The sequence below is a fragment of the Actinia tenebrosa genome, unplaced genomic scaffold, assembly GCF_029948245.1.
Source record: "Actinia tenebrosa isolate PJP-AT-01 unplaced genomic scaffold, QUT_ActTen_1.0 PGA_scaffold11__36_contigs__length_13525064, whole genome shotgun sequence".
In the NCBI taxonomy this organism is placed as follows: domain Eukaryota; kingdom Metazoa; phylum Cnidaria; class Anthozoa; order Actiniaria; family Actiniidae; genus Actinia; species Actinia tenebrosa.
Genome location: NW_028292571.1, coordinates 9,755,608 through 9,899,037, shown reverse-complemented (window position 1 = coordinate 9,899,037; position 143,430 = coordinate 9,755,608). Strand labels below are relative to the sequence as shown.

The window sequence follows — 143,430 nt, the reverse complement described above, 5'->3', positions numbered from 1 at the left end:
GTATGGCAATAGGTGGAAAAGCTTCAAGACCTCCTTGAATCGCATGTGGAAATCAAGGAACCGCGGCAGCCCCGTCCCCGAGTACTTAGAACTTTGGGATATGAACGAGCAGGGAGCAACCGCGCGGGAAACCGTAGAGTGGGCAACGCAAGAGCTACGGATACGCTATCCCCGCTTCGAGGCCGACGACATAAAGCTCACAGAACGCGGAAACAAAGTCCTCATAAGCGTCAGAGACATGAGATATCCCGACGCTAACCGTTGGACCAAACCACAAGTCCTCTTTGATGATAGTGGCTCGGTCAAGGTTAACGTGGCGAGATTAAGGGGCTTCAAAGAGGCTACCCGAAGTGCGCTAGAAAGGTTGGAAACCCTGAATGAAAGGGTTGCGTTAGAAAAACGCGCCGAGGGACTACAAGAAACGTTGGAAGAAAGGGAAGCAAAATACATGAAACAAAACCGGCTACTTCTCGATGCTCAAAAGAGAGAACTTGACGACAAAAATCAGCTAATAGTACAGATGAGAGAACAAAGAGACAATGCCCCGTGCGAAAGAGACCAAACCCGAAAGGCCTTCGATCTTGCCCTGCAAGACCTGGACATCAGCAAGGAAGAAGCCAAAAACTTGCATATCACCATAGCCGGCTCTTTGGAGGAACGGCGGCAGTTGGTTGCTGAAATCAACACCAAAGAAGAGCAAATTCGGCAAATGAGCCAGGCTATTGAAGACCTGGAGGGGCAAATAGAGCGGCAGCAGGAGGTAATCAATGACCAAACTCGTCCCGAAGAGGAAAGGGAAGCAGCCCAAAGGGAAGTAGAAACCCTTCAGGTACGCCTTGCGGAATTACAGGCGCAAAAAGAAAACCTGGAAAAGGAGTTGGGCCTTACCACCAAGGAAAAGGTAAAAAGGGCTCTGGTGAAGTATGGTATTCCGCTGGCATTCGCGGTCGCTATTAGCACCGTAGTAGGAGTAATCTTGTCCGCGCTTAAGGCTACAGGCGCAGGCGTAAAGAAATTAGGCAATGGGCTGACAGACTTAGGGAAAAAAATGGCAGCCGGTCTTCCTGGGCTGCTTGGTAGTGTTCTTGGCCTGGCACTTAGGGCCGGCGGCGAACTGTTGAAGTTCGTGGGGAATAACATTTGGATCTTGGTTGTCGCTATTGGAGTGGTACTCCTGAAGAAGATGAGGGGTTGATCTTATCCTCGTATGTTACTGGGGGCTTATCGTCGTCAGGCATCCGAGGCGTCCTTGACTTGGGATAAGTAAAGATAGTATTCGCACCACCCTGGTAATACGGAATTAGTGGTATAGCAGTCATGGTGCTAATGGGCTTATGATTCCAAATAGCATCCGTCGAAGGGTTACCAGTCGGGGCGGCATTTATCCGAACGCGACCGAGAAACCGAGATGGATCTGAGGAGTGAGCATCACTGGGGCGAACTTGAAGCTTCGCATATGGGCAGTTGGCTATCATATGAAACGTTACCGGTGTTAAGTCTTCTCCGCTTGTCGGGTTGGGCTCCGAAGAAAAGTGAGCCGGATGCCTATTGCTATCTTTTTTTCTGTAAGGCAGCAATGGGCGGTTGGCCTCATCGATGATCCTAAACCCGGCATTACACGAATACCCCGTCGAAATGCTAATAGTGCACATGATTAATCCTAGGCCCCCAACCTCCACCCACAATCCGGTGTCATGCCATTCGTCGTTTACGTACTCCTTCTCCTCCAAATAATAAAGAAACCAATCTTCCTTCGCGTGTGGGTTGTCCATATATTTAAAGGCTCACTACCGTCAAAGTGCTAATGGTTGCGTGATTATAGGCCGTATCTCTTTGATTTTCTATACTATTTACCGCAACCTTTCCCGTATCGTCTACTCTTATCTGCAGCTTTACCTTCCCATGGCAATCGGCGACCATGTGGAAAGTCCAAACGGAAAGATTCTCGGCGCTGGCTGGGTTGGGCTCTACGGAGAAATGCGCAGGCTCCCTGTTGTTCGTTTTCGTACGCATAGGCTGCAGTATACCGTTGTCATCTAGGAGCCTAAAGCCGACGTTGGCGTGACTACTCGTGCCAATGCAAATACTGCATATTATCAGCTTCTTTCCTGAGTAGTTCAGATCCACGGACATCCCCGTGACGTCCACCCAAGATGCCTGGGTGTATTTTTTCTCGCGTGTGTAAGTCGTATAGACACAATCTACTCCAGCTACGTAGGGGTTGTTCATCGCCATATATAATAGCTTAGACCAATGCTTGCAACTGCTACGCCGGCCTTTAGTAGGTTATGGTCATATTCCTCAGGTATGGTTGGTAACGCGGGAATATGCTTTGATGGTTTCTTAACTACGGGTAGCTTCGCTTCGTGTGACTTTTTTGGCAGAGTTCACGTCATTCACCCCAAACTTCATGTCCTTAGTAGCTCGCTGAAGTTTGTTGTTATAACCCACAACGGAATTGGCGTTGATAACCAAATTACTTGGCATTAACCAACAACCAGGCGACAAAGCGTAATCTAACCGCACTTTAGATTGTTGCACCGCCAATTGATATCTTTGAACTGACTTGGATATGTCATTTTCTATTATTGCGGACTCAAACAGGGTTAGGAATTCTTGTTGCGTTTCCCGCGAAGCACCTTGGGATCCAACAATGGGGCTGCGGGTATTTACCTGCGCTCCCAGGGTGGAGTACACGAATGCTTCAATGCTGCGGTTGATCCTGGCTAGGTTTCTTAGGCCTTTTCCTTTTAATAATACGAATGGATCCCAAGGACTGGGGTAAATTGTCTCAATCCTATTAATCAGCATAACGTCATTCTTGCGACCACCCAAGTCGTAAAACTTTAGGACCCCGGGGTATTTTTGATGATACATGTCTGCCGGACGCACGCCGTCAACATGCCAAGCATAGATAATGCCCAAGCCATGCGTGGCGCCCTCCCGATAACGAAAGTCTCTCTGCTGCGGCTTAAACTCATTCATTAGCCTTTCTAGGGCAGCGGAATCGTAATGGTTATCCATTCGACTGAATGGCTTTTCCCCCGGTAATGGTACGCTAAGCTCCTTCAATATGCGCCGCATAGTAAAGGCAACGTGGAACCTTAGAAAGGCAATGTCGAACATATCCGCGGCAACCCCGCAGCCCTTTGTAGCCGCCCAGACGGCAAAGTTTAACTGCTGCGGCCAGTACTTAAAGTTAGGCCCCTTTAACCATTCGTGGGCTTCTTTTCCTGAAGTGTGCGTAAGGTTAAAATCCTTAAAGATATCCCTTATTACTACGTCAAAGGTTTGCCTACCCACTGGAATCTTTAAATGCGTCACTATCTTATCAAAGTTGTTTACGCCACCTTCAGTATCGTAAAATGGGTAATCCTGGTTGGTTATTAATAGATTCTCCGGGAAATTAGACTGTACCTCCTTCGTTATTAACAAATGCTGTGCCTTTTTCCTCTTCTCATGCGGCTCCAAGTCCGCATTGCTGTACATCCTGGAGCCTTGGTAATAAATACCGTCGGGTCTGCGCTCAAACTTACTAGCATCTGCGTGTGGAAACATCTTCCTAAAGGCCCTCCAGTTCGCATAATCCCTGTTGTCATGATGTGGCTGCTCCTCGATATCATTCCCAAAAGCGTCGTACATTAGTATATATAATGGATGTTATACCATCAGCACCTCAGTTGTACCCAGATGTTCCCAATTATCACACTACGACACCCATTGAAAATGCAGAGAACTTTCGTTTGAATAAAGCAAATTTAATACTGGCTTACTTGGAGGGGCAGACACAACACTACGAAAAAGTCCGAAAAAAGTACGTCAGAGCCCGGAGTACGCTACATAAGATTGCGATAACTTCAGGATCCATATCCGTAGTGTTAACGGGCTCCGGCGTTGCTACTTCGCTTACTGGGCCGGGAATAATTGTTGGGGTTCCTTTGGCCGGCGTTGGGGCGGCCTGTGGTATTATTTCTGCTGTTGCTACGGGCATTATGAAACAGTTGTCAAGCAAAATATCCAAGCATGACACGACAATAGCTCTGTCAAGGGCTAAAGTAAATACGATCACTGACCCTGTCTCAAAGGCTTTGCGTGACAAAAAGATAGACGACGTAGAATTCTCGCTTATTCTGGCCGAAGAGGAAAAGTACGAGAAATTAAAGTCGGACATAAGGAACAAAAAAACAGTCGTAAAAGATCTTTCCGAGGAATCTCGCAAAAAGATCTACCAAGAAGCAAAAGAGGAGCTTCAAAGAAAGCTCGCTCAGTAAATAATAATAATAATAATATATAATAATAATAATATTTGCTTTGAAAAGAGCGTGACAGGATTCTATTTACATATTGAACGACAGTCTAGAAAATATGCAAATTAGAGTGTAAGACATAAATATAATAATTTTCACATACGTAAGCGTCCTGTGTTTCTGGCAAAACAAACGCCAGTTTTTCATTTTTATTTTCTCGGAATCCATCCTAACAGGGGGTGGTTGGGGTCTATTTTGTAAAATATTTCGTAAATTACGTCAGGGTAATAAGGAACATCCTCATCCAACCGACAAAACATCCACTCGGCTTTTGTCATATCAGAAACCTCAGGAATAGACTTACCGGTAATTTCAGACAAAAGGAAGGGAATAGCCTTGTAACATTTCCCTAGCTTTAATTTTTTCAATGTCTTCCGTAGACTTTGTGGGGTTGGCTCTTCTAAGTGGTCTATGATTTTCTTCTTTACTTCGTTGTCTAAATATACCGGTCGATAACCTTGGATATGACTCATCCAGTCCCTAAAGTATTTTATTCTCTTATAAGGTGTTTTCTTACGACCTCCATTGGCGTAATATTGCTCTTTGGTAGCATTTGGTACGGCATTGCGAATGTTCTTACCACACTCATAACACTGTGCTGACGTGTCGTCTTCTATTTGCATTTTTTTACCACAACAAATATACTTATTTGGCTTAGTAGGTACAAACTTGGGTTTCAAGCACTTTATACAGAAGTCATAAACAAACTCTTTACATTCTTCGCACTCCATATATAGACTAACATATTTAACTACATAGACACGGGATGCGGGTAATAACGGCACGAATCGAGGAATTCACTTTAGACGGGTAATCCTCCGGTGGTCACTGTTTTGGAACCCCCATCCCCTATACTACTAAATAATCAGCTTGTACCTTTTATGTTCTTGACGGGCGGCAGTAAAAAAGAAAACAATTTTGAGTTCGCAGAATATCGAAAACCCATTAATAAATAAAAGATAATATATAATAAAATATATCGTTGATGCAAGATGTATTACAAGTCATAGATGTGTCATGCTAAAACCGTATCAGTAACTATTCTTCGTTTGCACGTTACGTCATCGCGTCAATGTTGGTCCCATATAACAAAAGATTCATAACGAGCTGCAAGGCCCTCGGATTTGTACGCGTTTCCAATATTTGGTGGCTTCTTTGAATTCCTTAGCCGAACTAAACAATAGACGACGGCATTTCTAAGCAAATAACCTTGAGTAGGGTTTGATTGATATGTGTACTAACGGGGTCCAGCGCTGTCTAATTAGATACCCTAAACCCTCAGTAAATTCCCGCAAAAAATTACGTAACAACAAAAACAGCAACAATCCACAAGTGATATCCGAGATATATTTGAAAAGAAAAGAAAAAAAGATAAGCTATCTGTATACAGCTCTTTCAAATAACAATAAACGTAAAAATGTCTAAAGTGAATGAGTTAATATTTACTTGGGTTATACTTTTAGTGCTCACATCTGAAACAAGATATATACTAGCGACATCTTTAGATCTGTATATTCGAATGAAAAGACCTATAATGCCCTTAATCTTTGAATACATTCTTCAGTATGCATTATGGTATATTCATTCTTTTAAAGCTGTATTAATTTTGATGCGGAACAATTATTTTCATGTATTAGCGCAATTTCGGCTGGAGAAAGCATTACTTAACCATTCATTAATACTGTTAGGTTGTTGGATATGCAGGCTTAATGAGATAATTTAAGTATTATAACAATTAAAGTATAATGATTCAAACAGTCATTCAGAGACTGGCTCCCATAAAAATGAAAAGCTGCATTACTTGAAAACTAAATCGAGGACATTTTTCACCTTAATTTTTGCCTCAATTAAACAACAGAGATAACTACTCGTAGTTCAGTCTGTGCTTTGCTATGAACTTCTTCACAACTCCATATTCCTTGGCCCATCGAATTCAATTGTACTTCGTGGGTTCGAATCCCAGCGAGGTGGTCGGAAATTGATTTTTCCGAATTTATTTCCAAGGGTCTTTCGCCCGGAATAACCTCCTTTCTAAACACTATGACTTATCATTATTTCTAGTCCATGTATTTCATAGTGCCACACGGTCCACATATTCAATTGTACTTATGTACATCCTAATTGTTACTGTGGTAACTTCGTGAAGTTCTCTAGCGACAAATTGTAGTGAAGGCCTGTGAGAAGGAATGATGCTCATACATTTGTTGTACAAATCTGAGAAATGTGCACTGCGGCACTCAGCGACCCTGTGGGCTACGTATTTCATAAGATATCCAAGAGAGAAAACATCTCCCTCGATGCTCTTTCTTGCTTCCCCCTTTACGATTTCGGGCGCAATCCAAGGATAATCTTTGGGACACCTTTTCATTGAGGTTTTCCTTGCATCTACAAATTTCAAGCTCTTTCCAAAGTCAATCAGAACCGGCTGCCAAATTTTCTGGGATAAGTGACAAACTACATTATTGTGCTTAATATCATTATGTAGCCATTGTTTAGAGTGCATAAAAGAAACTGCCTTCACGAGCTTTTCAAGGAAAAGATACCACTCCCTGCCCGATTCCAGTAGGGAGGCCCGGATTGCACTTGATACAGTGTGGCTTGTTTGCCCATTTCCGTGAAACTGAGTCACAAGGAGGTATGGCTTATCAGCTACATGGATTCCCAGGAGTAAGGGCAAGCATGGATGAGGGCTTGGCTTTTGCAATTCCATGAGTGATGAAGCCTCTGCATTTACTTCATCCCGGGAAACGTGAGACTTGTACGATTTAACAACCACTGGAATATTTCCTCGATAAAACATGAACTCGCATGTACCGAAGCTCCCCTCGCCTACCGACACTGGATATCCCTCCGCGGGCTTGGTCAAGTCTTGGTTCCTTATTAGTGGTGCACTTTTATACGCCGGCTTTGAAACGACGACAGGCTTTGCTGTTTGAGTATTTACTTTTCCTACGACGTTGGGATTTCTTTCACGGCTCGCAATAACCATTTGTGCACCCCTCGACTTAATTTGACTTGACGCTACCTGATCAGTTTGAATGCCAATGCTACTCACTAGTTTTGACTTAAGCTGAAGACGTTCTCTCCTTTCTTCTTCTCTTTTTTTCGCCTTATGCCGGACTTTCTCTTGTTTTCTTTCTTCTTTAGTGTGTCTCCTGAATCGCTTAACGGCTTTATCGCTTTGCACAATATCCATAACTACTTAAACAGAGTGGAATCGAACGAGAGATCTAGCATATAGAGAACTTGGATTTTGATTTGAACAAAGTTTTTATCTATTTGTCAAGGCTCTAATTCACCAAGTGGGGTTAGTTTACACTAATTAACTGATACACTGTTATCGAGATAATTAAACACGTTAACTACCGGCCTAATTTGAGAATGGCTGTGAAAACAGATAAAGGCGTTAAAACTAATTACAGACCACCCGCCTCTGGCCGCAATCACTGGCCTATGAGCGCCCTGGCTTTGAGCTTTAACAAACGCGGCAGTTTTCCCAGCGCTTAACGCTTGACTTTCTAACTTTTTCACGCTACAAGATGTCCTTATCAGTTGCTTGTGATGTTTGTGAACGAAAGTTTTTGAATACTAAGAGCCTTAAAAAGCATCGATTAGAAAGACATGGTGTTATCAATGCTTTCATTCCAAAATTTCTGGATGCCAGTGGATTGACCGCTGCTATACCTACAGCTGAGTTAATGGCGAAGGACTACGCTGCAGAGGAACATTATCATCAATGGCTTGCTTGCGTCACAGAAAGGATAAATGGGGCACATAACCCAGGATTCAAAGGTGAGTCTATTTTTTTCGCAGGCATCTCACTCTTATTTGTCACTAACTAAATCTAGTATGTACGTAGGGGAGGGACATGAAAGTAAGAATTGCTAAGGAATTTTAAAAACAAAGGAATTCTCGCAGCGATTGGCCGCCCTCGGCGCTTCAAAGATATGTATGGGATTGTATTTACATGCTTGTTGCTATGCACGTTTTATTCCATCTTTTATCGATATGCATACCTGTAGGTGACTCTAAGTTAAAGAGTTTATTCGGTAGTCAGTATTATCCACTCTCTTGAATTATAGTGACCATGACCGTACTGATATTGTTGTTCACAGGAAGATGGTTTAGAGTTGACGTCAATCAAACGCCAGAAGTTTATTTCAGACATGTCATCAAATTACTAGATGTACAACTAAATAGCGTTCGTAAAGCAAGCCACAAAAGACCACCAATTTTATGTAGAGAGTCTTTAAGGTATTCCTATAAACTATATGACGTTCAATCTTTAGCCGATCTCCTCAGCGCCCAAACATACGTACCTTTCAAGGAAACGGCTACCTTCGTAGATGATGAGGAAACTAATGACTTTCCTGTCGAGAACGTGGGTGAATTTGACGCAAGAGCAGCTGTAGAAGCTGCCAAAAGACGAGCGTACCTTCCTAATCCTAAAAGACCAACAGCTAGAAGTAAAATTGTTGTGAGTGAAGGTGAAGGACGCGCTACGAGAGAACTTGAACTACAGTGGTGGCCAAACCTTTATAAGACCAATTTCGGGAAGCTGACTTTTCGTTTTTTTGTACAAAAGAAAGTGTATTGAATTGAGGAAAAGACCTTTGTTTTATCTGAATGCTTATGCTCAAACTTCTTTCCATTTAAGTGATAGTTGGGAAAGAAGCTTATCTTGATATTCACGAGTATAATTAGTATTATTCGTTCCTTTGATTTGTGGAATTTTACTTGGTTGTAAGGCTCTTTCAATAGTGATTTAGCATCGATAACGCGAGCCTCAAACACGAAGGCGCGAGTGCATGTCTTTCATGTGCGCGATATGTCCTAACGTGGTTGACGTTCATATGTTCATTATGTGTGTAACGATACTTACTGTACTTTGTATCAGCTAAGATGTCACTTTAGTAATTCCTATTTTAAAAAGAAAGAAATAGAAAAAAAAAAAGGTTATTGATGATCTCACTGTTGTAGCTGTTAAGTCTAAACATATGTGACCGCCAGCCTGCATTTGTTGACTCCAAACAGAGATCATAACACCACCCACCACGTGAAGGAACCAGGTCTGACTTTGCCCAATAAGAGGCTTTTATTTGAGACGCATATTTGGGCCATTTTGGGTAGTTATGAAACATTCCACAGAACTACGGGCGAGTCACCTAGTAATCCTGCTGCCTTCGGGCGAGACACCTGGAAGGCACGGGGGAAAAATTGATAATTAAAAACTGTTACTTTGAAAGTCCGAGTTGTTACATTTGTCTACTTCATCCACTGGATAATTTTAAACAGTATCTCCTTTCGGTGTTTTTCCATTTCATCAAATGTCCAGAAAAATGTTGGCAATGATGTTCTTTGAATGAACATATCTTTAGCTGCCAAAATTACTCCAACACCACAACTCCCAGAACCAACACCAGTTTTTGGTTGGTCTGGCATCGCAAATCGAGTAAAAGAAAGATCCCACTTATCTTTTTCGAAATCCTGTGTGAATCCTGTCTGAAACTCAAGGGACATCTCCTTTAGTGCATCCAGAAGTTTCTTGGTTAGCTCGACAGCCTGATTCGGTGGTGCCCAATGAAGACCATCGTCATAGAAGAGCTTCTTGGAACCCACATCAAGACACAGTAAGCCCCAGTGGCATTGCTTCACGTGTAGTGGCAGTAGAACTAGAGACAGATTCCTTAAATCCTCAATGGCTATGTAGTTTATCAGCTTCTCTCGTAGTTCCTTGGAGGTTGCAAGTGACAATATCCACATTTGTGTCAATGTGGGTAAAAACACCACACCAGTATTTCCATGCAATTTTACCTCTTCGAGAAACTTAAGGCACACGACACTTAAGCAAAATCCAGAGACATACCTCTCCCCAACAAGTGAAGACACATCTGTGGCATCGAGATTTAAATGATCATGTTTCAAAACAGTCTGTTCTGGGCGTAAATTTCCAAGGACATTTTTTATAGCTAGTGTTTTATGAGTTGAAGCACTAAGCCACTGATGTTCATAATTAACCTCACGGGAAATTTCATCAACCTTAAAAGTTTTGTCCCACAAATCAATGCTTGCTCTTGCAAATGACCCTAGAGATATAAGAAATGTCAAAACTATCATGTTACTTTCCTTAGAAAGAGTGTAATTATTTCATTGAGGCCAGAATGACTAAAGATTGAAGAGAAATATTTTTTGATATTTCTGCTTTCTAACTAGTTTGAGCCAAAGACAATATCTTTAATAATTTACAATTTTTTTCTGATTTCATTTTTCACTGTAATAGATGATAATTCAAATGTTAATTTGAGAAAGTCCTAACAAATAATATTCTGAACCCACCATGAGAGCCAAGGTTGACAGCACAGACACAGGAATCATCATCAATGACACTTTCTAAGTCAGAAATCATGTGAGTGAGAGCTGTAACCACAGTTTTTGGTGGGCGAAAGTCAAGATCCCATGGACATGTAAGGTTCTGCGGGTCAACAACTTCTGTGACTGAGTTCAAATCTATGGCTTTGATGGGAGGTAAAGTCAGTGTAGCCAGTTCCACACGAGTCATGTTGTTTTGAGTCCATAGCTGTTCCAGATCTGGGAAGCAACTACTATTTATATCTGTAGGGGTACTGGTATCTTAAAATTGAAAAAAATAATTGTATTGGCATGCACAAAGGTTCTAGTTACAGTACATTAAATGTTGGAAGTGTGAAGTGGAAGGATTCTGCTTTCAGAATCAGTAGGGTAATCTGAGGGCTGCTAGCAAAAATCTCCTCCCCCCCCCCCCCCCCCCCCCCCTCCCACTCCCCCTCCCAACACACTACTGGGTTCTTTAACACATGTCTGTTTTGGTTATAATTACATAATGCTGCATACCACCTGTGAAGCTCATGCTTTCAGGAGTACATGGTCCATCCTGCTGATCCATGCTGTCACTGCATTCACTGTCACCGGAGAAGGCAAAACTGTTTGGCAATTGACTAATTACATGTGGTAGATTTTTTTCCCATGCTTGGTGATTGTAATTTCCATTGGGCTCATCTACTTTGCAGCACTTGTTTTCATAGATGTAATTTGTGTAGTCTTCCCCCAGAATGTCATTGAGCAGCATATCGATTGCAAAAATAATTTTTTTGTCATCTACATCCCAGAAATCTTGTTTTGGTACCTGCCAACCACATCCTCTGAAATGAAATGGCTTGCCTACAAAGAAGTTGTGATAACTCCCATTAAAGTAGTTTAATACACCACTTAATAAATACCCACCTGCAAGTAGTAATGAGCAGAATCTCAATAGCAAGTATTCATATAATCAGAATTCAGTTACCTTTTTCAATACTAAGTTTTGCTTGACGAAAACAAAGCCGAATAAAAAGCAACTTTGCTGCGTAAGTGTGCACCAATACCTGGAAAACTGCAACAAAGAACAAAAATATCAAACTCTGCTTAAGAAAACGAATAAGTTTTGAAAATTCTTCAAAGAAATTTAAGATAAACGTACTTGAAGTAGCATAGCCTGGACCATCATGGGAAGTAGCCTTTGAGTAGATGACTTTTTCAAGAAGATGAGCTGCTTCTAGACCTTGGTTTGAATAGTTTTTCAGGGAACGAAAAACTCTTAAAAGCATGGGAGCATGCTCTATGACAATATGACCATAATCACCACAGCCAAGCCCACTGTTAAAGAGAAAGTGCAACAGAAAGCCCCATTCTTTACACTGAAAACAAAAAAAGGAAATATATCAAATTATTTTTGCTAAGCAAATTAAGCTTAGCAAAAAAATCTGATTTATGAAATGAGGTACACTATGTACCTTTTCATTACTAAATTTCCTATTCAATTTGTTTTTCCCATTTTCAGAATTATTATTTTTGGAATACATTTTTTAGAATCAAATGGTTTTCCTTTATGTTGAATAACTGATCTTCCAATCAATTTTGTTTAAAAATCTTTAAAAATATTCAGTTGCAAATATTATTGACTGGATATACCTGTAGATCAAAAATATCAATTAGGTGTTCCTCATTACTATCAAATGATTTACTTCGCATTGTTAAGGCAATCTCTTTAAAGCTGTTTGCTACCTACAACACACAAACAATCAATTAATTAATGAAAAGGTCAAGCAAAATAAAACCAATTGTAGTTGATTATGAAAGAAAGTCATAACTGACCTATTCAACAACAGCACAAGTCAAGTGCAAAAAGATTATTTTTATATTTTTCTGATAAATTAATAATACCTTGGTATAAAGATAAAGTTGAATTTCAGCTGCAAAGCTGCTTAGTTCATAACAATAGCTGGCCTCCAGCTCTGTCCTTTTGTTTTTCTTGTTTTTATGGCTGTCATGAATTTGTATGAATCTCTCTTCTATGTCTGCCTTTTTGTCATCGTAATACTCAATCAGCTCATCTATCCTTTTTCCAACAGCTGAAATTCAGCAAGACAATTAAAGTAAGAGAAGTAAAATATTTATTAACTAAAGATCCATACCAGTACCCTAGAAAAAATTCATGAAGAACTTAAACAAGCTTTTATTTTTTGGACCATGGAATGAAACGTCATTCTATGCATGCATGCTTGCTGAGTTAAAATTGGATGCACCAATCAGTGGACTTCCTTGTCATTAACAAGCTAGATTACCTAGCTATCTCACTAAAGCAACAGTGGCAGATTCAGAATTTTAAGAGAGGGGTTCATTTTTGCAAATCTCGACACACTGGCCTAGGGGTACCAGCTGGTTGGGGGGGGGGGGGGTTCATTTGCACCCAATGAAAGCCCCCTAAATCCGCCACTGAGTAATGTTAATATTAGACAATCATTGCTTTATGTTGCCTAATTAAATGTTTGATTATTATGCTCACCAGAACCCTCTATGGTAATTTCTTCCTCATGTGTGCCATAGTCACGTACAAAAATTCCTTTCGTCTTTAAGCCCTGCATGTACTGAAAGTCATAAGGTCACAGCAGTTTTAGCAGTATTGTTTTATATAAGTATAAATTGTTATAGGACTCCATGCTGTCCAATTAAGACTGAATTGAGTAATGAATTAAACCCATATCAAGAAGGCCTGTCCAATTAAGAAACTAATTTAACAGTTACTTATATGGGATTCCTTAGAAACTATATATAACTAAAAAATCAAACAATAATCTATTTTACTTGATACAATTTTACAGCAAACCACATGCACTTTTGTCTTGGGATAATTTAGTTTGCAGTATTGAAACCATTTTGCAATTCCACTGTCTACTTTTTATGATACCTTTTCTAATAAGATTTACCAAATGGATATTGAAAAAAGACTTACAGCCAATCTTTTTTGAAAAAAAGTTATGCTGTCAAGTATGGTATCCTTTGCAACTTCTTGGTCTTGAAATGATTGTCGCAGCTTTTCCTTAGGCAGCCCAGCAACAACAATAGACTCGAAGTTCTGAAGAATTTTTCTTCCTATGCCACCTAGTTAAAAACAGATAAAGAAGCGAATGAGAATGATAGTGAGAATGATAGTGAGAATGATAATACATATATATAAATAATATATATGTATTATCATAATATATATGATAATATATATATAAATATATATAGCATCTGCATGCTAGGAAAATCTTTTATTACTCAAGTCATGCAGATATATCCCAAAGCTATATAAAAGCAATAGCATTAATTGAGCAAACCTGAAAATGATACAACTTTAATTGAGTTTCTGTCTTCAGCCATTAAAGCATCTTGACCACGTTTAGCCTTTATCGAAATTCTGTTACCAGTAAAGGTTTCGGAACTATATTTTTTCAGCTCTTGGTTGTACTCATCCAGGGCTCCAATTCTATATGACACTAAACCAAATGACTTCAACAGCTGTTCTGTGTTTCTTAGCTCACAGTGCAAAGTACAAATGGTTATTGATGTCAGTTCTTCATCCAAAAGAAACACCAGATCTTCTCGAATACCTTTGAACCTATATTTGAATGACATTTGTAGTGTAATGTATAGAGTAATACAGGCAAGGGATACTGATAGTTGTAGTAAAGGATGCCATAATGCAAATGACCTATTGCAGAGTTTCCATATAAACGCACAAATATTGAAAAGAACGCAGGCTCTGGGAACTCTGTGCGTCATTGGGACATGTCAGAGAGTCCCAAGGACCCCTTGTCTCAAAATCTAGTGGGAACTCTGTATTGTATATAAGCTATCAATAAATGGGCAAAACCTGGACACCTGAAATGGACCCCCCCTTTCTGGACCCCAATCTGGACCCTATTCTGGACCTCCTAGAAAATAAATTTCCTGACATAAACCAAACAAAATCATTATTATTTCATCCTGATCCCGATTGAGTGGGGATTTCGACTTCCACCAATAAATGATGAAATCAGATAATTTATTATAGATATTTGTGTTTTATCCAATGTTATACTTTGTTTGTACTAATTCAAAACAATACAAGGCATATAACCTCATATATATGCTTATGAAGTTTACTGATATTAGATATAGCATACATACCCTCCAATGTTTGCTTTTGATCCCTCAAAATGGTCTGGGCAGCATTTGCTATTTTTCATCTTACAATCTGATGGACATCCCTTTAGATCAAAATATATAAATAGAGAAGCACACTCACCTAAATGGTACATGTAAATAGTCATCAATAGAAAAAGGTATATTTCAGTTTTGACTCGTAAATTAGCCATTAATTTACTTTAAATATTAGAAATATTGCTCTTTTATGCAAAAAATTTGAGTTGATAAAAATGGTTTTTGCCCACCCTAACAGCTGGACATAGAAAGCAGCACTCTACATCAAGACCTCTACCACCCAACTCAAAGTCATCATCATCTTCTTTCTGAAGTAGCACATAAAGAGCCTTTAAATCCAGTGTGACTAAAAATGAAAAAATAATGTTTATTTTCATACATACTATCATAATGTCATAATTACAACTTTTTGAAAAATATATCTATACCTTTGAATTCAACCTGCCAATGTTTCCCATCAACATGAAGACCATCTTTCTTCAAAGCTCTTTTTTGATGGTTGAGGTCTTGAAGAAGTTCCTTGAGATCATTTCTAGTATAAACAAGGAATTTATTTACTATTACTATTTGTATTATTAAGGTCCATAACTTTCTGTATAGATGTGCTGATCATAATTTATGAACAAATTTTCAAGGGCTGACTAATAGTGACTCAAAAACATCAGAAACACAAAACTTTTACCTGTCTTCTTCACAATTAGATATTGCTAATGGGTATATGGCTTTGGAACTCTGAACAGGAAGAAGTGGAGATTGTAGGGGTGATAAGGCAACCAAAACCTGCCTTCGACCTGAAATATTAGAAAAATATTATTAGAAGAAATAGGAATAATTGAATTAAACTCCTATACGCTGTATTATTAATCACCAATAGCAAAGTGCATTTAGAGCTTGGCAGATTTTTAAAAAACCTAACAAACATCATATTAACATTCAGTAGATGTACATTGAGTATTTTGCAATAGGGTTTTACCACCCTTGTGTTATTAGATACATCTTGAATAAGGCATACCATAAAAAGGACGTCCATCTAGTTTCAAACTGAATATAAGTTTGTCTTTTGAGGGGCATCCATGTAGTCTCATTTCTCTGGCACACCAAATAAGTACTGATCGAAGATCAACTTGGTAACCACTGACATTGGCAGGGATCTCCTTTAAACCAAATAAATCCTTTATGCGTTGGAATATCATCGAGCGATAAGCTTTTATCTGATTTTTGTTCAGAAGGATTGGTATGTCTAAAGAATTCTAGGCATAGAGGGAAAAGTAAAAAAAAATGTAAGGTTTTTTATGTAAGTTTATATTAAAGCCTTATAAGCTTAAGATACCTTACCCCAGATCGTCCAAGCTGAGTTAAATTGGTTAAGGTCTGCCAGCCATTGTCAGAGATTCTTGCTTCGAGTTTCAGTAGCAACAGCTTCCAATCTGCGACTCTCATTGTTTGGATCAATTCATTCCAAGCTTCGTCAGAAGTTAGAAGCTCAAATGCCTTTCGTATACCCTTTTTAGAGCAAACTTTATCAAACGCTCGCTGAACATATTCTCGGGCATCTGAGTGTTGGGTTGCAGGATCACTTGCACAGCATTCAGCAAGAATATCTCCAAGGCTCTCGTTATTCTCTTCACAAACGTTTTCCACCTTAGCCATTACATTTCTGGCTCGTTCCCTTATCCTTCTCTTCTTCGTGGCGGGAAGCAGGTCCTCTCCGTTTTCGATTGAAGAAATGTTTGTTAATTTCGGTCGTGGTCCTGTCCTCGAATTCTTTGGAGTAGAAGTTAAATGTGGCATGAAGTCATGAGGTTGACCACTGGTTACGTGGGGAGAAATCGGAGAGAGAGGAAGACGTGTTTTGCCGGGAGATGAAGAGCCGCCATTTTGTAATGGCGCCTGGCAAAGGTCTATTTTATTAATTTCTTCCAAAGCCTTTCTAATTACTGGCAAGTCCTTAACCACGGACAAATGGTTTTGTCTCAAGAGACCTGACACCAGCCCAAATGCAGAAGCGACAAATACTTTTTTGGGCTGTGTTTTTGATTTGTAATAGAAGATGGAAGGAGGTAGTGCGCTTCCGCTGCTGTCGTACAATTCATTGAGGTCGATCGCCTTGATTTCAGCAGCAAACTCTGAAAAAATCGAATTCTCACTGAACTTTGAAGGAGTTTTACAACATATATCCTCCGTTAACAAATACCAGTCTTTTGAATTGTCTAATTTTTCACTGAAAACCCGAAAAACTGCTGGCGACTTTGTTGATGATCTGGCGCCGATCATCATGCTCGCCTGAATGAAGCCCTTTGGAACGAGCGCGAAGCATTGTACAAATTTGCCGCCAAAAGAGCATCCATTCCAAATATGGAATGACTCAAATTACGGATTATCTATTTTGTGTTGACGTTTTACTGTCATTAAGCGGGTCAAATCTCTAGACCTTTCGAAACCGCAGCCTATTGTCTTCTCTCAGCTCGAGACATTGGAATGCGTACAAATCCCAGGGGCTTGCAGCTCGTTACGGTCATAAACACGCTGGGAACTATAGAGCACTAGAGACAAAGCTTGTTTCTCTTGCTTTTCGAGTGCTCTACAGCTTCCAGCTGAGTGTTTATATCACAGTACAGAGACATAAGCAGCTGTCTTATATTACTTTTATAAAATATTTTTGAACAATTATCTCTGTGTCTCTGTCCACTGATATAAACACGGTAGCCAACAAATCGGCGCGCGCGTTATATCTTAAATACTTTATGATATATTATACATATCTGTTCTAAATAAAAAAACATATTGAATATGAAACTAAGGACGAAGGACTAGCGTCCGAAACGTCAGTAAGTTTTTTCATCTTTTCACGGTGTAAAATTTACCCTTTTATCATTACTGTTTCATTAGAAACACCGACGCAGCTCACACTAGTTTTTAACTAGTTATCTCTTCTTGTGAAACTAAATGTTAAGTGCAGCCGTGGAAATATTTTGCATGTGATCTATATCTTTCCTAAGGGACAGATCGTTATTAGTGCTTGAACGGGTAGCGAGCGAGGGAGGAAAGTCGTTGCAACATCATTAAGATAACTACTCCCCACCAAAAAGCACTATCGTTTTTTAGTCAGTGATCTATCGGCTTGCGGTTGCTACTTAATGGCCTTGTGTTTAGTACCTGTCAATATATAGCTCATTTACCCCCGAGTTGTGTAAGACACGTGTGACCCCCCTTCCTCTCCAATTCTCTTACCCCCCTAATAACGGTGACAAATAATGTTGACTCGGAAGCTTAAGGTGCGTGAGGAACTTTGGGTAGTTAAAAAGGGTCAGAGCTCCCGGATGTTCGACTCCGAATGTGTAAAGAATGTCGTCAAAACTGTGGCTTTGGAAAAATTCTCTTGCTTTGGTCTGTTAGTCAGTAGTGAAGGAACAATTTTAAGAAATAGAAAAAGGGTTTTCCGCGGTATGTGCGCCGAAACATGTTCATGGAATAAAGAAACTTGTTCTACAGTTGACTCTCCCGTAAGCGACCACCCCGGGGCCAGGAGAAAGTGGTCGCTTACGGGAGAGGGAAAACAATGAAAAATTCCAAAATTTTAACCCCAAATGTGGTCGCGGTCGCTTACGAGAGTGGTCGCTTACGAGAGAGTTTTTTTTACAGAGTTTATATGGGGAACAAAACGAGAAATTCAAAAGGTGGTCGCTTACGGGAGATGGTCGCTTACGAGAGTAGTCGTTCAAAGAGAGTCAACTGTATTTCTTAAAATGCTCTTGCTTTATAAGAAAATGAGTAGAAGGACAGGGTCTAACTTGAAATTATTCATTGAAATAACTTCCATTAGATTCCCTGATCGATCTGTACTATAGAAATCCGTTATCGTAGAATGATAAGTTATACTATAGAAATCCCTTTGATTGAATTACCGCTCCAATCCGGCTCTCAAATTTAATCAATATAGGGTTATCATTACAAAGCCCATATCATTTGCGTCCTTGCCGAAGGTGTCGTACTTTCCATGGAAACCTTTTGGAAAGCTCTGGATAAAATTGTATTATCTTGTTTTTCCCCTGCCTAATATAGGGTTATCATTACAAAGCGCATATCATTTGCGTCCTTGCCGAAGGTGTCGTACCTTCCATGGAAACCTTTTTTGGAAAGCTCTGGATAAAATTGTTTTATCTTGTTTTCCCCTGATTAATATAGGGTACGTTAACATGACAAAACCTGTATAATTCACACTTTTGCGGCCTTGCCGAAGGTGTTGTACTTTTCATGGAAACTTTGTGGAGAGTTTTGGACAATAACGCAATTACGCCTTTTCTACTGCGGATATAAGTATTGAGCCGGTAATATGAAATATTTTTTGCTAAAAATAAAGGCTGGAAACATTCTGTCATAAGGAAAGCGTATAAAAATCAAACAAAAGAATAAAGAAAATAATATTTGAACAGAGGGGCTTTGCACCATCACAGTGGTACCATGACAGGTGACAAGAACAATTGAATCCGGTCTAGTCTCCCAGGTTAATAATGTGCCTCCTGTCATGGCTGCCATCACGTGATGCCGCAAATTCTCTATAAAAAATCCAATACGTTTTCTTTTTTTCTTTCTTCTTCTTCTTTTTTCTTTTCTTTTCTTTTCTTTTTTTTTTTTTTTTTTTTTTTTTTTTCTGCCGTTAACCATTCTAAGAAGGAGGAAAAAACTGGATCGAGTTGGCATTGCAGTGCATTGTGGGATGGTTAGGAACGCACGTATATTGGAAATATGTCGCCTAAAACAATCCCACAATGCACTGCAATGTCAACTCGACCCAGTTTTTTCTCTCACCGCGGAACGGCTAAAAATAACTAGCGGTTAATTGTTAGGACTGCGTTATAGTCTGCTGTAGGAGACCGTTACACAAACAGTTACAAACTTTTTTATACGATGTTTAAGTTCTCTTCTTATTTACTCAGAAGCCTCATTTGAATGAAAAGAAGACTTAAAATACAAAACAGAATGACATTATAATGACAGCATAATGACATTATGCTTTAAAACAATTAGTCCAAAGCCACTGTCTCCTGTCTTCTCTTTTGCAAACTAGTGCGTCGCGATGCAAGGCCTGGACGTTAGTTAAACTTTGGTCTAAATAAACTTACAGAATGTTTCAGCATGAATATTTTTATACACTGTTTAAGTTTCATATCACTCATAAACCTCATTCGCTCACTCATTGATGATAAGCGTAGAGCGCAATGAGAGCAGGAAGTCTAGACTTTTGCTTTTTTGACTCAAAATCATGATCTTTGTGGTTTGCGGCTTTTGTTTTTTGTTTTTTGCTAACCGTTCCTGCATCGAAACGTTGACGACATTCTGCTCTAAAGACAACAAGTTTCAATGATGTTTCAATGATCCTTAGAATAAACACCAACTGTGCTAATTATACTTCACCAAGAGAATATGAACTAGTTCACTTGATTTCACCTATAACAGAGGCAGTCCTTGCTTGCTTCCTTCCTTTCTTGATCCTTCCGTCCCTTCTTTATTCCTTCAATCCCTCCTTTAGTTCCGGCCTTACCTTCCTTTGTTCCTTCCTTATCTACTTCCATTTATCTTCCTTTCCTTCTTTCCTTCCTTCCTTCCTTCATTCGTTACTTTCTTCCTTCCTTTCTTCATTCATTCCTTCCTTTGTTCCTCTTTTCGTTTCTATTTTCGTTCCTTCCTTATCTACTTCCATTTATCTTTCTTTCCTTCTTTCCTTCCTTCCTTCCTTCCTTCCTTCCTTCCTACTTTTCCTGCTATGTATTACTTTCTTCATGTATTTTTCAAGTTTCTACACTTTTTCAGTATCATTGATTCAGAAACTTAACTTAACATTTGCGACTACAATCAAACCTCATGAAAATTGTTAATGATTATTCAATCACGTCGTTTCAACAGAAGGAAGAGAAAGCAATTATTATGAGAGGATTAAGGCGGCGGATACTAGGGTACGTAAAAGATGGTTAAGAGTATTCATGATGCCCTTGTACGTAAGCATTTAGTTAAATGCGGTAGTCTTTTTTGCGCTGTTATTTGTTAAGTTTAACCAAGCTTTAAACACAGAATGATAGAAAATATTTACCTCTAAAACTGGTTGCCAAAATGGATGAATATCTGTCTGAAATTTCTTACTAAACCGCTCCGCAGTATCTGTCCAAATATCTTGAAAAGTTGTACCAAAGCATCGAGTAAAATCAAATAATCATAAGCTTTGAGGAACATGTAAAAACTTTGACAATATAGCTTATAGATATCTTATCGGTATACACGTAGTTCTATGTGTTCGGCAATGTGTGGGTCTAATCTCTGGTATGCATATGATCATAAGGGATTTCTCAAGTACCCCATACAATACGTCGGTTAGAAATTTCGAGGAAACACGACATGAAGTCGTGCTATGATGACAGTAAGATAGGATTAATATATGTACCAGGCTTACCACAACGTTTCCTCAAGATTGCGTGCGCATCCAAATTTAAGGAACTTGACGCTCACGACACCAGAACAGGAGCTTTATAATGAGAATTATCATACATTTCTATTAGATTTTTCAATAAGAGACATCATATAATTGACTATTCTTCTCCTTAAATATAAAACTGGCTTCTCAATTTTACTGAATTTGCGGTTTTCATTTTTGTGGCCCGTCAAGTTGGATGCGCACGCAACCTTGAGAAAACGTTCTATTGGGCTATATTTAGAAATACATGACGTAATGCTCCACTTAGCACGTACGGTTGAGTAAAAATACATGATGGTCGAGATGCGGTGCTTCAAATTCTTCGTTTGCACGCGACGTCACAGACCAAGAAAATAACAGTTTAAACTTAATCATGAGTCGTCTTGTTTCGAATCTCAACATAGAAAACCCTGAGTACTTTCATGATTTTTTTATTGATTTGTTTATGACGTACAGAAAACTTTATTCTTCGATATGTTTTAGAGAACTATGGTGTAGAAAAAGTGTAGAAAATTTCAGATCATTTCGCCGTTTTGTTTCCGAGTTGTGCAAATATAATTTTCTAATCACGGCAATCCTCACCTAAGATGCCGTACATTTGCGGACAAAAAAAATAAAATAAAATATAATTTGAAGTTCAAAAACTACACTTTCCATGTCGAAATCACGTCGATTAAAGTTGAAATCTAAATGAACAAAGTCGAAATAGCATCAATTATTGTTTACAGTTTCAAGTTGGTTTAAAGTAACGTTCGGCATATGATGCTATTTCGACTTCGTTCAGTGGCGGATCCAGGGGGGGTTCGAAGGGTTCCACGGAACCCCCCTTGAAGGTTTCTTTTAGGTAATAGAAATATGTCTTATATAAATTTTGCTTAAAAGTATCCACAAGGATAATGTTGAACACGAAATGATAAATATTTGCTGTTATAATGTTTAATTTACCTTTAAGTTCCGTTACTAGATAGTAAATTAGGTGATTAGAGCCAATTTTTTTGTCAAACATCGACTAAACAAAAGAGAATTATACACAGTTTAAGAAACGGAACCCCCCTTTGAAAAATCCTGGATCCGCCACTGTCGTTCATTGAGATTTTGTTTTTAAATCCTGGAACACGTGACCATTTTCTTAAGTATTATTATTTTTATTTACAATCAAAGTTAAAAAATTCCAATAATACAGTGGATGAAAATTGATCTACTTTCCCATAGCTCATAATGTCTTGTTTAAGGTAGAAACCAGTGAAAAAACTTTCCTAAAGCCAAACGTTATTACTAGTCTGCGTTGTTCGTCGGTCTGCGGTCTCTCCATCAACGCAGGCTAGAATCTTACAACAATTACAGGTATTCTCTACTTTCTCATGATCCATAATACTTTGCGCCTTAGGGGTAACCAATCCAATCAAAACACTGTCCCAAAATGAAACGTTCAACGTTGTTATTAAATATGCGCTATGCCTATACCTGCTTTTATCTGTACAATGCTGATTATCAGTTTATTCCGAGGTAATTTCGCGCGTTCAGAATAGAAAATGTTTGGTGTTACATAAAATGTATTGGTTTACGAAGAAATGTTTATATTTTACTTCGAACTTCTTGAAAAGACTTCTTGCATGTGACGTCAAAGCAGCGTAATTTGGAGGACAAAACAAAAGAATAAGCCTGAAGCGAGTGACGTTTTACCCCCGACTCTATACCATAATAGTTTTTAAAATTCTTTCATATTAAAATTTTTGATTCCTTAGAGAACACAGGAACAATAGTCATAATTAAAGAACAAAAGCAATGTGAAAAGGATTATGGTCTAGAGACGGGGGTAAAACGTCATCTCGCTTCAGGCTTATTCCAAAATACTAAACTGAGCTGCGCATGCGTTCCGACGTGCTGCAAGGGGTCTATAATTAATATCTCTCTGTTCTTGGAGTAGTTTTCCTTTGATTGTGAAAAGCTCGGTGCCGTATGCGTGTCTTGACGCGACCGTGACGTTTTCTAGAATTTTTATTGGCTGATTTTTTCTCGCGTAATGTGATTGGTCTGGCAGAACCGTGACATTGGCGTGACATGTCTGCGCCCTGTTCCTGCCTTGTTTCGTGTATTTGATTGGATGGAGAGTAAATTTTCGCGCACTGCGATTGGTCTGGCGACTTCTCTAACTATTTCCTTTTATGTTCGTATATCAAACGAGGTATTTCAAGATCGTCCATCAGCATTTGGCATAAGTCCTTTTTCCACCTCTGGTTACCGCCTAACACCGCATAGTATTATGGGTATGGAAAGCATAGATTTGTCTAGAATGGCGTGACAGGACATGAAAGGACACACACATTAAGAATTATCATAATTCCATCGTTGATAGATCCCCAACCTTAAATATTAATATTCCGTATCATTTAAAAAAAATACTTTGATGTGAGATTCGCCACATCTCAACCCTAACTTCCCCAAATATATTTTTCCTTTATAGAAAGAGAAAACTTATGAGAATCACTAAAATAGACGTCTTTACTTTGGGTGTAATGTTTTCCCATTCCAGACCACGTGTCATTCCCTAGAGTATCATTTCTTTGCTTAATGAAGACCCATGAATATGGATAGGACTGAAACAAAGAATCTTATTCTCAAGAGAATGACACGTGGTCTAAAATCGGAAAACGTTACGCCGAAGGTAAAGAGGTCTGTATATTGATTGAAAATTGTAAAAAAAGTCATGCCACATTAATGTAGTGCATAAATCTATAAATCCCTGATTTATGTGATTAATAAGCTATAGCCTGTATTGCTTGGCAGTCAGTGGCTGTAGAAATGGTACACTGCTAAGCAACGCCCAGCTGATCTAAGAAAAAAAATATCAAAAAGCAAATCAGAAACCGAGAAAATTTGCAAAACTGAGGTGTCGCTTTTCCTCTTGAAGTCACTGATTTTCACTGCTCACCAAATGAGAAAAGTTCTTTATAATACTTGATGACAGTGACACGCTAATTCCTGAGTTTTATATGGACATATTTTTAATTTTTCACTGATCAATTTTCGCGCAGACACCTCAGTTTTGTAGTGACGCCATTACTACGTTACTATTTTAGATCAGCTGGACAGGTTAATGATTCTTTTCATTTTTTGAAATATGTTAAAGAATCGTTATGTATATAATTCATTCATTCATTCATTCTGTTTGTTTCTCTGACTGTCTGTCTGTCTGTCTTTCTGTATGTCTGTCTGTCTGACTGAATGTCTTTATGTCTGTCCGTCTTTCTGTCTGTCTGTCTGTCTGTCTGTCCGTCTTTCTGTCTGTCTGTCTTTCTGTCTGTCTGTCTGTCTGACTGAATGTCTGTCTGTCTGTCTGTCTTTCTGTCTGTCTGTCTGTCTGTCTGTCTGACTGAATGTCTGTCTGTCTGTCTGCTCATCAGCTTCGTTGTCGTTATGTCATTCCTGTGTTACCTTATAAAAAGATATAACTAGCTAAAAACTAGTGTGAGCTGCGTCGGTGTTTCTAATGAAACAGTAATGATGAAAAGGTAAATTATACACCGTGAAAAGATGAAAAAACTTACTGACGTTTCGGACGCTAGTCCTTCGTCGGAGTAAAAGAGGAAAAAGGCTCTTTTACTCCGACGAAGGACTAGCGTCCGAAACGTCAGTAAGTTTTTTCATCTTTTCACGGTGTATAATTTACCTTTTCATCATTACTGTTACCTTATACGTAGCAAAGTCGCAAGTAAAGACAAGACAATGCGCACGTCACATACGAAATACCGCTTACCAAACTGATCGCAGACACAGGTCTCCCAGAACTGTTACATAGGTTACTATGACAGCAATCTGCCTCGCAATAATATCCACGAGCTTTACAACCCTCCTTGATTTCGTCACATGCATCCCTGGCTCCACATCTTTTTATATAATCTATTATTCTAGTGTTATTAGCGCCGCCTTTAATAATGTATTGCTTTACACACGTATCGTATCCGGGCGCCACATCGGAACAATCAGTGCGCCTCAAATCCTTGTGACAGTCTTCCCAGGATGCTTTAGAATGACAAAGATAACATTCTGTGCTGGACACTGAAACAAAATCATCTTAGATTTGAGTGATTGTTCAACTTAAAAATAAACCATCATCATCTCCATTATCATCATCACCACCATCATCAATATCATCACAATCATTATCATCTTCATATCATTATCATCATCATCATCATCTCCATCATCATCATCTCCATCATCATCTCCACTTCCATCATCATTTCCATTATCATCATCATCACCATCATTATCATCATCACCGTCTCCATCATCAACATCACCATCATCAACATCATCAACATCATAACAATCATTATCATCTTCAAGTTCATATCATCATAATCATCGACACCTCCATCATCTCCATCACCATCATCATAATCGTTATCATCATTATTATCATCACCATCTCCATCATCATCATCATCATCACCATCTCCATCATCATCTCCATTATCATCATCATCATCACCATCCATTTGCATTGTATGCATAACGATTCTGAGCATTGCTTTATAAGTCAATAAATGTGAATTCCCCTAAGCCGAAAAAAGCCGAAAAAAGCCAAAATTTTGACCTTTAGCCGTAGAGAGACAGATCCTCTCAAAAATATAGGCTCTAATGCACCCTCCCCTCCCTCCTAACATTAGTTTATACCCCTCCCCTGTGTAAAATTCTGACAGCGACTTCAAAACAAACATTGACTTGGACGCTCCAAAAGACATCGATCGACAGCTGTATGACGTTGATCAAACAATTTTTTTTAAAAAGTTAACCTTCACACGGTTGGATAAAGGTATCCGTCGGTATGAAGATTTAGGAAATATCATATAGCATAATCAAAATCCACAGCCGCTCGGATGTGTCCAAACAGGATGTTAGAAGAACGCAATTAAAAATAATATATTACCTTGGTTAAACTCTGTCGATAATAGACAAATCCATGTATAGAACAATACAAGACCAATTAGACTTGTCATCTTCCCTATTCTTGATATAATGGTCTTTGAAAGGGTTATTATAAGTAATTGCTTTGACGTATGATTTAAGTGAATTTGTTCTCCGCGTTGGTCTTGTGCCAGAGTCGCGGCTCAAACTTGAAATACTTCAGGATTCAAATTAACTAACAAAGAGAAACAGTCAAGTATTCATATTAGCATAATCAGAAAAAAAAGTTTAACAAAACTCTTAATTGAAATGATCTTTGTCTATAAATTATATCATACTTACTTAGTGTTCACTTGGAAATAAGTTACATGTAGCCCAGTTGTTCGTCTCGTGGTTTACTGATTTAGTTGGTAACTCCACTCCTGTTCTGTCACGTCATGCATAGCGTGACATACCACATCCAGCCACGCGTAGTGTAGGACCATTAGATAATTGAGGGGGGGAGGGGTGTGTAAATCCCCAAAAAATACCAACCAAGCACTTCACCTACGAAAAAAATATCGCTCGACCTGTACTTTCAGAAAAGAAATATCGAGCAAACACACACACACGCACAAAATATCGAGCTGTTACAAAAACAAATATCGCAACAAATTAAACCAACCCCTCCCCTCCCCGCAATTATCTAATGGTTCATACCTAAATGCGTGAAAGTAAACGGGCTTCCTAGGGTTTATAACCAAGGCCACCCAAACAAATTTTTAACCAAATTCACAAATCACATTTTTAACGCTGCATAACAGATGAATTAGTGAATTCCGGGTTTTAAACTGTTTCTTTTTCACTCCTGATCACACACACACACGTATAAAGTAAAATAAACTTATTTCAATAAAGTTAGTCACCTGAAAACCTACAAAGCTGAGACCGTCAAGGATTATGGGTAGATACATTTTACATGTTTCAACCGCTTGATAACTGTTGATGGACTCGAGATCTTCTACGAGTTACAAGTTAACCTCCTCTGAGCATCCTCAACTGCTGCAGTTTGTGTCAAAAGCTTTACTTGTTGGATATAAAACATTACCCCATGATTCTCAGAGATTACAGCTTTCTAGGTTTTTGGTGACTAACTTTATTGAAATAAGTATATATCATTTTAAAGAGGAAAATGTGAAAATTTGTACAGATTCTATTGTTTAAAAATACTCAATCGTGATTGGCTTATTTGTTCGAAAATTTGACTAGAGGCCTTGGTTGATGCAAGGGCACTAGGACACCGAATGTGGTTGGATTTCTATCATGGAACTTAAGGTGAATTTGATTAACCATATTAACTCTGGACGGTTGGATATTACTGACGTAAGGAGCATCGCGCGGTCGCGCTGTTGTTGTTGGTACAAACAGAGTCAAGTACGGAACAGCCGTTAAAGAAGTAACGCTCATCGGCTATTCAATCCGTTTGACCTTTGGAAGAAAACGTCTGCATTATAACAGCGAAGGAACACGGAAGCAGAAGGAAACGTTGCGTGACAGACCCTTAACGTTAGTTTCAAAACTGGTAAAGATTTGAATTTTCAAAAATAAAAACATTGGTATGAAAACATTTGGTTACCAACAACAATTGTCTCATAGGAACTTCACACTTCAAAAATCTAGCCTGCGTCACATCTCATTTGAACTCATTTCCTCCGAATTTCACCGTTTTACTAGTTGTAATATCCTCTTTCCGGCTATGATTACACATCTTGTCACACACAAAAAAAGCAATTACAAAAGCCGGAAAAAGCATATGAAAATAATTAAGTTAACTAATGAAAAAATCCTTGATAAACGCTAATTTTAAATTTAATTTTTAATCTTTTATTCTTATTTTTTTAAATGCTTTCCCAAGTGAAGCGATAAGCAAAACGAAAAAAACAAAAAACAAAACAAAAACACTGGGAAAATATTTCCATTTAAAATAACTGGTAAGAGAATATAGGTAAGAGGATTTATCCGTATTAACCTTGAAGCGGAATCGAAATAGTGCGACTAATTTGAATAACTATTGTTCTGGACTGATGACTAACCTCCCTTAGGTCACCTGATCTGGGAAAACATATTAGCCAATCAAAATCGAGATAATTTGCAAAACTGAGGTGTCAATTTTTCCTCTTGAACTGTATGGATTTAGAGGCCAATAAATGAAAAATAACTTTGCTGATAATCGCTAGATAACACCAATGTCACAATATTGAATGAGTTTTATATTTTCAATGGTCAATATTTTCGCAAGTTTCATTTCTCCGTCACTATTTCAGATCAACTTCGTGTTTCAACGTCAATACGATACTGGTCAGTCCAGAACAATAGTTATTAAATGAGTTAGTCAGGCAGAACCCTCCTAGAAAGAGGCCACGCAGGCTAGTCAGGCAGTCGGTCAGTTGGTCGGTTTGCGGGCAGTCGGGGGGTTGGTCAATTAGTCAGTCAGTCATGATCATTTATGGAATTGTCAGTGTAGTTCATTCATTCACGCATGATCAAGTGGTGGTGACCAGGCCGAGCGTGTTAGGTTTTGTGGAGGCAAAAAAACCTTGAAAACCACTAGAAAAAAACCTCCCATCAAGGGAGAGCCTAACAAACTCTACTCACACTTGATGCTGAGTCTAGGAATCGAAAGCAGACATGCAAAACAAACAGATCAAACAACATACAGTTTAATTAATAGTGCAAGGATATCACTATATAGCACTTTTATATAAAGAGATATAAATACGATAAGTGCATGTGGCTTTAAGGATGGTGCCAATGGGGGTATACCCAATTGTCAGTTAATAACTACAAACTTTTCAGCCGAATGTCAATTAACTGTTATAATATTACGACTATAATATTAACCAAAACAATGAAATATAAAGTACTAATTTTAGGTTATTTGTCAGTTAACTAATAATAGTAATAATAATAATAATGATAATAATAATACTATGTATTTCTTATATAGTGCTTCTTCCATAAATGTCGAGAAGCACTTTATAGTAAACTAATTTAAATACTAGAAACGTACTAGGAAACTTGAATAAAATTTAAAGCAACTTATAACATGTTAAATATTTATAAAGTTCCGATAATAATATACTTATGTCAAGACTATTTATTCGAAACTTAATCTGAACTATTATATGTACCGTAAAATTCCTATCATACTATGTTCGAATACGAACAAGTAAATTCTAAAATTATTTAAATAAAATCCTCATGCAATGGCTCCATAATACTATACCTCTTAAAAAGTGCAGACGAAATAATGTACTGGGCCTGAAACTCAGGTTAGGTTTTAAGAAATGGTTCTGCAGTTTTCAAAATTGCACCACTCACTGTTCCAATGAACCACTTTCGGTATTAATATATGTTTTCCAATCTTACCATGTGTCAATCCCTTGAATATTACTTCTTTCTTTACTAAACATGCTTTTCAGCTATGGTGTAATGTTTTCCCATTTCAAACCATGTGTTATATCCTTGAGTATCATTTCTTTCTTTACTAGAAATGCTTTTCAGCTATCTATGGGCCTTTGTTTTCATATTTCAAAACCGTGTCATTTCCTTTAATCGTATTCCTTTCTTTACTACTTTTTAGCTAATGTTTTCCTATCTTACACCATGTGTCATTCCCTTCAGAATTATTTCTTTCTTTACTATGAATGCATTTCAGCTATGGTGCAATGTTTTCCCATTTCAGACCATGCATTCCCTTGAGTATTATTTCTTTCTCTACTAAAATGTCCATTCTCATCTTAAACATTAACTTTTACAGAAAATGTTGTTCCGAAGAGATTTGAAATGGGAAAACATTTAGTCAGACAATGAATGCCACCTTTCTTCAGCTATTCCTAACACACATACCTTGAGGCCCATTTTTTCCTAATGTTTACCTTAAATACAAAGTCACTATAGATGACATGAATACAAGAGCGCTGATTCCAGTGAAGACTGTCGTGCTGCGGGCTCTGTTACATAGGTTAGTTGTACAGCAATTCACTTCACATTGCAATGTATTCTTCTTGCACATTGCTTTAGCTTTTGCACAATGTTCTTTAGTTGTACAGATCTTAGAAAACTCTTCAACTGTGTGATTCCTTCTCACAAAAACATTATATTGCTTCATGCACGTATCAAATTGGAGGTAAGGAATCGTGGAACAATTAAACATTTTTACTTTCTGATGACATTCTTCCCAAGACTTTTCTACACAAACATAGCATTCAAGGCTGGAAACTGAAAATGAAGGAAATAAACTGTTGCAAAAACATATGACAACAATATATATCTCCTCTCATCCCTCCCCCACACCAAATGTTAATCTCTCTGACAATATTCTGTTCCCGATCCCTCCCCCCTGACAATACTTTTTCGTCCATGGTCCCTCTCATCCTTTGACAATCCTTTTTTCTCCACAGTCCTCCCCCCCCCCTCCCCCGACAATACTTTTTGTCCACAGTCCCTACCCCCGACAATACTTTTTTCCATATTTCCTCCCCCGACAAAACATATATATTTATAAATTATATTTAAAAATTATAAATATATATATTTTTCCAGTCCATCCACACTACAATTTTTTTTGCCCACAGTCCCCCCCCCCTACAATACATTTTGTCTACATTCCCTCCCCCTAAAATTCATTTTGTCCACAGTCCCTCCCCCTAAAATACTTTTTGTCCACAGTCCTTCCCCCTTACAATACATTTTTGTCTACATTCCCTCCCCTTTACAATACTTTTTGTCCACAGTGCCTCCTCCTTACAATACATTTTTGTCTACATTCCCTCCCCCTTACAACTCATTTTGTCCACAGTCCCTCCCCCTAAAATACTTTTTGTCCACAGTCCCTTCCCCTCATAATACATTTTTGTCTACAGTCCCTCCCCCTTACAATACCTTTTTGTCCACAGTCCCTCCCTCTTACAATACTTTTTGTCCACAGTCCCTCCCCCTTACAATATATTTTGTCTACAGTCCCTCCCCCTTACAATACATTTTTGTCCACAGTCCCTCCCCCTACAATACTTTTTTGTCCACATCAGTCCCATATCTATGTAACCTTCATATCTCGAGCCGGCACTCGGCGTGAAGACTCAATATTGCTGGGATATACCGCAATATAAAAGCCAGAATATGGCATAGATAAATAAATAAACGATAGATTGTCACCATAGATATCATAAAGGTGAAATAATTTCTGTACGACGCCGAAAGGCTGTATAAATATTGACTCTCTTGCCCGAATATACACGTCACGTCACGGCAAACTACCTAATGCTCTTGCCATCGAGCACTACACGGGCTTAGCTTGAGTGTTCTTAATTCATTCCTTTATAAAATCATGGTTAATAGATCAAATAGGCTCGCCACTTCCAAGATAAAAGCTTCACTTCTCACGCTCAAAGGTTGTACAGTACGAGGCTACCTGCAAATGTTTGTTTCAGTGATTCGTATAAAAGAGGAAACATAGCTAGTAGCCTCGGACAGAAACCCTTGTGCGTGACAAGCGAAGTTTTTTTGGTATGTTAAGTTGGCTATTTTTACAGCGCATCTTAATCACACGCGCGAAATCGAGAAAAACGTTTTACGAGACATAATCATAGAGAGTTAATCGAAGTATTTCCCATGGCCTTGTCGGAAAACACCGTCTTTTAAGGGCACGTGCCTATGGAATATCATGGAAACGCATTGATTGACGTCCACCAAAACCTAAAAAATTGTACGATTTCACGCGTGTGATTGAGAAAAGCTGTAAACAAGAAATGTTTAGGGTTTTTTTTCGTTTTCTTTATAGCCTGGTTCACACTTGCGTCGGAATTGGAATCGTAAACAAAATTTTTTTTAGAAAAGAAAGCATTCATTTATTCTGGTTTTACGTTGTTATTCTAGGATTTGACCTCATTCATTTTTATAGCCGTAAGATCCCTCTGTACCAAGAGAATAAAACGAATCACGAAGAGTAGGTTTAATAGACAAAATTCCGGTGATTGGACCAAAATAATAAAGAGCACTTTAAAAGTTAAAATTAATGTCTTTTATATTAATATGTCAATTATGAAAATTACCTGTAATGACCCAAGCGAAGAATGAACAAATCCACAGGAAACAACAGAGTCTTAGCATCTTTAGTCTTTTGTATTACCTGTGTAGATATTAACACGTTATGCACTGGTTTCTGTGTTCTAAAAGCGAGGAAGGAGAAGCTTTTTTTTTCTTCGCAGCTGCGAGTTCATTTACATGTAATATGAACATGAATAAGCCAGAAGTTGCGAAACGCTATCAAACAAAGTGCAATCCAATCCCTATCCCCCCCAAAAAGATAACAATGATAATGCATAACTTACAATAACCTCAATTTTAAAATGTTTTATGTCGTACTTACGGAATAAAGTCGTTGTTGTAACTTCAAGAAGGCGTGTTTATACCTAAAAGTGGAGTGTAAAGATTTCAAGGCGGCTTGTGTAGAATGTGTTTATTTACTTCCAGCTAGTAAGATGATCTCCTAAATTGATTTCTATTGTCTCATTGTCTAGCGTGCGCGTGACCCAATAAAGAAACCTCAATGATTATGCAAATTAAAAAGCTTCTTATCCAAAAAAAAAAAAAACAAACAAACTTGCGAACCTTAAAAAAGAGCAAATACTTATTCACGTTTAAGCTCCAATGTCGGGCATTGTCGAGTAATTTGGAGATTATAATACGGTTTTGAATGATATCAGCTTGACTATCTTCCGTCCGTATTACTACTACTTTTCATTAGCATGTCGACACGAAGGATAGCAGTACAGATAAAATGGGAGATAATCAGAGTGATTCCTCTGAGCAAATAAATATTACTTTGCGAAAAGTTTTTTGGCGTTTTATCTTGGGGCTAAATATCATAATTTCCGGTCCGTTTCATATAAATATATATATATATATATTCGTTCGCCAGGTTGTCGAATGTTCAATGTTTTATGAAAGTAAGGTTTTCAATTAAGATCCATTATATTGAAATGGCTCTCAGTGTAAATATCGCTCGTAACACGTAAAAATTAAAAAACTCGTTAAAAGCCTGCCAATCAAAGCTTTCAAACCACCACACAGGCAGCCCAAAACAAGAAGAACCTCTATCAAGTCCCCATAATGCCTTGCGTCTTTGGGGGGTAACCAATCAAAAAACTGTCCCAATGAAAGGTTTCTTAATTGAATTTATACTATACCTGCTTTTATCTGTACAATACTGATTATCAGTTTATTTCAAGTTATTTTTGCATGTACAGATCATCAAGAGTTTTGGTCTTACAGAAAATGTATTGACTTACGAAAAAATGTTTAAAATTTACCTTGAACGTCTTCAAGCTTCTGTCTTTTTCAGTTTTTTACTTCATTTTATTTTTGGATACCAAACAAGGTATTGTCAACATTGTCTGATCAGGCTTCAGCAAATTAAAATAAGTGGGTTTTTACCCCGGGGGGGTTACTGCCATATATGGACAGGGATACAGGGATGATCCGCTGAACAGGGTATGGTTTTTCAAGCTTCTTGTCATAAACAGGGTATGCAATTTCACTCAAGTTCCAAGTTCTTCCTGAGTTTCCTGTCATATTCACATGGTTTCTACTTTCGTATTGACCGAAACTGGTTATTATGGTCGTAAAAAAACGATACGAGAGCTGGCATGATAATTGAAACAGGAACTCAATGCAATTAATTATATATTTTGTCATAAACAGGGTCTACAAATTTGAGTTTTTTTGTCATAAACAGGGTACCCCTTTCAGAATCCCAGCGGAACACCCCTACCCAAATCCTGGCGGAGTACCCCCCCCCCCCTCCCGGGGTTTTTACCCTCTGGTTACCCCCCAAAGATGCAAAGTATTATGGGGACGTGAAAGTAGAGAATAAAATGATTTGAGGCAGTAGTTAGTTTCACACACTGATTGTTTCAACCACCAGCAAATTCAATAGCCCACTACAGAGATATTTTTCGCTTGTCACGCACAAAGGTTTCAGTACGAGGCTACGTGCGAAATTAAATCTATTCTTTTCTCCTGTCACGAATCACTGAGCATTATGCACGAAGCCTCGCATTGAAAACTTTGTGCATGACAAGCGAAGCATATCTCGGAAGTGGGCTTTTGCTTCGTAGATGTGCTTCTCATTGAAAAACGTAAAGTCACTTCAAAAATACACCCTGACAGCTGTGCAGTCTATAAGTTTCCCACTAGTTCCCACGTCTGCACTCCATGATCTCTGAGGAGCACGGGGTAGGGGTTATCAATACCCGGGATCGATTCTCGCTGTGCTCGGTGTCGTGTGTAAATAGATATTCTAGTCATCTCTCTCCTTTTCTCGAGGGTTTTCCTCCGATTTACCTCCCTCCACAAAAATCAGCTCGTTAATAGTCCAGTTTCGAGTTCCAAATTACCGCTGTGTTTCTTGATTATAGACTCAAGTAAAGAATGTACAACTTCAACAATACGAACACTTTGAAACTTGACGGACCTTGACTGGAACACGTGAATTAATATTCTTCACAAAATCGTTCGTGTCTTTTCTTTTTCTTTTTTTCTTTTTTCTTTTTACTTTTTTGGTCGGGGTGCCTCACTCCCTCCAAATTCCTGGGTCCTACGCCCTGCTCACTAGCACCTACAGCTGAGACAAGCTAGAGCAAAGTCGATATTTTTATTTTATCCTCCAAAACCATAAATAAGCAGTGTCTAGTTAATTTTCTGTGACGAAAATAGTTTAAGGTTATATATTAAGAATCCCTCGTCCCTTCTCCCCCCTCCCAGAATACAAAAATATGTATCCTATTCACCACAGGGAACCCATCCTACACCTATATCCCACAATGCCGCACGATGCCAGTAATTCAAAATGGCGGCGGTAAGTTGCACATGTAAAGATGGACTTTGTCTAAAAGAAATTATATTTTGAGTAAATATTCTTATCAAATCTTTAATATTTTAAGGCTGATAGAAAGGAGAAGAAAAGTATATTTGATATATCAAAGTTCCTTGATAAAGGCGTACGAGTGAAGTTCCAAGGAGGCCGAGAAGGTGAGTTGAAAATTTTGTAAACTGTCAAAATTTACTCGAGAATAAATTTAAAACGATGTCAAATAAAAAAGTTTCTAAACGAAAAAAATAGCTTAAGAAAAGTCCTTGACTTGTCCTTGAAAATTTTCCAAACATATTTGCCAAGTACACGGGAATATTCAAAGATGGTGCACCAAGGAGATTAATGACAAATACTAATTAACTATTCCTTTATTCTATAAAATTTTCTTATATTATTACTATAGTTTTATTCCTTTTTTTGTTTTTTTATATCTTGTGTGCAAATCTTTGTACTTTAACTACCATATTTAAGACTATTTCTTGTACCACATGACTGCTCCCTTCTGTTAAATATTGCAAAACGGCTTTCTGATTTCATTTCTTTTAGGAGCTGTTTTCCTTTTTTCAATATGACTTCCGCTCAGGTTGTCAAAACGTCAGTAACCAAGCAACAACAGTCTTCCTCAAGACTACACTCACCCAAACAATCACACTTCATAACAAATAAAACTTTTCTCCACTGGAAAAATGAAATCTGTGTTTTTTTTCCTCAGCTAGTGGGATTCTTAAAGGATATGATGCACTCCTCAACCTAGTGTTGGATAATACCACAGAATATATCAGAGGTACTCAGAGACTTTCTTACTACGGATTTCATCGAAGTGTGGCACGCATTAAAAAATTCGTCTGCGAATTTGCCTACGAGACGCTTGTGACTCCTCCCACTTGGAGGTGTGATTTTGTTTGCATTCCTTTCTCGTCTATTCCCGTGCAACGTTCAATTCAAAATTATGGCGGCGAGTAGAAGGTACAAGTTCAAAGTTGAGTATGGAGGTGGGGGACGTTTTCGAGCAATTTCTACAAATTTTCCAGGAGAAAATCCTGTTATGATATCCCCACCACTTTCAGCAATCTCATATATAACGAGAGATCTCAAATCACTACTTATGCTCTTTCCCCTACTGTAAACATGACCAAGTTCGCTTATGTTCATTGTGCATTTCGCTAGAAAGGAATGCAGACAAAATCACACCTCTAAGTGGGCGGAGTCACAGCGTCTCATAGGCAAATTCGCAGACGAATTTTTTAATGCGTGCCACACTTCGATGAAATCCGTAGTAGTATCATATGTAAATTTATCTGTATTGGCAAATTTTAAAGAAATGACGATAAAATTCTTAGACAGTACGCTGGATTTGAAAGCAATTTATGGAGCTTTCAACTCAACTAGAGTCTTGAAAACAATGAACCTTGTCAACATGACAATTTGACCTTTAAGAATTATTTTTATGACGAACATGTTAAAATATTTACACATGAAAGAATCGACTCCCAAGAGTGGCACAACAAACAACGAAGCTAAAAAGGTCTATATAGAATGACTTGCAGTTTTCTGATCAAAACTCTAGTTACGATGAGAATCAAAAACCTTGGGCACCTAGAAATATTCTAGGAATGTTCTATTTTTCTTTGGCCAATCAGAATTGACTTTCTAACCACAAGATAACAGAAAGATAACATTAACTCTTCTGATTGGCTATTGAACATTTTTGAAATATTTCTGGGTGCCCACGGTTTTTCCATTCGCACTGTTGGAATAAGCCTTTTCATAGTTTAAAAATTCGATTCCTCTGTGCATGCGATTTTATCCAGAATTTTCGCACCTTCTTTTGTCTTAACCTTCTTTTGTTCTTAATTACACAAAAGAAGGTGAGAAATTCAGGATAAAATTGCATGCACAGTGGAATCGATTCTTAAACTATGAAAAGGCTTATTTGGGTTGGAATTTTTTTAATTAGATGGACAAAGGAAGGTAAAATTTTACCAATCCCTCAATATCGATACTAATTATTGTAGATCCTGATGACCCACTGAAACTAACCGATGAAACCAGAAGTCTTGGTCTAGTAGTCTGTAGAGGAACTGCCGTCGTACTAGTATGTCCAGTAGATGGCATGGAGGCAATAGCGAACCCCTTTATACAACAAGAATAGACAATAGCATGGCTAAAACATGTTTATACCATATACTGCTTGCTTTATTTTTCATTCTCTCGTATTGATCACCCTGTGTTGAGCTAAGTCTTTACCACAGGCAATTCCCAACTTAAGCCTTCCCTTCTGTATGTTTCTTTGCCCCTCTTATAAAGGAGTATCATGACAGCCATGTTATAACAGGGGTAAAGACAACAGCCATTCCTCATTTCTGGCTTAAAGGTACTGTTCAAAATGACTGGCAAGATTTGCCTAGACGAGTTCGACAATACCATTCTTCGTTTACACATCACGACTGCCATCTTTGTTGAATTTAGCAAAGAAAAAAAATGAATTCCGATGAATTCTTTTGTTATATCTCCCAACATGGCCACCATGTCTTTTGTTATTTCACTCCCTTGGGAATGATTGAAAACCAGCAATGCTTTGGGAAAGAAAATTCTTCCAGTTTACTCGGGACAAAAGGGTGTGGTACAGCCAAATTTTTTCTCCTTTATTCAACAAATATTTACGATATATTGACACATGATTGTCACTGGATGGCATGCAAAAAAATTGGACTTCCTTTCTTTAATTTTTTGCTGGATTACTAACGTCGTATCCAAAACCTTTTCAAAAATACTTTTTTTCCCTTATAAGATACTTTCCATTTAAAGATACGAAGCAATTTAAAGTTTGTTTGTCATCCAGCAAAGCCTTCTCCAAGGGACCTTGAGCTGAACTGATTCATTAGCAAAGTCATGTATCAGCATGTGACTGTTTGATGCAAAGGGCCTATTACATGGCTGCCCTGAAATTCTAGGTACCACTCTCCTCTCATAGTTTTAAAACCACAGGAATCCTATTAGAGACTGATTTATCTAAGTTGCTTTCAACTAGTGACAATTTGATTAATTGTTGTATTCCTATACAAGAATCCTAGTCAAAATTATCAAATAAAATGCCTACTCTAGCTTCTAAATAAAAGAGCTTTTCGTATTGATTAGGAATCTTTAGTTTCTAAAATTCACTTAAAACATTATGGATTGTAGATAATGGCTGTGTCCACACTGGGGCATTAACTATAGTTTAGCTTAGTTAAATGACGTAATACAAACTATAGTTATACTATTTCATATATGGTTTAAGTTCCATTGTTTTACCTTATTGACCAGCATAGCAACTAACAATAGTTAATTAAACAGAAGAGAGGTCACATTGGTTTTGAAGTTAACAATTGTTAGAATTGGCTGAACTATTATAGTTAAACACCCCAGTGTGGCCACAGCCAATATTGTTTAAACTTTTTTGTAAAATATAGCAACAGAATACAAACAAGTTTGACAGTTATATCCAGACTCAAGACTTTTCCTTTTAAGATTTATTACATTTAATATTTCTTGCACTCCTTCTCAAGAGACCTCCTAGGTTCAGGTGTAATACACTTACTTTCCCATTTCAGACCACACATCATTCCCTAGAGTATGATATCTTTGTTTAATGGTTGTGATTGATTGCACGAGGAGACACATGAATATGGATACGACTCAAACAAAGAATCTTATTCTCAAAGGAACGACATGTGGTCTGAAATGGGAAAACATTACGCCTGAGCCAAGGAGGTCTATTTTTGTAAACACAGATTCCTTTTTGTGTTCCAAGCACCTTTAATTATTATTATACTTTATTTGTTATTTTATAAATGTGTATTACTATCATGGCGGCATATTTATTATGATATTCTAAGGCTAGATGCCTGCACCTCGGCATATCTATGCTATATGTATCCAGTATACGAGTCATGGACCTTACTCATGCAACAGCAATGTTGACTCGAACATTAGATTATCCCTCTCATAGCCTTGAAAATAAATTAAAGTTAAACAAAGGCTTTTATTCTCATGAGAATAAATATGGCTGCCGCGTCAGTAAGGCCCATGAGACATTAAAAATTTTCTCTCCCCACCCCCACCCCACACATCCCATCAAAATTAATGATTTACTTCTAATCCCTTACCATTCATTAATGGTTTACAAATAATTTTAAACTAATGATTTATATTGCAAACCTTTCCATTCTCAACTTTCACATCCCATAATCCTTTGCGTCTTTGGGGGGTAACCAGAGACGGAAAACCCACTTATTTTGCCGAAGCCTGATCAGACAATGTTGACAATACCTTGTTTGGTATCCAAAAATAAAATGAAGTAAAAAACTGAAAAATATAGAAGCTTGAAGACGTTTAAGGTAGATTTTAAACTTTTTCGTAAGTCAATACATTTTCTGTAAGACCAAAACTCTTGATGATCTGTACATGCAAAAATAACTTGGAATAAACTGATATCAGTATTATACAGGTAAAAGCAGGTATAGTATAAATTCAATTAAGAAACCTTTCAATTTGGGACAGTTTTTTGATTGGTTACCCCCCAAAAATGCAAGGCATTATGGGGATGTGAAAGTAGAGAATATGGATTTTTTCCCCGTTATCATGGATACAATCAAAGGTGCTTTACAACAAGGTTATGAATTTTTGACAGTTGGTTAGTAATAGGTCACGTCTAAGCACTACCTTTACATTAAATGAACATTTACATCTCTCCTAAATAGACCTTCCACAAATTAATCGCTTTTACGACCATAAAACAGTGGGCCAAGGTTGGACGTATGTAAATTGATGTGAATAGAGTAAACAGGGTTCGTGCTGAGGTAACCACTTAAAATTCAAGGACTATTCAAGGAGTGTACAAGGACCCAAAAATGAATTTTCAAGGAGTATGTTCAGCTAACTATGCCAAGGTTTTACACTGGTTGCACACGGCCGACTTTCAGATTTTCCAATCTTTCTGACTAGATCTATTTCAGAACCATGCAAGTAACACTTAAAGCAAAGATTTGAGGAGTTTTCAAGGAGTTTCGTTAAAATCGTAAAAATTCAAGAGCTTTTCAAGTGCCCTTGAAAAAGTAAATTAAATTCAAGGAGTTTAACAAGTAGCATGAACCCTGGTAAATGTACAATATGAACACATCAGGTCGAACCTCGACTAGGACCCACTGTTTTGTTGTCACTCAAGGAAAACTGTTTTTCCAAAACACCAAGACCTTGATTTTTTAAATCTAATATTTTCTAAATAGACCCTTTTCAAGTTCCAAATTACCACTGTGTTTCTTGATTACAGACTCATTTACTCAGGCTTATTAGCCTTGAATCAGTGTCTCTCGCAAATACCAACAGTAAAGTAAAGAATGCTCAACTTCAACAATATGTACACTTTGAAACTTGACGGACCTTGACTGGAACACGTGAATATTCTTCACAAAATCGAGGCTTAGCCTGAGCAATTGGGTCTATTGTTGAAGAGTCACTGTTTAGGAGTGACATCTAAGTTAAGCATGATCTAAAAAATCCAGATTTATTATTATTTGATATATATATGTAACTACCTATTTACAAATATGTTAATATTATCTTGATTCAAATACCTGTAGATAACACACCCCCAATATCTAACTATCAATGCAATACCTGTCAATGGTTAACACACCGCAGTATGCATTGTAACCCAATGATATATATACACACCTATTTCGAAGATCGTTGTTGCACCAAGAGCCTCAAGTAACAAGCCAAGGCTCCAAAGAATGTCGGTACTTTTAATTATAATTGATTCATTCATGGTTCATGCAAGTGGCTATATAGCTCTACACTAATTATCATCTCAAGCAGCCTTGCTTGGAGCAATTTGTGAAGTCAATAAATGAAAATGCACCATAAATAAACTAATTACAGCTAAAAGTACCGGCGTTCTCTGCGGTCTTGGCTTGTTGCTTGAGGCTTTTGGTCCGACAACGGTTTCTGAAATAGGTGTATACGAAAAATCCATGCCTTGTTTTCTGCATTTGATGTCAAATTTCTTATTTTGATTTTTTTTAATGAAATTGAAACTAATAAATTTGATGTTAAACACAAAGAATAAGGCATAGTTGGATTTATCTTGGAAATGTTAGTACCGCCAAAACAACATTCGATCACATCTTGAATTTTGGTTCAATGTGACCATTTGGAGCTCTCTTGAATGGCCATGAGTTAACCGAAATTCAAGACAATTCAAAAAATTAACACAACCTACATTATATTTTGAAAAGCGTTTGGACAGGAGAGTTCGACGGTTTCTATAACCCTTGAAGAAAATATTATATATTATTTTTTTAAAGTCATAATTCGAATAGAACTCAAGGAAACGTCAAAGTATTCCTTAACTAACTTCAAAGTTTTCGAATGTATTTTCCATAGAGGGCATACAGTGGCGGATCCAGGATTTTTCAAAGGGGGGTTCCGTTTCTTAAACTGTGCATAATTCACTTTTGTTTAGTCAATGTTTGACAAAAAAATTGGCTCTAATCACCTAATTTACTATCTAGTAACGGACCAAGCTATAATAACACGACCCAACACAAAACTACTAATATTTTTTTAATTAAAATTTATATGACATATTTCTATTACCGAAAATATCAAACCTTCAAGGGGGTTCCATGGACCCCTTCAACCCCCCTGGATCCGCCACTAGCATACTCTACATCCATAAAAAAGTCATCTAACGAAATTGTACAAATTTTTGAAAAAATTTGTAGATCTATGGTTTACTGAAGCCTACTGAACTTACTAAATTGTGCAAATTTGGAAAATCTTCAAAAAGATTTCTTTGCATGATGGATAATATTGTCAATTCCCCTACCCACTACCCCTTATTAGTCCTCTTTTCCCCTACATGTTAATCACCCTTTATTTTCCTATGAGTCTTTGTGTCTCTGACGTAGGGGATTCAGGCGAGGAATCAACATGACGCTCCTGTGTTCTGTCAAGAATGTCATCTTCACTATCCGATGTGACAGGAAAGGTCGACTCCTCAGGGATTCTTGAGATCTGTATTCAAATAAAGAAATAAGCACGCAAACAAAACACACAAACAAACAAAAGAAAAGAGGAAATGAAAACAAAAGAATGAAAGAAAAGAAAATGAAAAAAAGATTCATGGAAAGAAATTTTTGAAAAATAGTGGCAACAATGAAAATTTTAAAGGAATTGTAAGTCGTTAAAATTTTAAAATAGGAATAAAGAGAAGAGAAAAAAAAGTACTTAATAACAAACCTATTTAGCAATTTGTTCTGGCCCTGGGCTATTGACTCAAAGGCCATGAGGGCGAGAGGACCAATTGCTCAAATATATAGATGCAAACAAGTTTTAAATTAAAGTTAAATTTAATGTTTTGGTTTTCAAAGCCTGCACTTTTTGCTACTACTAGGTTATAACTCATAGCCTCGTAGTAGCTCATCCAATCAGAACGCAGCATTGATGATAGACCACTCGTTGGATTTGACTAATTAGCTTAACATTTGGCTTACAAAGGACAATTGATGGGTTGCAAGCATTCCCAAGAGAGTTAAAAGACAAAAACATGGCGGCCATTGTGGTACCGTTAACAATGGATGCTAATGAGAAATCTTTTGTTAAATGGTACCAACATGGTCACGATGACGTAACGTGCAAACGAAGAATAGTAAAAAGTATACTGCTTACAATACAATAACCTTGAGTTGAACCTTGCTTATCATTGGTCTATTGATATACTGTACAATGAATTGAAAAGCTGATACTAGAGTACAAACACTATAAGTGTGCAACATAAATACCACTAAATACTGCTAAATTATGCTAATCCTATTGTTTTCTATCATTTAATTAGCATTATTAAGTACTAAATAGTGCAAAGTGTTGCACACTTTTAGTGTTTGTACTCTATCAGAAAACCAACTTTTATTGATTTGGTATAGTGATATTTGGTATAATTTGGTTACCATTAGATCTCTATTATATATAAATAATATTAAATAAATATATGTAACATGTGCACTTAATCTTCGCTTTATGTAACTTTTATCATTAAACTACCACTGATAATTATTATGCATGTACACCCCTCCCCGCACAGTAAATAATGGTTATTAGGATTATTTAAGAACACCCAACCCCTCCCCTCACAGTAAATGATGGTTATTAGGATTATTAAGATCACCAACCCCTCCCCTCACAGTAAATGATGGTTATTAGGATTATTAAGATCACCAATCCCTCCCCTCACAGTAAATGATGGTTATTAGGATTATTAAGATCACCAACCCCTCCCCTCACAGTAAATGATGGTTATTAGGATTATTAAGATCACCCAACCCCTCCCCTCACAGTAAATGATGGTTTGTGTGCAGCATACCCCAAATCAAAATATGGGAGCAATTTGAATATTTATTGTTCTGTACTGACTCGCGAATGACTAGCCTCTCGTAAATGCGAAAATGCTTTTATGTCACATGAACACGAGGCCAGTCAGTTGATAGTCGCACAAAGCATCCAATAGTTATTCAAATTGGTCATCATATTTTGATTCTGCGCATACTAACGTTCAAAGGAATGCAAAGTAAAGTAAGTTGATTTAGACAGGAGTAGGATTAGGAGAAGGATGAGAAGGATGACGATTGTTAAGTAGAGGAGCAAGTCGAAGATGACGAGCAGCAAGTACCATTTTGCCAGTCCATAACTTGTGTAACTCCCCTCGCACCCAGCCAATGACTATTCCAGTGGTGAGGACACATGGTACTAAATACAACAGGGCAGGTTGTCCTTGCTTCATGAGGAACAGGGCGACGAAGGTTAGTATTAGGCCAACACCATATGCTAGAAATCAAAATTACAGATGTATTAGAATCACACTTAGGACATAGGATAAATCCACTTAATCCCTTCTTAGAAGAGAAAACTAGCTAAAAACTAGTGTGAGCTACGTCGGTGTTTCTAATGAAACAGTAATGATAAAAGGGTAAATTATACACCATGAAAAGATGATAAAACTTACTGACGTTTCGGACGCCAGTCCTTCTTCAGAGTAAAAGACTTCGTGTTTTTTCATCTTTTCACGGTGTAAAATTTACCCTTGCAATAAAATATTGGACAGATCAAACCATAGCCATTGAGTGAGATCAGTGCCAGTCCTCTGATCTTGTGACTAAGGAAGGGAAGCATGGGTAGCACTTAACTCTCACCAAGGCAACCTGGGTTTGATTCCCAGACTCAGTATCAAATGTGAGTAGAGTTGTTTGATGGTTCTCTCATGTGCTTTGAGGGTTTTTCACCAGGTTCTCCAGTTTTCCTCCCGACACAAAAATCAATTTCTAAATTCTAATCTGATCTATTAGTAGCCTTATCAAGTGGGCTGCAAAACCTGTTAGGCTTTCCATCCACTATGAAGTAGTGTAGAATGGGATAATCACTATTGCACCATTAATTTTTCGAAATGCTTGTCCTTTGTTGGTTGCCCCCATCCCCTTATCTCAAAGCCTTTGGAATGAAATTAAAATTTAGAACCGTGCATGTACAGTACAGCGTCTTACCTATTGATGTGGCAACAAAGTATATCTTATAAGGAGTTTTCTGCATGATATCAAATGAATGACAAAATCCAACATATAAACCTGACAACAACAACAAAAATTATTATTATTATTTAACAATTATTCGCCAAAGGCGAAGTGAATATGGGGAAATATTTACCGAGACTCGAGTCTTCGAGTGGCGAGGTAAATATTCTTGGATATTCACTGAGGCTGAGGCAAATAATTGTTTTAGTATAAATACACAGGTGATTCTTTCAAAAAAAGAAGGAAAAAAAAAGATAAAAGACATTTTTTTCTGGTAACAGCAACAAAGCGGCTGGCTGCGGATTATCGCTGGAGGTGATTATCGTGTGATAGTGTGAGTTTCTTGACTAATCAGCGCGCGAGATTTTCAATAATCACCTGCGTATTTTTACTAAAAACTATTAATTCCACTAATAGTTCAAATTAGACTGAGATACTGTAGCGTAACATTTTTCACTTTGGTTCAGAATTAATTTTTGACCACTGAAAAGTAATTAATATATATATATTTAATATAAATAGTAGGAATATGGTGCACATATATATATACTGTCAGTGATAGAAACACACTGAGTGCTGTAGAGCGAGAGAGAAGTCCTAGAGAAACATGAGCTATAACTGAGTGTTACTATTATAGCGTGAAGGCATTTAACTCATGAAATAAAAATGTAAGTTAAAATAAGTTAACATCAACTCAAACACTATTGGATAATTTAATGTAAAAAATTTGTCGAGGTGGCCTTGGTTGGTAAAGGTCGTACTGTTAATCCTTCAATCTATATAATAATAATAATAATAATAATAATAATAATAATAATAATAATAATAATATATATGGCTTATATAGAGCTTATACAAGTCTGTTTTAAGGGCTTGGTAACATAACGTTAAAGGAATAAATAAATAAGATAGATAATATTATGATTATAAAGAAAAAGCTAACTTATATAGACAGAGACAACACAGATTTAGTGACAGTAACTAGTAACATACCTGGTACAAGTATATCCCCAAACCCCAATAATGAATATGGTCGTACGCAGACAGATAACACAGACTTGGTCAATCTTGGTATTTTGAGCACCATCGGCAGCTGTTCTTTATGATCCCCGCCTAAAAACAAAGATATAATATGAACAACCAAATGACTATGAGAATGACGGACAGTGTTAAGGCCTCATGGTGCAATGAGTTGCCATATAATGAAAAAGCTGCAGCTAAGAGATGAACTTTGTTTCTTTGTGACTTGGGTTCGGTCATAGACTTAGTGTCAAATGCGAGTACAGTAGTTGCTTGTTGGTTCTCTTCAATGTTTTGAAGATTTTTCTCCAGGTACACTGGTTTTCTCTCTTTGCAAAAATCTGTTTCTAAATCCCAAGGGCCACAGATTTTTTAGCCACTGGCTATGTAGAGCAGGTGTATGTTGCGTCATAGCCGTCATCTTGGTTGACGATAACAAAGCGTTCCTCATCAACTTCTCTTCTTAGATTGACCAAGATGGTGGCTGTTTTAATGTTATTCGTATCTCAAGGGATTTTGAATCACATGGTTGCACACACTCTATACAACTAGGACTGTCCATTTTCAATACTAGTTTAGTTTGAGAGAAGTCTTTGATGCATGTGTAATGTCTTCGGGATCTCCAGTTGTCATATTTCCAAAAAATTCAACTTCAAATCGTAATTCTTTTTTTTTTTTATTTAGTAACATTGCACAGGCTGGGAAAAGACTCGAAGTTCATGTGAGCTCAGCCTGAGACAAGATACGTGTACATAAACTGAATAAATAAATAAATAAATACCTGTTGCAACCTCTACCATGACACTCTTGCCGCTGGCAGAGAACAGTGGAGTAATGAACACAAAGAAGATGTCGTAGACTAGCAGAAGAACCAACAGAATAACACACACTTTTAGATTAGGTAGACGAATATTCTTGATCAGACTGATACAGAATGCAATGCCAAGGATATCTTGTAAGATCCATGCATAACTAAAAAAAATAAAATGAAATATTAACACACCTTTAAGATATTGAAAAACAAAGCTAATAGATAATAGAATAAACATGTAATACGAATCTTTATCCATAAAAATGAAAATGACAACAGGTTGTACTATAAAGTCTTGCATTTTTGATTGCTACTGAATCACCCATACCTGTCGGCTATTTCTAGTAGGTATATATCAAATCAATGATATAATTAGTACAGAATTTGAAAGAGTGAACCTCAGCTGCATTTTGCATTGATCTTACAGTGTGACTACTATAGTGCAGTTTTTGTGTGACTGTGAAAAGCTCAGTGCCGTAAGCGTGACGTGCCGTGACCTTGACTATTTTTTACTTTCTTTATTAGTTGAAACTTGCAAATTTATTTATCATCCATTTTGTATTGTTAAATATATATTAAGAGTGCAAATAACGATGATGATGATGATGATTATTATTATTATTATAGCTCTTAGCACAAATAAGCTCTTGCTAATAATCAATAATAATAACTAATAGATATTGCCAAAAAGAAGAAGTGCATTACTACCAACCTTGCATTTCTTTCTCTCCCCCACCATATTGCTATCGCCATACAAAACAAGGCAAGAACAATAAGCCTGACTTGGGGTTCATGTTTGAATATTGGTAGTTTATTTGGCAGCACTTTGCAGCTTCCTGGAATAGTGAAACAAGAACATAACTAAAATTGAACTCCATTACTTATCTTTTAGCATACCATTTCAAATACTGGCCATTATAAGTAAGGTACAAGGATGACGTAGCAATACTGTAGTGCACTCAGGGTCTCAGTTTGATTCCTGGTACTTAACATGTGAGTAGAGTTTGTTAGGTTTCTCCCTTGATTCAAGGAGGTCTTCCTGGGTATTCCAGATTTCTGGGTATTACAGATTTCCTTCTTTCACAAAACCAATCCAGCTAAATTTCAATTCAATCTGTGAGTTAGCCATGCCCTGACTTAGATCAACCCAGAAGTTGTTTCAGGGTTTGATCTGTGAGTTAGCCATGCCTTGACTTAGATCCGCCCAGAGGTTGTTTCAGGGTTCAATCTGTGAGTTAGCCATGCCCTGGCTTAGATTAACCCAGAGGTCGTTCCAGGGTTGGATCTGTGAATTACTGTACATGTAGCTGTGCCTTGACTTAGATCAGGAACTGGAACTTTGAATAGCCATAGTGCTATTCAAAGGATAAATCCTTCTCGAGTTGATAAGACGATGCTGTTATCCATCAATAAATTTACCCACGTAATAGGATTTATCCCTCAGATAGCACTATCCACCCTTCATACGACCAAGCCCTTGTGTATGAGTGACTGACAAACAATGCTTGCTTTATGATTAAATTATGGCCAATCATACTTTGGTCTACAACTTACCTAATGGAAGGCGTAGGACGATGGGAGTTAAACACTCAAACAGTCCATTACATGATGCCAGGACAAACAATACTATTATCACCACGACTAAGTACTTGTAGAAATAAAATAGCAGGAGCAGAAGACCACATATCAGGAGTACGAACACTAGGACCATTAATGGTGTTACTTGGATGGACCCAGATTCATCATCATCGACATCACCACCTTCAACACCATCTTCGCATGCATTTTGTCTTCGCAGATGTCTTGATCTGAAATGAATAGGTTATGTTATTCATTAGTATTATAATGTCCTTTTTTCATGAGGGTAGCACTTAATAGCCAGTGGCTAACAAACCTATGGCCCTCATTCCATAATCAAATTGGAATTTAGGAGTTGATTTTTGCGGAGGGAGGAAAACCAGAGAACCCAGAAAGCCCTCGAAGCACAGGTTAGAAGAGAACCAACTAACAACTCTACTCATATACAACACCGTTCCCGGCAGGACTCGAACTCGGGTCGCATTGATGAGAGGTGAGCGCTCACACCGCTACGCTACACTAGTATTCAACATTTTATAAATGGAATCAATATTTAGATTGAGTAGAGCCTGCTAGGTAATGGAGATTTCATTAGAACAAAAATATGATTAATCCTTTGTGGATCTCTACTTTACGTACACAATAGCTTTATTAGCAATGCCAGTCCAATACGCCCCCATAACCACTGTACCAACAGCCAGTATCCAGAGTACTGCTATATTACCATCGATAGCCTGGCCAGGTGGTTGGTAGAGCTGTACTTTGACACCTTTACCAAGGTTCTGAAATAAGTACAGTACAGTTACTGTGATTCCCAGTCACACGCGACCAAGTGAGACCAAATCACAAACGAAAAATTGAGTTTTGGTTGGACGTCAATCAAAAGGGTTTCTTAAACATATCTAAGGATTCCGACTCCGAATTTCAAACGTTTAACTGCAAACTATCAGTATTGACTTATCCTATCTTGAAGAAACTCAAATCATAGCCATAGCGATAGCTTTGCCATCAAGCGTTAAGATTCGGAGCCGGAATCCGGAGCCTGGAGTGAGAAATTCACAGCTACAAGAAGCATGAGATAAGGACAACGATTTTTGCACATTTGCACATGTTCACGTGAGTATTCACATCAGTCCTGGTGTAGAAACCAATAGAAACGATAGAAATCCCTTTTGATTGACGTCCACCCAAATTCAATTTTTTGTTTGTGATCATGAAGGTATAGTTGGTCATGTGTGACTTGGAATCACAGTAACACAGTTAACAGAAAAACATCAATCAAATTATTATACAACGATAGTTGCTTATATGGGATTATATATGTAGTGATGATACAATTAATTAATAAACTGTACTACTAAGGATAATCCTTTGGCTAGTAACTTCTCAGCTCTACTATCCCAAGGGCCAGAGATGATTCAAAGATAAGGTCCAGCACTGGTATGTAATAAAGCCTGTACACTGTAACTATAGTACAGTTTTGACATTTAGTCCTTTATCATAATACCTTTATGAGTGTGCCGTCATCTCTCTTCATTACTACTATTGGTATATGTAGATTGTCATACTCTCCTGCAGACTCATTTCCAGCCGGAACAAACTGATAGAAACATATTTTTTAAGGTAATGAATGTCTACAACATACTGACTTGATAAATAAAATAGACATTACAAACATACTATCAATGTTATGGTGGCCATTATATTGCAATCAGTCTATAACTTAGAGTTTAATTTTATTCCCTTGAAAATTAACATGTTTTGATTAAATTTAATTCAATCCCATATATTTAATGTTTTCTCAAATGCATTACAGGTGAATTGGACATACGTGTAATTCAAATCACGAAAAGAGAAAATAAGATCCGTCATGATAGTCACTTACAAGAGTGTTTTGATCATTAATTACAATGACCTCCACTGCTTTTCCTGCATTCATTCCCTTCTCATAGAAAGAACAGTTTCCTCTATAAGCAGCAACTGCTTTATCTTCATATTTTGGGTTGGGTGGAGTGGACTTGGTACAGAGTAATGGAGGATCTGCCCATACTAACGAATGTGCTGGCTGTAATAATAGATATACAATACAATTATGGTTTACTGTACACTATGTTACACTTCTTTATGAGTACTTGCGATCAGGAGGGGTGTAAACGGTAGTGTAATCACTTCTCTTCTCTGGGATCTTGAGTTTGAATTCCAGATTTGGCATTACATGTGAGTAGAGTTTCTTAGATCTCTCCCTTGATTCGAGGGTTTCTCGTTTGTCTTCAGATTCTTCAGTCTTCCTCCCTCTGCAAAACCTTACACTCTAATTTTGATTCGATCTGTGAGTTAGTCATGCCCCAACTTAGATAAGCCCAGAGGTTGTTTCAGGGTTTGTTCTGTGAGTTAGCCATGGCCTGACATAGATCAGCCCAGAGGTTGTTTCAGGGTTTGTTCTGTGAGCTAGCCGTGCCCTGACTTAGGTCAGCCCAGAAGTTGTTTCAGGGTTCTATCTGTGAATTAGCCATGCCCTGACTTAGATCAGCCCAGAGGTTGTTTCAGGGTTCAATCTGTGAGTTAGCCGTGCCCTGGCTTAGATCAGACCAGAAGTTGTTTTAAGGTTTCATCTGTGAGTTAGCCATGCCCTGACTTAGATCAGCCCAGAGGTTGTTTCAGGGTTCAATCTGTGAGTTAGCCGTGCCCTGACTTAGATCAGCCTGGCAGAGGTTGTTTCAGGGTTTGATCTCAGCCAAGAGGTTGTTTCAGGTTATTGCTTCCGCCCCCTGGAACTTGCCAGATATTAATTAAATAGCAATAAATAAAATAATTAAGCTAAAATTATATAAATTCAAGCTTAATTTGAAAAAAAAAAAATCTTGAAATTATTGTTACAACAAAAATATCTACCAAGAAGCTGATCATACCCATGGCGATCATTTATAGCAAATAGATCAATCTAAAGCCTTAACATATCAAGCACTTACTAAGAGATTCATTAACAGTTGATCTGTTAAATCTAAACAGATTGCTCGGTGTATCGTTTGATTTGTTGATCAGAACAGCCAAGATCAACAGCAATTAGAAATAAACAAAACAGATTATTATTCTAAATGGCCCTGTGCACGGTGTTGGTGTACAGACGATGCTTGCAAATTTTTAGTCACAAAAGAGTTTGGTTTTTGCCGTATCTCACTCATTTTATCCCCGAACAACTTATATTTTACAAAAAAGAGAAGCTACATTATCAAGGTTTCGACTGCTCCAGTGTAACACAAATAAGTTAAACCATAAGATAAGAAGGAAAAACCTCGACTGCCTCCACGAAAAATCGGGATGTTCAATTGGACACTCGAAATTTTTGTGATCATCACGTACGGTAAATCGTGCCCTTGGTGCCTGAAATCGCGCCTTTCGTGCCTTGGTATCGTGCCTGAAATCGCGCCTTTCGTGCCTTGATATCGCGCCTCAAATCGCGCCTTTCGTGCCTTGATATCGCGCCTCAAATCGTGCCTTTCGTGCCTTGATATCGCGCCTCAAATCGTGCCTTTCGTGCCTTGATATCGCGCCTCAAATCCACGCTCTTAGTGTCTGGAAATGTAATAGTTATCTTTCTTTGGAGCCTGTCGTATAAAATTCTGTAATTTCTATTCATTGCAAAAAAAAAATTAAGCCGATTTTACTTTTATGTAAGGGTCCGCCAATCTAATACGAACTACGCTACAATTGTAGCTAGCTTTCGGCAAGGAATAAAGAAAGGTGTTTATTGTGATATTGTTTAAACTATCCACCTAGCTCATTGATTAAGCCATAACTTTCAAAGTTAGCACATGTTTTTTATTTTTATTTTATTCAATGTCTGATTTTCTTATCATGAAAGCCTTCCTTAGTTTAATTATTAAAGTTCTATGTGGTTAACAAGGCAAATTGAAAGCGTTTGTCTATTGTTTTGAGCGCCCGTGATTGAACGAATTTTTTTAGTACAAAAGAAACTAACTTCCTCCAAACAAAATTTTTACACAATTTATTTTGAAAATATATGTTTATTATAGTTACAAGACATTAACTTTGTATTGATAACGTTTGAGAAGCCGGTGAACACGATCGCGATGCTGACAACAGGCGTGATTTGTTGTTCGTGTATAAGCTTCACGTGGCAACAATCGAAAAAATCGATGATATAACATACAATTTATTTACTTTCCTGTTCAAGGGAAGATTACAGTATTATGATATTAAACACGAGAAGCCATTTTCTGTGCATAATTTATTTGTTTGATATTTCGATCACTCTCCAGTTGATCATCATCAGACTGAATTATAATTCAAAGTTCAAGTCATTATATTACAGTAGAAGACTCTGAACTTTGAATTATAATCCAGTCTGATGATGATCACTGGAGAGTGATCGAAATATCAAACAAATAAATTATGCACAGAAAATGGCTTCTCGTATTTAATATTATAATACAACTATATGCCCGAATCAATATATTTACAAAGATTACAGGCCCTTTGCAGCTCGTCGGAATGCAGCTCATTTTGGAGGGCAAGCAAAATGAGCTGCATTCCGACGAGCTGCAAAGGGCCTATTATTTGAAAAAGTTGTCTTCTACGCTGTACCACAACTATCTACCTATCTGAGCTCCTAAAATAAAAACAATTGCAACAGCCAAGAGATTATTAGATGGTTTGCTTGCATTTGTTTACATTACGGTCGACCAATCACAAAGCGAGAAATGATAGAGCCGTAAAATTGCAGTGGTACTTGAGTTTGGAAGCTTTTTATCGAGAAGACGATCTCCTTTTTTTCTTTTATTTATCCATCGATCATGAGTAAAACATAAATAAAGTGGATAATCATGTCCCAAGGATCGGAATATAGGAACACATGAAATTATGATTTTGAATTGCCTAAAATATGTACTCGATAATTTTAGGATCAGACGATCGGCTCACTTCAAAGTAAAGATACACGCTTTCTCACGTTTTGGGGAAAATATTGCAAGATGTTGAATAAACTTGTACAATATTTATCGGCTCTATTTTGAAGAGAAGATCAGAGACGCGATTTAGGGACGATGAGCGCGATTCAGGCACGATGAGCGCGATTCAGGCACGATCAGCGCGATTTAGGCACGATGAGCGCGATGGTAACGCACGATTAGCACTATATCGTGCAACATGAAGCAGAAAATGAGGCGCGATAGGCACGATATAAACCACACATAGGCACGACGTTTGGGCGCGAAAGGCGCGTTTTAGCGCCGTAAGACTTTTCTCGCTATTTTTTAACCAATTCTAACGCTAGTCTTTTTAACTTTTCTTAGGAACTACAAATCTCAGATAACTGAAAAACTCAAAAATTGTAGCGAATTTTATGTGCACCTGGAAAATATTGAAATTTTAAAGTAAATTGGAAATCAAAATTTTTTTCTTTAAAAAAAGCATTTTTGATCTTTGGTAATTTGCGGCAATTTTCGACAATTATTCGACACATAATTTATTTACTTCTCTAAATTCTTTCACTTCAGGTTTTATGAGCTAAAATTTCATTTCTGAGGTGCACATGAACTATATTTTCTTTGTGTGAAATTTTATTAATAGCTTTTTTATACTCATTGAGAAAATCAACAAAACCTAGCGTTAGAAAAATGGCCACATTTTTGTACACCAACACCGTGCACAGGGCCAAATAACCTCGAATATTACTATTATATCGGCTAAATGGCACCAATATTAGGAATATAGACGCTATATTACCGTATTTTTGAGATCTGTCGGCCATGGATTTCCCCATCGAGGGTTGAACATCACACAGAAATCTTGATTTGAACCACTGGAGGATTTCGCGTGTAAAATACCATATTCTTGTACCACTTGGCCTGAACTCTAAACCATAACCACATAGTTACATGTATTATTATTCTATATTCATCTTCCTTGTTTTTTTCGAGTGATAAGATGTGATATTTACCTGAAAAACCAAGGTGAAGATGAGAAAAACGATCACAAGACTGGCCGCCATCTTGGATCTTGCTGGATTCGATGACGTCATGGGATACGAATGCTGGACAGACAGACAGACACTTTTATAGGAAGTTTCATTTTCCCACAAGGATTTAATTTCCTCTGCTATATTTCAATTTGACGGATTTTTGAAGACAGGAATAGGTTACTCAAAAATAGAAAAGTTTCACTATTCTACGCTCTATTATTTTAAAAATCAAAAAAGAAAAATCAAAAAAGCGCGAGTAGGTATGATGTTTAGGTCACCCATCCAAGTGCTAACCCTCCCCAGACGAGCGGTTCCAGGTGAATCAGCATAACAATAGCCGTGCATGCAATACACCGAATAGACTAGACTTTTTAACATTATATTTTCAACCGATTCCGTGCGTGGCAGAGATGCAAGGGATTAGCCGATATGGTCTGGGGGCCGGCTGGTCTCTCCCCTGATGCTTCGGCTAGAACATTTTCTTGCGTAATTCGTACACCCAAGGGCAGAAGGATTTAATCGCCGTCAGGTCCGAAGTCCATACGACGCCTCAGCTCTGCGGATGTCTCGGGGGTATGGCAAAGTGGAGTCGATTTTTTGAATTTCTTTTGGTGGGTTCGTCGTTCCTCCTTATCCACATAAGATTTTTCTTTTCTTTCTTTTCCCTTTCTTTTTCTTTTCTTTTCTTTTTTTTTTTTTTTTTTTTTTTTTTTTCAAACATTTTTTGTTACATTTAAATGTTAAACAATAACTCGTGAAATAAAATTTATTCCTAGTCGGTTGCTTTTTAGCCTGTTGATCGCATGAGTTCGATCAGACTTTATCAAGTCATGAGTAAGCAATATCGATCCGCGAAAAGTAGAGCTGGTCGTAAAGCTGTGATTTCCCATCTTTCCTGGCAAAGTTCGCTGACAAGAACATTTGCTGCACTTGGATCTCATATCCTCCAAAGGACTAGTGGATGGTGCCGTGAAGACTTCTGGGTACTATTGCGCAGTTTCTGCATTTTCTGACAAGAAAAATAAACAGCCACCCCAGTAAATGATTTGATAACAAAGGATGATAAAAAGTTAAGAAAATTAATTGGTGATTCTGACTGAGAACATTGGGATATTTGATCTTGTTGCGTCATGGCGCAAGATCGAATTCACAAGTAGAGTGACATGCATAACGCATAATTGTTTATTTTATTGGCTAAAAAAGGGCAGAGACTGCAATTATTCAAAAGTTATGTAGAGAATACCTTAAGGGAGAAGATCGTCTTAGACGAGTTAAACGAAATCATTCTTTTCTGTGATACATCCCATTATCTTTTGGCTAACATTGCAACCTTCTTCAGCTGTACTAAGCCTCTGTGCATGATACAAAAGGGGCGGATCCAAGATTTTGTTCAGGGAGGGGTGCTGCGCACAAAGTTAACCCAGGGAGGGGTGTACCCTTAGAATCAAAGGGAAAAAACAGTATTGGTTATCTTCGAAGTAGGGGCACAAAGTGGAACCAGGGAGGGGTGCACCTTTAAATCAAAAGGGGAAAAAATAGTATTGGTTATCTTCGAAGTAAGGGCACAAAGTGGAACCAGGGAGGGGTGCGCACCCTCTGCACCCCTCCCCTGGATCCGCCCCTGTACAAGCAACCAAGTAAACGCCTATAGAGCGTCTTGTTTCTTATTAATGTACCTTTAGAGACATTTCAATTTTCAGCAACCGGTGTCTGTTCAATGCGGTGTATCAAAACCCATGCTTGTACGACGTAGCAACAGTAGCTAGAGCGGTAGAACAATGAATGCCAGATCGGTGTATTTATTTGGCTTTATCTCGTAATATCAGCGGAAACCACAGTCTATTGTTGTTTAATCGTATCTATAACCCTTGGAGATTTACCGTAGATTCACTAGGTTTTACCCGGGCCAATAGTTGGGGACACACTTCCGTCTTCTTCTTTGGGTTCCCTGTGGAATCATTGTAAGATCCCTTCCCAGTCTTTCTCTAGCAGTTGAATGGTTTCCAAGATGGCGGTGACTCTCCCAAAGACTTCGAATGTTTGTGAAGCGAAAAACAAAAGAAATCATCCCATTTAAAGTAGGTGAGTCTCGACCGATTGTCATATTCATTGTGGGATTTTTTTTCTGGAAGTCTTAAGGGCTTGAGATCAATATTAAGTAAAATGAGAGGTATATCTAGGCCAAACATTAAATCATGAATTATCTATTGACAGTTTCTTCAGATATTTTATCCCGGGCTTTTCTTCTCAAATATTGAAAAATTTTGGCCATAAATAAGTTAATACACATTCTTCAAACGTAAGTGTTCGTCTGGTTCTTTTACCTTCTTACTAAAGATGCTTGTTTAGAGCATTTTTCTGTCGCGAATTTCTCTTTAATGAATGAATAATAATCAGATCATTGTCTTACAACAGTCTTATGTGACTAAACTATATAACGTATATATAACAGAATTGGCAGAAATTGTATGACGTTCTCTTAACTGTAACTAAACTCATTTTCTCTCAATCATAAGGAACATTAATAGTACCAATGCAAATACACAGATTGTCGAATTTTCCCTTTGTTTGATAGGCTTGAGATTCCTTATTTAGAATTCTTAAAACAAACAAAAACCTAGCTTCAGTACGTGATATAATCTTCTTGTAAATACACGTCCATACAACTTATTTTCCTTACATATCATTCTTTCATTTGATAGTAAAATATATAAATATTAATATATACATATATATATAATAAAAATGATTTTTAAAATATCTTTATCAAAAAAAATTGTTTTTAAATTTTCTTTGATTATTTTTAATTACTGCAGGTTGGAAAAAGTTTTCCTTAAGCTCTTTATGTATAATTAATGTACTATTTAAAACCATGGAGGTTAATTTATGTCCTGCTATAAATTTTGGCCAAGCATCATGTTCGGTGAAGTATAATAATGAAGCAAGCAGTGACGCAACTCTGGAGAATGAAGCTGTTGTAGAGCTAGATCAGTCAGTTACGGTTGTGTATCAAAACGGAGGGGAAGTCAGCATGGAAGTTAATTATCCAGAGAACACTGAAAGAAATGCAGAAAACAGAATATATCCTGTAAAGAATACATCTCTTGGAGGACCTTCAGAGCTGCAGACATTTTTGGGTATGTTTGATAAAAATGTACAAAGGTTTTTAGGATTTGGTATAGTTTAAGACTTGAATATAGAGTTTACAGATTGTATTTGGCCAAGCAACCAGTGCTTATGAGACTGTATATTCACTGCTTGAGCGGTGATTATTAGGTTTCCAAAGTTTGCCAGAACAGCAGTAATACTAACTATAAAACGTTTGTCTTTTCTCTGTTATTCAAGTCTAAAATTATACTAAAACAGCTATTTACCTCAGGCTCAGTGATTACGAAGACTCACAGCTAGGTAAATATTAATGTAAACCGTAAGTTCAATGAAGATTTAAATTCTGCTTTCAAAAAAATAGCAAAAGGATTTTAGTCTCCTTATTGTGCCCTTGAGTGAACTTATCATGATAAATGTAACATCTGCAGGAAAACCTACAGATACTCTATCAGTTACATATATCATGTCAAGTTCATGGGATATCAGGGATTGGCTGAAAGGCTCTCGGCCAGAGTGAGAAGAGATTATTCAGCGATACATTTTGTAGTCTCTTTTCTTTAACCCACTAGCTATTGATAACCTAAGAGTTGGCTATAAGTAAGATAAAATAAAACAAAATAAATTGCCTAATAATGATGATAAGCAAACATGTGTGATGCATCTAACCATATTTCAGGGCAAACAGAACCTTTACCTACTTCATTCTCCAACCATCCACATGAATATGATTATGCTGACGATAAGGAAGAATTTCCATCAACGTGCTCTCTGTGTAGTATAAGATGCCAATCAAGCAAGGACTTGGATGACCATTTAAAAACACATTGTACCAAGGACACTAATGAATGCCCAGTATGTAACAAGAAGCTTTCATTGAGGGGCTCCTTATTTGGACATTTAAGAATCCATTCCAAATACAAGGCTTATGTATGTGACAAATGCAACAAGGCATTTAATGCTCAGTATCAATTGGCGTATCACCACTGTGGAGACGAGAAGCTTAAACCATACAAATGTGGTTATTGTGAAAACAGGTTTGCTGTTCTGATCTCACGCATCATTCATGAAAGAGTCCACGTTAATAAGGACTCAAAGCTTTGTATTCACTGCCATAAGACGTTCACGAATGAAAGAGAATTTCAAACTCACAAATGCGTGGCCTTGCGTGTTTTGAAGTGCGCTTCGTGTAACGAAGAGTATCCCAATGAAGAGCAACTTTTGAGGCATCAACGTTCTCATGAGAATTTCAAACCATTCAAATGCTCACACTGCAGCAAATCATTTAGACGGCAGAGTAACTTAGATACTCATGTTCGAATCCATACAGGCATAAAGCCTTATAAATGTGATCATTGCTCGAAGGCGTTTTCACGAAATGACCATCTTAAGAATCATGTTCGCATACATACGAGCACAAAGCCGTTCCAGTGTAAACAATGTAACAAAACATTCTCAAATGGCACTCGTCTAAGCCTCCATGAACGCACCCATACAGCTGCAAGGGAGTATAACTGTAATATTTGCGACGTAGTATTTCAATCTTATAATGAATTTAAGAGCCACAAGCTCACACATGTGACTAGTAAACCTTACAACTGTACTTACTGTGGAAAGAGATTCGCTCGTGCCGACCATCTTAGAAATCATGAACGTATCCATACAGGTGTCAAACCATTTGGATGTTCGTTCTGTGATAAAGCATTTGCGCGGCAAGATCATCTAAAAAATCACGAGCGAATTCACACAGGGGTGAAGCCATACACGTGTGAGCACTGCGGTAAAGCTTTTACCCGAGTCAGTAACTTACAGACACATTTAAGAATCCATACAGGGATTAAACCTTACAAGTGTGAGTTCTGTAAGAAGGATTTCTCGCGCTTAGATTACCTGAAGAGCCACGAACGGGCTGCACACATGGATAATACGGCCCTACACAGTGACATATTGAACAATGATTCTAGTTAAAGTTTTCTTCTGAACTTAAAATTATCCAGCGTGTCATGGGAGTCAAGAGACTGTTCATTTTTTACGGGCAGGGATTTTGTGTTGTAAGTAAAAATGTATTTTCTCCGATGTCCGTAAGAATAAACAGTCCCTAAACCCATGACCTGTATTTATATTGTTAAGTTACCTTTTATTTATTTATTTATTCTCCTACTAAATTTACAGCTATAAAATATAAAAGCACGAAAAGACATGGCAGCCATGTTGGTTGACATAACAAGAAACCAAGACCAAATCTTTCGTTCAAGTCAACCAACATGGCGGCTATGACGTCAAGTATGCCACAAAATTAATAATAATAATAACAATAATAATAATAATAATAATAACTTCTTGAGTATCACAAAAACTAAATGGCTTTTATTTGTGACGTCACTCGTACGGAAAATGGACTTCAGGGTTCAAAAGAAAAAGCAATTCTATGAATACTTTTCAAATTTTTTTTCACGTTGGTATTTTTTGTTTATATTTCAAATTGCTTCAGATAGTGGTTAAATCATTGAGAAGGTTCCTGGTTTCGTTTTAACGGTTATTTTTCCATTTTACTACGACAGTAAAGCCACTACCAAGATTCTTCGCGAATTTTCTTTCTTATTTAAATGTGTAACTATTCCCTCATGAGAATAGTAAGAAAATTCTCTACTTTCACATCCCCATAATGCCTTGCGTCCTTTGGGAGGTAACCAATCAAAAAACTGTCCCAAATTGAAAGGTTTCTTAATTGAATTTATACTATACCTGCTTTTATCTGTACAATACTGATTAACAGTTTATTCCAAGTTATTTTTGCGTGTACAGATCATCAAGAGTTTTGGTCTCACAGAAAATGTATTGACTTACGAAAAAATGTTTAAAATTTACCTTAAAATTATAAGAACTTTAAACGGGTGATTTTGTCATTGAAACCCAGGTCACCACGGTCGATGGGTCCAACTTTTTCTTCCCTCGTATTTTAACGGCCATTTTATGAGGGAGTTTAAAATTTTTCTCCTAGCTGCTGGCCTCTGTAAGTGGACTTCTAGGGATATTGTGTGTTTCATAGAATTGGAAATTTATCCCTTCGTTGCTCTGCGAAGTTAGAAAGCCGGAGAACGCGATTTAATGTCGAAAATTCTGCTCCGATCATGAGTAGGTCGACTCGATCTAGGGACAGAAGTCTCCTTCCTTGTCTTCTTCTATAGAGGGGAAACGAAGATTTTTAAACCATCGCTAAAATGACTAGAAATCACTACTAAAGAACAAGGACGACCTAAGCAACACTTCATGTAAGTAAATATTACCTTTTATTATAATTTTTTTCCTCAAATTACATTCAGTTCTGAAAGCTTGTATGGGCTTCCTGCGATCCAACTAGTGCTGATGAAATGTGATAGCGCGAAACATTTACGCAAGAGAAAATGAAATATTACGGGAAATTGAAGCAGTAATTTGTTCAACTTTCTGGAGTATTTTTACATTTATTTTCCAAAGCTTTCGACCTACATCGTCATCTTGAGGGCAGATTTGAACATTCGAACATAAGAAAAGCACTTAGCGAACGTTAGCAAACAGCGCGCGTGTACTATGCGCGTGCAGAAAATCAAACGATCAAATAAACGATATCATTGGATGATATTTTTAGAATAGATTCTAAAAATAGCATCAAAGTGTGCACATGATGGGGCACGGGGATTCCTTCTGTTAGTTCATATTCTCTTGATTTACTGCTACACTAAAGATTTTGCCCCCGACGCCGCTATCCCGGGAGGAATTACGGACTGATCAGAAAGCTCGGCCGAAGTTTAGGGGTGAGGTTGGTCGACCCCTTAACCGTAGGTGATTAACCCCTTGCTTTGACCTGCAAACCCGATATCTCGATTGCCTTGCTGATAACATAGCACTTCCTCCCACGTGGGACTGACTTATGACCTATATTTAACTAGCAATTACAATTCCGGAAAAAAGAAAAACGCCTAAGGTCTTAGAAAAGATAAAACTGACTTAAAGAAATAAACGTTCTGAAATTTATGTCGCCAACTGCGGCTTTCGTCGGAAACCACAGACTGCCCGCTTATTAAATAAATGAAGCAAGTTAAACTAGCGTCACTATTCTGGTATGCATGCTAATCATATATACACTCCTAAATATCCTAAATAATCCCATTTCCCATTCGGTAAATACCGCTGTGTTTTATGACTACATACACTTAACATATACACTAAGAAATGCTTATCTGCACAGGCTTAGCCTCGCTTAAGAGTAAATCATTTGCAAATGTCAACTTTAATGTAAAGAATTTGCATCTTTAACAATACCAATGTTTGTAATCCCACAGACTTCAAATGGTATCTGTGAATAGATGAGCTATACCCACTAAGCCTGTGCAAATGAGTCTGTGTTCTTCAAAAACAGCGGTTTGCATCGAATACGAAACAGCTGGTGCATTGTGAAACATGAACAAGTCAGAGAAAACAAGTAAAAAGATCTTATTTCAAAGCCGATAGGCGATAGTTCATTACAAGACGCTGGAGAACGATTTTGGGCATAACGATTTTGAGCACGATTGAGGTGCTTAAAATAGTTTTGTCGGCATTAACAACAAGTAACATCCGTGATCTTGACGAGAATAACAATTAGAAACTTAACTCTTTCCAGCTATTCTTGTATCTTGGAGTGACGTATCTCATATCGCCTTTTTTGGCTAAGACAACTGAAAATATTCTAATTTCAAAGTCGCCTCAAAGTGCTATAAAAAATGTCGTAATCCTCTAGATTAAAAATCATTAAAAATATCAACTGAAAGATTTCCAATAGATCTCTTCATCTTGGGCGTAATGCTTTCCCATTTCAGACCACCTGTCATTCCGTAGAGCATCATTTATTTGTTTAACGGTTGCACATGAGAAGACACATGAATATGGATACGACTCATACATAGAATCTTATTCTCAAGACAATGACACGTGGACTGAAATGGGAAAACATTACGCTCAAGACAAAGAGGATAGTATTTTAGTTTCCATTACGGAACCTTCTCTAGTGTCACTTTTCACTGTAATGCGACAACATTGCCCCCAAATTGAAAGAGCTAGCATAGTTCCAGTTTCTTATACCGCGTCATTTGAACTTTGCCTGTGCCCTCCCATAAAAACTTCTTTTGCTGTTTCGAAGACAGATGCAATTCAATATGATACCCATGATGCAACGAGGCCGTCACTTCCCTGGCAGGTATCCTACAATACACTGCGGTGTGTTTAAGATTTTCCGACTTCATGCAAAGCGATAAAGGCATAAGTGTACAGCGGTCTTCAATTTTAGCGCCATAGAGAACGATACAGTTGCCACACACAGTACACTCATTACCAATGATCAGTCTGTCCATCTTCATGACTCGATCTTCAAATAGATGTGATTGGATAGTGGTTCGAGCGGCTATACACGAATCATCTCCTATCTCTATCAGGTCTGCTTCTGTCAGGTATTTACTGGCCATGTAGACACGTGATCCTATCTTAGCTCCCATCGCTCGGTACCAATACGCGGCCATCGGTGTGCCGAGCAAGCCTGATACTCCAAAGGGCATCGCGATGTTTTCCTCCAATGAAGCTATCAGCTCTGACCGCCACACGAAGCTACTCCATAATGGTCTTTCACCGGGACGGAATCGACCAATCAGAATCCACTTTAGCAGGATGACCAGAGATAAGACACAGACTACGATTCCTAGGGTCCAAAAGGAAGCTGATAGCCAGAACAGTGGCGTGCCTTCTTGGAACACAGGATAAGATACCTTGGCAACAAGCATCCAGAACCCAAACAAAGCATACAGTCGAACTAATGGCGGGGAAAAGATCTTGAAGAATTCCCATGTCAGTCGACTAACATACAAGTACCAAGGTGGGTTGAAGGTACGTGATGAAGAATGGACTTTGTATGCTTGAGCTCGTGCTGGAAGACGGAAAGCCGGTGAACCTAACCAGAAGGTCTTGCTTTCAACAATATCAGGTGTGACACTCAGAACACCAATCAAAGCATTATCACCGACGAAGGACTGGGCTTGAATGACACTGTTGTTGCCTAGGAACGTCCGCTGACCAATGACGGTGTTTGTGAGGGAAAAGTGACCGTCTTTGAAAACAGCACCACCTAATGATACGTGATCAGCGACAAAGCTTCCTTCTTTCAGCTCCAATAAGTCTGGCACAAAGTTGAAGGCCGTTGATACTTCTACATGTGGCCCGACTTTCACTCCTAAGGTTTTTAACCATAGATTGGTGTATAGAGTAGAAAAGAGCTCTTTACTTGATTCTAGGACTATGATAATGATTCTTTGCTGTATCCAGTAACGAAGGAATGTAGAAGAGTTAATGGAGAAAGTCCCTTCTTTGAGGCGACGAACGAACAGCCATTTTAAGACAGCGGTCAAGAGAAGATTTGTTGTTTGACTGAAGACTGCAATGATTGGAATCACCATGGCAATGACATCTACTCTAAGGTTACCAAAGGCATCTTTAAGATATGGCACAGCCAGGATCACCACGACAACCAGAACATACGGAACTGCAAACACGACGCCATACAAAGCAAGGAACCCTACTTGACCACAGGTAACCCAACGTGACCAGGACCATTGTTTTTGTTTATAGAACTTTTCACTGGTTTTCTTCGTAATGATCGTAGCCGGGGAGCCATGAACGTGGGAATTCTCCTCAATCTTACTGTTGTCAGTCACTAAGGTCAGCGGTTCGACGTGTGTATTTCTTTTGATTGTACTGTTGAATGCGATAGACGATCTTGCACCAATGGAGCAGTTATTTTCAATGATGATACGTCCCAGAAACAATGTTCCTCTGTCGATCCGGTGAGTATCAAGTGACACGTGGTCCTCGATACTCACACCAGATCCAACCTCTAGCAGGTCAAAATCACAGATAGAATAGGTGTTGTAGTAGACGCCAGATCCTATCCGTGCTCCCATCAGTCTGGCAAAAAGAGGCATCAGTGGTGTACCAGAAACGAGGTAAGTGGGGACCATAGACCTGAGACAACAAGAAACATATGATGGAAGACATTATTAATTCTTAAATAAACGAAGGATGGGTGGGTGGATGGATGGATGGGTGGATGGATGGGTGGATGGGTGGGTGGGTGGATGGATGGATGGATGGATGGATGTGGTCTTTAAAAAACAGCCGTAAGAATCGACTGCGAAACTTGTATATTCCCAGGTATTGTGTTCCCTGTGTACTTACATTGCCGACTTCACAATCCACCATCTCAGATAATACATGCTCCACAGCGCATAGATCCCAGGCTCCACGCTACCAAGAAAAATCTTCTTGATAATGAAGGCCACCAACATAGTGTAGGCGATGTACAGCGGTATTGATAGCAACAGAAGACATAGCAACAGCCACGTGATTCCTTGGATGCCAATAGTCGTGTAGATGAGCTCGTATACGTCGAGGAACGTTAAAAACAGGAACATCACAAAGGTGGTGTAAGTGGTTAGCATCAGAAGAAGCCATAAACCTTGAAGTATACCACAAAGATAGAAGTGTGGCTTTCCAATTCTTGGTGCAGCAGGGATGTGGATTGTCACGTGATCTGACTGGGTTGAAGAGGCTTTGGATATGATGAATTCCGATAGAGATTCAATGGTTGGATGAAGGTAGAGATCTCTTACAGATATATCACTACCTCTCCGCCTCAGCTCACTTACGACCATCGCTGCAATGACCGAATGACCTCCAAGATCAAAGAAATTTTCCTCGATAGAAATCCTTGGGCAGCTAAAGTTCGTTTGCCAGACATCAGATATCATCCTTTCCGTGTCGTTACGAGGAGCTTTATAATTGCTGCTTGCCCTGAATGGTTGTATTTCAGATTCCAGGGTTTTAAGCTTCTTCTTGTCTACTTTACCGCTGGCCATTGTGGGCATGACGTCATGGATGACGTAACCATTAGGTACCATGTAGTCCGGTAGGGATGCCTTTATGTTGTTGACAGCAGCGAGTGGGTCAAACCCTTTAGCTTTATCTTCAAGGGTGATGTGTGCTATGACAGACTGTTGCCCTGGTGATGATGACCTTACCACTACAGCCGCCATCTTGACATTGTCTTGTCTTTGTACGTGTGTTTCAATACTACTGGCTTCGACTCTGAAGCCTCGAATCTTGACCTGATCATCGATTCTTCCAAGGTACTCCAACTCCCCATCGTCAGTGTACCGTACCAAGTCCCCGGTTCGGTATATTTTCCCGTATACCTGGTGAAGGATAAATTGTTGACTCGTCTTATCAGGCAAGTTCCTGTATCCCCTTGCTAAGCATTTTCCCCCGATACACAGTTCTCCTTCCTGACCTTTCGGTACTTCTTCTAGCTTGTCGTTCAGCACCCAAGCCACGTAGTTTTTCAGCGGTTTTCCAATGGTAATCATCTTTCCCTTCTCCACAACACAAGCGGTAGCTACCACTGTTGTCTCCGTAGGACCGTACGAATTGACAAGCATTCTCCCCTCCCCCCACGGTATCAAATCTTCTCCACAAGCCTCTCCTCCCAGAATCAAAATTCTCAAGCGATGTAGATTTATACTTGTGACATCTAGAGTCCTCAGTAGGGTAGGCACAGTCGAGAAGACTGTGATATTTAGTCTCTCTAGGTTGGCCGGGAGGTCTGGTCCTGACTGCATTACTTCCGGTGTTGCAGCAACAAGAGTGGCACCTAAGAACAACAGACAAAAATTATTTACAAAACTTTATTATTTTTTTATTAGTATTTTTACACTAGTGAATGTAATAAATCTGGCGAGCTCATTGCTCACAATTCACGTTTCCTACAGGTGAATATAACGCGCGCACGCGCACGCCCGTTTGTCGATTTGTGCTGCTCATAATTTAAGTCGGGGGGTGGGGGGGAGGAGTGGAGGAGAAAATGGGGGCCCCTCGATTTTTTTTTGTCGAACAAGGGGGCCTTCAAAGGTCAAAAGGAGGATTAGGAGGATTAGGAAGATTTTTTAAACGATTGCCGGGGGGGGGGGGGGGGGGTAACCCCCTAGTGTTAGTATTAAAAATTAAAACAAATACACTCAAAAGCCTGGGGCGACGTCACAGTGAGTAACATAATGGAAGAATAAACCATTTAAATGAAAAATTATTTCACCATTCATCAACTTTTCACTTTAAGTAGAATCAATACTGTACTGAAAGTATTGTAGCTGGGGTTAGGTGCACTTTAAACACCGACGAAGGGTGACCTGCATGACTTTGCATGACGTTAATGTCATAAAATTCAGTTGCGCATTCGTAAGTCCAGAATGTCGTCGTGTCTTCCTCTGGAGTCCATGTCAAGTGGTGAACGTCAATATTCAAAGGTAAATAACTCCTAATATACGTGTTTTCTAACAGATAATTAGCGTTAACATCATTCTTCGTCGCATATTCTTTCGGTTAGTTAAAGGTAAAGCAGCTTTAGTACATAAGCTTTCTTCCATTTTGTCATAGTTTTGAAAGTCGTTCATATTCGACATGCGAATGTCAGCCATATTAAATTTCAAAGCACATGGAAGTGTGTGAAGTAGATGCATCTATCTCACAAATGATGGAATAAAAATAAACAAAGGAGTGTTTGGTTTGAAAAATAACTGTAATAAGTAGTTTGATTTATTCGAAGAAACGAAGGTAAATTTGGCAAATTAACGTTTGCCTTTTTATGAGATACAAATTTTGTCATTTTTGTCAACAAAAGTAAAACATTTTCAAATCTACAGAATAATTTGAATCCAGCTCAAACTTGGCGCAATGAAATTATCCCGATTTAAATGTCCCGCCAAAATATGAGACCTCCTACCTAGTATTATGCATAGTTATGTTTACTTGACGTTGACGAGTGGACGATGACGTTTCTCGACCTAGTTTTTTTCGCTCGTTAATATATTCCTCTAGGTCTACCGTCGTCGGTGCGTAAAGGCGCTATAACACAGAGTTATTATTTTTCTTGGTCTATGACGTCAAGTGCAAACGAAGAATAGGTCTTTTCATCGGCTGGGTAAGTTCATTGTTTGAAGCCCTGTTTGAAGTCACGCAGCTTTGTTTTCGGCGATATAACATCAGCCTAAAATTTGAAAAACACAAAATCTTTTATCTACATGAAAGCTGTGATAACTTATATATTGATGGATTTTACGAAAACATTTTCTAACTTGAAGCCTTGAGCAGCGAAGAAAGAAGACAGTCAAACCAACAGCTGGACAATCCTGCTTTTTAAAGCTGCGTCATCCCTACATCGGTTACAATTCGGAAATAGCGAGATTTTGTTATTGAAGCTATGATTGGTTCCGTAGTTTATCGATGTTGAAGAACGTGAGTCGCTTATCCCTGATTGGCTCCGAAGTTTATTTGTTGGTTTCGAATTTTATCCATTAAGCAATTTGGGCTTCCTGCGGTGTTACGGACGGACTTACTTACTTATTTACTTACTTTCGCGACTCGATGGCAAAGTGGCAGTTTTCAGTAAAGAAATATCGAGCAAATACACACACACACACACACACACACACACACACACACACACACACACACACACACACACACACAAACAAACACACACACACATACAAAGCGTGCAGTAAAAAAAAACACCCTTCAAGAATTTTGCAACCTTCCCTTCAGTTATCTAATGCTCCATCCCTGCGAGCCATTAGGCGAGCAGTAAGACGATTTTTTACAATTGGGATCACTGTGTGCTATATGCCAGAAAGAATCTCGACTGTGGTTGTCGAGATGATTTTGTTCAGCAGGTTTTATCATTAATTCGTGTGACGTTGACTGGAAGCATTCATCAAGGTCATGAGCGATTTAATAACACTTTACGGGGAAGACAATGTTCTTTTATGAGTTTTTCAGCGCTGTTATGTGCTCAGACTTTGCCAATCGAACACTAGACTGTCGCCACCGTAGATCAGATCATTAAGGAAGGAGACACCATGTACTTGAGTGTACTTTAAAAGACAAACCTCTCAGATACAAGAGGTTGTCACTTAACTTTTCTGCCTGGCAGAGCTGGTCCTCCCCCACTGAGGCAAACGAAACAAAACAGTTGGCCATTGACGCACGTAATATATCACGCCGATTAAGGTTTTTATTTCCACTCACAACAATATAAATTAATACATAAAAAAGCGTAAGGACAAATTATTATAGTGGCAGAGTGCAGCAATACATTGCTTACTAAGGCAAAAAAATAATCCATCACCTACTTAATGGTGACAAATGCTGATCTACCTATTCACACTTCACTTAACGTTCAGCTTTGATGATTGCTTTTAGCAGAAATAATTTTGCATTTATAATAATAGAAAGCTACATCGTATCATAACTTTATTTAAGATCACAAATTGTATTTATGTGTTTGATTCTCATGCACGTAATTGTAATGGTATATTCCTGATCCAAATGGATATCCAAATGATGTTATATCTCAAAATTAGAGGAATATTCATGCTCTCTTTCGCTTTAATTGAATAGAGAAAGACAATCAATGTTACAAAAAAAAAAAAAAAAAAAAAAAAGATCACAAAAAACGTATGTCACATACCTTAAACATCTTTTGATATTATCTTATACATACTCGCAGCATTTCATTTGCATGCAACAGCTAGTTTAATTGTCGAATATTATGATCACTAATCCGGGTGGATGTAATCCTGAGAAGGACTGTTTGATGTGACTGACGTTTCGACTACCTGAGCGGAAGTCATGCATCTTCAGAGTCAAGTGACGAATAAAGTCAGATTGGTCATATTTATACTGCCACAGCTTTATTCTTCGCTTGACTCTGAAGATGACTTCCGCTCAGGTTGTCGAAACGTCAGTCACATCAAACAGTCCTTCTAATGACTACATCCACCCAGATGATCATAATACTTCGATTGATTTATTCACCGTTATAACAATACAACAGCTAACAGTAGCTGTAGTTTCTTACCTGTACTGAAGGCAAGCCAAATCTCTTCTATTGAAGCATCAAAACTTGGAGAAAACCCCTGCAGAATTCTGTCGCTTGTACAAACAGGGTAAATCTCCAACTCAGCGTCTATAAAATTCAATACAGTTCTGTGTTCGATCTCTACGCCTTTTGGGTTGCCGGTGGATCCAGATGTATAGATGATATAGCAAAGATTTGAAGATTTTACTTGGATGTTCAACGGATCTGCACTGAATGACTCGATATCTTTGTTAACTAAAGCACTCTTGATGTCAATGACACTTGTATCCTCAGGCTCTACGCCTAGTTCTTTTTGGATGTCCTCTGTTGTAACCAGCAACACTGCTTTCGTGTCTTTTAAAATATAATCAAGCCTGCTTATCTGGTATTGTGGGTCGATGCACACGTACGCTGCTCCTGTCTTCAGAACACCAAGCATGGTGAGGTACAACTCTAGAGAGCGAGGAAGCAAAATCGCTACAACACTCTCATTTTGAACAGGAAACTTTTCCACAAGAAATCTCGCCAACTGATTGCTTCTTCCATCGAGGTATGAATAACTATACTCCTCGGATTCGTACTCAACAGCAATGTTGTCTGGAAACGTTTTTGCTTGCTCTGAAAAGAAGCTGTGCAAGTTAAGAGGACTTTCGTCTTCTCGACTAAAACCAACGTTATCTTCGGCCATGACAGCGTTTACAATAAAGCGGCTTGTGAACCATCTGTTTCTTTGATGACGTTATGTATTCTCTTTTAGACTTACTTGCTTTTCTTGCTTGAACAGCTTGTCCCACGAGGGAACCAATCAAAAATCGACAAATTACGTCAAGAATGCTTTATCTACATGATAAGCTATATTATTTTTTAAACATAAGTCAAGATCAAGCTATGGCTATTGTATAGAGTGAATGCACTAAACCCGTGAATAATATTTAGTAATTCATACGGAATCCTGTGTTTCCTATTGTTTGATTAGAGTTGTCAGTTATAACGACACGATGCCCAGTTTGGCTCATAATATGCCTAAAAAAATTTGACGATCGGAACTTTTGCACATGAACGCCATGAAGTGTGAGCTTGTTTGCAGCAAGCCGATCATGAATTTTGGACAGATCAAAGTTGACGCATCCATTAATTTGGTTTATATTATTGCTGGCAAATGTTATGCCATGTGAATGCGTGCATGAAATTTCCCTTAATTGCCATACAGTGCTCTGCATTTGCTTCGCTTTGGTTAAAGCCAGTGATTTGATTAGCTATAGAAAACAAAAGGTATCCACATTCCCGTACAATCTTTTTGGTCATCTAGTGTTTTAACTTGCCAGAAGTCCAAACATAGTGTTGCATTAAAGCAAAACGGTCTACCTGAAACCAGGGAGTTATCAATAGCTATAGCATATTTAACTGCATGAGTTACATAACTTATGCATTATGAGCATCTATTTTGTCATATCTTGTACCAATGCAGCTAGAGTGCAGATAATATAACCGTGAAACTTTAGTAATACTAAATAGCACAATTTCATGCAAATTCCATTGTTTTCTATTGTTTAATTAGCACTATTTTGTACTATTGAGTAATCGGTGTTTCACTGATTAATTGTTCCACTCTACAAATTCAAAAACACAAATAAGAATTCGAATACAGTCAATTCAAAAAACGTTGTCATGTCGACCGGCTCAAGCCTACGCGACTGGACCGAAAGGAATATGGGTAAAAATCACTGAAGCGGTTAAATATTTGTTCTGAATTGATTGTTCCCGCTAGTAATAAGATAATGATGACGAGAAACAATCCATCAAATTCATGTCTTTGGGTTTAGGGAAAGAAAAACAAAGTAGTTATGATTCAGTTCACAATTTCGAAAATATGAAAGCATTAAAAAAACGTCTCCTTCAACACACTTCCCGTTCGCCTAGGAAGGTTCGTGCTGTAAACCAGGCATAACTAGTCAGATAAAATTATGAAGTCAACTCGGCTTCAATGATTACTACTCAGAGTTCCCTTCGGTCCAGTCGCGTAGAGTTGGTCGACGACTACATTTTTTGAATTGACTGTATACAAATACAAATACACGAATACAAAAAACGCCTAAGGTCTTAGAAAGATACCAACTGCGGCTTTCGCGTCGGAAACCACTGCCCGCACATTAAATAAATGAAACAAGTTAAACTAGCGTCACTATTTTGGTATGCATGCTATCATACACACTCCTAAATATCCTAAATAAGCCCTTTTCTTATTCGGTAAATACCGCTGTGTTTTATGACTAAGAAATGCATATCTGCACAGGCTTAGCCTCGCTTAAGAGTAAATCATTTGCAAATGTCAACTTTAATGTAAAGAATTTGTAGCTTGAACAATACCAATGTTTTGAAATGCCACGGACTTTTAATGGTATCTGTGAATAGATGAGTTATACCCAAGTCCATAGTAAATGGAGTGGAATGGTTTGGAAACTCCATAGAACAAAGCTATTGTTTTGCGTTTGATGTTGAACCGTACCATCACGTGATACTGAGGGTGTGACAATGAACCAAAGTAAGTATGTCTGAAAATGCTCATTTCCTTATTATTTTCGTGTATGAACATTTTGAAAGTGAAAACTTTCATTCGATGACCAAAAACTATGCGGATAAATATTTCCGCGCAGATACAGTTAAGTTACTAGATGATAAATAAGAAAGCATAAAAAAAAGGCAATTTCCTTTTCAATAAACATTTTGTATTAATCATATAGGATTAATTAACAAATAATAATTATTTTAAAACGTTTTTTAGGGTTAAAAACTTTTATATTCCCGAATACTATGAACAAATGGAGAAACTTTTCCTTTTCACTGTGCACCGTCAACGTCATATAACAATGGATAAAGTCGAACAAAAACCTAGAACAATGGGTTTCCCAACCATTCCGCTCCATTAACTATGCCAAGTCTAAACCTGTGCAAATGAGTCTGTGTTCTTCAAAAACAGCGGTTTGCATCGAATACGAAACAGCTGGTGCATTGTGAAACATGAACAAGTCAGAGAAAACAAGTAAAAAGATCTTATTTCAAAGCCGATAGGCGATAGTTCATTACAAGACGCTGGAGAACGATTTTGGGCATAACGATTTTGAGCACGATTGAGGTGCTTAAAATAGTTTTGTCGGCTTTAACAACAAGTAACATCCGTGATCTTGACGAGAATAACAATTAGAAACTTAACTCTTTCCAGCTATTCTTGTATCTTGGAGTGACGTATCTCATATCGCCTTTTTTGGCTAAGACAACTGAAAATATTCTAATTTCAAAGTCGCCTCAAAGTGCTATAAAAAATGTCGTAATCCTCTAGATTAAAAATCATTAAAAATATCAACTGAAAGATTTCCAATAGATCTCTTCATCTTGGGCGTAATGCTTTCCCATTTCAGACCACCTGTCATTCCGTAGAGCATCATTTATTTGTTTAACGGTTGCACATGAGAAGACACATGAATATGGATACGACTCATACATAGAATCTTATTCTCAAGAGAATGACACGTGGACTGAAATGGGAAAACATTACGCCCAAGACAAAGAGGATAGTATTTTAGTTTCCATTACAGACCCTTCTCTAGTGTCACTTTTCACTGTAATGCGACAACATTGCCCCCAAATTGAAAGAACTAGCATTCTTCCAGTTTCTTATACCGCGTAATTTGAACTTTGCCTCTGCCCTCCCATAAAAACTTCTTTTGCTGTTTTGAAGACAGATGCAATTCAATATGATACCCATGATGCAACGAGGCCGTCACTTCCCTGGCAGGTATCCCACAATACACTGCGGTGTGTTTAAGATTTTCCGACTTCATGCAAAGCGATAAAGGCATAAGTGTACAGCGGTCTTCAATTTTAGCGCCATAGAGAACGATACAGTTGCCACAGACAGTACACTCATTACCAATGATCAGTCTGTCCATCTTCATGACTCGATCTTCAAAGAGATGTGATTGGATAGTGGTTCGAGCGGCTATACACGAATCATCTCCTATCTCTATCAGGTCTGCTTCTGTCAGGTATTTACTGGCCATGTAGACACGTGATCCTATCTTAGCTCCCATCGCTCGGTACCAATACGCGGCCATCGGTGTGCCGAGCAAGCCTGATACTCCAAAGGGCATCGCGATGTTTTCCTCCAATGAAGCTATCAGCTCTGACCGCCACACAAAGCTACTCCATAATGGTCTTTCACCGGGACGGAATCGACCAATCAGAATCCACTTTAGCAGGATGACCAGAGATAAGACACAGACTACGATACCTAGGGTCCAAAAGGAAGCTGATAACCAGAACAGTGGCGTGCCTTCTTGGAACACAGGATAAGATACTTTGGCAACAAGCATCCAGAACCCAAACAAAGCATACAGTCGAACTAATGGCGGGGAAAAGATCTTGAAGAATTCCCATATCAGTCGACTAACATACAAGTACCAAGGTGGGTTGAAGGTACGTGATGAAGAATGGACTTTGCTGGCTTGAGCTCGTGCTGGAAGACGGAAAGCCGGTGAACCTAACCAGAAGGTCTTGTTGTCAACTATATCAGGTGTGATACTCAGAACACCAATCAAAGCATTATCACCGACGAAGGACTGGGCTTGAATGACACTGTTGTTGCCTAGGAACGTCCGCTGACCAATGACGGTGTTTGTGAGGGAAAAGTGACCGTCTTTGAAAACAGCACCACCTAATGATACGTGATCAGCGACAAAGCTTCCTTCTTTCAGCTCCAATAAGTCTGGCACAAAGTTGAAGGCCGTTGATACTTCTACATGTGGCCCGACTTTCACTCCTAAGGTTTTTAACCATAGATTGGTGTAAAGAGTAGCAAAGAGCTCTTTACTTGATTTTAGGACTATGATAATGATTCTTTGCTGTATCCAGTAACAAAGGAATGTAGAAGAGTTAATGGAGAAAACCCCTTCTTTGAGGCGACGAACGAACAGCCATTTTAAGACAGCGGTCAAGAGAAGATTTGTTGTTTGACCAAAGACTGCAATGATTGGAATCACCATGGCAATGACATCTACCCTAAGGTTAGCGAAGGCATCTTTAAGATATGGCACAGCCAGGATCACCAATGACAACCAGAACATACGGAACTGCAAACACGACGCCATACAAAGCAAGGAACCCTACTTGACCACAGGTAACCCAACGTGACCAGGACCATTGTCTTGGTTCACAGACCTGTTCACTGGTTTTCTTCGTAATGATCGTAGCCGGGGAGCCATGAACGTGGGAATTCTCCTCAATCTTACTGTTGTCAGTCACTAAGGTCAGCGGTTCGACGTGTGTATTTCTTTTGATTGTACTGTTGAATGCGATAGACGATCTTGCACCAATGGAGCAGTTATTTTCAATGATGATACGTCCCAGAAACAATGTTCCTCTGTCGATCCGGTGAGTATCAAGTGACACGTGGTCCTCGATACTCACACCAGATCCAACCTCTAGCAGGTCAAAATCACAGATAGAATAGGTGTTGTAGTAGACGCCAGATCCTATCCGTGCTCCCATCAGTCTGGCAAAAAGAGGCATCAGTGGTGTACCAGAGACGAGGTAAGTGGGGACCATAGACCTGAGACAACAAGAAGCATATGGTGGAAGACATTATTAATTCTTAAATAAACGAAGGATGGATGGATGGGTGGATGGATGGGTGGATGGATGGATGGATGGATGGATGGGTGGATGGATGGATGAATGGATGGATGAGTGGATGCATGGATAGATGGATGGATGGATGGATGGATGGATTGATTGATGGATGATGGATGGATGGATGGATGCATGGATGAATGGATGGATGGATGGATGGGTGGATGGATGGATGGATGGATGGATGGGTGGGTGGATGGATGGATGAATGGATGCATGGATAGATGGATGGATGCATGCATGCATGGATTGATTGATGGATTATGGATGGATGGATGGATGGATGGACGGACGGATGGATGCATGAATGGATGGATGGATGCATGAATGGATGGATGGATGGATGGATGGATGGATGGATGGATGGATAGATGGATGGATGGATGGATGGATAGATAGATGGATGGATAGATAGATGGATGCATGGATGGATGCATGAATGCATGGATGGATGGATGGATGGATGGATGGATGGATGTATGGATTGATGTGGTGTTCAAAAAACATCGGTATACATCGAGTGTGACACTGATGTATTTCCTGGTATTGGGTTCCCTGTGTACTTACATTGCTGACTTCACAATCCACCATCTCAGATAATACATGCTCCACAGCGCATAGATCCCGGGCTCCACGCTACCAAGAAAAATCTTCTTGATAATGAAGGCCACCAACATAGTGTAGGCGATGTACAGCGGTATTGATAGCAACAGAAGACATAGCAACAGCCACGTGATTCCTTGGATGCCAATACTCGTGTAGATGAAGACGTATACGTCGAGGAACGTTAAAAACAGGAACATCACAAAGGTGATGGACGTGGTTAGCATCAGAAGAAGCCATAAACCTTGAAGTATACCACAAAGGTAGAAGTGTGGCTTTCCAATTCTTGGTGCAGCAGGGATGTGGATTGTCACGTGATCTGACTGGGTTGAAGAGGCTTTGGATATGATGAATTCCGATAGAGATTCAATGGTTGGATGAAGGTAGAGATCTCTTACAGATATATCACTCCCTCTCCTCCTCAACTCACTTACGACCATAGCAGCAATGACCGAATGTCCTCCAAGATCAAAGAAATTTTCCTCGATAGAAATCCTTGGACAGCCAAGGTTCCTTTGCCAGATCTCAGATACCATCTTTTCCGTGTCGTTACGAGGAGCTTTATAGTTACTGCTTGCCCTGAATGGTTGTATTTCAGATTCCAGGGTTTTAAGCTTCTTCTTGTCTACTTTACCGCTGGCCATTGTGGGCATGACGTCATGGATGACGTAACCATTAGGTACCATGTAGTCCGGTAGGGATGCCTTTATGTTGGTCACAGCAGCGAGTGGGTCAAACCCTTTAGCTTTATCTTCAAGGGTGATGTGTGCTATGACAGACTGTTGCCTTGGTGATGATGACCTTACCACTACAGCCGCCATCTTGACATTGTCTTGTCTTTGTACGTGTGTTTCAATACTACTGGCTTCGACTCTGAAGCCTCGAATCTTGACCTGATCATCGATTCTTCCAAGGTACTCCAACTCCCCATCGTCAGTGTACCGTACCAAGTCCCCGGTTCGGTATATTTTCCCGTATACCTGGTGAAGGATAAATTGTTGACTCGTCTTATCAGGCAAGTTCCTGTATCCCCTTGCTAAGCATTTTCCCCCGATACACAGTTCTCCTTCCTGACCTTTCGGTACTTCTTCTAGCTTGTCGTTCAGCACCCAAGCCACGTAGTTTTTCAGCGGTTTTCCAATGGTAATCATCTTTCCCTTCTCCACAACACAAGCGGTAGCTACCACTGTTGTCTCCGTAGGACCGTACGAATTGACAAGCATTCTCCCCTCCCCCCACGGTATCAAATCTTCTCCACAAGCCTCTCCTCCCAGAATCAAAATTCTCAAGCGATGTAGATTTATACTTGTGACATCTAGAGTCCTCAGTAGGGTAGGCACAGTCGAGAAGACTGTGATGTTTAGTCTTTTTAGGTTGGCCGGGAGGTCTGGTCCTGACTGCATTACTTCCGGTGTTGCAGCAACAAGAGTGGCACCTAAGAACAACAGACAAAAATTATTTACAAAACTTTACTATTTTATTATTAGTATTCTTACACTAGTAAATATAATAACTCCGGCTAGCTCAAATTGGTCATAACTTACGTTTTATGCTGTTATATTCACCTACAGGTGGATTTAACGCGCGCGCGCTCACGCTCGTTTGTCGATTTGTGCTGCTTGCAGCAGAGATTAAAAAAACTCGCTCTCCCTCGTCATTAAATACAAAAATTTTGACTGTTTCGCATAAACAGTATTTAAAAAGCATCATTATTATACTCAGGTTTTCCACAAAGTTTAAATTTGTGTAAATTTGATATCTCATAATGGCTAGTGTTAGTATCAAAAATTAATACAAATACATTCAAAAGCCTGGGGTGACGTCACAGTCAGTAACATATTGGAAGTATAAACCTTCATAACTTGAAGACGCAACATTCAAATAAAGAATTATTTCACCATTCAACTATTCACTTTATGTAGAATCAATACTGAAAGTATTGTAGCAGGGGTTAGGTGCACTTTAAGCACCGACGACGGTTGACCCGGATGACTTTGCATGACGTTGACGTCATAAAATTTAGTTGCGCATGCGTAAGTCCAGAATGTCGTCGTATCTTCCTCTGGAGTCCATATTTCATGTCAAGTGGAGAACGTCAATATTCAAAGGTAAATAACTCCTAATATACGTGTTTTCTAACAGATAATTAGCGTTAACATCATTCTTCGTCGCATATTCTTTCGGTTAGTTAAAGATAAAGCAGCTTTAGTGCATAAGCTTTCTTCTATTTGTCATAGTTTTAAAAGTCGTTCATATTCGACATGCGAATGTCAACCATATTAAATTTCAAAGCACATGGAAGTGTGTGAAGTAGATGCATCTATATCACAAATGATGGAATTAAACTAAACAAAGGAGTGTTTGGTTTGAAAAATAACTGTAATAAGTACCTTTGATTTATGCGAAGAATCGAAGATAAATTTGGCAAACGCTTGCTTTTAAATGAGATACAAATTTTGTCATTTTTGTCAACAGAAGTGAAACATTTCTCCAAATCTACAGAAAAATTTGAATACAGCTCGACGCAATGAAATCATCCCAATTTAAATGTCCCGCCGAAATATGAGACTCCTATCTAGTTTTATACATAGTTATGTTTACTTGACGTTGACGCGTGGACGCGTGGCGTGGTCGTTAATATATTCGTCTAGGTCTTCCGGATCGTCGGTGCGTTAAAGTGCTATAACACGGAGAAATGCTCTCTGCAACTTGTCTCGCAATAGCGTCGGTTGCGACTAAGGCCCCGTCCACACGTATCCGGAAATTTTTGTATCCGTATCCGGAAATTTTCGAATACGCTCCGAATACGGATACGTGTGGACGGTCGTATCCGCAAATTTTTGAATACGCTGACGTAAACACGATTTTGCGCATGCTCAATAAGGAAAACTATTCGTCAAAGGGAGTAGGCACTAGCGTGCATCAGGGCGGATCAAGAAATTTCCGGATACGTGTGGACAGTGAAAACGGTTCGAAAATGATTCGAATACGCTGTGTGTGGACGCGAACATTTTCGTATCCGCAAAAAAAAAAAATAAATAAAAAAAATAAAAAAATAAAAATTTGCGGATACAAAAATTTCCGGATACGTGTGGACGGGGCCTGAAGCTGCAAGTGTGTTTACACGGTGTAACGGAGACGCAATTGTTGCCAAAAGTAGTAACGAATTCTACAACTTGTCTCATTTTTTGTCAAATTGCGCTCTAGGTTACACGTTGCAATGCTCCATGCAATATGTGTCGCAACGACGTTGCAAGACAAGGTGTAGAGAAAATTGCTCCGTGTAGTCGCGCATTTTACCCCGTGAAATTTTGTCAGTCGCGTGAGCCGAACTTAATACCATCAAACAAGACCGCCTTGTTATCCATTGTTTCCAAGTCTAATATCCATTTCACGGGTTCATGGTGACTTCACTCTAATCAATTATAGTTGTTAAATATATTACTACAAAACATTCACATACTATGTACTTACTGACTGAGTGGGAGGGCCGTACGGAAAAATATTTGGCTCGAGGTGATGCCGTACGGACCGAGCGCAGCGAGGTCCGTACAAATGACCGAGAGCCAAATATTTTCCCGTACGGCCCGACCTAACTCAGTCAATAAGCATTTTATCATATGACCCTCACGAAAATAAAAATAATTAAAAAAAAAAAAAAAGCGCGCGGATTCGAGCAGGGCCGGACGGGTTTTTCCGGCCCGCTTACGTCAACCCGTCCGGCCCCCATCACGTGACTTTTTCCAATGGTTTTATTGGAGCGCGCGAGCAGGGCCGTACGGGTCATATGATAAATCTTGATAAGAACATGTGTAATAGGTAAATTACGAGCCTTAGGTGAAACGACTGAAGAAGACTGCCATAAGCGTAAAAAATGAGCCAGCTGTTTTGGCCTGATCCCACACGGCTTACTGCCTCATCTATCTACATACGTCTTGATAAACGTTTTTCTGGTCATTCGAAAATTGGATATATAAAATATTTGAATATTCTATGAATATACGCTCTTGCATTCAAAAATGCCATCTCATACTTAATGCCTCTTTTAGCTTAAACGTTGAGGCTCTCGTTTTCAACTTCAGTTTTCTCGATCGATATAACACCTGAATCTTCGAAGGGTTACTAAAGTAAAGGTGCTCTTTCCAGTGCTGGTATTGGTTTTTCTCTCAGATTAATTTTAACTCAACTGAATTGGCAGCCGCCATTTTGGCAAGGGGTCTATTGACAGTTAACTACTAACCTGTCGACACCCTGAAACAGTATTTCATTGAGGAGGCTAGTTTGGTCATTTGATGCCGACCTCTGCGTTGCATAACTCATTCTTATTGAAAACTGCTTATGCTGCCCATGATTATCTTTGTACTTTTCTCTCTTTTTCTAGACTTGGATCAATGTTATAAGTTGTCGCCTTGATACTTCATAATTATAATAATTATATGACTTTGATGAAGATGTTTAAACTTTTAATTGACATGTTTCGACGTTGTCAAACGGCATCCTCAGAAGTGAAGTACAACTGAATTATTTTTCTTTCACACCTTATCTACTTAATTCAACTCCTTTGCTCTATTTATATGTTGTGTACACTTGTACTTCACTTTCTGAGGATGGTGTTTGACAACGTCGAAACATGTCAATTAAAAGTTTAATGATCTTCATCAAAGTCATAAACAGGTTCTTGCTGCTTCGACCATTTGGCTCAATAATTATATAGAGAAATAGTACCGGCTGAACGCAGGCTAACCTTGCTACGTATAAAACATTAGTCGTACGTGGTTACATTGGGCTATTTCCCGTAATAAAACGTCTGAAAACCCACGGTTAACTTATTTTTGAGCTTAACCGACATTTCCCAAGGTAAATTCACCGTGGTGAAATACCATAGATACATCAAAAAGAACAAAAAAGGCACCAATGACATTTACCCAGCTATTAAAGAGCTAGGTTTTTCAGGAAATCACATGCTGTGACTGTGATAGCAGCGTTGTACCACGACCTCTTGCCTGGAATTCGCGATTGGCTGTGAATATATTTTCATTTTTATACCCATCAAGCGACTCCGTATAAAACAGAAACTAGCAGTTTAAAAATCTCCTCTTTTTATAGTAACGATAAATTATACAACAGATACCTCTTCCAGTCTGTGTGTAACTGCTGTTAACAAGTTAAGCTAATACACCACAGGAATTGCAGGAATTTATGTTGTACGATATTTATTTTCTTGTAACAACCCCTTGACACAATTTTTTTGTGTTTGATGAATATTTCCTTTACTGAAACGATAGGTTGCGCGATATTTTTTTTCATAGGTGAAGTGCTTGCTTGATATTTTTTGGGATTTACGCAATCCCCTTATCAATTACCTAATGATCCGTCCGCCTAGCCTGTCCAGTGAAATCCTCGAAGATATTTGGTTAACTTTTTGTTACTATAAATTTTTAAATTATGTTGCTTTGTAACCCTTTCTTTTCGATCTTAGACCGGCTTAAAATGAATGGTAAATCTAAAATGCGTGGAGTGTAGACTTGACAGAGGGCGTTGCGGACTTCAAATATTACATCATACAGGCTAGATCAAGTGAAGATAATAGATAATGATAAATAACATTTCCAATTCTCAGGAGATTGAAATTCTTTTGTTTTGTTCTCCAAATTAAGCTGCTTTGACATCACATGCAATTCGTCTATTGAGAAGGGGGTTGCGTAAATATAATTCCCCCAAAAAAATATCGAGCAAGCACTTCACCTACAAAAAACGCGCACCACTATTTTCAGCAAAGAAATAGTATCGAGCAAGTATACACACACAAAGCGTGCAGCAGAAATAAATACTCTGCGACAAGTTTGCAACCTCCCTTTCAATTATCTAATGCCTCATGATTCCTAATAGTAGCTATAGTTTCTTACCTGTACTGAAGGCAAGCCAAATCTCTTCAACTGAAGCATCAAAACTCGGAGAAAACCCCTGCAGAATTCTGTCACTCGTACAAACAGGGTAAATCTCCAACTCAGCGTCTATAAAATTCAATACAGTTCTGTGTTCGATCTCTACGCCTTTTGGGTTGCCGGTGGATCCAGATGTATAGATGATATAGCAAAGATTTGAAGATTTCACTTGGATGTTCAACGGATCTGCACTGAATGACTCGATATCTTTGTTAACTAAAGCACTCTTGATGTCAATGACACTTGTATCCTCAGGCTCTACGCCTAGTTCTTTTTGGATATCCTCTGTTGTAACCAGCAACACTGCTTTCGTGTCTTTTAAAATATAATCAAGCCTGCTTATCTGGTGTTGTGGGTCAATACACACATACGCTGCTCCTGTCTTTAACACACCAAGCATGGTGAGGTACAACTCTAGAGAGCGAGGAAGCAAAATCGCTACAACACTCTCAGTTTGAATAGGAAACTTTTCCACGAGAAATCTCGCCAACTGATTGCTTCTTCCATCGAGGTATGAATAACTATAATCCTCAGATTCGTACTCAACAGCAATGTTGTCCGGAAACTTTTTTGCTTGCTCTGAAAACAAGCTGTGCAAGTTAAGAGGAATTTCGTCTTCTTGACTAAAACCAACGTTAACTTCGGCCATGACAAAGTTTTCAATATTCAGCTTGCGAAGATGGTACGACCATCTCTTTCTTTGATGACGTCATGTATTCTCTGTCAGGCTAACTTGCTTTTCTTATGCTTGTCCAGCTTGTCCCACAAGGGAACCAATCAAAAATCGACAAATTAGAAAGAAAGCTTTATCTACATGATAAGCTGCATTATTTGTTAGCATGAAACATAAGACACCGGATTCAAGCCCCACTCAAATTTCACTCTCTGACTGAACATGTGACCTGAAAATCTGGTACTCTTATTTATCGACCGGTGAAAATGATCACAATCATCCGTTAGTGTTGATGAAAAACTGTTAAAAACCATGACAAGAATCAGTGTATGTATCACATGTTGGGAATAAAACAATAGCTTACCCAAAAGAAGAGATTTGCTGGCCTCGAGGTGAACATGACACTGAACAGTGCTGTCCAGTACCCTGACGTAGTCGCTCACGAGGACCTATCGGATTATCATTCAATGCCTTCCACCGTTGTTCAAAGGAATGTTTCTATAGTCGACACATGTCTACAGAGAGTTATCGAAGAAAACAAGCGAACGAGGCCAGAGCAAGACGGAAATAAAGTCACGTAAAAGTCTTTTTATTTTGCATTCTAACGCCACAGCATCCCGGGCACAGCATTCTCAGATTTTAGAAGCTCCTGGTTAATATTTTGTGTCAGCCCCGCTCCAATGCAGTGACAGACAATAGGCGGGTTACAATAGCTGGGAGGGGAGCCAGGCTACACATTGCAGGCTTTGATTACGACGAAATATTTCTAAGAGTAAATATATAGGTATAAATTTAAAGCATTTTTACTAGTCTGAAACTCTTGATTCCTCAATAATATTCAAATCTTTAAATTTCCAGGTTTTATCAGTGCAGGTTTTATCAGTGCAGGTTTTGTCAGTGCAGGTTTTATCAGTGCAGGTTTTATCAGTGCAGGTTTTATCAGTGCAGGTTTCATCAGTGCAGGTTTTATCAGTCCAGGTTTTATCAGTCCAGATTTTATCAGTGCAGGTTTTATCAGTCCAGGTTTCGTATTATTCGATAACTGGATCCATTCGATTTAGACCCGTATTATTCGATAACTGAATCTATTCGATTTTGACCCATTTTATTCGATAACTGGATCCATTCGATTTTGAACCGTATATTATTCGATAACTGGATCCATTCAATTTTGACCCGTATTATTCGATAACTGAATCTATTCGATTTTGACCCCTTTTATTCAATAACTGAATCTATTCAATTTTGACCCATTTTATTCGATAACTGGATCCATTCGATTTTGACCCATTTTATTCGATAACTGAATCAATTCGATTTGTACCCATTTTATTCGATAACTGAATCTATTCGATTTTGACCCATTTTATTCGCGATATATTCATCCATTCGATTTTGACCCGTATTATTCGATAACTGAATCTATTCAATTTTGACCCATTTTATTCGATAACTGAATCCATTCGATTTTGACCCATTTTATTCGATAACTGAATCTATTCGATTTTGACCTATTTTATTCGATAACTGGATCCATTCGATTTTGAACTGTTTCATTCGCTATATTATATTCATCCATTCGATTTTGACCCGCGTTATTCGCTGTATTCATCCATTCGATTTTGACCCGTGTTATTCGAAAACTGAATCTATTCGATTTTGACCCGTGTTATTCGATAACTGAATCTATTCGATTTTGACCCGTGTTATTCGTTAACTGGATGCATTCGATTTTGACCCGTGTTATTCGATAACTGGATCCATTCGATTTTGACCCGTGTTATTCGATAACTGCATCTATTCGATTTGGATTCAGAATCGACAAAATTTTCAAAATTGAGGTATGACTATTCCTTTTGAAATACGGATTTCCAGGACACCAAGTGAAATCAAAACTTCCAATAACGCTTGATAACAGTGACACAATAGGACATTTGCACGATGGCGTCATTGACCTCTACTACCATACTGCCTTGCACGCTCTCTTTCGTTCAGTTGACGCGCACCAATTGTCTTACTATTCTCATGAGGGAATACAAATTTAAATAAGAAAGAAAATTCGCCAAGCATTGTGGTAGTAGGAGTCAAATGACGCCATCATGCAAACGTCCTATTAATGATGAGCTTTATATTTTTTATTCTAATGCCACAATATTTCAGATCAACTAGAAATGACAAGTGTGATGGCAGCAGATTGGAAGGTTTTACATTTGGTTTTCGTGGGCACGATTTCTTTGCTTATCAGTAACGTCTTCGCGTAAACACTTCAACAGCTGCTGTTACATATCAAGGTACGTCAAGAAACAAATCGATAACGGCCAAAAAACCTTCGGAATTGTACAAATTTAAATAAAAAAAGAAAATTCGCGAAGCATTATGATAGTGTGAGTCAAAAGACGCTATCATGCAAACGGCCTATTCGATTTTCCCCCCGTACTTCTTTATTCATTTGGGAAAACTAGCGATTGTTTGGTGGTGACCGCAGAAAAGCAAGAAACCGAGAGTGTGGTTTGGGAATGAGTTCATAGAGGGGGGCACAAAATTATTCCAAATCACAGCACTTTTGAAACAAAAACAAAAACAAAAACAAAAAAAAAGGAAAACAAGAAAGGGACATTTTTTTTACTTTGGCTTAGCAAGCGAATCCCCCAACCCCACCCCACCCCTCGGGCTCCCCGATAACAAATGAAAGGTAATCATTAATAACCCGCGAAGTTAGTAAACAAGTTAGTAAACAAGTTAGTACAGTCGGGATTTAAGTGATTTAACAAGAGAATGATTGTATTAGGGTTTATTTTATTTCTTTCATATATACTATATATGATTTATATATTATATTTTTTGTGTGTGTCTATTTGTCTTTGGAGAGAAGCGTTGGTCCATATACATAAGTAATCTACTGTCTGATGTGTTCGTTAAAAAAAAAAAACGATCAAAAATCTCTCCGTATTTCCTTTCCTTTCTTTTAGATCCTTCTTTTTTTCTATTTATTCCTTTTCGTTTTTCCATTTCATAATTCTCATTTTTCTTTTCTTTTCTTTCTTTTCATTACACATTTTCAGGTATCGAGCGCAATTCAAAAGTTCGACTGAGTTAACAGCAAACCGTTGCCCGCTGCAGCAGTTTTTCTAGTGGAATTAGAATCTTGTCCCACAAACAAATACACAGTATCTGTTTTAAAGAGTACTACAAGGACTACGAGGCAATTTTCTATCCTTTTCTCAGGGCCGTAAACTGTTGAAACAATTTATGATCAATTTTCCGTTACTAGAGTCTTTAATTCCGAGATATCCTGGATAAATTGTTGAGCTTGTGGGACATAGCAACGGTAACTAAGGGGAGTCGGAACCATGAATATCACCTCTGTCCACCCTTGATCCTCTAAGATGATGATGATGGTGATGATGATGATAGTGATGATGATGATGATGATGATGATGATGGTGATGACGATGAGGATGATGGTGACGATGAGGATGATGATCATTATTATTCGAAAGCAAACTGTGTCACATCACTGGCTTCCTTCAACTTCTTCTGTACATGCTGATAATAGCTTATACTGAAGGGAAGGAAGGTTATCCTCGATACCAACTTCTCCAGAGTATCTTTCGGCAGCTTCATCACCAGTGCCTTCTCATCGTAGTAAGTGTTCATTTTTTTCTTGTTACTCTGTAAAGCCTCCACCCATAAAGCCAGAGCGCCAGCGTTTTGGTTCAAACATTCACAAACAAACAGTTCAAATCGAGTTTTATCGTCTAGAGCACCAACACTGTTGATCTTCTTAACTATGGCACCAGTAACTTCATTCGTACAAGTCCCTTTAACAACCTCCCACACACTATACCTTATTGCACTCAATAGAGTGAATTTCTTCTTGAGACCGTTACTAACAATACTGTGCAAAGCAGAACAAAGCTCGACACAAACCAGTCTCCGTAGATCAGGATATTTCTTGTCATTCAAGCACTCGGAAGCAGTAAGATCTCGATTTTTCTCCATATGGTAAAACAATTTTCGAATAGCGTCTTCAAGAATCCCAATCTCGGTATAATCCTGAGATGTAGTTGGCTGTTCATCATCAGGCTCGTACGAATCGTCTAAGGGTCTAAAGTGTTGACCACAGTGATTGATTGTTAGAGGATGGTAATTACTTTCCCACGTCGAGGTACGGAAATCCTCCTCCTTTTCCTCCATAGAAGAAGGATTCTCATTGGCTGGGTATTCACTTGAAGCATCGCTACTGGTTAATTGTTCACTTGAAGGCTCGAGTGAAACCTCATCTTCTACTTGTTCGGATACTTTCATTCTTTGTACCACCCATTTTCGTTTGCTACGGTTATATAACACCTTGATATCCCCTGGAAGTTTGAATACTTCACAGTCATCGTACTTGGAACTCTCGTCGCTCTCTTCATCTATTTCCACATCATTCTCTACCACCCAGCGTCCTTCAACGTGTAAGAGATGATATGACGATAGGCAGATACCTTGAGGTGGGTGTTCAACGCCGACCTCTTCTTCATCGGCACATAGTCTAGAATACTGAAGCAGAATATTCTTCAAGTGGTAAGTAGACTTGACATCATAGTAGTCACACGAATGAAGGTGCTCTTTTCTTCCATTATCACACTCCGATTGACCAACGTCATTTCTGATAGAACCGTCAAACGAATCGATTCCCGAGTCACTGTGAAAATCTTTCTCAATGTCGAGATCAGCTTCTGGTTTTTCGTTAGAAGCGATACCTGAATACGAAACCATGTTTGTGTCTTCCAGCTGTCTTCCATCTTGTTGATCAGATATGCTTCCGGCGCAGGTCTGATCTGTAACAATTGTCTTATCATCCTGATCACAAATATTTGACCGTCCTCCACTTGTTGGCCCATCCTTACTTTTAGATGACGTCACTTCCGGAACACTTTGCGCCTGCGGGGAGTCTAAGTCAGTTTCACATGGCAAACCGTGTGTTGGATCGTTAACATTTGTTTTTTCAGAACTAAGTTCATCGCTTTTGTCGCTGTTTGTTAAACTATCTAGAGAATCGCGTGATGATTTTCGTCTAACTGCACCTTTCCTACTGATAGAACCGGTATGACTTAAATATCTCTCATTGTTACTTCCGGTTCTATGTGGTGTTACATCCGTCACGCTTCTTTGTCGTCTCGCCGCGACCTCATGATTATCATACGTCTCCTCGTCGTTAGATTTAGATAGAGCAGTAGTAAAATTCAGGCGGTCACGCGGACAATGCGTTACCTCCGTCAAGCTTCTTTGTCGCTTCACTATGATCTCGTTACTACCATACATAACTTTACCATTAGGTTTAGATGTATTAGAGGTAAAATCTAAGTTGTCGGGCGGGCAAAAGGGAGCATTCAATTGACCTGGTCCTTTCTTTTCTGGTGATGGAGGAAAAGTACAAGGCCGTATTTCATGTTTGGCCTTAGTCTTTGACCTTGGCTCACTGCTAAAATGATCCTCATTCATATCGATACTAGATGTAAGGCTGGGTTCAAAAGGAGGAGCTCTAGAAGCGGGTACCCTTAGAGGATCGAGGATTTTTCTCATCTTGGGTTTGCAGCCATGGATTTCGATTTTCTTTAATACTTCTCTTTGCTTTCTTTCGCAGATCTTCGTTTTTAACTAAAAAGAATATATAACTTTATTACTAACCTTACTCCCCTGTGTCCTACAATGATACCAAACTTTACCAAACCTTATTCTCCTGTGTCCAACAATTATACCAAACTTTACAAACCCTTCTCTCCTGTGTCCAACAACAATACCAAACTTTACTAACCCTACTCTCCTGTGTCCAACAATGATACCAAACTTTACCAACCCTACTCCACTGTGTCCAACAATAATACCAAACTTTACAAACCCTACTTCCCTGTGTCCAACAACAATACCAAACTTTACCAACCCTACTCCACTGTGTCCAACAATAATACCAAACTTTACAAATCCTACTCTCCTGTGTCCAACAACAATACCAAACTTTACAAACCCTACTCCACTGTGTCCAACAATAATACCAAACTTTACAAACCCTACTCTCCTGTGTCCAACAACAATACCAAACTTTACCAACCCTACTTCACTGTGTCCAACAATAATACCAAACTTTACAAACCCTACTCTCCTGTGTTCAATAACAATACCAAACTTTACCAACCCTACTCCACTGTGTCCAACAACAATACCAAACTTTACCAACCCTACTCCACTGTGTCCAACAATAATACCAAACTTTACAAACCCTACTTCCCTGTGTCCAACAACAATACTAAACTTTACCAACCCTACTTCCCTGTGTCCAACAACAATACCAAACTTTACTAACCCTACTTCCCTGTGTCCAACAATAATACCAAACTTTACCAACCCTACTCCCCTGTGTCCAACAACAATACCAAACTTTACTAACCCTACTCCCCTGTGTCCAACAACAATACCAAACTTTACTAACCCTACTTCCCTGTGTCCAACAACAATACCAAACTTTACCAACCCTACTCCACTGTGTCCAACAATAATACCAAACTTTACAAACCCTACTTCCCTGTGTCCAACAACGATACTAAACTTTACCAACCCTACTTCCCTGTGTCCAACAAAAATACCAAACTTTACAAACCCTACTCAACTGTGTACAACAATAATACCAAACTTTACAAATCCTACTCTCCTGTGTCCAACAACAATACCAAACTTTACCAACCCTACTCCACTGTGTCCAACAATAATACCAAACTTTACAAACCCTACTCTCCTGTGTCCAACAACAATACCAAACTTTACCAACCCTACTTCACTGTGTCCAACAATAATACCAAACTTTACAAACCCTACTCTCCTGTGTTCAATAACAATACCAAACTTTACCAACCCTACTCCACTGTGTCCAACAACAATACCAAACTTTACCAACCCTACTCCACTGTGTCCAACAATAATACCAAACTTTACAAACCCTACTTCCCTGTGTCCAACAACAATACGAAACTTTACCAACACTACTTCCCTGTGTCCAACAACAATACCAAACTTTACTAACCCTACTACCCTGTGTCCAACAATGATACCAAACTTTACCAACCCTACTCCCCTGTGTCCAACAACAATACCAAACTTTACTAACCCTACTCCCCTGTGTCCAACAACAATACCAAACTTTACTAACCCTACTTCCCTGTGTCCAACAACAATACCAAACTTTACCAACCCTACTCCCCTGTGTCCAACAACAATACCAAACTCCACTAGTAAGTCAGAGTCAGTCTGTTGGTCATTCGGTCAGCCAGTCGGTTGGTCGGTCGGTCAGTCGGTCGCACAGTCGGTCAGACGGTAAGTCGGTAGGGTCAGTCGATCAGTCAGTCAGTCAGTCAGTCAGTCAGTCAGTCAGTGAGTCGGTCGGTCGGTCAGTCAGTCAGTCAGTCAGTCAGTGAGTCGGTCGGTCGGTCAGTCAGTCAGTTGGTCGGTCAGTCGGTCAGTCAGTCAGTCAGTCAGTTGGTCGGTCAGTCGGTCGGTCGGTCGGTCAGTCAGTGAGTCGGTCGGTCAGTTGGTCAGTCAGTCGGTCAGTCAGTCAGTGACTTCATTTACTGAGGGTCACTTACTACTTACCCTACTCCCCTACGTCCAACAAGAACCCCCCCCCTACTCTTTCCCCTGCGTCACCAATAGCGAACAATAATAATAATAATAAGGAATAATTTATATAGCGTCGATATCCTTAAGTTCAAAGACGCTTTACAATATAAAAATGTGACTCAAAAAATTTAAAATTTAAAATAAATTTAAGAAAAGAATTACTATTTCATGAATAAGAGTGAGTAATAAAACATGCAATATTCTCTTTACCTTGCTCTGTTGAATCTTTTCTGCAATGTTCTTTGCATTACTAGTCCTTAAAATTGCTTTACTTTTAAGAAGAAATTTCTCTGAAACACAAATTAACATAAACGTCTTTTTTTTTGGGATCTGCCATCGTCATAGTAACAAAAATATCGTCATGGTAACAACCAACCAGTCACTTACCTCCTTCACGATGTTTAAGGGACCATTTATCACCATGTTTTTCTGTATTAAACGAAAAGGAAAACGAAGTCATTTCTAAAAAAACTGCATTACTAATAGTTGGTCGTAAGGGCTTTAGAACAAGGGAAACGTTGCACAGACGTGCTGATCATGATTCGATCATGAAGCAAGTGCTACAGGTTTGTTTACCACTGGCTGTCAAGTGCTACCCTTGCAAAAACAAGGACGTTTTTTATGTATTTTTATATATATTTAATTTTGAGTATAGATACTCTGTTGTTGTTGTTGTTGCAAATCTTTTCTTGTCCATTCTGCACGAATTACACCAAAGATACTAAGGCCCCGTCCACACTATGCCGGATAAATTTGAATCCGAATTTTTATTTATTCAGTTAGGCCTACCGTCCACACTAGTCCGTGCGAATCCGGAACAATTCTTCACCGAAAACGATTTTTCGAAATGGAACCGAATAAATAAAAATTCGGATTCAAATTTATCGGGCATATAGTGTGGACGGGGCCTAAAAGTGCACCGCTTGCCTCGTAGCAAGTATACAAAATACGTACCCCATAACGTTCTTAATGGTGCATCTTCCTGCGAGAATGGCGTAGCTGTTTGAACAAAGAAAAATAACACTGAATTACAATGATTTATCTTAAATTGAATATGAGTCCTTGAAATAAACAAAGAAATAACTGAAAAGATATAACTAGCTAAAAACTAGTGTGAGCTGTGTCGGTGTTTCTAATGAAACAGTAATGATGAAAAGGTAAATTATACACCGTGAAAAGATGAAAAAACTTAACTGACGTTTCGGACGCTAGTCCTTCGTCGGAGTAAAAGAGCAGGACTAGCGTCCGAAACGTCATCTTTTCACGGTGTATAATTTACCTTTTCATCATTAAAGAAATAACTGTGAAAGCCAAGGAAAAATAAAAACGCTTTCCCTGAAAAACCCTGCAACGTTTTTTTTATTTTATAAAAGCAACATAAGACGTGCATTTGTGCCTACATACTGATATAAACTCTGGGAGCTGTTGTAGAACAACACTACAGCTCCCACCGTGTTTATGTCACAGTATACAGACATGCGCGCGCGTGCTGTGTGCAGTTATAAAGCACGCGGGGGTTGGTAGAACACGAGAGAAGTGTTAGGAGAAGTAAGATACGTAGCGGAGTGCTTCTGGACACTTCTCGAGTGTTCTGTCAATCTACAAGTGCTTTATGACTCCACACAGCACAGCAAGCAAGGTTTTTATTTCTTTTATAGAATACAAATTACAATAACCGTTATTTTAGATAGGAACGACGCAACTGAAAGTGCGCGCGCGTGCTGTGTCCTCTCATAAAGCACCCAAGATTTATAACAGTTATTTCATGGAGAGGAGTATAAGATATATACCTATTCCTGATGAGGTTTTCAGGTACAGTTGCACATTACTGCATTCTATTTCAGACAGTTTCCTTGAAAACAACTCAATATCTGGAATCTGAAAAAAAGACAATGTTGTAAGACGTAGTGGATTTGAAGGCCAACACACACGCTGCAATTGGTGCGTGTACGTTGCTGGCGACAGAGCTTTCGGAAGATGTCATGAATGCGATGTATTTGCTCATGAAATAAAACTCTAACTTCGGCATGAGCGTAACGTTTCTCTTTTTCAGACCACGTGTCATTCACTTGAGAATAAGATTCTTTGTTTTAGTTGTATCCATATTCATGTGTCTTCTCATGCGCAACCGTTAAACAAAGAAATGATACTCTAGGGAATGACACGTAGTCTTGAGAATACGATTCTTTGTTTTAGTTGTATCCATATTCATGTGTCTTCTCATGCGCAACCGTTAAACAAAGAAGTGATACTCTAGGGAATGACACGTGGTCTTGAGAATAAGATTCTTTGTTTGAGTTGTATCCATATTCATGTGTCTTCATTTACGCAACCGTTTAACAAAGAAATGATACTCTAGAATGATACAATTCCCAAAAACCTCGCTAGCTTTACATGGAAAAGTCGCATTCATGGATAAGAACATCAAGTCTCTGCCATAAACGTGACATAAGGAAGACTCTATTTTACTGCAGGAGTGTCGCATCGCGCAAAAAAGTTGCGCCAAGTGCCGTAATTCAACAAACCTTTTTTTGGTTAAATCATTTCTCAAAGCAATTCTTCGATTGCACGTTACGTCATCGCGGCCATGTTGGTGCCATTTAACAAAAGATTTCTCATTAGCATCCATTGTTAACGGTACCACAATGGCCACCATGTTTTTGTCTTTTAACTCTCTTGGGAATGCTTGCAACCAGCAATTTCCTTAATTGAGGATGATGAACTACCGGCTCTTTTACTATATGGTTTCCCTCTTGAAAACCAAGATTTGATTAAAAATATATTGATTTAACAACTCACATCTCTTGCTTTAGTAGAAATATCAGCAGGTGAGACGAGAAACGAAGAATCTTCAAAGAAGACAACCAGAAGCTGATAGAAAAATGGAATATTTGTTTGCATCAACATCATTACCATCATCATCATTTTTATCTTTATGATCATCACCATCATCGTAATCAGCACTATCATTATCATTATCTTCAACAGTAGCATCATCATCAATATAACATCATCATCATCCTCTATCATCATCATCCATCATCATCATCACCACCATCATCACCACCACCATCATCACCACCACCACCACCACCACCACCACCACCACCACCACCATCACCAATTATTATCATCATCATCATCACCACCACCACCACCACCATCATCATCATCAATTATTATCATCACCATCACCATCGTCATCACCTCTACAAGCATTTTTATTGTTAAGCTCCAGTCACAAGTAGCTTTCAGATGCAAGACATTTTTTAGGAAATCTGCATTTTTCTGCATGGGCAAATCTACTAATTGATCTACTCAATATTAAATCTACTTAGACAAATACTACTGTTTTCAAAATTTGAACTTTTATTACCCTGTATTGTTATAATACTCAGGGTATTATCACTTTGTCAGCAAAAATATGGAAGTGCTACTCTAACCCTTAAATAAAATTACTTTACCTTAAAATTATGTTCCAATAAATAGATAGGGTTTGACGCTGTCGTACAGTATTCAGACGCATTAAAATGTTTTTCAATTTTGTAAGCTGTAGAGATATAGAACACAAAATAAATCCTTCTTACATTAGTAATGCCTAAGTCAGTCATATGATCCACTCTCGACCCAAGAGTCCTGTCAGTCTTATTTACTGCACATGTTATGCTTAACAAGAGTCTCGGGTAAAGACCTAGACTTTCAAGAGCTGTGATCAATTTGAATATTTCTCGTTATAATTAATTGAAAACAGTACAGCAATAACAAGTCGAGCCCTTGCAATACAGGCCGAAACAACTGTCCACGGTTTCTAGTTGAGCTGTCTCATTTTTTACGCGAATTGAAGTTGTGAAAGGCCCACATGGGTCCTTTTCTTCAGTTGTTTCATACAAGGCTCGTTATTTACCTATTACGCATGTTCTTATATGATTTCCGAGCCCATCCCACACGGCTTACCGCCTCATCTCCCTTGCAATAAAGAATAATATCTATTGCCTTGAAAGTTGATAAAATGGCTGGGACTAAGGCATTTCGCCAAGCATGCGCAGTAAGGATGACAGAACTCTGGTTGCCGAGAGTGATGCTTATCTGTCTTGATTAATACACTGGACATTCAAAAAAAATTCTCCAATCCTAAATTGAGCCCCCCCCAATTTATTTACACCCTGCTTATTATAACCATAACTGCTAATACTCCAGTTCTGAGTTCTCTGTTGCTCAGGATTAACCTCGACATTGCGTAGAATATTCATGTGTTCCAGTGAAGGTACGTTAGATTTTCAAAATTATTTGCATTGTTGAAGTTATGCATTCTTTACTTTACCGTTGGTATTTGTGAATATTTAGACACTGATACGAGGCTAACCCTGAGTAAATGAGTCTGTAATCAAGAAACACAGCTCAGTATTTGACTTATTCGAAAATGGTCCATTAATATAGACAACCTATGAAACTGGGAAAAAGTTACAGAATCAGTGTAGAGTGTAGCAAAAATTTACAATGTGACAACAATAATAAAGTCTAAGGCCTAGGGCAAACATCAAACTTTCCATGCACCGAACTCATTAAAAACAATGGATATCATGTGATAATGAGGCGGCATTCTTTGATGTAATTAAGTTCGGTGCATGGAAAGTTTGATGTTTGCCCTAGGCCTAAGATATAGCAAATTAAAGGGGCACTTGGATGAAGACGTCCCAATTTTTGTAAGTCCAAATAATTGAAGCATTTGAGGATAACATGACTCAATTATATTATGGAAATCTGATTAGTGAAAACTTTAGCCTGAGAGCCACTTGCTGTTGAGATATTTTGGGTCAAAAGTGAAAAAAACAATAGGGTTGAGTAAATGACGTCATTTACTCACAATTTAGATGCTGAATAAAAGTGAAAATTTTCCCCCGTCACTTTTGACTGTGAAGGAAACATGTTGCTTGGCTACTATCTGGGCCATATAGATAAGTTTAACCAAGTTTAAAGCCATTTCTAATTTTCATTGATTTTCATCCAAGTGCCCCTTTAACTGTGGGCGATGATTACTCACCCGCACCATCATTTGTAACAGACCACAGCTCCATTGTTCTACCACGTAACTGACAAATATTACACTTAAAACAAAAATGACCAGGCAGCGATTTAAGTACAGCTGTCCAGAGATCATCAAGGTTGCCGTCCGGTGGTAGATATGCTGTGAAAGGCTGGCCATGAGACATAATGATCGATATTTTGATTAAGTCAGGACTGTGAATTAAAAGAAGAAATCTGTTAGAGTTCTAACCAGCACCTTTGACTCAGAGATTTTAAGACCCTGAGTAATTTTTCTGGCTGAGGCTTGATTCACCATGACCTGCCGCACAACCGGTATGTGCCCAACCAACTGAGCCAGCCCTGCACAGGTGTGGAAAAATAGGTGTATGGACAAGAATAGGACTGAAAAAAAAAACATGTTTCTTACTCTTTTTCTTCATTAGGAACTTTCACACATGACTCTTGATTAGTCTGAAATGAAAATTAATGTAGCCTTAGAAGAAAGAATTTTGACAGGGACCATGCAGGGGGCCCTACGGTCCTTTTTTTATTGTCAATGTTTGTGAGACATGAAGACTTCCATTTCACTTGAAAACTACTGAAATAGCAATAAGCCATTTACATGAATTTTTGAAGGATGTTATCTTACCTCTATACCATTAACATTGCATTCGTCTTTATTTACAATTTCAAACTGTTCGTTTTGCTCCCAGTTTTCCCAGAATTCTTTAGTTTGCTTCAAACAATCAACCCAATTTTTCACATCCTGCTTACTCTGAGGATAAATAACAGTTATTACTACATATAAAGTAACTAATTGACGAGACAGAAAGAGAAGGGGGAAAAAAGGAATGAAAGAAAGAAAGAGAGAAAGAAAGAAAGAAAGAGAGAAAGAAAGAAAGAAAGAGAGAAAGAAAGAAAGAAAGAGAGTGAGTGAGTGAGTGATACTTTATTTATACTCGAAAAAAAATTCTATCAATATAAAAATTGCTTTACAAGAATGTCGAGTTAAATAAGAATACAATTTAGACAGCTAAAAAAGTTTATGAGAGTCCAACAGAAGAAAGCTTTCTTTTAAATTCCCTTATACTTCTAGCTGACTTAATATCTGAAGGCAAAGAGTTCCATGCTTTTGCACCTTCATAGGAGAACGCACGTTTGAGGTACTCAGTGTTTGGTTTCGATAATTTTAAACACTTTTCTCCCTTCCGCAAATTATATTTTGTAGTTTGATACTCAAAGCGGTCTCTTAAACTTTGAGGTGCAAGAGCATTCAAAGTCTTGTACATTATTGTGGCTTTATGTTTCTTCCGCCTGTTTTGAAGATTTTCCCATCCTAGAGACATTAAAATGTCGCGCGACCTAGTTTCATAATTACTCTTAGTTATAATTCGGCCTGCGCGATTTTGCATTTTTTGGAGTCTGTCAGCTGATGTTTTTGGTAAATTATCCCAAACCACATCGCAGTATAGTCAAACCAAGGAGTTATCAGCGAATTATATATTGCAATCGCCGTCTCCTGGGGGACGTAATCACGAACCTGTCTAAGGCCAGCCAGGCCTGATGAAACTTTTTACATATATGATCGACATAGTCAGCCCAGGACAGGCGTTGGTCGATTACAACCCCCAGGGTTTTGGCTGTTTGGACACGTGCGATTTGTTTACCTTCAAGGTAAACATGTGGTTTGGAACTTATTTGACGTAATTTGTCGTCAGACCCAATAAACATATATTCAGTCTTTGTTGAATTAAGGCTTAATCTATTTGCCATCAGCCAGTTGGATATGCTAATAATATCAGAATTGATCTGCTCAGATAATGATTTTACGGAAGTATTACAAGCCGTGAGGCTTGTGTCGTCCGCGTACATTCTTGTACTTGAAAAATGTACACTATTTGGTAAATCATTAATATACAATATGAATAATAATGGACCTAGGATTGACCCTTGGGGAATTCCACAAAGGGTTTGTTTTATAGTAGATAATGTATTATTCACGTTGCATCTCTGTCTTCGCTCAGTTAAATAGGATTTAAACCACTTCAATGAATTTTCTGCAATGCCGTAATTAGCTAATTTATGGAGAAGGATAGAGTGATTAACTGTATCAAACGCTTTCGTAAAATCAAGGAAGGTGATACAGTTAATCTTCCCTTCATCTATATTTGTAAGCCATTCAGTTGTAAGTTCCAGCAGAGCAGTAGTCGTTGAGTGCTGTGGTCTAAAACCTGATTGTTTTTCAGAGAGCAGGTTATTTGAACTAAGATAAGTATATAACTGGTTGAAGACAATTCTTTCGAAAAGTTTAGCAATGGCAGGAAGTACTGAGATAGGGCGATAATTGTTTAAATCATCTCTATCATTTGCTTTATGAATAGGAGTTACCTTGGCGAGTTTAAGGTCATTTGGAAAAATACCACTGTCTATAGATTAATAATTGGAGCACCTTCCTTTATGAGAGAAAGAAAGAAAGAGAGAAAGAAAGAAAGAAAGAAAGAAAGAAAGAAAGAAAGAAAGAAAGAAAGAAAGAAGAAAGGAAAGAAACGAAAGAAAAGAAGAAGAAAGAAAGAAGAATAAGAAAGCCCATACCAAGCCAATAACGATAGGAGAGATACCAGATCTCAGAAGACGTCAGGCTAAATGACACCGCCCCCCGAGAGACACTGAACCCCCGAAGCAAAGAAAAAGAATTAAAGGACAGGAATAAAGGAAAGGACTAAAAGATGAATAAATGAATTAATAAACAAATGCACAGGCAAATCAATCAAAGTAACCTAATAACAAAAGAAAGAAAGAAAGGAAAGAAGGAAGGAAGAATGAAACAGTTTAATTAAAGAAAGAAAAAAAGAAAAAAAAAAAGTAAGTTCTAGTTATATCATACCTGAGCTATAAAGTCCACTTCATTATCATCGTAAAAAACCAATTTGAAGCAGTATTCCTGTTTTTGTCTTGATGCTGGCAAGGAAACTGTCTCTGATATACTGCGAACCTATGGAATAATATTGTATCAAAAAGCTGGCTTAGCTATATGAATTACTGGATTAATAATAAATAATACTTTATTTATATAATAAAATTCCATATCAGTCCAAATGCTTTACAATATTACAATGAAACAAAAACAGACAAAATAGAAATAGAAATATATCCTAAACTAGACAGAATAAGAGATAAGAGACTATGAATAAATTTATATATTATACATAAAGAATAAATATAATAAAGAAAAGTTATAGATTATATTAATCAATAAAATAAGCCTTTCTGAATAGGTAGGTTTTTAGGGTTATGCCTATGGAGCTACAGTACTGCTTCTTGTCAACCAGACTATCTTGTGCTCATTAAAAGCTAAACACTCAAACTCATTTGTTACACATGTAAAGGGAGCCGGACTGACTGTATACAGCTATTTCAAAAAAACGTTGTCGGCCGGAGATCTGAAATCTGAGACCGAAAGGAATTGTGGGTTGTAAGCTGTAAATTGTTTGTGATTTTAATTAGTAGTTCGCAAAAAGTTAATATCTTGATATACTAACTTTGAGCGATGACCTGCACTGGCAAAATATCTGGGTAAGTGTACATTAAATTTTGAACGAGAAAACACTCAGTCCCTCACAATTCCAATCGGTCTCAGATTTCTGACTTCAGATATCCAACCTACAACGTTTTTTGAAATAGGTGTATTATATAAGGAGACCACCTTCCAGTCTACACCATCGCCTGATAAAGACTAGCAGTAGCAGTGGAAACTTCATGGTGCTCCCAACTACCTCAATTGTGAGACCAATGAAAAAGTATAATCTTTCATTTATTAATCCACTATGAATAATCTTTGCCATTTTATATGGAAAATGAATGAGTCTGATGTTTTGCACTTTTATTTGTAAACCAATGGTGATCAAGATACCATACTTTCTTGGTACTATCGTCGTGTACGGATTAATGAAGTATGTCATAGGTTTCCGAACACAGGAGTGGGACTTAGAAATTTTGGTTCTCCTCACTTAGAAAAAATATTAAGCGAAGACACCAAGAATCGAACTCAGTACCTTTAGCACATAAGAACTACTACAATGCCAACCCCAACCCTAACTATAAACCTAACCCCTAGATCACAAAGCAAATTCGATTGGGTGGTCTCATTTTTTAGTCATATTTAAACGATGTATCATTAGCATGTGTACATAAATATTTATTATAGTTTAATTTATGCTATCGTAGGGTACGACTACTAGTCGATTACTCAGAATTTGAATTTGAATAGAATTTCCCTGACAATTTCCGTACACAACAATGCAACCACTTTCTTACCAGTTCCAAGTCAATCTGTGCCTTCACATTCTCTCGTTTTTCAGTGTATGACTTTTCATTACCAAAGCATTGTATAAGGTTGCCATAGAGCTTATAATTAGAAAAAACATAAACATAAAAATCAATAGTATTCACATTACTGCACTTTTTCATTATCCTGCAAACTAAGTAGTTTTTCACTCCACCAATCAAAAGTAATCAGTTGATACCTCTAATCATTGAATTTTTGATTGACGGCAGTGAAGCTAATTTCACAAAAGCCAATGAAATGTCTGAGTTTGCAGAATATTGGAAAACATAGTAACAAACAGTCTTGCTAACTAATTACATGGAATGGTTGAATGCATTAGAGTACCTTTTCATATAATTGTCTAATATATAGGAAATTCTGAAGTTACACTTTCTTATAACACATTTACAGCCCTGCTTGCTGTACTTCCCTACGAATTAACATGTGCAGACTGGATTTAACATGTACATGTACTGTGCAATCACACATAAATGTTGCTTAGGTGTATTGGAATTTTTGACCTTCTTTAAATTAATTCAGAACTGTTCTAAAGTCTATGTATAAAAACCCTCCCAATTTTTATCCTCGAAATAAAACCGACTCATAAGGATAAAGAATATGGAAAAATAATTCTATTTGAGTTTGAAAACATTTATCAGTTGCTACAGTATATTGATTGCGTAGTTAATTAATTTACAAAGAATCGAACTTAAGCCAAATTCAAACTTGATTTATTTACAACTATAATTCATTTTTATCTATCAAAATAAAACCTTGATTATCAAATAATACCATTTATCATGATTCAATTAGAATACAAAATTATTTTTTATCAAATTTTCTCAAAGTATAATAATGTAAGATAACAAATATGTAATAATTACCACACAAAAATACTTCCGGGGCTTGATCTTGAAAAATGAGCAAGAACGTTTTGCAGTCAAATAACTCTCAATATGAGGTGGAATTTTCCCCTAAAACAACACCAACACATCCATTACTCACTATAGCCATATGATATCACAACTAAAAAGCGATCAAGACGATCTAAAGGGTAATATTTGTTATTTACCGTGGGAGTTGATGTGTTATTGTCCGCCATGTTTGTCATGCATGATGGCACGAGAAAGGACTGGGATTGAACGAACCCCGCGAAGACTCGATACTATGACGTCACTGGGCCTTCTCTTCCTGTCTGTTTTCTATGTAGTTATTTTTATCAATATCTTAAAAATGAGGAAAAGACTAAAATAAAATGAACTATTTTTGAGCTATTTTAACTGTTTTTAAAAAAGCGGTGAGAAAAAATATCAAAATTTTCAACAGAGTGCATCCATAAATTCGTGAAAAAGCTAACTAAAAAAATTGTACAAATTTTTAATAAATATTCATTGAATAGAATATCTTATGCTCTTTATAAATTCATTTTGTAGTTTTTAATAGTTTTTTTGTTTTGTTTTAAAAATCCTTCAACATTCTACTTCCGGTAAGGATTCCCCCTCGTGTGATTTACCTTCCGCTTCCGGTTCATTGAAACAAAACCAGGCTTGGCTGCTTTCTTGCTTTCATGGCACAAAATGGCTGGTGGAAAAATATCAAAATTGTTCGGATTTTAACTTGAAAATTCTTATATTTTACTATGAATCCCACCACAGGAAGCTGACGGAAGCTTTCTAATACCTTAATGACTGTCTGGACACGTTGGTTATGTTGATCAAGCTGCAAATATGGCGGATTTTCACGCATTTTGTAGCCGTGGTTTTGATTTCTTGTTTCGTTGAGTCACAATTTGAAGAGAATTTCATAGCGTCTTCTTCTTTTTTACCGATTTATAATGATTCAGCTGCAATGGCTTCGTCTTCGTGGGCCGTTAGGATACCATTTTATTCACATATGGATGAGAAAGACTTGCATTTTTTAGCAGATAAGATCGCACACGAAGCCGGTCTTTACAACATGGGTCAGATTGGTGGCCTTAAAAGACACTATTTATTTTACCACAAATCGTTCAAAAATGACAGCAAACAACACAGCACAGAGACGGCTAGAATACGACACAGTGTTACAGAATTACTTGGTAATCATCCTCACGTAGAATGGTTTAAACAAGAAGTGGTTAGGAAGCGTTATAAACGTGGATTGCAGTTTCAAGATCAGTACTTCCCAAACCAGTGGCATTTGGTAGGTTATTGCATTATTAATGCTTAGACATTCTGTCCTTTTGTTCTTTAATACATTGTATCGTTTGCATCTCTGATTCATATTTCCTTGATAACCCCGTTTATATGTACAGTATTAAGAGCATCAAAACGTTATTAATATTTTCTAATTTTTAAATAATTGGGTTTATAAAAATGATAAATACTTCAAAACCCTAGCTCTCTACACATACATATATTCTACCATTTAAATATAAGTTAATAAGGGTTTTGATTCCCTGACTCAGCATCACACGTGAGTGAAGTTAATTGTTAATTTTCTCCCTTGATTCAAGAGAGAGCTCACTGTAGTTCAGTTTAATGATATTCCGCTGTGCATATAAATTTACAGCCGCAATTTTGGTTGACTTAGAGAAAAGATTTTTGTTATGTCAATATACACATATGTGGCAGCCATGTCTTTTGTCCTTGTGCATGTGACGTCATAGCCACCATATGTTGGATGACTTCAAAAGATTTGGCTTGGTGTCTTTTGTCCAAGTCAACCAACATGGCACCCATATCTTTTGTCCTTGTGCATGTGACAACGTCATAACCGCCATGTTGGTTGACTTGGACAAAAGATTTGGTCTTGGTTTCTTTTGTTATGTCATCCAACATGGTGGCCATGCCTTTGGTCCTTTTATTCCGAATTGATGCATATATAAATGCAACAATACAGTGTATGTCCAGTTATGTGAATTAATGAAACCCTTAATAGACAGTTTAATCTCAATTAATTGTCAGTAGCAGTTTAAAACCATGGTCTGTACCTGACTTAAATGTGACCCCATTCCAGGACAATCTGCAACATATTGGTTATTATAAAATAACTGCTCGAAATCTTGCATTCTGATTTGTTGGGAGTGCGTGCTTTATGAGAGCACACAGCACCCACACGCACTTTTAGTTTCATCATTCATGTAATTTTTCGTCATTCGTGTAATTCTTACTTGCTTGCTGTGCTGTGTGTAGTTATAAAGCACTTGGGGATTGACAGAAAACTTGAGAAGTGTCCAGAAGCACGGCGCTACACGTCATGCTTCTTCTAACACTTCTCTCGTGTTCTGCTTTATAACTGCAAACAGCATATGCACATGTTTCCTATTTCTTCATGATATTTGGGTGTATGGGAAAATAAGATGGTACAAATGTGACTCAAATATGACCCATTCACTTGCAGGACAATCTGCGATATGTTGGCAATGATATCAATGTTACGGGAGTATGGGAAAATAACATTACTGGACAAGGGGTAGTTGTATCTGTTATTGATGATGGTGAGTGCTTCGTATTAAGATATCAATTATATGTTAGGGATGGACCATTAGACTTTTGAGGGGGATTTTGAGGGGTGGGGGGGGGGGGGTTGGGCAATTTATTTTGTGCAGGAAATTTTTTTTACGCCTCATGGCTGTGGAGGAATTGTTTTTGGCAAGTCAAACGTTAACAAATAACAACACACACATACATAGTTTTTATTCAACATAAAAAGCCGGTTCATTATATAGCTGTTGTCGTTTAAATTTGTTCTATTGGATTAAATTAAATGGTATAAATAACTTGAAATAAAAATAAATAAATTGATTGAAATAAGATGTTTATTATGAAAATAACAGGTGTTGAATGGACAAATCCTGATATTCTGGATAACTATGTAAGTTATAAGTATTAATAAGTATTAATCTCTTGATAAAGAAATAAATGACATATGCAGTAGAGATTTACATTGTGTGATTAAATCATTAATTATTACTAGAGAAGAAAAAAGAAGAAAACAAATAACTATGACGAAAATCGCTCAAACTTGGATTCAGCTGAAACTTCCTAAGAATACTCTTTAAAGGTCCAATAATCACTGTATGAAGTGTTTTCTCGATATTCAGGACGAAAATATGATATTTTTACGATTATTTTTTGGAGTCTGTGACGTCATACACTCAACATCCAACATTGATACATACATTTCTTTGTATATAAATCCTTAATTTATTTTATTCCTATGAAGCTCAAAGGGTGGCTAATGTGCTTATTTCACGTTACTTGTGAATATAATTTATATTTTGGGGTGTTTGGGTATTTCTTTCTCCCTTTACTACTGATATTTTGATCATAAACTACAAAGAAATGTATGGAGCGATGTTCGATGTTGAGTGTATGACGTCACAGACTCCAAAAAATAATCGTAAAAATATCATACTTTCGTCCTGAATATCGAGAAAACACTTCATACAGTGATTATTGGACCTTTAAAGAGTATTCTTAGGAAGTTTCAGCTGAATCCAAGTTTGAGCGATTTTTGTCATAGTAGCACTTTAAGAAATAAAATATTCTCACTAAGTGAATTAGGAATAGCAATTCAAGTCTGGTTATCTAATAATTCTAAAATAAATGTTAAAATCAAAATCATATTTTGAAAATGCATTTATCTAGAGTAACAATGCAGCTCTCGTGGTAATGTTACTCTTGTTGATAAAGTTGCTGTCTTTTGAATTGAAATTGGAATTTCTATGAAGCCCAAACTGAAACTCAATGAATAAACTAATGACACTTATAATAAAGATTAAATATAAGAAAATATAAATATTTAACAATCTATTTTTAAAATCAGACTATTTAATGATCTAAACATTAAGAATCATCATGTTCATATATATATTTTATATTTTTACATTTTTTAGTATGTTTTTAACTTTCATTCTGTCCCAGCGTCTTATAAGTAAATTGTAAAACATTTAGCAACAATATTTTATCTAACCCCAGACTACATATCATGTAGGACTACTGTATATATTTTCTAGTGTTCATTTGTTTTGTTGTTGTGTATATCGTACAGTCATCTGAGGGTAGCTGGGATATTAATTCAAATGATCCTGATCCGATGCCCAGAGCTGACGATGCAGGTCTCAATCACCATGGTACAAGGTAAGGAAATAGATGGAGGGAGGGATGGATGGATTAGTGGGTCAGTGGATAGATGGATGGAGGGATGGATGGATGGATGGAGGGATGGATGGATGGAGGGAGGGAGGGATGGATGGAGGGATGGATGGATGGATGGAGGGATGGATGGATGGAGGGAGGGAGGGATGGATGGAGGGATGGAGGGAGGGATGGATGGAGGGATGGATGGATGGAGGGACGGATGGAGGGATGGATGGTTGGATGGATGATATAAGATTTAGGTTGACTGTAAGATACAGTATGTTTCATGTTATACACAGATGTGCGGGAGAGATCGCAGCAGTTCCTAATACATACTGTGCAGTGGGAGTGGCCTATGGCGCTAAAGTCTCAGGTACATACATACATATGTTTGATAAATTAATTAATTTGCACATAGAATGCAGGATTCTGTAGAATTCAGATTCAGTAAAACCCGTACAATCAATGGCCTCTAAAAATTGATTCATAAGTGATGAGATAAGTGGTCTTGATATACCATATAACGGCTGTTTGTTTCAGGTGTGCGTATTCTTGATGGACCAATGACAGATAGCCTGGAAGCCATGGCATTCAATACTAAACTACACATCAATGATATCTACAGCTGCAGGTAATCATCATATAATATGATTGTTTTATATTATAGTTCATTCAAGGAGCAGAAGCAACTCAGTTGGTTAGTGTGTGGCCTCTAGAGCTAGAGGTACGTGGTTCAGTCCTCAGAATCTCCATGTCTTTTTTGACTTTTCTCTGTTCTGTGTAGTTTTAGCTTTAAATGCCCTTAATAGACCACTGATATTAGTCTGAAAGGGGTAAAGTGCACACTGTCGAGTGCTTTATGCATGACACCTTGGAATTCAAGTCAAGCAATATCCTATTTTTTGTGATTGGGAGGTACTATTGAGAGCAATAAATGGTTCTTGGAATATCCACCAACATGGCCATGGATGATGCACTAGCCCTTTGAACTTTCGATGATAATAGTTGAGTTCAGATTATAAACCTTTATTTTAAATAGCTAAATGTTGTTTATGACTTGTGTGTCTTGTAGTTGGGGTCCTGATGACAATGGTAAAACAGTAGATGGACCACATCAACTAGCCCAGGTGAGATTTACTAAAACTACTGACATTGAAACTGTGTAACAGACATACTCTACCAGTTGATCTGAAATAGTGGCATAGAAATCACACCTCAGTTGAGTGCAAAACTTTCTCGATTCTGATTGTTTGGGATATCGGTATATCAAGGTACGCCAAGATTGATACTCTTCCTTTACTCGTTAGTTTTAATATCATTCGAGAAATTACATAAATGTGTATCACGAGTATAGATCTATCTATAATTGTACTTACATATAGTGGGCGAATTACAGTGTAGAATCACAATAAAGCTCGGTATTTCAAAGAATCCGATTAGAATAGCGTATCGAGTATAATCACATATAAAATAATGATAATTTATTACTTATAACGCGCAAATTAGCATGTGTATATGATCAAATGCGCGTAAATCAGAATCAAATGTCATTCGTTTTACTTAATAGTGTTCGATATCAATTTCAAGCTAGATCGAGTTTCATGTCAAGTTAAATCATAAACAGTAACGTAAGATAATATAAATGTTTAAAGTATATAAATGTTCTCAACACTGATTGACTAATATTTTTTCTCAGATCAGCTTGTACACTGTAGGTTCTAAAATGATATTGTTTCCAATACTCCATTTTAAAGTTCCTAGCCAAGGCTGGAGCTTCTGTGCATAGCAACACTTCAGTTTATCATGCACGATAACTTGATCCAGCCTCAGCTAGGAACTATTATTCGTGGTCACTGAATGGAACTGTAAAATGGAGTATTGTCTGAGGGAAGGTCTAAAGTGTTGAGGGTGTGTCACCAACTGTACCCCAATCCCACCTGATAGAAACATTGTTCAGACATCATTCAAAGGGTCACAATCCCATAGAACATGGACCAAGATCTGCAGAAATGTTGAAAAAAGCACAACCTGCAGTCTCAGAGAAACAAACATGAATGATGAACTTTGACACCTTATGGTGTCTCCCCGATTAGCAAAGCACCTGTGCTGAGCTATTAGTTTTGAGACTTTAATAAAGTTTATTATTATATGTCTATGAGAATATATATATATTTGTGCTGCGGTTGTAATGTATCAAATTGAGCTGATCCTCACAGTATATGAAGCAACAGCTTATGCAGCTGCAAATTGTAAGACTCTTGAATGGGATTTGAACCTGTGGCCTGGCGATTCCAGTGCTGCTCTAAAGTTTATTATTATTATTGTTGAGTTTTCTTGCTGACGTTTTTCCCCCTGTAGGCTGCTCTTGCGCATGGTGTATTAGCTGGTCGTCATGGTTACGGCAGTATATTTGTCGTTGCATCTGGTAATGGAGGTCACTTTAAAGATAACTGTAACTTTGATGGATATGCTAACTCCATCTACACAGTAACGATAGGTGAGTATCATCCATTCAATATGCATACATGCTATTGTTATCAACCTGCACTTTACTCTAAGGGGTCGGTAAGTGGTCAAACACTTGCCAGCATCTTACTCTTACACATTACTGACAGCCCACTGCCACTTTAGCGTTACATTGCCAACCTACCTCTAATTGATGTAAGGAAATGAATCCTAATTTAAGTACAGTTCTTCAAATTGCGACCGCAACCCGATTAGCTCAGATGGTAAGAGCGTTGGTCTGTTGTGCAGGAGGTCGTGGTTCAAGCCTTGCCCGGACCAACACTCAGGGTCTTAAAATAACTGAGGAGAGGGTGCTGCCTTTGTAATTATATCTGCAAACGGTTAGACCTTCATGTCTTCTCGGACAAGGACTTAAAACCGTAGGCCCTGTCTGTCTTCACTATGTAACACTGTATAAGGAGGACATAAAAGGTCCACTGAAAACGCTGGTGATGACCATCTTCAGTGCCCATGCTAAAACTCTACCGTACAGGTCCCACTGTAATATTGGCATATAAAGCTGTTGTGGTGTCCCTGCCCTCATGGAGAAAAGCTAATAAAATCTAAATCTAAATCCAAATTTAAAGGTGTATTTTTTGCTAAAATATGGCTAACAAACCTTATGTCTGGATGCTACTCCTAATATATACTTTTGTAATGCAGGTGCTGTTGATGAAGTGGGTGACATGCCATACTATGCTGAACACTGTGCTGCTATGCTTGCTGTTACCTACAGTAGTGGACAAGGAATGCAAAGAAACATTGTGAGTGTCTTCCTTGATGATAAAACAACAGCCTTTCACAAGGCATTGATTGCCAGCACGTGTTAAATACAGTCATGTTATTGATATAGACCAGTTTCAAATTCAAAACTACATTGGCTGTGTTTCTTGATTACAGACTCATTTACACAGGGTTAGCCTCGTATCACTGTTTAAATATTCAAGAATAACAACAGTAAAGTAAAGAATGCACAACTTCAACAATACAAACACTTTGAAACTTATGAAATGTGTTTTTGTCACTCGGTAAAGATCTATTTGTTAAGTGTATGCTACATCGAGTGTATAAGCAGATTTAAAAAAATTGAAACTTGACAGTAGCCCTTGTCTGGAACATGTGAATATTCTGCACAAAATCAATGCTAACTCTACTTAAATGAGTCTGTAATCAAGAAACACAGTGGTGATTTTGGAAATCAAAAATCATCTATTGACCAGTGACTCTCTCAAATTTGGATTCCATTATCCACCCCATTATCAACTGCATTTACTACCATTATCATCAAAGTGCAACCCATAAAGCTTGATGTCTTATTTGCCAACTAGCATTTCAACAACCATCAATCAAATAACTGCAACAAAAATATATCTTGTGGGAGATTTTAGGCTGAATTGAATATCTTAATCCTCCGAAATCTTTAATTCAGTCCAAAATCTCCCTCAAAATGATTTTTTTATTGCAAATCTTTGATTGCAGTCATTGGAGTGTAGATTGTCAGGGAACATCAAACTTCACGGGTCGCACTTCAATGGTAATGGTAGTAATAATACTTATGTAAATATCATTCTGCACCAGGTCACTACTGACTGGAGGTTAGGAACTGGTACAGGATGTACAGACAAGCACACGGGGACATCAGCTGCTGCTCCTCTTGCTGCTGGAATGATAGCACTGATGATGCAAGCCAGGTATGTATGTTAAGACTGATGATACAGGCCAGGTATGTTAAGACTGATGATACAGGCCAGATATGTTAACACTGATGATACAGGCCAGGTATGATGGTACTGATGATACAGACCAGGTATTAATAAGTACTCATGATGACTATTCACAGTGGTCAGACTCGTACACATGTATGAGAAACCATTAATTAGCATAATAACTTTGGTTCAAGCTGCATATCTGTACTTTCTCCCTGTACTCACTTCCCTGACCTGCTGTTGCTCTCCTTGGTTTTCTTTATGCCCATCCTCCCTCCCTCGCACTGTTTTGGAACTTTGTGGAGCTCTATGTTTACTTCTCCATTTCTCAGTCAGGAGTACAGCGGGACCACCGTGAATGAAATACTATCTTTCTGACTGCTAGTCTTACTGACTGCCTATATGAAGTTTTTTTGTTGGAATGATAATCGTATGGCATTCATCATTCTCATTCCTTGTATTCAGGCCGTGTTTAACATGGAGAGACGTACAACATGTCATTGCCATGTCAGCTTTCAAGGTTAGTAAGTAAAATAAATAGCTAATAATAAGTAGAATAAATCACTTTTAATATATTTGGATTTCCAATTTGGCCCACTGTCACTCACTTACACTCACACTGTCACTCTTTCACAGTGTGTAATTTACCCTTTTATCATTACTGTTTCATTAGAAACATAGACGCAGCTCACACTAGCTTTTAGCTAATTATCTCTTCTTGTCACTCACACTTACCACACTTACCACAACGTTAATATATTCCACGCATAAAACTTTTAACTAGCATGTTGACATTTACGAGGGGGAGGGGTGGAGGGGCTGGAGAAATCCTTGTGGCAAGGGAGCGAACAGCACATCAAACAAACTCCACTCAACATTGGTTACATGCAAGCATTATCAGCATAGATTACCTATACCTCCCTGTATACATCCATCAAGAGTTTCACTACTCTAAGCGCATGCTCAAGGGGTCAAAAAGTGGGATCACAGGTTGTAAAAATTGCTATATTTTAATTGTATTTTTCTTATCAAGCACAATTTTCATTAAATATTCAAGAGCAAGTAGTGTAAAGCTAATTCCAAATACAATATAACAAAATATAGCACTTTTTACAGCCAATAATCCCACTTTTTGACCTCTTGAGCATGTCTTAAAGAAGTAGCTCAGAACTCTTGATACATGTATAGGTTGTCTTGTATCTGTCTTGTATCTGCTCATCATAGTATTGCTGTTATCCCGAGGACTAAACTATTCCTTACCATCCCCTCCCTCAGCATTGTATTGCTGTTATCCACGAGGACTATACTATTCCTTACCATCCCCTCCCCCAGCATTGTATTGCTGCTATCCACGAGGACTATAATGTCCGTTACCCTCCCATCCCCCAGCATTGTATTGCTGTTATCCACGAGCACTAAACTATTCCTTACCCTCCCCTCCCCCAGCATTCAGTAGATGATGATGATTACCATACGAACAACGCCGGCTATCATCACAGTCATAAGTATGGATTTGGCGTCTTGGATTCCTGGAGACTGGTAACCACTGCACAGGTGAGTCACGTGACAGTGACGATATCATGTGATTGGTCAATTAATGTTTAACCGTGACCATGACGTGTGTCGCCGGCAAATGTTAATTATTTTGATATCAGGACCTTTACTAATTAGCAATTAGTCCTTTAGCAACCATGTGACTCAAAATCCCTTGAGATATGAATAACGATGAAACATCCGGCATCTTGGTTGGTCTAACAAGGGAAGCTAATGAGGAATGTCTTGTTATCGTCAATAATAATAATAATAATAATAACTTTATTCTTATATAGCGCCATTTCCATTTCTGTCCAATGACGCTTTACAAATTATAATTAAACACTAAAAATATGCGGTAAAATAATTAAGAAATATATGAAGATGTTAAGATATATATACATTAAAATTTATTTTCCTAGTTAGACCCAGCCTTTACACCGAACCCCACATGTGCCGAATCCAACGCAAACGAAAATTGCGGCTATGACGTAACATGCACCTGCTCTATTGGTTCATAGGTCTTGATGGGAAAGGGACTAATTGTTTTAGTCAAATCCAACCAGTCGATAAATTATATAAATATATATAGATGCAAACAAATTTTGAATTAAAGTTAAATTCATTTTTTTGGTTTTCAAAGCCGGCACGTTTCGCTACTAGTAGACTATAACTTATGACCTAGTATTAGCTCAACCAATCAGAACGCAGCATTGATGATAGACCACAAGTTGGATTTGACTAATGCCTCGTTGGTCACGTGATTGATTTTAGATGTGGAAGAGCGTTCCTTGGATGACGTCATGGTCATCGCCCGTCATTCATGTTAACAGAGCCATCCCATCAACCAATAAGATGACAGAGAGTTATCGAGGTAAATAAACAAAAGAATAAATAAATACTGTCACATGTTAAGAGCTTGATATCGTTTTTATTCACGTTTCCATATCGTATCACAAACAAGCAGGTGAAAGAAATTAACACGTAATAATTTGTTTATTGCACATTTAGGGTCGATACAATAGAGCGCGTGCAGTAAAACCATGAAATAAAAACAAAGTTGATACTGACAAATAGTAGCTATTTAAGCCCCGTCCACACGTATCCAGAAATTTTTGTATCCGCAAATTATTTTTTGCGGATACGAAAATGTTTGCGTCCACACGCAACGTATTCGAATCGCTTTCACCGTCCACACGTATCCGTTTTCGTAAAATTTGCGGATACAAAAATTTGCGGATACAAAAATTTGCGGATACGTGTGGACGGGGCCTTAGTGACTAATACACAGTATTTGTCTTTGTACGATGAATGTTCTGGTTGAGTGATAGCAACTATTACTCACTAAATAGTGCTACTTGTCAGTATCAACTTTGTTTTTATTTCATGGTTTTACTGCATGCGCTCTAACAAAACTTACAGTTTCCATTTTACCATGAAGTAAAAAGATTAAGAGTGCATGTCAGCAAAAATCAAACAAATTCGATATTTCGCGGCCACGGTTGAAAAATCGATTTTGCTCAAATTTTGTCCAGATGTACTTTATTATATCACAAAATGCACTGCATAGTTTTTTAAGGAAAATATATTTTTATTTTTGAGAAAATGCCGTTTTAAAACGTCCTCCCGAAATCGCCATTTTAGCGGCCAAAATTTGCGTTGAGTTTACCGACCGAGTTCGGTACAAAAATCGATTCTAATCAACTTAAAATCCCTAAAACCGTGTTCTATGCTATATAAATATCCGGTTACGTGACTTACAGGAAATTTGAGTTACTTTTTGTGACATAAATAATCTTAGTTTTAAGACTCGTGATTCTAGGTGATTGACGATATCCCCCAAACAAAATCGATTTTCACCATGTGATAAAGCTCCAAATTCAACAAGCTTCCGAGGGTTAGTTCTTTAAGAAACAAGCTTTCAATCGATGTAAACATTTCTTTGGGCAAACAAATATTTGTTACGCGACAGGTCATTCAAATCTTCAATTTTTGACCTTTCGAAGTCATACGCCATAATTTCCCATCACTCACAAAATCAAAGAATCTCGCCTGGCTAATCTCTTATTCTTACTGTTTTACCTTTACAGGCCAAAAAATACACTTGTTATAGCATTTCTTACCTTTTTAAGGCGAAAATGTGGTCTATTAACCTCGGTATTCGTTATAATGGTATCACAAGTCTTGACCATTATCTGTCAGTTGATACCTTCCGTTTACTATCCAATATGTCAACGGTTCAGCGCTTACTAAACGGCGTTTAAAACCCTTGTCGAACAGTCAAGATTGTTTTCCTTTTTATCTGAAGTTCTACGATATCATAATATATCAATATGATTTCAAAATTTATGGTACAGCTGAATTTCCGTATCGAATTTAGAGTACGTAAATAAATGGCCTGGGATTATATGCTAATCATAGACTACGACTTTCTAGGGTAGGGACGGTATGTCCCATTTGCCTTTCTCTGACATCCCAGCGCTTACTAAAAGTGATTTAAAGCCTCTGATTAACTGTTAGATCGGTCGATGTTGTTAATATACCCCAATGATATATATCGTTTGCTGGATATCGTCATCATCAGGAACATATCAAACTTTCCACATAGAAAAGTTGTCCTTCCGCTCGAGACGTTTCTTTTACCATATAAGAAATGTACTTACCATATTTGGAAATTGGAATATACTTTTCTTCACTAAATAGGCGAATTTCTGGCTCAAAACTGCTCAAAATTACAGTAAATCGAGTGAAAACATCACTAACTAGACAGCCATCTTGGTGTTGGCCGAAAAAGGACTGGAAATGTGTAGGGGAGGGGAGCGTGGTTTGTCACCACAGGAAGCCCGCGAACGACAACAATTGTTTGATATGCTGTAAAATAATATAATTTGCGTTTCTGTACTACACAGGGAGCCCGATTCCCTGGGAATCAAATGCTTTTACAATACAATACGATACAATACATCTTTATTCACATTTCCTTTTGTGTTACATTACATTAAATTATATATTTAGATCATTGAAAAGAAAATACTTATTTGGTCAAATAAATAAAGCTAAATATGAAGTTGTAATGAGAGGAAATGCCTGGAGCCTAAATAAACCATATAGTTTCCTAGTTAGACCCTAGTCATGTTTTGTGTCAGTTTGATGTAGGCAATAAACACGAGGAAACAAAATTAAATAATATACAAACAGTAGACAGACAACGACAAAAAGATCGATTAGTGATGTGACATGCATTTACAACTGAGTTGGGTATTACATATCGCGATCGAAAGATAAACAAAGCTGAAATCGGTTTTAGATATTCTACGAACTCAAACATTTCAACAGCTTGTCGTGAAATTGCTTTTTACTGCCGTCAGTGAAGAACATAAAAGGTACCGCCTGACTTTTTTTGATTGAAGGCAGCAGGAAAAAAAAAAAAAAAATTCCAGCTTGTGTTCATTGACTATCGAAAACCGCAGTTATTAATTAGCGATGGTTTAGTGCAGATATTGTAAAGAAAATGGAAGCTGCGTGTTGTTCGTTTAGGTCTATCGTCGGTAGTTCTTGTGGTTTTGATGCCAAAGATCGAAAGCGCCAAACCCAAATTGTACCATTGTTGTCCTGTACAAAAGATATCGCAAGACACTTGTCCACCCTGAGTTTTTCAGGTCCTGAAAATGAGATAGATCTGATATTGTCTAGAGTAGCATTGTATGACAAGTCGAAGGAGAGCATCAAATCGATGACCATCTGCCCTTATCATCGCGCGACGCTTGGGATAAGCTGGACCAGAGGAGGAGGTACAATATGTAGAGTTCCGCAGGAGATTTCAGACCATGGAAAGGGTAAAGGAACCTGGCCTAAAGGTGATCGAGGTTTAGGCAAGCAAGAATAACCTATTATATTACGCAATACTGGCGTGTTTGTCGCTCCTGGATCAGGTAAGTTTTTTTCAAAGAACATATATAACTAGTGACTGTTCATAAGTTGCTCAGTACTGTCTCTTTACGTTAATATATACATCGATATTATTTCAGGTATTTGCAAGAAATGCCGATATCTGATTAAAACAATGGAAAGTAAAGATTCCTCAAAGTCAGATGTCATAGCTATGGGTGAACAGATGAAAGAGTTGTAAGACAATTTGTCATGCGATTATCATTTACACGTACATACTGCCAGGTAAAGAAGTGATGTCATTTGAAGGTGCTTGAAGTAATTATTTACAAGTGCGGTATTTTACGGATCAGTCGTCATTCTTCACATTTTTTTATCAGTACCAAGACTACACGCTTAAGATATATTTCATATGCAGGTACTTACGCTTTAGCTATTTAGAATTTTTCTTATTCATCTTATGAAACTGATGCCATGGCACAGGAAGCCCACCCAAACGACAAGAAAAGCTACACAAATTTTAAAGAATCAATCCCCTCCTACTCACACAAACTTTAACATTTAGAACATTTACTTTACAGGAAGACGATGAGGTAACCCTTAAAGCCAGCGCACAAAGTCCAGCTTTTCAGAGCCCACCAAATACTACTATACCTGAAACACCATGCACAGCCTATGAACCCCCAGGACGCTCGCTATCAACAGAAACGGAGGACAAAGACAACTCAGAGCCAATGTCAAGAGAACTGCTAAATTCATTTTTAGCCGCAAGGGACATAAGTCCTATTAGAAACCAGCTGACTACACCATGGGATGAAGCTTCGCAAAGAACTAAGCGACGCTATTCGCGTAAAGCAAAGCAGGTTGTCTTTGCAGCTTTAGAAGAGATTGCGCCTGAAAGCTCAGAAATGTTGTTCAGTGTATTACAGTCATCTGGGCAAAAGGATGAGAACGTTGATAAATCGCTGATGGAGGCTCTTGTTGAATGTTTCAATAACGCAAGTCATTGGAGCACAAGAAGGCAGATCTTGTCGATAATGGCAGATAAGATGCCCTATTCAGCGTTGAAAAACTGGATTCCCGATCTCTCCAGATACAGGTTTAATGTGGCCCGCCACCACGCATTGCTTCATGGAAGAGGTACTCCCGTTACCATTACAAAGAGCCCCCGTATTTATGTGTCAACTGAGAAACTTAACCACTTTTTGACTTTTATCACAAGTGGTCAAGTGATCCAAGATTTGCCGTTTGGAGAAAAGACATTGAAGTTATCTAGCAATACAAAGATCACAGTCCCAAATGTTGTAAGGACATTAATACCTGAACAGGTGGTGCAGCAATACACTACCTATTGTCAAGAAACCTGTTTTGAACCAATAAGCCGTAGCAGTTTATGTAGAGTGTTGAGTGTATGTAGTGCTTCCGTAAGGAAGTCACTACAAGGACTTGACTATTTTTCTGCCGATGGTGCTCAAGCCTTTGATGAAATGGAGGAAGTAGTCCAAAAGCTTGGAGATGAGTACGGAAAAGGTCATTCCTGGGCAAAGAATCAAATCAATAAATTGAAAATTGCAAAGCGCTATTTGAAAAGTGATTACAAGGTATGTAAATCATAGGCGGGTCCAGGATTTTGGTTGATGTTAAAACGATAACATCAAATCTTTGATATTTGCAGGTTCATGTGTCAAAAAGCTCACGAGTCCCCGACCACTGTAGAGCGCACGCTCTCAGTCATGAAAGTGATTCGGATTTCACCACTAAATGTGACCATCAGCACGACCTAAAATGTGACCGGTGTGAGCTGATTCCATCTGCGTTTGATGAAGTTCATTCGGCTTTGGAGGATCTGGCCATTGACAATGAAGAGAAGAAAGAGATGATGTATGTCATCACCCAATCAAAGAAAAATATCCAAGCCTGGAAAGCCCACCTGCTGCGTGCTATCAATCAAGATGAAGCCCGGTTGAACGTTCTTCAGAGTCTGGGTCCAACCTCAGTACATGTAGTATTAGACTGGGCTATGAAGTTTCTCCCAAGGAAATACCGTGAAAGCCAATCTGATTGGTATGGAAAGAAAGGTATTTCTTGGCACATTGCAGTAGCTACAACAAAAAGAGAAGGTCAGTTGGAAATGTTGACATTCGTCCATGTTTTCAAAAGCTGTACCCAGGACAGCTATTCAGTAATGGCTATCATTGATGATGTTGTGGGGCAACTGAAAACTGAAAGGCCTGAGCTCGAGGAGGTATTTCTAAGGCAGGACAATGCCGGCTGTTACCACAGCGCATTCAACTTACTGGCCATGAAAGAAATAGCCAAAAACCACAAAGTTAAATTAAGGGTCGATTTTTCAGACCCTCAGGGCGGTAAAGGGTCATGTGACCGAAAAGCTGCCACCATAAAGAACCACATCAAGGCATACTTGAACTCTGGAAAAGATGTCGAAACAGCAGAACAGATGAAAATAGCCATCGAATCATTGAGTGGTGTCAATGGAGTAAGAGCTATGCTATGCGACCCCCCTTCAATCCCAAATTTAGTGCCTTTGAAATGGGATGGAGTTAGCTTCATCAACAACATCTCCTACAATAAGAATGGCATGAAAGTATGGAGAGAGTATGGCATTGGCGAGGGTAAGACCTTGAAATGGAGTGCATTTAGCCTGCCAAAAAGTATTCTTTTGCCAAAACTAAGCGTCATTAAAGAAGCTACTCCCCCTAAAGCCACTTTTACAGAGGTAACTGCAAGAAAGAGACCAGCAGCAAAATCTAAAAGTATCGAGACCCAGCCTACGCATACGGATGCTGAAAGCTCCAGCTCAGAAGATGAAGAGCAAACGACAAAGCTGTTTCCATGTCCCGACGACGGCTGCATTAAATCGTTCCAGCGTTTTTCATCTCTTCAACGCCATCTTGACGTCGGTAAGCATAAATATGTAATGGAAAGCGAAACACTTCTAGACAAGGCGATGCTGTCATACGCCGTAAAACTTGACCAAGGAGATGCGTCATTGGAGAACCAGCCACTTGAAGAACCAAGTACTTCCCGCACATTGGCATATGGCGATGCTCTATCAAAAGGCTGGGCATTGAAGTCATCCACTGTCCAAAGGAAACGCTTGAACAAAGCTCAAAAGGACTATCTTACCAAGATGTTCGATCTTGGAGAGCAGACAGGGCACAAAGTGGATGCTAACACCGTATCTAATTCTATGAGAAAGGCAAGAAACCTTGATGGCTCTTTTATGTTTAATTCAAGTGAGTACCTCACACCAAAGCAGATAAAAAGTTTTTTCTCACGTCTTGCTAAGAAAAGAAGGGAGGTTAAAATGGATGACGTGGACTTAGAAGACGAGATGGAGGAAGATGAGGAGGCAAGGCTCGACGAGGAAGAGTTTGAAGAGCTTGCACACAACATAATTAAGGAAATCGGACTCGGTCATCCCATCATGTTTGAAGCTCACAATCTCTGCGAACTAGCTACAAGCTCGAAGCTTTCAAAGTTCTCCATAGCAATGCTGCAAGAAATATGCACTTTTTATGAGCAGGATACCTCTTCAATCAAGGGAACAAGAAAACAGCAATATGTTGATTTGCTTATGGAGTTAATTGGCAATTGCAGCCGTAAAAGGTAGTTATTTCTTTGACCTGTCTTATTGTTTGTTTATAATCATCATCATCATCATCATCATCATTATTATTTCATAGCTTAACCTCCCCCTCCTCCCCCCCCCCCCCCCCCCCAAATTTCTTCCCCGCCGCCAATTGGGCTTCCTGTGTACACAGTTTCTGTAACTAATTCAAATTATATTATTTTGCAGATCATGAACTATGACTTTGACGATATAAGCCGATCTAACAGTTAATCAGAGGCTTTAAATCACTTTTAGTAAGCGCTGGGATGTCAGAGAAAGGCAAATGGGACATACCGTCCCTACCCTAGAAAGTCGTAGTCTATGATTAGCATATAATCCCAGGCCATTTATTTACGTACTCTAAATTCGATACGGAAATTCAGCTGTACCATAAATTTTGAAATCATATTGATATATTATGATATCGTAGAACTTCAGATAAAAAGGAAAACAATCTTGACTGTTCGACAAGGGTTTTAAACGCCGTTTAGTAAGCGCTGAACCGTTGACATATTGGATAGTAAACGGAAGGTATCAACTGACAGATAATGGTCAAGACTTGTGATACCATTATAACGAATACCGAGGTTAATAGACCACATTTTCGCCTTAAAAAGGTAAGAAATGCTATAACAAGTGTATTTTTTGGCCTGTAAAGGTAAAACAGTAAGAATAAGAGATTAGCCAGGCGAGATTCTTTGATTTTGTGAGTGATGGGAAATTATGGCGTATGACTTCGAAAGGTCAAAAATTGAAGATTTGAATGACCTGTCGCGTAACAAATATTTGTTTGCCCAAAGAAATGTTTACATCGATTGAAAGCTTGTTTCTTAAAGAACTAACCCTCGGAAGCTTGTTGAATTTGGAGCTTTATCACATGGTGAAAATCGATTTTGTTTGGGGGATATCGTCAATCACCTAGAATCACGAGTCTTAAAACTAAGATTATTTATGTCACAAAAAGTAACTCAAATTTCCTGTAAGTCACGTAACCGGATATTCATATAGCATAGAACACGGTTTTAGGGGTTTTAAGTTGATTAGAATCGATTTTTGTACCGAACTCGGTCGGTAAACTCAACGCAAATTTTGGCCGCTAAAATGGCGATTTCGGGAGGACGTTTTAAAACGGCATTTTCTCAAAAATAAAAATATATTTTCCTTAAAAAACTATGCAGTGCATTTTGTGATATAATAAAGTACATCTGGACAAAATTTGAGCAAAATCGATTTTTCAACCGTGGCCGCTTCTTGTTCGATTTTTACTGACATGCACTCTTAAGATTCCCGTTTTTCCTATCCGCAAACGGCAAACGTGACCACGTTTTCATCGTTTCCCAACATTTCACTTTACCTTTTGCAAACCTTCTCGACAAAGACAAGTATTCTTTTGTTAATCTACTACTTGGAGATTTTTGCGATTCCTTTTCACTAATTTTAAAGAATTTTTTAATGGTCAACTGACGGTTCACGTTTGCCGTAAACGAGAAACTCTCTAGTATCGTATCACTTCACTGATATGGTTTTAATTCATTCACGACTTTATCCCACTGACATCAAACCTAAATGTGAAACAAATATTTTTATTTGAGTTCCTAGTCGTGCTGCTGCTTCTGCACCTATTGGGGGCACATTTCACTCACACACACTACTCCTATATTCAATATTCTATGCACACAACACTCAACTGACTTGCTTTTTATGGAGGGAGGAAAACCAGAGAACCTGGAGAAAAATACTCGCGGCAAGAGAGTTAACAACAAATCAACTCTCTTACCAGCCTGCGCGAGGATACTCAGTGGAACGCAAGCCTCCTGTTACAAACCTAGCGTTAGTGAGAGGTTGATGCATTAGTGGAGTAGAGACCACCCATACTACGCAATATAGCCAATACTGAGTTGCGCCGTTAATATTTATAATGTTTTACACTGCAACAAATGTTTTGGTTTGTTTCACAGTCACCAGGGAACAAGTGGCTGAAGTCGTTACCCTAGAACACGTGACTGTTACAGTAAGTATTGATACGTGGTCTTCTGCTCAAACGCGAGGAAAACTGATATGAATATCAACCTTTATGTTCTTGTATTACCAACTCCGCGCGCAACAAAATTTTATGAGTGCAAAGAGTAGAGAGAGTTTCTACTTCGCGCAACAATGAAAATGTTTTGCGCGCAGCAAGAAGTCGTGATACTAGCAGCATTCTCTCTGTAGCTTGAACGCAAAGATGTTGCGCGACAAGATGCGCGACAAGTTGCGCGATTTCGTTGCCCGTATAACCGCACCTTTAGTCAGAAGAGTACAGGCTTATGCAAAGTTACTTGGTGCTTTACTTGACAGAAACGAGTGGAACCCAAAGAGATTTAGGGTGACAAACGACAATCAGGACGAAGCTGGACACTAGTATGTCGCTAGTGGACTGGGCAAAACGTTTGAGTGAAACATAATAAATAACATATAACACAACACGATACAACACAACGCAACACCAACACAACATCAACACAACACAACGCAACACAACGCAACACAACACAACACCAACACAACACCAACACCAACACAACACCAACACAACAGCAACACAACACAACACCAACACAACACCAACACAACACCAACACAACACCAACACAACACAACACCAACACAACACAACACAACGCAACATCAACTCAACACGACACAACACAACACCAACACAACACCAGCACAACACCAACACAACACAACACAGCACAACACCAGCACAACACAACACAACACCAACACAAACACAACACAACACAACCAAAATACAACACCAACACAACTCAACACAACACAACACCAACACAACACAACACAACACCAACACAACACCAACACAACACCAACACAACACCAACACAACTCAACACAACACAACACAACACCAACACAACACAACATAACGCCAACACAACACCAACACAACACAACACCAACACAACACAACAAAATACAACACCAGCACAACACAACACAACACCAACACATCACATCACAACACAACACAGAGCAGTTTTCGTTTGACTGTGAAAAGCCCACGGCACGAAGTTTTTTTAAGTACACACGTATTCATTGGATTCTCACCTTATCCTTTAAGGTTAATTTACGTCACCGTTACCGTGGTAACCTGATAGTCAAGCTCGTATCTCCACATGGTACTCCGTCGATGCTCGCTACTGCAAGACGACACGACAGGTATGTTACTATGGAAACGAGAAATCAATTAGAAGCCAACCAAAAAATGAAATTGCTAGGAAAACATTCACATCTTATACTATACATAATGAAAGACTACGGTACGCAAGGAATCTCTGGTCTGTCGAGCTCAGTGTCAAATCTACACAAACTAGAGCAGAGCCAGGTTGTCCAAAAAGACTTTCCTTAGTCGGTGTGGCTGTTAGTCGGGATTCCTTACTCGGCCACTGTCCTTACTTAGGTCTGTACTTCCCAGTACAACCAGAACTACAGCCTTAGCCTTGTTCACAACTAAGTACAAGATTGAATGCACAAAAATAGTTAAATGGCTTGTCCTCGTATAAAAAAGAAGAGATAACTAGCTAAAAACTAGTGTGAGCTGCGTCGGTGTTTCTAATGAAACAGTAATGATGAAAAGGTAAATTATACACCGTGAAAAGATGAAAAAACTTACTGACGTTTCGGACGCTAGTCCTTCGTCGGAGTAAAAGAGAGGGGAAAAATGTAATCTAATCTGAGACTCTTTATACATTGTTATATAAGGACAAGCCACACTATTTCCGCGCATGGAATCTTTCGGAAATATTTCGGACCAATTTTAACAGTGTATTGAATGATCTTTTATCGTTTCCAGGTCTCCCGAAGGGTTCGTGGATTGGACCTTTTCAACCGTTAGGTGCTGGGGCGAGACCCCCGAAGGCGTCTGGACACTAATCGTCATTGATAATGGTAAATATCTGTTAGACTTTCAATCTTTCCGTTACTGCGGTTTTCGATATTCGGCGAACTTGGTAGTTAAATAATCAGTCAGTACTTTCTATGTTCTTAACTGGCGGCAGGGAAAAATCAATAGAACGTTTTCTCAAGGTTGCGTGCGCATCCAACTTGACGGGCCACAAAACTGAAAAACGCAAATTCAGTAAAATTGAGAAGACAGTTTTATATTTAAAGAAGAGAATACTCGATTTTATAAATTCTTACCGAAAAAAAAATCATAGCAATGTCTGATAATACTCGTGTTCTGGTATCGTGGCCCGTCAAGTTCCTTAAATTTGGATGCGCACGCAACCTTGAGAAAACGGTCAATTTTACAACAAGCCGTTGAAATGTCTGAGTTCGCGGAATAGCGAAAACCGCAGTAAATACAAACATGTTTTACTTGTTTTACTCGTTGAAGGTAATGATCATGCTCGGGGTTACTTGATGGACTGGAAGATCACTCTATATGGATCAGCACTGTCACCAGCCGACATCAAGCAAAGACGGAGGTAACGAAATGCATTCAAATGTAAAAGCAGTTTTACTATTATGGACGGATCATTTAAGATAATCGAGGGGGGTTGCAAGCACTCCACCTACGAAAAAAATATCGTGCAACCTCTTCTTTCAGAAGCAAAATATCGACATTTCGTATTATGAAATGGCTTCCTATAAGAATGGTTATCGTATGAGTGGGAAACATACCGTACTGACTTACAGCACGTACACGGTACGATATGCCGTAACATTGAAGTGGCTTCCCATAAGAATGGTTATCGCATGAGTGGGAAGCGTACGGTACTGACTTACAGCACGTACACAGTAAGACATGCCTTATTATGAAATGGCTTCTCATAAGAATGGTTATCGTATGAGTGGGAAACGTACGGTACTGACATACAGTACATACACGGTACGACATGCCGTAAAAATAAAATGCCTTCCCATAAGAATGGTTATCGTATGAGTGGAAAACATACGGTACTGACTTACAGCACGTACACGGTACGACATGCCTTATTATGAAATGGCTTTTCATAAGAATGGTTATCGTATGAGTGGGAAACATACGGTACTGACTTACAGCACGTACACGGTACGACATGCCTTATTATGAAATGGCTTTTCATAAGAATGGTTATCGTATTAGTGGGAAACGTACGGTACTGACTTACAGCACGTACACGGTACGACATGCCTTATTATGAAATGGCTTTTCATAAGAATGGTTATCGTATTAGTGGGAAACATACGGTACTGACTTACAGCACGTACACGGTACGACATGCCATAACATTAAAATGGCTTCCTTTTGTCATCCAGTAATTCATCCAATCACATCGCGTAGTTACGGCTACAGTACGGCTACGAATTGGCCGTATCGTTTTCCATTCAAACGAAAAACTGCTGTAAAACAGATGTGTTAGCATTTCCTTATTGTCCAACGACTTTACTATTTTTTCGCCTGCAGTATCATGGAGGAAGGTATCAGCGGTAAATATCTTCACACCGACAAAGCCCCTCCCTGCCCCCCTCCCCCTTCGTCAGTCAAGAGCCAAGAAATCATGTCTGAACGAATGCTCAAGGCAAGTACCATCGCTAAGGCCCTGGCTAAACGAGGAAACATGTTTCCAGGAACATATTTACCGCGCGCATGCTTCCTCGATGTTTCCCAGTTTAGCTACATGCGAAACATTGCTGCGTGCAACAAATTTTGCTTCCAAGACGCGAAAAAATGTTTTTGCTGTGCGGCAGAAACATTTCATGTCTCCAAGACGCATGGAAACATTGTTTCCCGATGTTTCCTGACAGTTTTGCCACCTTAGGAAACATTTAGGGAAACATGTTTCCTCGTTTAGCCAGGGCCTAAGATTTATTTTTATGTCCATATATGGGCATCATATAAGCCTTGTTCTCACGTTCTGTGTTTTTATTGGTCGCCAGGTTCTTCTGTTATTCAGTGGTTTCTGTTTCCTAATTGCTATATACTACGTACTAGATGTAGTGTTTGATAATGAAGGCCTTGGTCCACCACAACCAGTTGAGGAGAAAGTAGAGAATAAAGAACCTTCTCCATTGATTCCTGCCAAACTAGCCGAAGAGGACTGGAAACGACTGAGGTAAGCTGGCGAGATCGACGCGAGTGAAAAACGTCTGCGCATGCTCTGAATCCATATGCAAATTTGTCAAAACATAAGTAAATTTGACTTTCAAACATGCCTGATAAATTGGACTTCACAAAATGCCAAAACTTAGTGTCCATGCTTGAAACTTAAGGCTAATTCTTTCATATTGTGTTTGTTAAGACAGTATCTTGGTCTGACAAAAGTATACTCTCGAACTTTTTTGTATACTTGGAGAAAACAAACATTTATTTTTTCACTCAAACTCTTCAAAATTCTTAGAAAACGTGCTAAAATGCACGCATGCGCAAACGTTTTTCTCTAGTGTCGGCGAGATCTAGATTTACATAGCTATTCTCTGAGTCGGGATAATAAATTACTGTAAGCTACTATGGAATCTAATATCAATGCAATTCTCCTCATCGTATTGTTTCCCTATGTTTTCAGTAACCTGTTAGAGTCTGGTGAAAAGAATACACGACCGTCATCGACCAACCAGACATCTCAACGAAAAGGATTTCAATCTAGTCCATCGTATTCCTCAAACAGTAACCAAAATAACCCTGCTCTGCCTTCTCAGCCATCATCTACTGTAATTCCTACAGACACTGTAGTACCTATTGAAAGCAAAACAAGCTCGTCTAGAACGTTCTTTGGTAAAAGACGTGTTTTGTCGCCTTCAGATGAAGTAAGACGAGTGAAAGATTTTGAGAAGAGATTACGATACGCCATGGAACAGGTAACTTAACCGATCTACTAGTTACTGGTTTGACCTGTAGTGCAATGTTTCCCCTTCACAGACCACATGTCATTCCCTAGAGTATCATTTCTTTGTTTAATGGCTGCACATGAGAAGACGGATATGGATACAACTCAAACATATTCTTATTCTTAAGAGAATGACACGAGGTATAAAATGTGAAAACATTGCGCTTAAGATAAAGTGGATAATGTTTTCCTATCTCAGACCACGTGTCATTCCCTAGAGTATCATTTCTTTGTTTAATGGTTGCGCATGTGAAGACAGTCATATATGAAATATGGATCCAACACAAACCGATTCTTAATCTCAAGAGAATGACACCTGATATGAAATGGGAAATCATTACGCTCGAGAAGCAGTTAAACTTGCTAAGTTAATCAAATCCAACCATCCGTCCCACTCATCCTTTTATTCATTTATTCCTCTTTCGCGTATTCATTTATTTGTTTCTTATTTGTTTGTAGAGCTTGAAGCTGCAAACCAAACAGTTAAAAGACATCGATGAACTTGAAAACGAACTACAACAAGCAACAGAAGAGAGCCTTATTGCACATGCGCTTGAGCAAAGATTTTATAACAGTATTAGCCATACCCCTCCCCCGGAGAGTACGAATATCAATAAACCAACTAAGATTCGACAGTCTAACGCCTCTGCTGGTCGATCCATTAGAAAACCCATTAAAGGAATATTGAAAAAGAGCAAGTCTTATTTGAGGTAAAACAACACACATTTTATTAATTAGCTGTTAGTATTGACGACTCTTAAAACTCCAGTCATACGGGCTAAGCCTTACTTTTGAGATCGGAAAACAAAAACAGCAATTAGAATAACCAAACAAGCTACGCATACGCTAACAAGTCCGCATACGCTGGAGTTTTAAGAGTCGTCAATAGATTTCGCGTCTCGATTGGTTTGGTCAATTGCATTTCTGTGATTCATATCTAAAATTAATATTGTAAACTGTATTTTGTTATACTTTGTGTATTCATTAAGCACGTGGTGATTGTAGGCTAAACACTTAAGAAGCACTCTACATCGCTTGCTTTATACTGCACACAGCACGAGGGCGCGTTTTGCTGTTGAAGTTATAAAGTACTCTAGGATTGGTAGAACACGATAGAAGTGTTGGGTGAAGGATATTTTAAATACAAACGACGAAAAAGATGTGCGCGCGCGTGCATCTTATATCTCTTCGACATCACACTCAGCTGAGCACAGTGACTGCCTGACACGAAATTCTGACTCATTTTTATCTCATCTTTGAACAGCTCTTCCAGATAGCATTCAAGTACCATAACAACGGCTGTGTGACGTCACCATTCGTATCATAATTTCAAGATAAATCCCATGGACTGCAGTATCACTGCCGCACAAGGCCTAGCACAAGGCATACTTTTAAATCATACAAGCGTTAAGCGATATCACTTCATGAGAGCTTTTAAGGGTGGCGTTAATCGTATGGGAAAACGACTTTCGGGTTCACGGCTAAAAGTTCCTCATTCAGGAACGGCCCTTTTTGCGAGGAACTATACCGTAGCCGTATAGTTCCTCGTGTGAGGAGGATTTTGACTTATTTTATCGACTGCAATTGTTTGATTTTCCCTTTGCTATCCTACTAGCCTTTGCAACGCTCAAATACTTTTGACTGATTGAAAAGGGTCAATGTATAGGTTTGATAAAGCAGTTTAGGATATTTGCCATTCAAAGTTTTTGTTAAAAGAATGTTTTTCAGAACAAAAACTTTTCGATTCGATGAGATCTATTTTGACAATTAACGGCCATAAATTGGCATAAAATATGAGAAAGTATTTTTAAGAAATATTTTTCACACTTGGGGAAAAAATGATATATATTCAATATATTTATTATTTCAAAGAATAGCTGGTTTAAGTCGTTTTAAACTTTGAACAATTCGTTTTGTTAGAATCTTACTTAGGTAGTAATCAGACTTAGTTGCAGTCAGACTTTAAAATAGAATAGACTTTCATTCTTTACAATAGTTTAAAGTTTATTAGGCATTTAAAACTTGAACTATTTTGTCGCTTTAAACTTTAAACAACTTTGTTTGTTAGCATCTTGCTTATACCACATTCACAACAAGGCTTAAACATGTTTTAAAGTGGTTTAACTAAACAGGTTTGGAAAACTATCTACGAACACTGCACTATATTTGGTGAAATGATGCATGTAAGCTATCCTTTGTCTTGCTCTGACAATATTCTACAAAGTATTATATTGTAGGTTTCTAGTTTCTCAATTTTTTTCCTAATGAAAGCATAGTTTAACTAAACACTTTTAGGTGTGAATAGGGTATTAGAATGAAGGCATTTAACCCGTGAAATAAAACTAAATACTACTCAACGTTAATAGTTAAATAGACAAAAAAGAAAACTATAAAGTGTGTCAGTCTAATATCTTTTTTCTAATATCTAAATGCCTTCACTCTAATGCACGTAGTTGTAATCAGACTTTTAATAGAATAAACTTTCATTCTTTAATATATACTTTAGTATTGTTACGTTTTTAACCTTTCGTCATTGGGACCTTATTATTTGTGATGCAATAAATAAATCCCCATTTGACTTGTTCCCCTGTTGTCTGGAGTAGTAAGAAAGCAAGGATGATAGTACATTTTTAAATTTTCACACAATGAATGGGGGATAGAATACAACGATAGTTGACACAAAGGCGAAATCTGAAACCTATATTAGTAGGAAAGCTAAAACGAAACTTATCGATACCCTGAAATAATCTCTACTGAAGCTGATCAAAGTCAAGGCACGGCTAGCTAGTGAAATATTACGGTAGGATCGTGTCTTGAATGGTGTAAAGCACATTTCCCCCCCCCCCTCCCCGGCCTTAAAGAAGTTCAAGCAAGCAAACAAAAATATTTATCACAAACCGGAAGTAATTTAATTTTTCAAAACTAGCGTATTACGTCATAATGGGGAAAAGTAAAAGGTATTACTTTGAGGACACTTGAACCGTGAACACTTCGTTTTTTTTTTTTTTTTTTTTTTTTTTTTTACTTTTTAAAAATGCATCACTGTAAATCATCGGCTTGAGCCAATATTGTTTGGAATTAAGATTTTTCTTTGATTGTACTCTGTATATTTGAACCCAATGCTTATTTTAGAGGGTTTGAAAGGTTCGCGTTTTTTTTTTTTTACTTTTTTCTTTTTTTCCGGCGTTTAGAAAACTCGTCTGCTTAAGTTCCGGCCATGAATTTTCAAGAAAAATATGATGACGATGAATGACAATAAATTCATTCATGGCATCACCGGCTTAAGGGAATACACTAAACAAAAAATAAAACCCGACAAACTCAGCCATCGGGAACTTTTTCGTCCAGACGAAGTCATCGATAACCAATCAGATTAAGAAGATCCTAAACTGCCACACATTCCACGAGTCAATCGTCCAATCATATTGGAGAAGCCAATAAACTGCACACATTTCTAAGGCTCTTAATTTACTTATTACGCATGCACACATTTCACGTGTTTTATCTTCAAAAAGGATGAGAGGACGAGTTTGCAGCTCAGAACGGTTGCTCCTTTGAACTGTGCAAATCAACTCTACAAGAATGACTCAAGAGGTATTTTTGAACCCGCCAGAACCATATTTAACTGTCCTACACATTCACTACGTCCTTTGACCTTTATTTTAGGTCCATACTGCGTATTCACTGCGAAAACTGCCTTTGAATATTTGACTCTTCACAGACATTTAAACTGATTTATGTTGTAAACCACTACAATGGTGGATAATTTACGCATTGGAAAACTTTCGCTTGGATTTTTCTACCTAACAAGAAAGCATTTGACAACAGAGTATTGCATAGTAGATATACGAATACTTGAAGATGCTGAGTGTGCGAAACTGTCTTTGACTTCATGCACAGAAAGCGAAAGTTCATTTAGCTAATTGGGAATATTCTATAAAAGAAGATTTAATTCTGTCGTGTGTGGTTTTGCAAGAAATACTTAATTCAGAGTTTGTGATTTATATTTTATGAGAAGTATAGAAACTCGTTCCCAAATAATTTTTCAAACTGTAATGTTTTTTTTTTTTTAAATCCAGTGGAACGCGATATATCTATATGTCAAAATCTAATCATAACTTGGAATTATTTTTAGAATCGCGAAGGGAAATGCTCTATTCTGAACCATCTTAATGCTCTGCTAGACTCAGCATTGGATCCTAGTAAGTATTATATATTCTTATTTATTCTCTTTATATTTTAAGCACATTTCTATAGATATTATAGCTAATTTATTTTAACCTGCTCGCCTGACCTGTAGATCTGGCTGGAAGGGGATTATTCTGCCCTCCACAATCAAGTCAGCCTCCTCCAACAACCTACTACAATAATCCATATTTTAGCTCCTATTATCAAGTCACACCGCCGGACTCACGATCTGCAAGCCCCATGAACTATGAAGACAAGTTATCTGAACATCTATTGGTAAGACATTTCTAGATATATATTTTAACCTCGCTCGTTGTTGAATTTGTGTAGTTTCGGGCTTCCCTTTAGCAGTCTCGACATGGTATCGAAGTGAATAATATAAGCCTTGCGTTTGATCTGAGTCTTTTGAAAAAAAAAATCATAATCTGAACAAGCCGTTGAAAAAATTATTTTACTTTTTTTAAATATCATGCGTGTGATAAACTGGTTGCTATGGTGATTGGGAGGCCATATTCGATGATAAAGATTTGATGCTGCTCATTAGACACTTGCAATTAAGTTCTAGTATTTGTAATAAAATCAAACAAATGCATCGCCGGAGTCATTTATTGTACAGCTATTTCAAAAATGGTTGAATACTGAATAGTGCATTCCAAGACCATAGGGCATTGTGGGTCTCGTTAATAGGTCCCTTTCGAATTCCAAATTACCGCTGTGTTCCTTGATTACAGACTCATTTGCACAGGGTTAGCCTTGAGTTTGTGCAGAATATTCACGTGTTCCAGTCAAGGTCCGTCGAGTTTCAAAGTGTTTGTATTGTTGAAGTTGTGCATTCTTTACTTTACTGTTGGTATTTGTGAATATTTAGACACTGATGTGAGGCTAACCCTGTGCAAATGAGTCTGTAATCAAGGAACACAGCGGTAATTTGGAATTCGAAACTGGTCTATTTGAAATAAAAAGTAAATATACAGCAATTAACTCTCTACATTTAGTATATTGTTTCAGATGGAATAAACTAGAAATAGAATAAATAATTATTATTAATCCTACTTTAGACAATGTCATTTTGACCCACAATGCACTTTGGTCTTGAATGCACTATTCAGTATGCAGTATGCAGTATTCAACCTTTTTTTTGAAATAGCGGTATATTTATATTTGAATTGCCAAATAAATTATGTTTATGCATGCTTGTTTTTCCCCTCACTGCAACCCGGCCGTATCCATGCACCCCTTAACCTCACACCCTTAGGATTTACTAATATATTCCTAATATCTACATCATAGCATAACTTAGCAACGTCAAGTGTCATGGGTACTCCTTCACCTCCAGGGAGTATGCCATCATCTCCAATGGGTTTCAAGTCCTCCCAGTCTCCTTGTGCTGCATTCCCATTCTCCCCCCTGACACCAGACAGTGACATCAGCCCCATCAGACCTTCGTACAGTGGAGTGCTGATGTCTGGGGATTCCACTGCCAGGCAGCAGTTGTTTCGAGCTTCTGCTTCTCAAGTTGAGCAGGACTTAATGGCAGGTAACTATTGCCGTCATGTTATTGACTGGTGTTGGGTTATAATAAGAGATTAGAAGCATGCGGTATATATTGTTGTCTAGCTTGGGTACAAGCATTACCAATATTGCAAAGAAAACCTGTTTCATTATGTAGATCATGTCTTTAATTATCAGGATGCATTGTGGACTAGCATGGGTATAAACAATACAATATAAGGTATTACAAAAGTAGTTTGTACCCAATCTAGACCATGATGCACCCTTATTCATGTGTTTTCTCATGTGCAAGGAGTGCAACTGTTAAACAAAGAAAAGATACTCTAGGGAATGACACATGGTTTGAAATGAGAAAACATGTAATGCCTGAGTGTGCCTGGGCCTTAAGGTCTATTAAAGTGAGTGCTTTGAACTTCAGTTACAGGAAGAAGCTTGCTTACTGACCCCCGGTGGGGTAGTAGCAAGATGTCTGGTTTCCTTGGTGATCTGACAGGACAGGATTGGCTTCAACGTCAGTCACTCTTACAGCAAGCCCCAGGTATTTTATTCCTGTATTATTATTGTTTATATAATTACCATTTATTTATAGGTCATATTATATTACTTTGGTTTGGAATTGATATTTCTGCGATATAAAATGGCGTATTAGTAACCAATAGAAAAAACCTGCATTGAGCTGGGACTAAGCAGTGCATTGTGGGATTGTTTGAGGCAAAATATTTGTAATGATTCTTCAACTATAGTTTCATTTCAGTATAATAAAATAAATGGTCTTGACCAACTGGTTACAGTGTGACATGTATTATGACAATATTTCAAAGTTGGCATCTCTTTTTACCCCTAAACTGCTCCACAATGCACTGTAATGCCATTAACTCAATCCAGTTTTTTTCCCTCGACCTCAGAAGGCCAATATTTACTGATTTATTTTTCCTGGTACAGATTTCATGAGATTGAACATGAAGAAATGGTCTGGTCAACTGCCTCGCAGGAACTACAAGAATACAAGCTACTCATCCAAAGTATTCCTTGGTGGAGTCCCTTGGGATATCACTGAAGGTACGCCGTAACATGTCTTGTGACATTTCGTACAGGTAGGGACCTTAAGCTGCAGGATGGCAACGACGACAACTGCAAACATACAATAGCACTAATTGCGCTATTCGATAGATACTCGTTTGAATGTACGAAATACTATGCATCATTGCCGTCTTATGCTGAAAGTAAGACGTGAAATGTCCTATTTTTATGTACTAAAGAGAACGGCTACGCCAAAAGCTTATCTTTGCTGATTTTCTTATGAGTAAAGCACTCCCAAAAGACGACATTTCACTCTAAAACGGAGGTGCTTATTGAGTAACATACTAGGTAAACTCAAAATGATAATACAGTAAAAGGTTGGAGCGCTTCAATTTTCCCAACGTTGTCGCCCACGTTGCCGTCCTGCAAATTAAGGTCCCTATTTTCTTCCATGGACCTGCCCTTAAACTTTGGGTCATAAGTGCTTGTATCTTATATTAATATTGCATTCATGTTGCAGCATCATTGCTGCTGTCATTCAAGCCATTTGGTAACGTGAAGATTGAATGGCCTGGTAAAGCAGATGGACGTCACTTACATCACCCACCTAAAGGTAATATATATCATATATCAAATATACTTTTAGGGGGGAGGGTGCGTGATAACTATGGTCTTCAGTGAAGATATCCTACTAATACTACTCTCCAAGTGTTAAAACTCTTAAGAGGGGTGCCATAATGGTTTATAATTGAGGTGCATGTGACTTCATAGCTGCCATGTCGGATGACTTCAACAAAAGATTTGGTCTTGGTGCCTTTTGTCATATCAACCAACATGGCGACAGCCACTTGTTTTGTCTTTTCATTCCCATGGGAAGGGATGCCCATCACTAATGGTCTATGATCCTTTGATCAGGTATAAATATGGCTAATAATATATTTTCTATCTATAGGTTATGTGTATCTAATCTTTGACTCAGAGAAGTCTGTCAAGGCTTTATTAACCTCTTGTACTCATGATTTCACTAATGGAGGAGATTGGTATTTCAAGATATCCAGCAGACGAATGAGATGTAAAGAGGTTAGTAAGTTTGACATAACCCAGCGAAGATAGTTATATAGTCTTTATTTAAAAAATGAAACATCGTTTGACTATAGACCAAATTCAAAACTCGCACCGATGTGAGGCTTAAGTTGTGAACAAAGGGATCTGGCAGGTTTCGTGACTTTTGAATCACGCCAGATCCCTTTGTTCACAACTGAAGCCTTACATCGAAGCACGCAGGAGGTGCCGTCACGCAGGAAGACACGCGTTTTGATTGGTTGGGAGCACGTGCTTTATGAGAGCAAATAGCACGCACGCTTCATGCTTCTCCTAACATTTCTCTCGTGTTCTGACGAACCCGCGTGCTTTATAACGGTACACAGCAGGTGCGCGCGTTTTCTATTTCTTAATTAAATATAGCACAGTTCTCGACCTATCAGAGCGTACTATCTAAAATATATATAACAATTTTGTGTTGATAGGTACAAGTGATTCCCTGGGTGTTGTCAGACACCAATTATGTACGTGGCCCTCATCAGCGTCTGGATACCAGTTGGACCGTGTTTGTTGGTGGTCTTCACGGCATGCTTAACGCGGGTAAATAACTTTATGCTTTTAGCCCCGTTTACACTAGCGATTTTTGCTGCGATTTTATTGCGATTTTTGCTGCGATTTTATTGCGATTTTGTCCATACTAAATAATGGTAAAGAATTTACTTGTAAAGTTTTTTTCAAGATACCAAGATTTTCCTAGACGAATATCTCTTTTGAAGGATGAGACAAAAGATTTCATATTTCCGAAAATCGCCGCAAAAATCGCCAGTGTAAACGGGGCTTTTCACATACCCCATGTACAGGGCTTGAAATAACGGCGAACATTAGACAATGACTGCGGTGTCATTCCCTAGAGTACCATTTCTTTATTGAACGATCGTGCAAGAGAAGACACATGAATGAATGTGTAAACGACAAAGAAACTTATTCTTAAGGGATGTCTGAAATGGGAAAATATTACGGCCATGCAAAAATGCTCTATTGGAGCGTAATACATACGACAATCACGGCATTCGATTAGTGCAGTTTTCGTATAACTGTGAAAAGCTCAGTGCCGTAAACGTGACGTGCCGTGACACTTTCTAGAATTTTAATTGGCTGATTTTTTTTCACGCGCAATATGATTGGTCTAAAAGTGCCGTGATCTTGGCGTGACCGTGTCCGCGCCGTGTTTATGTCGTGTTCCGGGTATTTGATTGGATGAAGAGTAAATTATCGTGCAATGTTATTGGTCTGGTGTATCCCTTGCAGTGTCACGACCGTGTTCGTGCCGTGAGCTTTTCACAGTCATACGAAAACTGTAATATAAAAACACTTACTTACAGCTTATCAATCAATGTTGGATGTACCCTGCAAACTAGCACGCTCCTTGGCAGCCCAAGTTAAAACCCAATGCCAGTAAAATAGTTTAGGCGCAAAAAAATGCAATACGAATCAATTTTGGTGAACTTTCACTTGTATAAACAACGTATGAACACTGGTTTGCCTGGCGACTGCTGTAATACGGACTACAGAATCGCGCAACATCGTTTCAAATGGAAGAGAGAGTTTCGACTTCGTGTAACAATGCCAATGTGTTGCGCGCAGTGGTATAATACAAGCGACTTTTGCTCTGCAGCTTGCACCAACTTTGACTTATAAGACGTCGAGCCCGGGAATCGTATTAGTTAGAGAAGAAGCATGAGCAGCGCACGCCATCCTTGTTTTCGCTTTATTCACTATCCAAAGCGTTTATATCTCGCTTATTGAGTGCAAGCAATAAAGTCCGTATTTTTCTGCTGACGGATGATGTTTACCTTTCTAGAGGGGCTTGCATACATCATGAATGAGCTGTTTGGTGGAGTAGTGTATGCTGGGATAGATACCGATAAACACAGGTATCCCATAGGTAAGTGTTGTTATTCTTATCAATATTCAAAGCAATATATCACACCTTTCCTTAAATAGCGTTTTCGCTACTTCTGATGATCTGATCGCCTAGCAACAGTCACTAGGAAGATAGAACAATGAATGCGGCATCGGTGTATTGTTTCTGTGTTAATTCTCAGTTTTGTTACTATGGTTACATGATCTGATCGCCTAGCAACAGTCACTAGGAAGATAGAACAATGAATGCGGCATCGGTGTATTGTTTCTGTGTTAATTCTCTGTTTTGTTACTATGGTTACATGATCTGATCGCCTAGCAACAGTCACTAGGAAGATAGAACAATGAATGCGGCATCGGTGTATTGTTTCTGTGTTAATTCTCTGTTTTGTTACTATGTTTACAGGATCTGGTCGCGTGACATTTGACAACCACAAGAGCTTCATGCAGGCTGTACGGGCTGGTTTTATCGAGATAGAGACACCTAAGTTCACAAAAAAGGTATCGTAACAGCTTGCAATAATTACCATATAAGTACTTATTCTGTCCGTACAGGATCGGACTACATTACAAACATCTTTTGTTCATCATGCCTTATATAGTGTTGTTAGTACCCAAGATAGACCACAATGCATCCTGTTTATCGAACTCCAAAAAGGACTATGAAACTGCCTGCACAATCAAATAACGAGGGCCCACATTTTTAGCCATTAGATGTTGGTCCACGACCAACTAGACGCCATCCTTGAAATATATTCTGTAGTTAACAAGATTATTTGGAGCCATTCCTTGCAAAAAAAAAAATTTTTGAATGTTAATACAAAAGTTTAAATTTCGCATGTCACATGTTTGATATGGGGATTTCCATGTTAGATACTGTTAGGTATCAGGCCCAGAAACACGTGCACAAATCAAGCACGCGTACGGAGAAACAATCAGCATCGATGAAATTCAATAAGGCATCAAATCAAGCAATATCTTCGTTATGACGCCCTACTAGGGACCTTAAGCTGCAGGACGACAACGTCGGCGAAATTGAGGCGCTTCAACCTTCTATTGTATTATTATTTTGTGTTTACCTAGTATTTTACTCAATAAGCATCCCCGTTTTAGAGTGAAATGACGTGTTTTGGGAGCGCTTTGATTATAACCAAAATCAGCAAAGATAAGCTTTTGGCGTAGCCGTTCTCTTTAGTACGTAAAAATAGGACATTTCACGTCTTACTTTCAGCATAAGACGGCAATGATGCATAGTATTTCGTACATTCAAACGAGTATCTATTGAATAGCACAATTAGTGCTATCGTATGCTTGCCGTCGTCGTCGTCGTTGCTGTCCTGCAGCTTAAGGTCCCTACTATGATGTCGAACGTTTGACTGAAAACGCCTGACATCGAAATGTCCTGCTAAATGTCTGTAATATCTTGCTCTGTTAGGTACAAGTAGACCCTTACTTGGAAGACTCTCTATGTGAGACATGTCATGCTACCCAAGGCCCATTCTTCTGCCGTGAGGAATCGTGCTTCAAGTACTACTGTCATTCCTGTTGGATGTGGCATCATTCAATCGAGGGTTACCGTGACCACCGACCACTGACACGCACCAGCAAGTCTGCAGGCTCTCCCATGTAGACTCAAGACAGGTACAAGTCTTTGGTTGACTGATATTCAAGAGATGTTTACAGGTTTTGTTAATGGTAACGTATCATGTATGGTAAAAATTAAGGTCGACCTCTTATACCTTGTTGCTAGGAGATGGTTAGTTCTCTTTGCGTTGCCATAGCGACCTGTTGTGATGGTGATGTGGTGTGTTTGTAAATAGTTTTGTTTTCAAGTGTTTTCAAGCCATGTTTATTGATCATGACGGGGTTTTCCTTTGAGATTTTTGAGATATTTTCCCAGCTCTTACGGTTAACTTAATATGCATTTGAGGCTTCGTCCTTATGAGTGCTTTGCACGTGACCTACACGTGACATGCATGTAATCTACACGTTACATGCACGTGATTTACGTGTGACCTACACTTGACATGCACTTGACATGAACGTGATCTACATGTGACATGCACGTGACCTACACGTGACGTGCGTACACGTGACCCAGGTCTAAGTGCATTATTTTCATACATTTGGAACTTTTCAGAATAACAGAATAAGTCTTAGATGTGGGATTGTTCCATTACTTTATTATTCTCGCTTGTTAACTTTTTTTTGGCCGAAAAACACGACTTTTTCAACTTAAAATGATATGAATTTGACCGGCCGAGCACCTAGCAGCAGTGCCGTGAATAGAGCCGGATCGAGCTAACAGAGCTGGTCTTGTGTTTTTGCATGAGATGTACATATTCCTTTAATTCTTGCCCAGGAACTTTTTGAAATGCAGATATTCAGACCTATCAACCAGATAGCTAGTTTTTAAAATATTTATGATCAAAACAGAAAATAAACATCGTTAGCTTTTTTCCTTTTTGTAAAATTATTTGACAATTTCTTTTAATTTCATATTTCCTTTCTAAGTTTTCATAGCTCATTTTGAAGTTTAGCTCGGGGGGAAGGGAGGAAGGAGTTTGTTGTATTCCCCCACCCCTCTACACATAGTATTGTTTAGTTTATTATGGCACTCGGGTTTTATGGATAACTTTGCGTGTGAATAACACAGTTCTTTGAGTGAATGGTTTTATATGTTTGTGAGCGCAGTTGAATAGTATAATATTTATCGTCTTTTAAGATTTCATTTGTCAGTCTTGTAATAACTTATTAATTGACTTGGAAAGGAATAAAAACGGTGAACTATTAGAATATTCAGTAATTAAGAAATATTCTAACGCTTTTCAGCTATAAAAAAATGAATATTTTTGATAAATAATTGAGATTTTTTAGATTTTAAGGTGAAGTGGAAGCGAAAAAAAACCATGTAATTTTCGAGAGAAAAACCGTAAGATTTGAAGCACTGTTTTGTTACTCTCCAAGTCTCGCGTGAGATGAGCTTTTTAACTTTGGATAATATTATTAGTATTAATTATCGATCTCATTAGAGATATATTTACTGTTATTATTAAATGCTTATATTTTGATTGAGCAACCCGAGATCAACCAAATAACGTTTGAATTCGTTTTATATATTCATTTCACCACCTATCATTGATGGAATTTTTCTATACATTTGTTATTTGTTCACAATATTTAACAAGTTTTGTTATTTTTTCGATTCTTTATTGTTTATTTTATATAATTTTTGACAATAATTGAACGTTGTAATGAAGCATCTATAGTGTGCTAAATAATTGAGAAAAAAATATAAAATATAGAAATATATGATGAAAAATATTTGTAAGCGTGCGTAAGGTACGTATTTACTGCTTTTAACTAAAAAATAAAGTTGATTTTTCAACGCCTTTGTGTCGATCAGAGTCTTATGTTGTTAGATTAATATTTTCCTGGCTTTGTACCATCACGTGACTGCAGCCATGTTAGATGGCAGAAACAATACAATCATTTAACCGCATTAAGAGATAATTCTTTTCGTATTAAGAAGTGAGCGCCAAAAACTATTTTTTTGAAGAAAGGCTGTTACAAAAGACTAAAATCTTGTTATTCAGAAAGTTTAACTTGTTTGGAAGTGGAGATGACCGAAAACAAAACATTTATTCGAAAATGAGGTTTAGGCCTTCATTTGCTTATTTCCCATATATTTTCTATAAAAAAGCCTGACAAAGCAAGATTCTAATACAAATGCAACAAAACATCTTTGTACAATTGAAAATACCGCTTCAAACAAGTATTTTATCCTGCAGTACATCAGTTTCTAACTGTTTAAAGGTTTTGAGTGTTAACCCAAAACGAAAATTGGGATCAAAACTCATACGAAGGTCTAGTTTTTGGCGCTTTTTGCTCATTATTGCTCGTTATTTTTTTTAATGTCCTCTTAAAAGCAAAGGGTTTTATTGTTCTACCATCTAACCACAGGCAGTCCAAGCTGTATTACGGACTCGGCACGTGATGGTTCTAAGCCTCGATTTTCTCTTGTTTTTCTCTACAATTTCTGGTATCTTAAGATTTCTGTCCAAAAGACTTTTAGTATCTTTTAGGATACGTTTTAACATTTCCGACGAGCATACCTGATCTACGCACGCACTATTTTCGATCTCGTGAGTTTTCGAAGTTTTCATGTCTCGACACATGCACGCGTATGATGATGTAAAGGCCGGTTTAGACGGTACGATTTTCGCCTACAACTATCGTATACAACACGCTCGCGCAATCCTACGAATCGAGTCGTAGCGTGTAAATCAAGCCTACAACTCGCCTAAGACAGACGCGAGCGTGTCGTATGCGATAGTTGTAGGCAAAAATCGTACCGTCTAAACCGGCCTTAATAGATATATGATACATGATATATGATAGGTAATGATGGTATTTTAAAAGGTCAGTCATGGTGGACAATATCATATATCTGTTTGCATACATGTACAGGTCACTGAGTACTAAACTCACGTATTTGGAATCTTCTTATATAACTCTAGCGTTAGATTCATCTTTCTAACACCACAGGTGAGTCAATATTAGGGATGTTTACGAAATCCACGACGGCCAGGTCAAACGGGGGTGTGAATAATTCCTATTTGGGGTCCTGTAATGTTTATGAGATTTCATTCAAGACATCAGTATAGTCCACTCATCGAGAGAGAAGGCAGGCTTTGAAGGAGCAAAACCCTAAAGTAAAGTTACTTTCACCTCCGGCTGTCCTTGCTATCGTAAATTTCGCAAATCTTAATTTAATGAAATAATATTTACAGGTTCTAGTTATATCCTCTAGCTATGAGAATGCACCAGTCAAAGCAAACCCCGACGCTTATTGACCCTTTACATTATTCCAAAGTGCTTTACAACATCAAAAATAATATACAAAAGATAAAATTTATTAACAACTAAGAAAACTAGCATCTACAATTAAAATATATACTAAATGAAAGAAAATTCCAATAACTACAACTATGCTTCCTTAAATAAATGTTTTTAGTTTCTTCTCAAAAATATTTATGCTATCACATGATCTAATATCGTGAGCTACGGAGATTATTCCCGGGGGGAGGGGGAGGTACTCCGCCAGAATTTGGTTAGGGGTGTTCCGCTGAGATTCTGAAAGGGGTACCCTGTTTATGACAACAAAAAAAACAAATTTGTAGACTCTGTTATAAAAGATATAATTAATTGCACTGAGTTCCCGTTTCAATTATCATGTCATCTCGCGTATCGTTTTTTTAACAGTTTCCGTCAATACGAAAGTAGAAACCCTGAACATGACAGAAAACTCAGGAAGAACTTGTAACTTGAGTGAAATTGCATATCCTGTTTATGACAAGAAGCTCGAAAAACCATACCCTGTTCAGCGGATCATCCCCGTATAGTCCATATATGGGAGTTACCCCCCCCCCCTGGAAAAGAACAAAACTGGGCCACTGATTGAGAAAAAGCACGTGATCCATACGTTTGTAATTCATACTTAGATAATAACAAGTAAACCTTTATTAGATGACCTAAGAGTGCGAGACGGTTGATGTATATAATAACTCGCTTAGATAAACTAGCGAAATACCATTTAGTGCTGTGAGCACAAAAAGATTAATCTTATATTTGATTCTCTGTGAAGTTCGACGTTTGACCTTAGTGTAACAAGACCCTTCCGTATTTATTCTCCAGAATAGGCGTTTTCGAATTAGTCAAATACCGCTGTGTTCATTGATCACAGATATACTTAAGCCCCGTTAACACTGGCGGTTTTTGCGGCGATTTTTGCTGCGATTTTTGTGGCAATTTTCGGAAATATGAAATCTTTTGTCTCATCCTTCAAAAGAGACATTCGTCTAGGAAAATCTTGGTATCCTGAAAAAAACTTTACAAGTAAATTCTTTACCATTATTTATTATGGACAAAATAGCAAAAAAATCGCCCTATCCCAGACCTTAAATTTTGATTTCACATACCCTACCCCAGACTACAACTAAGAATTGTACACCCTATCCCAGACTAAACCCCAACATTTATATATTAAGTTTTAAGATCGGATATGGCCATCATTGAAACCATTTCAAACAAACAGGAGCGGTCAACTACATCTCGGTCATATTACCTTTTGTTGACATGCAAAAGACGGTTATTCAATAGATTGCAATCAATATTTACTAACGTTTTTATTGTTTTTGTGCCGGCAGAAAGCGTAGCCTATTCGGCAAACATAAACGACCAAATCGTAACCCTATCCCAGACAAAATGTCAAAAAATGATATCCTACCCCAGACCCAAAAGCCGAAAGGGCGGCACATACTCATATATCAAATATAGGGGAGTACCCCCCCCCCCCCCCGGGGGTAGAGTAAAGATATTCTCCTAGGCAGCCGCTATTAGTGTCGTCACACCACGCTTACTCGAAACTAATAGCGGCTGCGTAGAAGACTAGAGTAAAGAATACACAACTTCAACAATACAACGGACCTTCATTAGAATGTATGAATATTTCGGGGGTTGGCACCCTGCATGTTAATCACCTACAGTTGCAGTAAATCTTCCCCATTTTCTATATTCAGTGTGCATGCTGTGACGTAGCCAGGATTAACAAAAAGACAAAAATGAAAACTAGCCTTACTTTTTATTTTTACAAAAATAAAATAAAATATAAAAGCCGGCATTACGTTTTATGTTTTAAAAAAAAAAAAACCTTATGTTTTATTTTTACAATCAAAATTGAAATTAACGTATAAAATATAAAAATCCACCATTTTGTTGCCATGAAAAGGGGGTTGCCTGTAGCCCTTGCCTTCCAACCCCCTCCCCCCTGGCTACGTCCTTGGCATGTCAACTTCTTCCTCTGTTTCTTTTTTTTTCTTTTTCTAAAAATAATATTACCATTTATTATAGGATTTAGTATCTTTTCGCCGCGAACAATGAGTTACGTCCACAAGCTTCATAACCAAGCCTTGGAACACAGAACTCCATCCCCAGCTTCTTCGCCATCATGCTCAAGTATCCCCTGACAAGGAAGCGTTCGTGTTTCGTAACGCTAACAAAAACAGAGTGGCCATAACCTTCAAAGAGTACGAAAGAAGATCTCAAGCACTGGCTGCAGCTTTGCTGGAAATAGGTCTTGTTCGAGGCGATAGAGTTCTTCTAATGCTGCCAACCACTGAAGAGTTTGTGTTTACTCAAATGGCTTTGAATATGATTGGTGCACTGGCGGTTGTTGTCGAACAAGATGGCTACCCCGCCATTTTTGAAACCAAGAATCTAGCATGTGTTATAGCAAGTATAGATTACAGTGTTTCCATGAACATGGAGAAAACGGTGCACGAACTGCACGCTATTTTCCAGCAAGGAACGCTCAAGGCTGGAGTCATTGCTGCTCACTCTGCAGCTTATCATGACTTGCTCGCATACCCGAAGGTGTACGCTTTCAAGAAGCTCGTTGACATGACACAGATGAATGAAGAATGTCGTTCAAGGGTGCAAAGAGCAGAAGCACAACGATCCCACTTTTGTACTCTTCACTTCCGGTAGCACAGGGATCCCAAAACCAATCCAGTTTACTAACCAAGCCTTCGTTAATGGAGCACGAGCGAATGCATATATTATGGCCCTAAACAAAGACAACATCCTGTTCTGTGATGGTCCATTTGACTGGATATCAGGGATGGGCTTCGGTATTGGCGTAGTCCTTTTGCTCGGATCCACCTTGGTTTCCTTTCCACCTCGTCTCTCATTCAAAGGAGGCATGACGACTACTATTATGAAGATTATGGAAGAAGAAAAATGCTCTCATTCCATCCTGTTGTTGTACTTTCTACAGGACATGGTATCAAGCCAGGAGGTCTGTTCCATAGATCTTAGTAAGCTCAAGTACTGCTTGACCGGAGGCCAACCCACCTCTGTCTCATTGATCAAGAAAATCTTCTCTTTCTATCCCCATTTGATTATACGTAATGCATATGGATCTACTGAGACCAGTCTAGTAGCTTCACAAGAGATCACCAAAGATTCTCTAGATTCTAAGGATCATTGCCTGATGGAAATCTGTCCTGGAAGTGAAGCAAAGATCATCGATGAAGAGGGTCTTGTTGTACCATTTAATACACCAGGTTTGTATTGATATGTTGTAGAAATACGTTTACTATTCTTCCTCTTTTGATAAGCCAGTAAAATGTGAATTTGCTCCTTCATCAGATGTGTATTGATGTTAACGTACCGGGGCTATTGTTATTGTTATTGTTGTTGTTGTTGTTGTGTTTCTTCTTCTTCTTCTTCTTCTTCTTCTTCTTCTTGTTCTTCTTCTTCTTCTTCTCAGCTTCTTCTATAGAATTTATGTCTTCCATGACATGAATTACGCTGTTACCTTTCGTAGGAGGGCTATGAGACATGATTTTATTAAGTCTTACAGCTTAATAGATGCAAAGTAAAAATGCATGCATTGCTTCTTTTTTTTAGGAGAGCTGTGTCTGCGAGCGAACGCAGTGTCCTTTATGAATCGAGATTTGTTAAAAAATCTAAAAGAACCTGATTTCCCAAGAGACGTGTCCCTAGGATGGCACCACACCAAGGACTTGGCAATCATCACCCCAGAAGGAAGGCTGAAACTCCATGGTAGAATGGATAATTTGATCAAATGTGCTTGTGATTCCATCCAACCGATTGAGATTGAAGGAGTTTTAGAGAAACACCCACATGTCGATAAAGTCATCGCTGTTGGCGTTCCTGATGAAAGGCTTTACCAGAAAATATGCGCCTGTATTATATTGAAAGCGGGTCACCATGACAACCAAGAAGCCCTTCGCGCCAAATTTGAAGAGTGGTGTAAAGGGAATTCCTGCGAGACAACTATTGGGTTGGCCATAAAACCGCATTATTTTGTGTTTTGTGAGGACTTTCCTCTGACGAGAACTGGAAAATTGAATCGAAGATTGCTCGCTGATATAGCAAGGAAAGAACTGGGCTTGTAGAGCTCTGGCCTCTTGCATAGGTCCACTGTTAGAGCAGTTTTACGTATGACTGTATTAATGGTTTTCACAGCCGCCATGTTGGATAGATTTAAAAAAAGATTCTTCATAAGTATCTTTTGTTATATCATCCAAAGTGTCTTCTCTTTGCAGAGATATTAACATTTGAAATATTAATATGCAAATGAGGTGACGTAAATTTTAAAATTTGTAACATTTTGCAGTGTATAAATTTACGGCAAGTGTTCTGAAGTGAAATAACCTAGAAGTGTACAAAACCATATATTTCAGTTATAAGGATGGTTTGCAAATGAAAAAAACTGCAGTACTTTCCACAACAGCATTTTTGAATAATAAATTAGTCTTGAATTAACGTCATCTCA

General features: G+C 38.2%; 12 protein-coding genes and 1 pseudogene across 19 annotated transcripts; 7 read left to right on the top strand and 6 right to left on the bottom strand.

Moving 5' to 3' along the window:
- The first annotated feature begins 7,846 nt into the window (after positions 1-7,846).
- Positions 7,847-9,278, top strand: LOC148912505 (uncharacterized). The gene is made up of 2 exons (XM_089027780.1): positions 7,847-8,099; positions 8,423-9,278. The coding sequence occupies exons 1-2, from the start codon at positions 7,847-7,849 to the stop codon at positions 8,902-8,904; spliced, it is 735 nt and encodes a 244-aa protein (XP_088883906.1). The 3' UTR covers positions 8,905-9,278.
- On the bottom strand, positions 8,428-17,329 carry LOC148912504 (uncharacterized). Of its 3 annotated transcripts, XR_016119337.1 has the most exons (17): positions 16,185-17,328; positions 15,862-16,099; positions 15,532-15,640; positions 15,278-15,381; positions 15,080-15,195; positions 14,817-14,896; positions 13,985-14,265; positions 13,615-13,763; positions 13,168-13,249; positions 12,546-12,733; positions 12,294-12,386; positions 11,803-12,019; positions 11,629-11,715; positions 11,178-11,504; positions 10,644-10,937; positions 9,190-10,393; positions 8,428-8,752 (listed from the first exon to the last, which is right to left on the bottom strand). XR_016119337.1 is itself a non-coding variant. In XM_089027779.1 (16 exons), the coding sequence occupies exons 1-16, from the start codon at positions 17,124-17,126 to the stop codon at positions 9,573-9,575; spliced, it is 4,125 nt and encodes a 1,374-aa protein (XP_088883905.1). In that variant the 5' UTR covers positions 17,127-17,329; the 3' UTR covers positions 8,428-9,572. The 3 variants fall into 3 exon arrangements, 2 of the variants coding, with proteins under 2 accessions (XP_088883905.1, XP_088883904.1); XM_089027779.1 differs by having other exon boundaries at positions 8,428-10,393; positions 11,181-11,504; positions 16,185-17,329; XM_089027778.1 differs by having other exon boundaries at positions 8,428-10,393.
- A 4,906-nt stretch (positions 17,330-22,235) lies between these two features.
- On the bottom strand, positions 22,236-26,660 carry LOC148912503 (uncharacterized). Its single transcript, XM_089027462.1, has 4 exons — positions 26,569-26,660; positions 26,249-26,461; positions 25,073-25,374; positions 22,236-24,148 (listed from the first exon to the last, which is right to left on the bottom strand). The coding sequence occupies exons 2-4, from the start codon at positions 26,316-26,318 to the stop codon at positions 24,080-24,082; spliced, it is 441 nt and encodes a 146-aa protein (XP_088883588.1). The 5' UTR covers positions 26,319-26,461; positions 26,569-26,660; the 3' UTR covers positions 22,236-24,079.
- Positions 26,661-35,103: 8,443 nt separating this feature from the next.
- On the top strand, positions 35,104-38,621 carry LOC116290990 (U6 snRNA-associated Sm-like protein LSm7). Its single transcript, XM_031698110.2, has 4 exons — positions 35,104-35,125; positions 35,211-35,298; positions 35,853-35,924; positions 37,156-38,621. Exons 1-4 carry the CDS (start codon positions 35,117-35,119, stop codon positions 37,290-37,292), a joined length of 306 nt encoding a protein of 101 aa, XP_031553970.1. The 5' UTR covers positions 35,104-35,116; the 3' UTR covers positions 37,293-38,621.
- A 2,050-nt stretch (positions 38,622-40,671) lies between these two features.
- Positions 40,672-54,183, bottom strand: LOC116290989 (signal peptide peptidase-like 2B). The gene is made up of 12 exons (XM_089027770.1): positions 54,114-54,183; positions 53,900-54,028; positions 50,040-50,219; positions 49,662-49,754; positions 48,794-48,936; positions 48,131-48,384; positions 47,289-47,412; positions 46,547-46,737; positions 45,739-45,858; positions 44,719-44,799; positions 43,851-44,005; positions 40,672-42,199 (listed from the first exon to the last, which is right to left on the bottom strand). Exons 1-12 carry the CDS (start codon positions 54,162-54,164, stop codon positions 42,059-42,061), a joined length of 1,662 nt encoding a protein of 553 aa, XP_088883896.1. The 5' UTR covers positions 54,165-54,183; the 3' UTR covers positions 40,672-42,058.
- Positions 54,184-56,125: 1,942 nt separating this feature from the next.
- On the top strand, positions 56,126-59,672 carry LOC116290991 (uncharacterized). 2 transcript variants are annotated; one of them, XM_031698111.2, is made up of 3 exons: positions 56,126-56,216; positions 56,951-57,271; positions 57,919-59,672. In XM_031698111.2, exons 1-3 carry the CDS (start codon positions 56,171-56,173, stop codon positions 59,205-59,207), a joined length of 1,656 nt encoding a protein of 551 aa, XP_031553971.2. In that variant the 5' UTR covers positions 56,126-56,170; the 3' UTR covers positions 59,208-59,672. The 2 variants fall into 2 exon arrangements, with proteins under 2 accessions (XP_031553971.2, XP_031553972.2); XM_031698112.2 differs by having other exon boundaries at positions 56,146-56,212.
- Positions 59,673-60,506: 834 nt separating this feature from the next.
- LOC116294557 (uncharacterized) lies at positions 60,507-70,330 on the bottom strand. 3 transcript variants are annotated; one of them, XM_089027767.1, is made up of 4 exons: positions 67,427-67,520; positions 67,075-67,338; positions 64,479-65,949; positions 60,507-64,265 (listed from the first exon to the last, which is right to left on the bottom strand). In XM_089027767.1, exons 3-4 carry the CDS (start codon positions 65,915-65,917, stop codon positions 62,315-62,317), a joined length of 3,390 nt encoding a protein of 1,129 aa, XP_088883893.1. In that variant the 5' UTR covers positions 65,918-65,949; positions 67,075-67,338; positions 67,427-67,520; the 3' UTR covers positions 60,507-62,314. The 3 variants fall into 3 exon arrangements, with proteins under 3 accessions (XP_088883893.1, XP_088883891.1, XP_088883892.1); XM_089027765.1 differs by lacking the exons at positions 67,075-67,338; positions 67,427-67,520 and adding an exon at positions 69,211-70,330; XM_089027766.1 differs by lacking the exons at positions 67,075-67,338; positions 67,427-67,520 and adding an exon at positions 68,821-69,336.
- A 1,824-nt stretch (positions 70,331-72,154) lies between these two features.
- On the bottom strand, positions 72,155-82,092 carry LOC116290983 (uncharacterized). Its single transcript, XM_089027189.1, is given in 4 exon segments — positions 72,155-74,312; positions 74,314-74,815; positions 75,463-76,933; positions 81,405-82,092. Coding segments are annotated over 4 exon segments (4,110 nt in total). The 3' UTR covers positions 72,155-72,863.
- Positions 82,093-84,892: 2,800 nt separating this feature from the next.
- Positions 84,893-100,236, bottom strand: LOC116290996 (uncharacterized). Its single transcript, XM_031698117.2, has 14 exons — positions 100,194-100,236; positions 100,006-100,095; positions 99,112-99,201; positions 97,682-97,789; positions 95,447-95,572; positions 95,225-95,268; positions 94,814-95,010; positions 93,237-93,322; positions 92,572-92,643; positions 91,563-91,650; positions 90,727-90,771; positions 90,160-90,201; positions 89,983-90,062; positions 84,893-87,762 (listed from the first exon to the last, which is right to left on the bottom strand). Exons 1-14 carry the CDS (start codon positions 100,230-100,232, stop codon positions 85,606-85,608), a joined length of 3,264 nt encoding a protein of 1,087 aa, XP_031553977.2. The 5' UTR covers positions 100,233-100,236; the 3' UTR covers positions 84,893-85,605.
- A 462-nt stretch (positions 100,237-100,698) lies between these two features.
- On the top strand, positions 100,699-126,878 carry LOC116290997 (proprotein convertase subtilisin/kexin type 7). 2 transcript variants are annotated; one of them, XM_089027768.1, is made up of 22 exons: positions 100,699-101,302; positions 102,503-102,599; positions 102,939-102,976; positions 104,156-104,244; positions 104,544-104,617; positions 104,785-104,875; positions 105,317-105,371; positions 106,603-106,741; positions 107,413-107,513; positions 108,328-108,440; positions 108,921-108,975; positions 109,902-110,009; positions 110,763-110,862; positions 119,469-119,521; positions 120,635-120,732; positions 121,367-121,461; positions 121,910-122,000; positions 122,963-123,077; positions 123,436-123,611; positions 124,062-124,353; positions 124,842-125,092; positions 125,647-126,878. In XM_089027768.1, exons 1-22 carry the CDS (start codon positions 100,829-100,831, stop codon positions 125,657-125,659), a joined length of 2,718 nt encoding a protein of 905 aa, XP_088883894.1. In that variant the 5' UTR covers positions 100,699-100,828; the 3' UTR covers positions 125,660-126,878. The 2 variants fall into 2 exon arrangements, with proteins under 2 accessions (XP_088883894.1, XP_088883895.1); XM_089027769.1 differs by lacking the exon at positions 102,939-102,976 and having other exon boundaries at positions 101,285-101,302.
- Positions 114,052-117,510, top strand: LOC148912502 (uncharacterized). The gene is made up of 3 exons (XM_089027550.1): positions 114,052-114,113; positions 114,403-115,477; positions 115,552-117,510. Exons 1-3 carry the CDS (start codon positions 114,052-114,054, stop codon positions 117,508-117,510), a joined length of 3,096 nt encoding a protein of 1,031 aa, XP_088883676.1.
- Positions 126,879-128,517: 1,639 nt separating the features above from the next.
- On the top strand, positions 128,518-136,775 carry LOC116290981 (cytoplasmic polyadenylation element-binding protein 1-like). Its single transcript, XM_031698101.2, has 11 exons — positions 128,518-128,584; positions 128,683-128,846; positions 129,861-130,107; positions 130,501-130,620; positions 131,025-131,141; positions 131,623-131,715; positions 132,055-132,182; positions 132,629-132,743; positions 134,005-134,088; positions 134,473-134,567; positions 135,502-136,775. The coding sequence occupies exons 2-11, from the start codon at positions 128,811-128,813 to the stop codon at positions 135,694-135,696; spliced, it is 1,230 nt and encodes a 409-aa protein (XP_031553961.2). The 5' UTR covers positions 128,518-128,584; positions 128,683-128,810; the 3' UTR covers positions 135,697-136,775.
- A 3,790-nt stretch (positions 136,776-140,565) lies between these two features.
- Positions 140,566-143,194, top strand: LOC148912501 (medium-chain acyl-CoA ligase ACSF2, mitochondrial-like; annotated as a pseudogene). The gene is made up of 3 exons (XR_016119249.1): positions 140,566-140,584; positions 141,010-142,192; positions 142,539-143,194. The product of XR_016119249.1 is annotated as a medium-chain acyl-CoA ligase ACSF2, mitochondrial-like (transcript).
- The last annotated feature ends 236 nt before the right edge of the window (positions 143,195-143,430 follow it).

Bases quoted from the DNA above. Each gene is read 5' to 3' on its own strand.
- LOC148912505 (XM_089027780.1), top strand. From the start codon at position 7,847: ATGTCCTTATCAGTTGCTTGTGATGTTTGTGAACGAAAGTTTTTGAAT. The intron at 8,100-8,422 runs GTGAGTCTATTT...TGTTGTTCACAG, and splicing joins ACATAACCCAGGATTCAAAG to GAAGATGGTTTAGAGTTGAC.
- LOC148912504 (XM_089027778.1), bottom strand. From the start codon at position 17,126: ATGATGATCGGCGCCAGATCATCAACAAAGTCGCCAGCAGTTTTTCGG. The intron at 14,897-15,079 runs GTGGGCAAAAAC...TTTGATCTAAAG, and splicing joins TTCTATGTCCAGCTGTTAGG to GGATGTCCATCAGATTGTAA. The intron at 10,938-11,177 runs GTATGCAGCATT...TTCAATTTTAAG, and splicing joins AAGCATGAGCTTCACAGGTG to ATACCAGTACCCCTACAGAT.
- LOC148912503 (XM_089027462.1), bottom strand. From the start codon at position 26,318: ATGACAAGTCTAATTGGTCTTGTATTGTTCTATACATGGATTTGTCTA. The intron at 25,375-26,248 runs GTAATATATTAT...ATTTTGTTTCAG, and splicing joins ATCGACAGAGTTTAACCAAG to TGTCCAGCACAGAATGTTAT. The intron at 24,149-25,072 runs GTAAGCGGTATT...TTTTTTTCTTAG, and splicing joins CTGTGTCTGCGATCAGTTTG to ATCAGCTGGGCGTTGCTTAG.
- LOC116290990 (XM_031698110.2), top strand. The intron at 35,299-35,852 runs GTGAGTTGAAAA...TTTTTTCCTCAG, and splicing joins GTTCCAAGGAGGCCGAGAAG to CTAGTGGGATTCTTAAAGGA. The intron at 35,925-37,155 runs GTACTCAGAGAC...TAATTATTGTAG, and splicing joins TACCACAGAATATATCAGAG to ATCCTGATGACCCACTGAAA.
- LOC116290989 (XM_089027770.1), bottom strand. From the start codon at position 54,164: ATGGCGGCCAGTCTTGTGATCGTTTTTCTCATCTTCACCTTGGTTTTT. The intron at 44,800-45,738 runs GTATGTTACTAG...TGTTGTTGTCAG, and splicing joins TGGGGATATACTTGTACCAG to GTTTATATGTTGGATTTTGT. The intron at 42,200-43,850 runs GTACTTGCTGCT...ATTTGAATACAG, and splicing joins AGTTATGGACTGGCAAAATG to ATCTCAAGAATCCCTGAGGA.
- LOC116290991 (XM_031698111.2), top strand. From the start codon at position 56,171: ATGTTTGTGAAGCGAAAAACAAAAGAAATCATCCCATTTAAAGTAG. The intron at 56,217-56,950 runs GTGAGTCTCGAC...TAATTACTGCAG, and splicing joins AATCATCCCATTTAAAGTAG to GTTGGAAAAAGTTTTCCTTA. The intron at 57,272-57,918 runs GTATGTTTGATA...ACCATATTTCAG, and splicing joins AGAGCTGCAGACATTTTTGG to GGCAAACAGAACCTTTACCT.
- LOC116294557 (XM_089027765.1), bottom strand. From the start codon at position 69,898: ATGGCCGAAGATAACGTTGGTTTTAGTCGAGAAGACGAAAGTCCTCTT. The intron at 65,950-69,210 runs GTAAGAAACTAC...TGTTGTTCTTAG, and splicing joins TTGGCTTGCCTTCAGTACAG to GTGCCACTCTTGTTGCTGCA. The intron at 64,266-64,478 runs GTAAGTACACAG...TTGTTGTCTCAG, and splicing joins TGGATTGTGAAGTCGGCAAT to GTCTATGGTCCCCACTTACC.
- LOC116290996 (XM_031698117.2), bottom strand. From the start codon at position 100,232: ATGACAAACATGGCGGACAATAACACATCAACTCCCACG. The intron at 95,011-95,224 runs GTAAGAAACATG...TTTAATTCACAG, and splicing joins GTTCCTAATGAAGAAAAAGA to TCCTGACTTAATCAAAATAT. The intron at 90,202-90,726 runs GTACGTATTTTG...CGTTTAATACAG, and splicing joins ACCATTAAGAACGTTATGGG to AAAAACATGGTGATAAATGG.
- LOC116290997 (XM_089027768.1), top strand. From the start codon at position 100,829: ATGTTGATCAAGCTGCAAATATGGCGGATTTTCACGCATTTTGTAGCC. The intron at 110,010-110,762 runs GTGAGTCACGTG...GATTGATTTTAG, and splicing joins GACTGGTAACCACTGCACAG to ATGTGGAAGAGCGTTCCTTG. The intron at 123,612-124,061 runs GTAAGCTGGCGA...CTATGTTTTCAG, and splicing joins GAGGACTGGAAACGACTGAG to TAACCTGTTAGAGTCTGGTG.
- LOC148912502 (XM_089027550.1), top strand. From the start codon at position 114,052: ATGGAAAGTAAAGATTCCTCAAAGTCAGATGTCATAGCTATGGGTGAA. The intron at 114,114-114,402 runs GTAAGACAATTT...CAAATTTTAAAG, and splicing joins GGTGAACAGATGAAAGAGTT to AATCAATCCCCTCCTACTCA. The intron at 115,478-115,551 runs GTATGTAAATCA...TGATATTTGCAG, and splicing joins ATTTGAAAAGTGATTACAAG to GTTCATGTGTCAAAAAGCTC.
- LOC116290981 (XM_031698101.2), top strand. From the start codon at position 128,811: ATGAACTATGAAGACAAGTTATCTGAACATCTATTG. The intron at 131,142-131,622 runs GTACGCCGTAAC...TTCATGTTGCAG, and splicing joins CCCTTGGGATATCACTGAAG to CATCATTGCTGCTGTCATTC. The intron at 132,183-132,628 runs GTTAGTAAGTTT...TTGTGTTGATAG, and splicing joins GACGAATGAGATGTAAAGAG to GTACAAGTGATTCCCTGGGT.